This window comes from Notolabrus celidotus, chromosome 20, assembly GCF_009762535.1.
Source record: "Notolabrus celidotus isolate fNotCel1 chromosome 20, fNotCel1.pri, whole genome shotgun sequence".
Lineage (NCBI taxonomy): Eukaryota > Metazoa > Chordata > Actinopteri > Labriformes > Labridae > Notolabrus > Notolabrus celidotus.
In genome coordinates this window covers 6,133,529-6,276,066 of record NC_048291.1, presented here as the reverse complement: position 1 = coordinate 6,276,066, position 142,538 = coordinate 6,133,529, and the positions used below count along the sequence as shown (strand labels likewise).

General features: G+C 40.1%; 2 protein-coding genes across 2 annotated transcripts; both read left to right on the top strand.

Annotated features, from left to right (window-relative positions):
• The first annotated feature begins 19,416 nt into the window (after positions 1–19,416).
• On the top strand, positions 19,417–27,637 carry prf1.3 (perforin 1.3). Its single transcript, XM_034710835.1, has 8 exons — positions 19,417–19,506; positions 20,975–21,227; positions 21,798–21,839; positions 23,528–23,620; positions 23,764–23,900; positions 24,109–24,607; positions 26,036–26,406; positions 27,192–27,637. Exons 2-8 carry the CDS (start codon positions 20,982–20,984, stop codon positions 27,475–27,477), a joined length of 1,674 nt encoding a protein of 557 aa, XP_034566726.1. The 5' UTR covers positions 19,417–19,506; positions 20,975–20,981; the 3' UTR covers positions 27,478–27,637.
• A 13,916-nt stretch (positions 27,638–41,553) lies between these two features.
• Positions 41,554–130,741, top strand: stx1b (syntaxin 1B). The gene is made up of 10 exons (XM_034710841.1): positions 41,554–42,026; positions 87,239–87,313; positions 89,735–89,834; positions 102,426–102,500; positions 115,441–115,514; positions 118,617–118,725; positions 121,268–121,341; positions 123,127–123,264; positions 123,354–123,464; positions 123,607–130,741. Exons 1-10 carry the CDS (start codon positions 41,997–41,999, stop codon positions 123,685–123,687), a joined length of 867 nt encoding a protein of 288 aa, XP_034566732.1. The 5' UTR covers positions 41,554–41,996; the 3' UTR covers positions 123,688–130,741.
• Positions 130,742–142,538: the final 11,797 nt, after the last annotated feature.

The window sequence follows — 142,538 nt, the reverse complement described above, 5'->3', positions numbered from 1 at the left end:
AATAAGGACATGACTGACGTGACTCCCGGTCGGGAACACATAGCTATTAGCTAGGAGGCTCACACTAAATCACACTCTGCCTGGTTGAGTTCTGCATTTCCAATATGGCTGCTGCCGTCGATTTGCTTCAAAACAGCGCTCAGGAACAGATGGGTGACATCACTGATACTACGTCCATATTTTATACAGTCTATGTTATTTACCAAGCTGCAACTTCCGGTCTAAAAATGTGTGGGTGGGTCTGGGTAGCACTTCCCAATGTGGAAGTGCTAAAAACTGCAGTTGATCAATGATCTGCTTGAGGCTGGCTCCGAAAGTACCTGAAACCACATACACACCAATTACAAAAAGCCGATCTTTACAGCAGAAATAAACATGTTTACAGCCTGGTACAAACGACGAGTGTAGTCTGGATAGCTCATTTCTCTATCGGCACACACTGACACGTAATTTAGTTTTCAATTACACGAGGCACAGCTGATTTGATTGACAGGTGGGAACACTTTAGCTGTTGGCTAGTAGGCTCAAAGCCCGCCTCTTTACATCACACTCGCTTGACAGCAGCAATATGGCTGCCGTCAACGGTTGGCCTCAAAACAGCGCTTCAGAAACAGATGTGTGATGTAACGGATTTAGTTATTTTTGCTCTTTTATTATTATCATTGTTCAGTTTTTTTGGGGGGAGGGGCATTTACACCTTTATTGACAGAGAGAGAGGACAGTGGATAGTGTAGGAAACTGGGAGAGGGTGGGGGGGAGTCGCGTGCTGGATTGGAGCCTGGGCTGCCCGCTACATGGGTGCGTAACTTAACCATTAGGCCAAGTCCGCGCCCTGCTCTGTTGTTTTGTAACTAATTTTATTGCTTATATTTGGGACACATCCTAACTTCTTTCAGAATTAACAAAGCTCTATCCTACCTTATCCCATTAAGCATTAAGAGCATTCAAAAAACAAACAGGACTTATGACAAAAACTGGAATTCAGGACTCAGTGTGAAACCAATATTTAATGGGGACTACTTTTACACTACTAACATCAAGTCATTACATGTGTATTGTATTTAAACTTAGCGTACCTGTTTTAAGCTTTGTTAATTAGCTTTTTTCATATCTCACCAAACAGGGATGTTTCACCCTTAACCATGGATTGAATTTATTTAGTGTATCCTGCTCTAAGGTGAATTCTACAAAGTTTTAACAAAAGTATACAATGTACTGGTGATGAACAAATGACTGCTGTGTTGAGTTCCCTTTGCCTTTACCTTTAGGCAGTCATGCAAGTTTGCATTGTAGATGAGATCAAGTCTTTCCCCTGTTTCTCCTGAACAGCAATAACACAGTAAAATCCTCTTATGTAACGCCCAAAACCAGAACACAAACTACTCCAGTTCCAAGTCTCTGGTTTCAACAGTTCTTTTTACTCAAAGGTGAAGCTAAATTAGATTTAAGTACACACCTAACACTGTAACTTAGCAACGTATTTCGGCATGTTAAGGCTAAGGATCACTGTCACATGTCCGTGTGCTGTGCTCCCCCATTTCAACATGCATTATTACAGCCTACAACACACTAATCACATACTACAGTGTAATTACTGTCTGCTAAACCAAAATCCCGCCCACTTCCTGTTCTGATCCACTGACACTTAGTAGTTTCAACTAACGTACAAGACCTATAATAGACATTCAAGAACTACAGCTACCAGGGAGCTCCTCAGGGATCTTCTTTGGCTGTACTGCTTCCAAATTATTCTCATCACAATCACAGATGGGGAACAACTGTTAATGTGAGACTCTGTGGAAGAGGTACTTTCACCCTCTGACTGATCAGGAAGGAATAAGGACACAAATTAACTATAGATCAATAAAATAGCTGCAAAGCCATTAATGGAGACAGTTTGATTTACAAAATGTATTGTACTAGAGATGAGAATGCACTAATACTGTATATGCAACCTTTCAGGTATCCACATCACCAGCCCTGTGACAGACACTTGTAAATCAACCCAAACTCACAATTTTCTTCTGCCCCTTAGTCTGTGCTATATGCTGGACACAAACACCCTGTCATTTTTTTACAAAATCCCCAAAAATCCCAAACAAGGGAGGGATTCTTTTGTTTGGGTGAAGGTAAAGTACCGTACTTTTTATCTGTCATCTCTTCTTACATGATTGGAACTGCAGTAGAGTCCACACACTATTATCATAAGCAGATTTTAAGTACAATATCAATATTTCATTCTCTTTAAAAGAAGCTATTACTGACTTCAGACAGCGATTTAGACCAGGGGTTCCCAAAGTGTAGGTACGGACCCCCTAGGGGGTTGCGTGACACAAATGGGGGGTTGTGAGATCCCTTCCATAATGTTTTTTTTTAAACAATGTAAAAATATTATATTTTACCCATTATAGTAAAAAATATCGACAAAAATAGTAGCTGATGATGTAAAAAATGTAATGAGTTTTCTGCCTTTCTTTTTGCCAGATGACTCCTAAGTTTAGGGTTAGTGAACAGTTAATTATCAAAAGCATCAGTAGCAGCAGGTTAATTCATAACGGCACAGGAAACACAGACACATGCTCATATAGGTAGACTAATTTTCTGCAGAGCAGCTAAACGAAGCCACATTAAATCACTTTAAGGGACAGTGGGGGTTGCAAGTTTTTGGCACCAGTATTTTTGGGGTCTCGGGCTGAAATGTTTGGGAACCCCTGATTTAGACCCCACAATATGTAAAAATTAGGGGCCAGGTTTTAAAGCTGCTGTTGGTAGTCATGGAGTAAACATTGGTTCAGGGAGAGGGACTTTAAATGTCAACACTATCCCTCCCAACTAGATTTCCTCTTAGCCCCCCAACACAGATCAGCATGTGCAGTGATGATAGCGCCGGACTCATAACCAATTGGAGGACGTAGTAAGGGCCACCCTTAACCAACCAGGACAGAGGATTGGAGATTAGCTATGATTGGTCCGTCATAACGGGAGCGAGGGGAATAATAACATTGCTTGATACAAAGGCATTGGAAAACGCAGAGATTCTGCAAACGTCTCAAATTACTCAACTTACCGATGAGTACTAATGGACATTAAGACCTTTTCTCCAAACCCAGCAGAAAGAAAAGTAACGTTTTTTACACCATTCCTACCAACAGTAGCTTTAAAATACCAGAATAAGCATTTAGTGCTTGAGTAGTAGCCTTGGTTATTATTCCAAAAGCAGAAAAATAATAATAAATGCCCACAATAACTTAATACTTGAATTGCTTGAATTGTATTTTGCTTACATAATGAAAGGTAATGTGTCAAAGCTTTTAAAGTAGTAATGTTTGTATCATATGTAGTACTCATTTTCAATCGTCACATCTCTAAATATTCAGTAAGTTCAGTGAAATCCTCGATGTAAACAGGCTGTAATAATCGGTTATCACGTAACTGCAGTGTTTGTTGTGTTACAGGCAGTAAAATCCTGACTCATCGCCCTTTAATTCAGCATTACATCACTGACAACACCACAGCATGTCAGCAGCAGGGGAGGGAGGGGGGATCTGCTCTGCTTTGTGTCCGCAGAGGCAGCAGCTCTCCCGATTCTGATTGAGTAGCATGCCGCAGCAGAGGGACACTCCCCCTAATTAATCCTGCGCGTTTTCCCCGGGCGTTACGGTAACAGCGCAGCGTCTGGCAGTGTCAGAGGGGGGCGGGGTCGGCATCATGGTCGAGCACCTCAGTGTCTTTGTTGAGAGGAGCAGAAGGAGCAGAGCCGGTAACACGCCCCCTTCACCGCGGACTGGGTTACCTCTGTGGCCGCCTGCTTGAAGCCGTGAGGCGGCCTGAGCTGCAGCAGAGACCCGCTGACTGGCTGGAGGTCTGCTGCTGCAGTTTTTTTAGTTTTCCGTGTGCAGCAGCAGCAGCAGGCCTGTGGTGTGAATGTAACATGTGAATGCAACGCTGTTATGTCATCACAGTGTGTTTACAGAACATGTTCACACAGACAGACTCAGAGCAGAGGGGGAAGTGGTTCAGATCATTTCCCTCTGATTTCTTTTACTTTGCACGAATTTATGACTTCAACGTGCTTCAATCATGACTTTGACTGCACACACAGGCTTTAAAATACACTAATGCTCAAACTCTCCTCAGAGTTTAGTGGTTTAATTTGACCTTAATGAGCTTTGAGGGCTCACAAGGAGCATTTAATAAAGTTAATTAAGCATCTAATCCTTTTAATCATGCCTGTTAGAGCAGACTGAGAGGAGAAAGACAATAATTACTTGTCTGTTTGAAATATTCAAGATCAAATTCTGTTTGTTGACTTTGTGAAGAGTTTTGTAATGGACATTTTTCAAGTTTCGGAGGTTTTTAAGATTCCTATGAGAGGGGTTTCTACTGGGAGTGTCATTCCTGTGCACACATCGTGTTCAGAAGTTACAACCAAAACTATTGAACCAAACCTGCCAGTAAAAATAGATTAAAATGCTTATAATTGCAAAAAGTAAAGTGAAGATTTTTTAAGATTATGCACCACAAAAGTCAAAGTTTCTACTTAATAGGTTCCAATGATTTGCTAAAAGCAACAATATTTTGGGAAAGAATCTTGTTATAAACATTGTTCTTACTTATCAATTAGAGATCAAATCCAAATGATGTAATAATAACTAAATATTGTACATTAAAAGCATACGTTTTAATATTTAAACCAGAGCTATAACTTTTGTAGTCAAAGTTATGGGATGAGTTTCCAAATTTAGCTTTTGGTCACGACTTTAACAAAGTCAAACCTGTTTGTATTTTTTAAATTAAGTTTTCTTTAAGTTGGTAATATAATGCAAACATTGGCAAAAAGTTTGACAGAAAATTCAAAGAAAATGGATTTGCTAATAAAATAGCAAACATGCTAGTGCTTACCATAGAGTTGTAGTGAGTCCTAAATTTGTCTAAATATATATCAGAATTGAAAAGTTGAAAACACATGATGACTAAAAATGAAACTTTTTAGTGTCAATTTTGTGTTTGTTTTTCTTATTAATTCAAAAGTTGTTATTTTTCTGGCAGTGAAGGACTTCCATACATATCTGCATGTTGCAGCTGCATGTAACCAAAGTCTTTTTACTCTTCATGTTTCTGTTTCCTTAAACTTACTACATTCTGTTTTCAGTCGTTTTGTTTGTGCACGCTTATCCCTCTGTTTTTCCTGCAGCTCTTCCTCACAGGGATCATTAATCTCTTCCTCCTTGAAGCCGAGCTGCAGACTCAGGTTGGAGGTTTTTGGCTGACGTGGAGCGAGTCGGCCCTCTTCCTGCAGCAGAGGGGCCCGCCGTGGTTTTTATGAGCCTGTATAGGCCCGTATATACGGCCCTCTGCTGCGGCTAATCCTATAGGCTGCTCCTACAGAGATTTTATTGTCTCTGCTTGGATCTCGGCCCTTCCTTAGGAGCGCTTGTTTTTAAGAGTCGGGTGGACGGGCTCAGAAATGATCCAGAGGAAAAACACACAACGCCTGCAGGGGAAGTTTTAAATGTGGAGGATGAAGGAGAGGCTGCAGGCTGAGTCTCTGAGGAGAGTTTGGGTTTGTTTTCAGAGAGGCTGAAGGTTTGTTGGTTTAATAAATGCTGCTCTGACTCACTGAACGGTTGTCACAGAATCTGAATCAACAGGAATTCCTCTGATGAAAGTGGGGTCACCAACTTTCTTAACATCAACTTGTGGATGAATCCACGGACTGGTTCAACATTTGCTCAAATACGACACCACTTGAGTTTTGTAATTCTTAACTTTACTTAGTAAAGTATTATTTCAAATGCATGCCACTCCATTCTATCTCCAAGGGAAATTTTAATCCTTTTCTTCACTTAATCAGCCAGGCGGCTTTAGTTTAAAATAATACATACAATCCAACATGATCCGACTTAATCCGGCAAAAATATGTCTAATCACCTACTCATTCTTTGAACCTATCTGCCATTGTCTGACGATGTTTTGGCCTCTGGGAGTGCCTGCCATGTGTTTCTGGTGAATCCAGCCAAGACTTCCTGCGCTGTGCGCCGCATTGTTTTCAGACCACTTAGTAACTTGAGGAGTAAATGTGTTTACAGATAAAAGCGGTGGGAAATTTACCCCTTCAGATGTGTCTGCAAAGTAAACGCTACCATTTCTTGCTTGTTTACATTACCCAGAGGAGCGCTCATTCATCTGTGTCTGGTGAGTCTCAGTTTCACTGTAAATTGTAAGTTTCACAGAGACTCCACTCTAGCGTTTAGCTTTTCTTTCCACTATAACTTATTTCATTAATTTTACTGTATTAATTTTATTTTATTTTTAAATATTTAATTTATAATAATGCCTGAAAGTTATTGTTTACTTTGTAAGGTAACTTTAGTGTTACTTATTTTTGCTTCAATCCTCTTATTAATGTCCCCTGCTTCTCTTCACAGTAGCTCTTTGCCAGTCCGTTATCTGACAGAAGCAGACTCATAGTTGTCAGAAGATCTGACAAAAAGCAACGACTCACAACTCCTCTTAAATTTAAAACACATAATGATAAAGACAAACTATCCCTGCAGTGATATGAAACAGAAACTGGTCTGCACTAAACAGTTTGTGTTTGTGGGTGAGAATGGGAGTCCAAACATGAGTCTCAGGTGGGAATGTGTGAATTTGCTTTTGAGAAGCTGAGAAGCTAAAAACAGAATCATGTGGGAAACTCTGCTTTGAAATCCTCTTATTGATCTTGTCTCATTGCCCACTTTCTCCTCCTCCTCCACCACCTCCTTCCTCTTGACTCCTCAAGCTTCAAACTGAATCCTTTACTTTTAGGATCAACATTTGCACTTTTAGCTGAAACTCTGCATGCTGAGAGGCTGTGAACACAAAACCTGAAGAATATTATGGCTTCATGGAGATTCCTGCTGATCTGCTGAGTGTTGATAAAACTCAATCCACTTTCAGTTTTCCACTGAAACAGCTCTTTGTAAGGTCCGAAATTATATTTGATATCTGTGGACTTTCAGTTCTGCTTTTACTGAGCTGAGGTTTTACTTTTAAGTGTTTTCCACAAGGTATCAGAACCTTTTTTAATCTCCATAAACATGCTGCTACAAGGACAGATTATCAGCCGTTACTCTGTGCAGATGACACCCTGTTGTATGTCTCATTCTATCCACTTGAAAATCATGAAATCTATCTATCTGATTGCACTCACTATTATTGATCAGGCTGAATATACTATGACAGTGTATTAGGGCCACTGTACAAAACCTGAAATGGAACCAGAGGAGAAGAGTAATATTCTGAGATTACAGTAACACATTTGTGAGGAAAATCTCCCAAAAAAGTTTGTCAGTGAGCATCATCACCTCTCACTTTAGCACTTCAGATGTCTTGCACCATGCCCCCATGCTCAACCTCATTAAACTGTACTTTTTAATCGGATTTAGCATTTGAACAACCGTTGTAAATTAATCACAAAACTAACTTTGTTATCTTTCCTGTAAGCGAAATGCTGATGAAGCCATGCCTCTTACTGTTACTCCTCCTCACTTTGTTTGCATGTGGTGCCCCCCATGTACTGGCTGCATCTAATAATAATAATAATAATACATTTTATTTAAAGGCGCCTTTCTCGGCACTCAAGGACACCGCACATATATATATACATACACGAATTTACATTAAAGGAAACAAAATCAAAGTCAAAATGAAAACAATATAAACTAACAAAGTGGTAAGAAAAAGAATAGAAACAAAAATGACAGTGCAATTGGAGTCAGCCGGAGTAGGCGGTTTGGTTCTGTGGTGTAACCAGGATGTTCCACAGTGAAGCAGTATGGTTTCTACAAGGGGTATTTTCCAAGTTTGTGTTTCTCACAAATTTGCGACTATAGAATCTCACTAAAATGAACTACAATCAAATGGAAGCCTGCGCAAAGGAGTTTCCTAGTGTATTAGTCCTGCATGCTTGCAGGCTGTTTCTGCAGCCAGACAAAAGCAACTTAAATCTCTGTGACCAAAGGGTGACTGTGATCAGCTTTGGCTAGGCCTACTTTAAAGTTTCTGGTTTGTCCAGATGTGTTTAGTCAGTCATGGTTCAACCTGCAATTTTTCCACAACACTTAAGCAATATCCTGCAGTCTGCTACAGTTTTAAATGCTGAGGGAACCAAACCAAGTGACCAAGGAGAATGTTAAGAGTCAATGAAACAAGAGTAAAACATTTTCATGTAAGTAATGACATCATTAAAATTATATAACTTTTAATTGCATACATTTAAGAGCCACGTCCACTACGGCCTTTTTTTGTGCTGGGAGTGCCAATTTTATTCAAACTGAATGTGATTCAGCGTTTTTTAGCGCTCAGCGCCCTCAGCACAAAAAAGCCCTCAGCATGGGCTGACTTTTGTCGCAGTGCTCTCAGTTGAAATAATTCTACTTTTAGAACACCGCTGTGCTCATTAATGTCACTTCTTGATCACCAACCAACCAGAATCAAGTAGGGCCGGGACTTCTGTTATCATCTTTGTCAACAACAATGGTGGAGGTCCGTACTGAGAGCTGCTGCTAATGCTTTGACACAATTTCTATCAATAGTTTGTTAAAATGCAGTAGAATGAAAGAAAGTATGAAGCATACAGAGCATTTTAAAACAGACCAAATGGTCACGACTTAGGGAAACAGAAGTGCCACAGGATAGCTTTCGTAACCTAGCATCAGTTAACGCTGGTGAGAAGCGCTCTGAAATTGAGGTTGTGGGTCCTCAAAAGCACAAAAAAAGTGAGCAGTGGACACAGCACCTTAAAGGTGACATATTACGCTCTTTTTCATCAAAATATATTGGTCTTAGAGGTCCCCAAAACATGTCTTTAAAGTTTATGTTCAAAAAAACACTTTGAAAACAGATTTTTGGCATGCCTGAAAACCCCTCTTCTTCAGCCTTGCTCAGAACAGTCCGTTTTCTCTCTGACCACGCCCCCTCAGGAAGTGCATGTGGCCTCAGCTGTCCAGCACGTTGATCTAATGTTTACATGTTGGCTGAATATACACGGCTGCTCACAGACCCGCGTTACTTCAACCCTCTGAATCTGATCCAGAATCTGATCCTGACGGTGAGGCACCTGCAGCAGGACCTTTCTGAACCATTGGTCACAGATTTAGTGTTTCTTGTTGTTTCATTTGTCAGTATGTCGACGTGTGTCTTGGTACACAGCTACGAACATGTAGCTATGTGGCTATGCTAACTAGCGCTAGCACTTATCCATGATAAATAAAAATCATCCACTAGATCTTCAAATCTACAGACGTGGGTAGTAAAACCGACCTTTGTGTTTATTAAGACAGCCTACAACTAGCATGCCTCCCTCCTAAGCTCCTTGTTAGCACACGTGTGTGCAGGTAATGAAAAATGGAGGAGGAGTTGAGTTGTATTTTATACAGTCTATGGGCTTAACAAGCTCCGAGCTCTGACTCCGTTACAGACCGGATATTGTTGTGATGTAACAAAAACACTGAAAACTGAAATGGCTCGTTTCAGCACACATTTACAGAAAGGTGGAGAAATCAGAACAGGGGCAGAATGGACTAATTTCATTTTCGGGGGGTTTTCTAGACATGCCAGGGACACATATTTCAGGTAGAGAACCATTAAAAAGTCAATTTTGCATAATATGTCACCTTTAAGCTCCACTTAGTTTTAAACAGGTGAGCTATAAATGTAGCCCTGTACAGTTGTCATGAATAGCAAAGTGAACTATAGAGACCAAAAGTGTTTTTTCATACCAGGCTGTTAACATGTTTGTCTCTGGTGTAAAGTTGGACAATTTTACATGGGGCGTTTTGAGGATTGACTCACTTTTGGAGACAGCCTCAAGTGGACACTCCAGGCACTACAGTTTTTCGAACCCAATACATTGGTTTAATTTTTTAACCCCATAGCTTTTCTCTCAAGTAAGCAGCGGCAGGACTTCAAAGTCCAAAAAAGGCAGCCACAAGGTCAAACAGGCAGAAACAGGTTCAAGGCCATGTGAAAAATAGAGGTCATAAATCAGGACAACAAATACACTAAAACTAAACTTTACAAGCTGTCAAGGTGACAAAGAAAGCAGAGCTGAACATGCTGGGAGTGGCAGATGAAAAGAGCTGCAGGTGAGAAGTGGGCGGAGCCAGCCAGGTAACAATGGCTGAGATGTGAAGTGCGAACAGGTGTGTAGAACGTAGGAAATCTGGTAGAGAGAGGAGAAGAGACAAGAGAGGTTTAGTACTTTTGGCCTCATTAACGAAAAATAATTTGAGATCACATGAGTACAGTTGTAATGTTATGAGGATTAAGTCTTTATTTTACAAGACACATAGTTGTAGTTTTAGGCTCACAAAATTAAGAGTATCCTCTCAAAATATTACAAATTTATCCTTGTAATTTTATGACTTTACTCTTGCAAGGTTACAACCTATCTCATAAATTGTGTCTTTCTTCTTGTAATTAAAGACTTTATTTTCAAAATTATTATTTTTCTTCAGCATGGCCTAATCCTCTGTCATATTTTAAGTTGTATTATCTAAATTTTCCAGTTTTGCTTAATTTCTTCGGCCATGTTCACAAACTTCACTTACTTATCTTCCCCTTTTATGGTCACATCACTTACTATTTGAAATGCTCTGTCTTTTTGGAGTGACTAAAATGGTCTTCCTGACCCTCCGGCTGTGACTCCTCTCAGACTGTGTTCATGCATATGTGTGCTGTGTGCGTTATCCTGCACACAGAGCACTTTGAGGAAGTCCTCCTATACATTCTATAGGGCGTTAGCATGTTAGTGACATGCCCTGGCGGCTGCAGGCGGCGCTGACTCACGAGGAAGAAGCCTTCTGACAGTTTGTGTTTCAGGTGATCTCCCCCCCTCCACCACCTGCAGGCTGAGCGAGCATGTCTGTACCCGTCACTCTCTCTCTCTCTCTCTCTCTCTCTCTCTCTCTCTCTCTCTCTCTCTCTCTCTCTCTCTCTCTCTCTCTCTGTCTGTCACCTGCAGAAACATTAACGTGACGAGGCATTCAAAGACACTTCAAGTTACATAACAGGTGAATGGAACACATCTGTCACAGCTAGACTGACAGGAAACTCTGTATTACACAGCAATAGAGGGAGGAAATTGTGTTTATGAATTATTTACAGCAGGTCAGCTGCAAACCTTTTTCCCTGACATGTGAATAATAATATTTTGATACTGACCTCCTTCCTCCCTCTCTGACTGCAGTTTGAGCTCCAGATGTTCGTCATGAAACCAGCAAAAAGATGCATCAGTGCCCTCTGTCTGTGTCTCTACAGATACATCATCTGAAAATGTGGAGATATTTTGGATTTTTACACTTTATAACACACAAAATGTATCTGACAGCTTGAGATAAGTTACCAATAATGATTTTTGTCATAAAACACATGACGAATTGATAAAAATCTGATGACTTATTAAAACTGTAACTACCCCTTTACATTTTAGAGCTTCATTGAGATATTTAGTCAATTATTAGTCAAAAAAGAATGTTTGTTAGTATGATATAATATCCTGTGAGTAACTTTAGCTTCAGCCTTTTAGCTTGATATCACATTTTAGGACAAATTAGCGTTAGCCTCAGTTAGCTTTAGCCTCAGTCTCTCAGCACCATGAACAGTTAAGTGTTTGCATTAGCCTTAGTCCTGAAAAAGGACCTTGTAGCATTCAGTCATTTTAGCATTGTCACCAAATTAGAATTTCACCTCAAGATTAGGGTCCATGTCTTTTTTACATAGTCCAAAACTGAATGATGTAAAAAGACTAAAGAGAAAACTTTTCTTGGGTGGAGGTAGAATACTTCACACTCATTTGTCATCTCCTCCGACATGATTCGAACCGCAGGAGGCATTTTGGAGCCCAAAGATGCCGGCCCCACTTTAGAAATGCTTACTCCAACTAACCTACAGGTTAATCAAGAATTGGTTAAAGAGGTGGAGTTGGGACGCTGTCGGCCTAGCGGTCTAAGCGAGGGCCATAGTCCTCGTTTCAGCGGTCATGGGTTCAACTCCCGGCCTCGACCATTTGCTGCATATCTTCCCCCGCTCTCTGCTCCCTCCATTTGCTGTCTCTCTTCGGCTGTCCTGTCTTATAAAGGCAAAAATAAACCGAATTTCCCTCCTCGGGATAAAAAGTATTTCTGTTTCTGTATCTGATTTCTGAAATGGCCTCAAAATATCAGTTTTTTTAAAAAGGGGTGGAGTTTTGGCCATAGTTTTGTCGCTAGCTGACAGCAACAACACACCAACCTGTCAGCCAAACGGCCACACCCCAAGTTATGCAACATTATTCATGATTCTTAGCCTTCATGCAATAAAATGTTTCAGTGATAAAGAATTTACCAAGCACAAAAGTGACCTCTTCACACCAAAACTGTTAAATACCAGGCTGTAAATGAGTTTATTTCTGCTGTAAAGTTGGACATTTTAATATGGGGCTTAATGGGGATTGACTCACTTTTGGTGACAGCTTCAAGTGGACACATGAGGAACTGCAGTTTGTGGGACTTTAATACTGGAGTTGCCACTAGACTTCAACAGCAAATAACAGCTTCCCCATTAATGCATAGCTAAAAATAATAGTTCATAGAATAATAGAACAACATAGATCTACTACATACGAGTACAGCTATGTGTAACCTGATGATAATAAAAGCTTTTACTTAATTTACATTTTAAATTGGGTCTTTTAAGAGTATTTTTTACAGTGATGTATATCAACACATTTGTTCTTGAGAGTACACAGAAAGTGTTGAAAGGACTGTCACTGACTGCCACACCACACAGTGCTGAAACTGAGCAGACCGATCTGACAACACATCAGCTGGTTAAAAGAGTTAATCTGATATTCATGACAGAGGAAGGAAGTGATGAAGAGGAGAGGCAGATGAAGAGATTTTGTGGACTTTGACAAGAGGAAGAAGAGATTTACATAAAGGAGGAGGAATCATGGAGACTATAAAACCCTGCTGGCAGATTCATGTGTTTCACAGATCTCTGACTGAACAAATGTGAAAGTGGGATTCTAACATCCAGCAGGGGAAGGCCCTACTGGTTGTAAAAAGAAGTCTGATATCATAGAAGTCTAGGAGAAAATGCTCCTGCTTTTTGGTAAAAGTAAAAAGTTTCACAGAGTTCATGGTTTAAATTTCCATATCAAGTCTTCTTCATTACAACATGATGTTCATTTTGTAAATTAAAGTCCCAATGGAGTGTCAGATTGACCGTAAAGCGGGAATTGAGGGCGGGGCACCACGTTGACCTGAAGGTGTGCAGCTCTGAGGAGTCAGCTGTTTGTTTTTATGTAGGTGTTTTGTGTCCTGACTTTTTTCACAGAGCCATATGAAAAAAAAAAGCCAAATGCAAAATAAAAGAAAAACTGTGATATTCATTTTGTGTGTGTTTGTGGCTGTGTGTGTGTGTGTGAGTGTGTTCTTGTGTCTGTGCGCGTGTGTGTGTGAGTGTGTGCTTGTATGTGCAAGTACAACAGTGTTATCACTGAGGCATCATTAAATCTCATAACGTCCCTGCAGAGACAAACAGAGCCATCACTCCCATCTATGATAACCTACAAGAGTGTGTTTCTCTCTGTGTGTGTGTGTGTGTGTGTGCGTGCATGCGTGTGTGAGTGTGTGTGTGTGTGAGTGTGTGTGTGTGTGTGTGTGTGTGTGTGTGTGTGTGTGTGTGTGAGTGAGTGAGTGAGTGAAACCAAGAAAGAAAGAAAAAGAACCTTTGATATCGAGCACAAATCCTGCACTCTGTTGCACCAAATGTCTTGTAAAACACACGCACGCGCACACACACACACACACACAGACACACACACACAGACACACACATACACAAATCTCTCCTCCTGCCCTTCAACCTCGGCCCAAGGTGAGACTGAGCGACTGCAGCGTGTTGGTCGGCCTGCAGGGGGAGCAAGAGACAAAGAGAGAGGGATGAAACAGCAGGAAACACAGACACACTGGAGGATAGAGGGATGACAGAGGAAGTATACATCAAAGAATAAAAAGTATTGATGATTGGAGAACAAGAGACAGGAAGTGTGGACAGAGGAAGAGAAGGAAGGAGTGATGAGGAAATGAAGAAAAGGAAGAGCGATTGGTTCTAGTTTTGCAGATGACTTTTCATTTTTGCGGTTGTTTGATTTTTTTCCATGTTTGCTTCTTTTGATGCTATATTTAGTGCAAATTAAATTCACGGCTATGCAGTTTAAATATAAACTTGGTTGAGGCCAAATGAATGATAAATGTTAAAAAAAAATACACTAAATAATATCAAAAACAATTAATAATATTGTGTTGCTTCGTACTTTGTATATAATGCTTCAATTTGAACTGTTCAATAAAATAAATATGACATTTGTGTTGTTATCATAAATATCAGCACATTGTGAATCAGCCATAGAATAACCAGACATGCTGATATTTAGTATAACAGCACGACTCTGAGTGTGATATTAGAACAGTTTGATTGGACGCATTGGAATAAAAAGTCAAAAGCAACGACAGATTATCCTTATTGCAAACTTCATCATTTACTTAGCACCACCCATTTAACTACTGCTGGAACTTAATTGACTAAAGCTGCATTCATTTGGTGTCAATCCCTCTCACCCCCTGCATGAGACTGTGGGTTCCCTGAGCAGCTCCTTCAGCAGCAGACTGAGACTCCCACCCTGCAGGACGGAGCGCCACCGCAGGTCCTTCATCCCATCTGCAATCAGACTGTTTAACACCAGCACTGCTGTGTCTCGTTAATCATCTGTTTCTCATCTTTCATTACACTACATGGAAGTTACTAGGTGACTTGGCACATTCACAATTAACTACTGTAGCCATCTGAATCGCACTGCTCTTCATACTGTGTATGTTTGTTTTTAAATAACCTAGTGCAATTTTTATCGTGCAATAACTTACCTTATCTATTTATCAGATAGAAGTGTACATAGTGTGTATATATCTGTAATAGTTGCCATATTTTATTTCATTTTATTCTATTTTATTCTATTTATTCCATTTATTCTATTTTATTCTATTTCATTTTATTCTATTTTATTTTATTTTATTCTATTTTATTTTATTCTATTTTACTCTGTTTTATTATATTTTATTTTATTCTATTTTATTCTATTTTACTCTATTTTATTCTATTTTATTATATTTTATTCTATTTCATTTTATTCTATTTTACTCTATTTTATTCTATTTTATTCTATTTTACTCTATTTTATTCTATTTAATTCTATTTTATTTTATTCTATTTTACTCTATTTTATTCTATTTTACTCTATTTTATTCTATTTTATTTTATTTTATTTTACCCTTGTCATTTCTATTATTACTGTTATTATATTTTTTAACTCTGTTCGTACATTGTTGTATTCCCCTGTCCCGTGTTGTAGCTGCTGTAACAAAAGAAATTTCCCCCAATGGGGGGCAAATAAAGTATATCTTATCTTAGCTACACTTGAAACTTCGTATCTGTAATTGAATCATAACTGTTATCTAGGATGTGACTGAATGCTAATGTTAGCTGTGTTCTGATCTTAGCTAATGGGTTTTCATCAAGCGACAACCTCCGGTCTAAAAATATGAGTCCAATGCGGAAGTGCTAAAAACTGCAGTTCAGTGGATAAAACGATACTAGGCCCGATGTTCCCTGCAAGCTGAAGAGAAGGAGGCAAGGACGACGTGCTGGTACTGAGGTGCAAGCTAAGGAAAGACGACATCGACCTGTCCTTCCACCCACCGTTATGGGGAATATAAGATCTAACTACGATAAGGTTGACGAGCCAACCCAGCACCAGAGGGAATACTGGCAGAGTAGCATCATGCTAACAGAGCTAACACCGGACACGAACGCCACATTGGAAGGATTACAGGATTACAGGATACAGGATAAGAGAGTAAGACTGAACAAACTGGTGAAGAAGGCCAGCTCAGTCCTGGACCCTGTGGAGGTGGTGGCTGACAGGAGGATTATGGCCAAGCTGTCGTGTTTGATGAACATTTCCTTTTTAGATATATATTCTGAAAGATTAGATATATATTGACATAGAGTGGTCTAGACCTCCTATGCTTGTAAAAGCGTCTTGAGATAATGTTTATTGTGATTTGGCGCTATACAAATAAAGATTGATTGATTGATTGATTGGGGATCCGCTTGTGGCTGGCTCCGAAAGTACCTGAAACCACATACACACCAATTACAAAAAGCCGATCTTTAGAGCAGAAATAAACATGTTTGCAGCCTGGTACAAAAGACGAGTGTAGTCTGGATAGCTCATGTCTCGATCGGCACACACTGTACGGGGGGTGAATTTTTTCATAACGCGGTGATTTCAAAGATATTAAGATTACAAGTCATCCAATGAGAGGCGCAGCTGACTTGACTGACAGGCGGGAACACTTTAGCTGTTGGCTAGGAGGCTCAAAGCCCGCCTCTTTACGTCAGAATCACTCAACAGCAGCAATATGGCTCCCGCCGACGATTGGTGTCAAAACAGCGCTTCAGAAACAGATGGGTGAAGTCACGGACACTACATCCATTATTTATACAGTCTATGGTTTTCATATAGGTTTTTAAACTTTAAACATGGCCTGATCTACTTCCAGTTTTCACTGTCGGTTGTCTTTGTGGCTGTTTATCAACCAGGAGGAACCGAAAGATCACAGTTCATTGGATCATCAAGGTCTATCGAACTTAAGACCTAGAACACAATAGCAGGGCATGCTAACAATATTTTAGCTTCCTACCCTGAGCATGATGTCACAAGAAGAAGGCAATCCTGGGAATGAGGTCTACTGGATCTGAACTACTGCAGAGAAACAAATCATTCCCTGCCCTCCAGCTACAGTGTGTGTGCGCTTTTCAGCTGCTTTGTGTAGGGTGGATTTATCTGTATGTTTTAAATTACTGATACACATGACCAAGTACAATCAGATTATACATTCAGTGCTAAGAGTTGCATTATCCATATAACTGTGGTGATGTCCCAGAACAAAAAAAAAATGAGATAAAGAAGGAAACAAGAGAGGAAACGAAGGCAGAGAGAAGGAAACAGCCTGATTTACTGTTGCTGTAAAGTGAGCTGTTTGGTCTAGACACATTATGCTGCATGTAGTCAGCAGTGTGTGCGTGTGTGTGTGTGTGTGTGTGTGTGTGTGTGTGTGTGTGTGTGTGTGTGTGTGTGTGTGTGTGTGTGTGTGTGCGTGTGTGTGTGTGTGTGTGTGTGTGTGTGTGTGTGTGCGTGTGTGTTGATGGATCTATACAGTCACTGCAGGATGGCAGCCAGAGAGGGACAAAACACCCAGCAGCTGATTTTGTGGACATTAGGTCACTACAGGTCGAAAAATGTCCCTTCAGTTTTGCCAGTTTATTGAGTATCACCTGATTTTACTGTAATGAAGTTCAGGTCATGTGGCTTTACTTCAATAATATTACTAATGTTAACTTTACCTATTAAAAGTGAGGGAGGATGTGCAGTAAGTTGGTTGTGATTGCAAAATGGTACCTGTTGTAGACCTTTATTCAATAGCTACTCATTTAGAAAATCACAATATATGTATCTGAAATGATTTTATTGACTGAAAAGTTATTTTGTTAGTTAGATTCAAAAATTAAAGCTGCGTTCATTTTGTTTATTGTTCATAATAGTACAGAACTAGACTCCCCTTTACTTCAAGACATTTTAAATATGTTTTTTTCTTCAATCCTAACATCTCCCCACCCTTCATTTTAAATATATGTAAAGTATATGTTGTTTTATATTGCATTTTATATTTATGACTTTACTTTAGTTCTGTCTCTCATTTTATTTCTATTTATTTTAATTTCTCAGCCTTTGTCTTGGAGTAAACATTCATGTGACAAAAAGTACAGTTTGTCCTAACCATACTATCTGTGTGTGTGTGTGTGTGTGTGTGTGTGTGTGTGTGTGTGTGTGTGTGTGTGTGTGTGTGTGTGTGTGTGTGTGTGTGTGTGTGTGTGTGTGTGTGTGTGTTGGGGAGGTGTAACTAGTGCGACATTGACAGCAACTTTTCTGCTGAGTCTCAAGTTCATTTTTGCCTTGAACACACAACAGCTTCCTGTAACTCACTCACACACACACACACACACACACACACACACACACACACACACACACACACACACACACACACACACACAACCACACAACCACACACACACACACACACACACACACACACAAACACCGATTATATATATGTAAGAGTCACATGTTCTTGTATGGAGAGCCACAAAGTGTTTGATGAGAATATACTTTGTTCAAAGTTTGTTTGTTTTTTTATAATTAGAAATTCAGAATGAAGAATTTGTCACAGATTTTGTGGTTTCTGTGACTTGTTTCCTTCATGTTGCAACAAGTTCATCAAATTGTTTTGATTCTGTAACTAAAAAGCAAGAAAATGATATTTCACCATGTTACAATTTATTTACATTTTTAATATTTCATTAAAAAAACACATTGACATTTATTCGAATGTGAAAAGCTTGTTGATTTTTTCATTCCAGTCTTTTTACTTCATTATTTTTTCTAATATACTGATTATTTTTCTTATAACATTAAAGCTCCTGTGAGGAACTTTTGGTTTGTGTTTATTTTGGCGCCCCCTGTGGACAAAATGATACCTCTTATCTCTTGTCTTCTGTCTTTGAACAGTCAGATTTCCCTAATCTAAAATCTTTTCTGTGGAAAATGTTAAATGAGGCTGTTAGGGGAATCACTCCAGGTGACCCCAAAGTAGTAAAAAAAAAAATAGAATTATATATATTGTTGATTGTCTGGTTTGCTTTTCTAGGTCATAAAGAGACATTAGAGACGTAAATTCAGTCTGCTTCATACTGATTATAAACTCCTCACAGGAACTTGTAGGCTTTTTTTTTAAATTTCCTGCTAGACTGAAATACGATTTCTTTTTTACTTTTACCTAAAATATTAAGATAACTTACAAAACAACTTCGTCTCACAGTTGTATGACTATTCTCCAGAAGTTTAAACTTTGTCTCAAAGATTTTCTAACATCTCTCAAAATATTAAACCTTTTCTTGAAATGTTTCATTGTTTCAAAAAAGAAAGACTGCTTTGAGGTATAATATATACTTTATTATTGTAAAGTGAAGACTTCAACTGTTTTTTCTCAAATACAAGAGTGTCTCTTAAATTCAACAACTTAGGGACCCTATCCACTGTCCTCTCCTCTGTATGAGGGCCTCAAAAGCCCCTAATATAGTCTTTAAAGCAAAGAAATGCTCCAACTGCTCACACTGACCAGTTTCAGAGCATTTTAAGGCGTGATCACAGTACGAGGCTGAGAAACGTCTCAACAAGTGTTTTTAAAATCGGCCACAGAAACCAGAATACCTCACACAGCAGAGAGCTGAACAACAGTTCAACATCCATCATCATTCTCATCATCTTCTTCGTCATCATTGTCTCCTTGACTGTAGGTGAGTTTCATTTTAAATGTAGAAATTTAGCTTGATGGCAAAATAATTTATAATACAACATTTAGAAATGTTGAATGTTGAATGATAACTTTAAGATTATATTAAATCAACAAATGATCTATTTTCTGATTTAGATGAGAGACACAATTTTGATAATCTTGGGGAGCTGAAAATAATTTATACAAATGTGATAATAATGAAAAAATGAAACACTTGGCATACTCAGATTATTATGAGTTGAACAATTTTAAAATTGTATATTAAAAAAATCCTTAATTTGTCTTTCAAGAAAAATACAAACAATGTAAGAGCAGTAAGATAATTGCTTTATAGGAGTTAATATTTCTAATTATTTTCAATATTTCAGCACAATGGACAAAATATTAATTTTCAGTTTAAGAGGAGAAAATAACTGAATAAAGAGGGTGAAATACAAAGAACCTGAAACAAGAATCCATTATTGCTGTGTGGTGCAGTTGTGTTTATTTTGTCATTTTTTTGACTTGAACTCTTGTTAGAATAAACTGAGCTGAGAATCTGTTGTGATAAACTCTGTATGATTAAATAACATCATACCCTTCTGTCTATAGTAAATCACCCTGATATTTAAGTGTCAGTGCTCTGATATAAAACACAAATGTTGTATAAATAAATAATGAATGAATGACAGTTAAATTATTTTCACAATTTAGAAAAAAAAAATCCTTGAGTAAAAAACAAGTTAAAAAAATAAAAGTAAGTACTTAAAAAACATACATACATACATACATACATACATACATACATACATACATACATACATACATACATACATACATACATACATACATACATGCATAAATACATACATACATACATACATACATACATACATACATACATGTATGCATACATACATACATACATACATACATACATACATACATACATACATACATACATACATACATACATAAATACATACATACATACATACATACATACATGCATGCATACATACATACATACATACATACATACATACATACATACATACATACATACATACATACATACATACATACATACATACATACATGAATAAATACATAAATAAATAAAGTATAATTCAAAATATATTTTGCCATGCCTGGCTCTTTGCCCCTGAAAATCACTCTCTCGTTCTACGATCAGACATTTATCCCCTTTTATCTGAGTTATTCATGATACCGACCATGCTGCTGAGCCACCGAACAAAGAAAAGAAACACACATACAGATTAGGTGTTCTTAACTCTAAACTTTTTTTTTGCTGCAGAAAATCAGAAACATTTTCAGAACTTAAACGTTCAAAACGGTCTGCAATTAAAAAGAAGTCAAAGCCTGATTTCACATAAAGTCCACAATCTCTGAGACCTGTGAATCATTTCAGGGTGAAATACTTTGATGAAAATATTTAACAGCGTCTCTCCCTCTCCTCTTCCATTCAGTTCTGCAATGTCCTCCTCCTCCCCTCTCCTCCTCTTCCTCCTCCTCTTCCTCCCTCAGTCTCTGGGCTGTCAGATCAGCTCCTTCACTGAGTGTCAGAACGCTCAGTTTGTCCCCGGTCACAACCTGGCTGGCGAGGGTTTCGACGTGGTGCAGATGAAGACCAGTGGAGCCAGCGTGGTCGACGTCACGAACTACATGGTGGGAGGAGTCCAGGGGAACTGCACTGTGTGCTACAACCGCCTCCTGAACCAGGTCTGACCATTGAGGAAAGATGGATGACATGTCTCTACCTCTTTGCCGATATGAAGCCAAAATTCCTCCTGTGAGGGCAGCTGACATGTTGCACATTTAAAGCCAGTCTGTGCTAAGTGTTTCGGATGCTGGCGCCACAGTAATGCCTTCCCGCCCTTCGATACCTAAACTAACTTTGAACTAACTTTGAACTTAATGCTTTAACATCAAAGATTATTCAGTTGGTTATGGAAAGTTCAATGACTCTGTTAGGTGTCGTTATGTTTCCTCTCACCAGTCCTCTTCTGCTCTGATAATCCTCTAGACACAGCTGTCAATCACAATATCACATTCACACTCCCACTTTTGATATCACATAACTTTTTTAAACTTAACTTCTCAGAAAAATTGCATTTGGACATACTGTAAATCTGCATGATGAGAATTAACCTTAATGATCGAAAGCTGTCAAATTGTCCGTCTTTTAAAAAGTCTATGTTCCAGCTCAAGATCCACCCTAAGACCAGAATGTTCCATAAATCCTGGAATGTTTTTCACCTGATGGCTTCATGTTTTTTTCTCATCAAACAGACCCAGAAGCTCCCTGTGTCAGTGTTGGACTGGAGGATCAAGGTGAGTGAGAAATTATTGCTTTGAAGGACTAGAAAATGTAAAGGTAGAACCAACGTGAAATAAAGCTGTGTTTCAGTTATGGGAGTCAAACTGTGGATCAGCCTGAGTGATGAGTTAACAATGTGTTGTTCTTGGCAGAGTCTCAAAGGAGCCTCATAAGGTTAACTTATTATTGATTACACCATTACAACCATTCGATCGAGGCAGATTTGTGTCTAACATGAGTCTGGTTCTCCTCAAGGTTTCTGCCTGTTAAAGGAAGTTTTTCCTTGCCGCTGCAACTAGCTAAATACTGCAAGGTGCAATGCTCATGGTGGATTAAGGTGGGGCAAGACTGAGTCTGAGAATGAGTCTTATCCTGTCTTGGTGTTGGGTCTCTGTTAATAATTTGAGCATCTTGAGATAATGTTTTTTTGTGATTTGGCGCTTTACAATTAAAGATTGATTGATTGTTTGCTTGACCATAGAATTACAGAAGGGTTTTCTGTTTCTTTTTCTGGGAATTGGAGCCAGTAAGAAAATTCTGACACAAAAAAAATCTGAATTCAGACTTTATTGTCACATTTTTTTTTTCAGTCTGAATTTGGACTTAAATGTCAGAATTTAAAAAAAATATGATCAAAAAAAAATAAAAAAATAAAAATGTGTTGGTGCACGGATTTAGCCTAATGGTTAAGTTGCACACCCATGTAGCGGGTGGTTTGAATCCAGCCTGTGGCCTCTTTCCAGCATGTCATTCCCCCACTGTTTCCTTCACTATCCACTGTCCTCTCCTCTATAAAATAAAGGTGTAAAAGCTAAAAAAATGTGTTGGCCTGGCCCCCAATTTTTTTTTTCAGTAACCCTAATCTTCCTCTGTATACTACAATTATGACTTTGGGACAATCATTTAGAATATAAATTCTTCTGCTTTTATTATTTTATTCTCTTACAGCACGTTTCTCCTCTTGAAGACCGTTGAAGCTTTTTCAGATGGTCTGCCATCGTCAGTGATCAAAGACAATGTTACAGAAAGGACACAAACCTTTCACCTTTGTCAATGAGGAAAAATATTTTTTACATTTTATGATTTAATTAAATTTTTTTTACCAGAAACTGTCTTCAAAGACGCTAAGACTACTCTGATAGAAACAGCCATTTCATCTTGAAGGACAGATGAGTAGCTGTCTGAATCTAGTTTGTGAAAGCTTGAAACTTAAACCACCAAAGTAAAAACTAAACAAACTAAAACTATGACCAACTAATCATTTGTGTTTGCAGTAAATCTGCGACTCTTGTGTTCTTAGAAGTAAACATGGTGTGTTTGTTGATGACACCTAGGGTGTTTTTAAAGAGTGATGTAACAGCTGTTTCTGGTTAGAATATCCTCTTCCTCTTGAACTAAAAGGTCGATCTCTGTGGGGATCCTTTCTGTAAAGTTGTCAGACACTCAGAGTAACAATCTGAGCCTGTCAGCTACAAATACAAGTACTGTTAGTCAACAAGCTCTGAGGGTTTCATTGCAACATTACAGCCTGTTTCATGGCAGCAGGCAGAAGAAAATCTTTGTAAATTGCATTTACAAAACGTTTTGTAACTATAAGTCATTAGACCCCAACATATGTTAAAACACAGAGTTTTTTTCCTTTCTAGACTGATCTAACTATAGCAGGTTGCCATGTATCACCCATCATGCTCTCTGCCTTCAGGTGCACTGCAGACGTAGTCTGAGCAGTAAGATCTTCGAGTCGAGTCAGTCAGTCATGAGAGAGACGAGTAAGTCTCTGGGAGGCAGCTGGAAGGTGAAACATTTCTCAAATGATCACATTTTTGAACTTGCTTCAGCAGTCACAGTTTATTCATGATTTTTATTCAGATACTTTAACCACTTTGTAAAACATAACACAGATTATTTTTTTGGGTTATCCATTGGGATGTCACTCAGGTGGGTCTTGGTCTTCCTGGACTTGGAGGGTTTGCAGTTGGAGGGTCCCACTCCTTCTCAACAAAGTTTGCAGAGAGTCGCAGCAGAAAAGACAAGTTCTCCTTCACCACCCACGATTTCAAATGCAAATACTACACGTGAGTACTAAGAGAGAAATGTACAAAGCACACCTTTTTTTTAGATCACCCATTCATTTGTGGACTTCTGATCTAAAACTGTGAGTTTAGCTATTTGGCATTTCATCTTGGCTTTTTTGAAGCCACAGAGGTAACATGTTTGGATGATATTAATTGGGAGGCTGATTTCAGATAACTAAAAACATGCTTGATGTAAAATGGCCTACAGCTTTCGTCTTCACTCCCGCCCTGCTCTGAGTAAAGAGTTTGAAGACTCCCTGAAGAACCTCCCCTCCACCTACGACCACAAGAACACTTCAGCTTTCAAACAGTTCATTGCCATCTATGGGACCCACTTTATCCGAAGGGTCCAACTGGGAGGTCGAGTGAACTCCATCACTGCCATCCGGACCTGTGAGGCTTCTATAAGCAAGCTGTCTACCCGCACCATCAGCGACTGCCTTGGTGTCGAGGCCAGGGCTGTAATCAAAGGCATTTCTGTCAGTGCAGAATCAAAGTTCTGCCACCAAAGGGGCAAGAGCCTGAAAACTGGATCAACTTTCAGCCAGTCCTTCTCAGACCGGACCACCGAGATTCTGGGAGGGGACGGAGATGTAGGGGACATCTTGTTCAGCCCAAATAGTGTATCAGGGTACAAGAAGTGGCTGGCTTCCCTGAGGAGGGTCCCAGGTGTGGTTTCCTACCAAATCAGTCCCCTACACCTACTGGTAAGGAAAATGCACTCCATTTTTCTACACAATAACTGACTGTTTGCACCATATTAATTAGGGTCCTAGCAAAGACCATATTGTATAACTAGACCTTGACTCTTGGACCCATATCATGAATCCAACAGGAAGTCCACCAATTTAGATTTTTTTTGTAAAGGCTATATCCCTTCTGGGGTTAACTCCTCCTAGAGGGTGCATGTGATCCACTTCAAATTTGGTGTGGAGCTAGAAGGAAGCCTTAAGACAAAAAGTTATTCAACTCGTGTACAAAACTCAAAGGGTGTGGTTGTGGTAACCAATCAAAGTTGGGCTATAAAACATATATATAGATATTTAGCTAATTCCAGGGGTCACACTTGGATTAACTATGCTCAGAGGGTTGAATTGGTTCACTTCAAATTTTCAAAGTTTCAAATTATTGTTTCAAGCAGACTTTGATGAAGAAGATTATTTAACTTGTAGACTAATCTCAAAAGGTGTTTCTTGGGCAACTCGTCAGATTGTGATGTTACGCCATGAAACATAAAGTTACTCTCATTCAAGCAAACAGGATCCACACTGATTCTAACTTTACATGTTCAACTACAGTCTCTCTCTGAACATATCTGCATGCTATTATTGTGTTTTTGTCAGAGCACCATTTACCAGTAGAAGGCAATTAGCCTAACTGTAATCCTAACATAGACATTGCACACACATCACTAAGTGCTCTCACTCTGTTTGCAAAACGCATAGCAATTCAGAGCCATTTTGACTCTTCTGTGTCTGATAAAGACACTACAGTGGTAGCAGATTCTTGGGCTGCAACGCTCCCTGATGTGCACAAAAGAGCCCATTCAGTGCAGCACTAGTCGTGTTTGTATTGTATATGAAATCAGAGTAGAGTGGAATGCTTGCACCACATGGACGTACTCTAAGTTACGTCACCCACTGGTTTCTGATGAGGTGTTATGAAGCCCAAAGATGGCGGTGGCCATATTGGAAATGCTGATTCCACCGAGCTTCCAGGTAATTTCGAATCCAGCAAAGAGGTTGAGCTGAGGCAAAGGTCCAGCCACCTAGAGCACAGGTACTACACGGCCATCTGTGAGCCAAATCAGCTTTGTCCCTAATTATGCCAAATTATGCACAACTGTTTGCCTGAATATAATCAGAACAGATGAATTATATATAAAATCCTCCTCCTGTGCAGATTTTAGAAATTAAGATACAAGCCATAGAGACCAAAACTGTTTTTATGCCAGGCTGGATATGTAAAACTGGACATGTCAATACGGGCTCTAACAGGGTTTCCTTGGCATTTGGAGGCAGCCTTAAGAAGACACTAGTTTTTGAGCAATTGCACATTGGCCCTTGTTTTTAAACACTGTTGGTTGTTGCTTGGTTTTCACTCAAATGCAACTCTTATCTCCTTCTGTTCTGTAGGTGACGGAGAACCTTGTCCTCCAGACCAGCCTACGTGACGCCATCAGCGACTACATCCGCAAGAGTGCAAAGCCTCTCCGCTGCCCGTCCGGCTGCAAGATTGGAAGCCGGAACCAGAACTGTGCTTGTCACTGCAAAGGACACCAAATGGTCAACGCTGATTGCTGCCCTGGCGGACCTGGTGTAGCCCGGATGAATGTGACAGTGGTCCGCGCTTCTGGTCTTTGGGGAGACTATTTCACCAAGACGGATGGATATGTGAAGGTTTTCTATGGTAACCAAAAAGCAGTGACATCTGTTATCTGGAACAACGACTTCCCCACCTGGAACTACCTAATTCAGCTCCAAACTGTCAACCTTCAACAAAGAACGTGAGTGAATCTAGTCTATTCTTAAGTAATGAATAAGGAGAGCACATGAAATCAGTCTGACAGAGTCTTTAAAAAAAGTATCCACTAATGAAGGAATAGACTGTTGGTGAGGGCATTTTAGTGTTTGAAGCATTCTTGCATTCAGCAGGGAGGGCATGAGGTTTAAAAGATGCTGTGGTAGTCACCATGTAACGTTGACAAGATATCCTAGATGGCGTGCGAAACAGAACCCCGACATTATGGTCACTGTTTTTCCATTTTTAGAGATTATATTTTGGACTTTCAGGGCAGCTTGAGAGAGAGGGAAGAAATTTGAGGAGAGAGTAGGGGAGAAGATGCACCGTATCTTGTCTGGACTGGGATTCAATACTCCAAAGACCAAAGCATCTGTACATGGGGCGCCTGGACTCTTGATATTGATGCTACAATTGGTGATATTACCAGTATCGAGTGGAAGAGAAAATACTGGCAAGCAAATGGAAAAAACAGACTGCCACCTGCTGGTATGGGGTGTAATTTCCTCTGGCACAGATGGCACAAGTATCCTACCTCGTGTTGTGTCCTACATAGTGTTGTGTCTGGGTCTTTAACCTCAGTGCCAGAATTTGAGGTCTCTTAGTGCATACCATCATGTATTTGGAGCTGTTGATCTCCTCAATGCACCTCAATCTTCAGGATCAAATCTACAATCAACTCCTTTTTCCTGCTGACACTTTGGAGACCAACATCCAAGAAACACTTTTTGTTCTTGTTGACATCCTTCTGTATATGCATTCTCTCCACAGTGCAATCCGCTTTGAGGTTTGGGACCGGGACAACCACTGGGACGACGACCTGCTAGGCAGAGTGAACTACATCCCAACGTCGGGAAACAACGTTAGGACGTTCAAGCTGAAGCACGGCTCGTTGTATGTCCGTGTGTCTGCGACTTGTGCTCCCAGCCTGCAGGGGTCGCTGTGCGAGCAGTATGCTGCCACGCCGACTTATGAGGACGTGATGGGATACACCAAGGAGGACCAGGGAGATCACTGGGGGTCTGGGAGGCCGGATCATCCCAGCACCTTACTTTAAGATTCCTTTAATTCCTCCACAGCAGCTGTTTTACAATAGAAATATGCTCTAGATGTTTGAGGAGTAAAAAAGTTGTTTTATTTTTTGTTAATCTTCCAATGCTTGTTGGCTTTTGATAATTCATTCAGCTCACACCTACTGTACACCAATAAAGCATCTTCAAAAAGAGTGACTGGAGAAGATTGAGTTTTTTCAGGATAAAAAATGCTTTAGTATTTCTGATATGCGGATAAGGGTTGACCCCTGTATGTAAATGTAATGTATTTATTGCATTAGGGCAAATAGTTCAGTTTTCAGGAGTTGTTGTTATTTGCAGTAAGTAGAAGTGGGTGAAGACAGAAGTTTGCATATCAGTAGCAGGCATACAAATCGCCTTCAGCAGCTCTGACTGTGTTCAAACTGTAACAGTTGAAACAAACACTGCTGACTGTGTAACACCCACACACATCCCTACAAACACACAAACAACTCACTGTACACACACACACACACACACACACACACACACACACACACACACACACCACAATGAACAGTCCGTTTTACACTGCTGATGCAGACAAACATTTGAGGGAGCCATTTTTCAAATGCCATAAAGCAGAATCAAAATGTAAAATAACTTCAGAATAAAAGCAGCAGAACTATTAATATTATCTTTGTTTTTCAATGTCTTAAATTTCAGTTTTATCCTTCCATAAATTTCACCGATCAGTGTGTTACCATCCCTCTTTATATTAGCTGTAATATCAAGGTCAGACTACACAGTCTTTTTGTCTGTGAGGGCGGTCCCTACATTTGCGTCATGACTTTTATTTTGAAGTTATACTTTCAGGCTTTCATGCGTTTATGAAAGGATGACAGGGTAGGTCAGTGGCTGCCCCTTTCCCACTTGTCTTGACCTTAAAGCTGGAATAACATATTTAGTTACTTCTTTCTTTTACCACTGTGAACTACAATAAATCTTCTCATCTCATCTGATATTAAAAACACTGAGAAAACATAACCAGGGGCCCTTACAACGCCCCATGATTAGATCCTAAAGTAACAGAAACATGTGGAATAGTTGCAGCATGTATTATCATATTAAATATTTCACAATGAAACTGGATTTTGCATGTAAGCTGTTAGTAGACAGTGCCATGATTGATTGTATCAGTCTCAGTGTGTTGCATTACAGGAGCAATGTGAAAGAATTAGTGACATCTAGTGGTGAGGCTGCAGATTGCAAAACAAATAATAGTTCACTGCTGCCCTCACCCTCGTCTTGCAGGTGTGTGGGAGGTCACACAGTGACGCTTTGAGGTGTGTAGTTTGCCTGTTCATGTTTACTGAAGATATCAGTTTGAAGATGAATGAATGAAAGAAACTGAATGAAGGAATGACTCAGGTATTCATATTTCTAGGTGATTACAAATGAAAACATTCAAACATAGATTATTTTCTTCTTCTGCTGATACACCTGACCCACAAGAACTTTGAAGGTGTCTCTCTTTTTCAATCATAGGTAATAAAGAAACATCAAATAAACACTTTTCAAGGTGACTTTTTCCTGTTGTGTGAAATCAAAAAGACTTGAACAACAATAAGTATTAAAATTCTTGTCGATGCTCCCCTTTCTGTACTGGTTCATGTTTAAAAGAAGAAGACAGCTCGAGGTTTTCTTTCAGCCCTGTGTTCCCTTTCAGCTTCCTCCATCTGCGTTCTGATTGGCTGCAGCGGCTCTGACTCATAAATCAGCTCTGAGTCGTTTTATTGACCTGCAGCTATCAGCTGATTTACATGTTGATTCCTGCGACAAGTCGATACTGAATCAGGAGGGAGCATCTGGAGAAGAGGAGGAGGAGGAGAAGGAGGAGGCGGGGGCCTGGTTAGGGGGTACAGAGGCCTCTGAGGGACAATCCACCCATAAGAGAGAGGACAAGGACGGAGAATCAGAGTGCACAGAGTGCTCTCTGGGTGACAGCAGATTTATCTCCACAGTCTCTCTCTCTCTCTCTCTCTCTCTCTCTCTCTCTCTCTCTCTCTCTCTCTCTCTCTCTCTCTCTCTCTCTTTTGTAGACTCAAAAACTCTGAGTAACAGCAACAGGAAAGGGCGGGGTCATTTGTGTCTGAAGCCCTCCTACATCCAGTAAATCTGCTATTGATAAAACAATTTTTAAAATAAAATAATTCTTAGAATTAATAGCTAATAATATTAATACATGAAAGCTAATCGGATCATTTTTAGAGGAGTAAGTATCAGTATTTTCGATGATTTCGGAATGACATGAGTGATGATGACCTTTGACCTTTCGTGCTTATCGTGTATCATGTGATCATAGGCTGTATACTAAAAATGGACAAAAGGCAAAGAAGGGAGCACAGTCACTCAATAACCTCTCTCAGTGTGCCCGACCTCACAAAGAAAGTAGAAAAGTCAGCACACTAAATGTCCTTTAACGTCTTTTATTACCCAGCTTTCTTGTGAATCGCCCGGCTGTGTTAGGTTCTAACATCTGATTGGTCACCGCTTGACAACAGCGACTCATTCAGACATGAAGTGATTTATAAAGGCTGCCTTTATTTTCAATTTAAAGTCACTGTGAGGAGTTATTCACAGATTTTTTCAATAGTTTCACTCTCACTCTGATGCATCTTGACGCCGTATTAAAATGAGATTAATAGAAACACGTTTTTTTAAATCTGATTTTAAATGTCAGTGATTAGGTCAGCAAAAATACATTAAGAAAGTAAAGTCAACATGCACTCACCCTGAAGTGTTTAAGTCTAGAGCTGATAAAGTTTGTCAGTGAGAAGTGAGTTATCTATCTAAAGTTGTGCACACTAAAAATAACACCAGCATTTCTCCACATTATGCTCAAAAATTTCATAAAAACATAGTGTGAATTTTTAAAAGTCCGTTTTTTATCACAAATTCACACAGCTGCCAAGCGGAAGCTATAAGATAAAAGCTTCATAAAGCGATACAGATATTCCAACAATACTCTGTCAGTACTGACTCCTATGGGTCACTAGCCGTACTGCCCATCGTCCATAATGTGACCTGATTTAGCAGAAAATGTTAAAAATGCAGTTTTGGAGGCAATTAAGAGATTTCACAACGCTCAGAGACACACTGACCCTGTCTTTGGTATGGACGAGCTAAGTTGGTATTGCTTTATTAAGCTTTTATTTTAATATTTCCACTTGGTGGCAGTTTGAATTTGCATATTATAGCTTTTTAGCATTTAACATTTATATTTCAATCAATCAATCAATCAATCTTTATTTGTATAGCGCCAAATCACAAAAAACGTTATCTCAAGACGCTTTTACAAACATAGGAGGTCTAGACCACTCTATGTCAAATTATGAACAGAGACCCAACTTCAAGACAGGGTAAGACTCAGTCTGACCCCACCTTAATCCATCATGAGCATTGCACATTGCAGTATTTAGCTAGTTACAGTGGTGAGGAAAAACTTCCTTTTAACAGGCAGAAACCTCAGGCAGAACCAGACACATGTTAGACAGACATCATGCCTCGACTGAGTTGGGTCTGGAAAGACAGATAGAGGGGAGTAAGAGAGAGAGGTGATAGTGATGAGACGAGTAGTAGAAGCTGTTGCCACTGGAGTCCAGCACGTCTGTATCAGCTGGAGTCCAGATCGTCCGCAGCAGGAGGACGTCTACGGCAGCTCAGAGGAATCTATGAGACAATGGAGCTCAGGGACTCCAGAAAAGTCTATGGTTAGTAACTTTAATGAGACAGGCAGAGTTAAAGTAAGTGATGAAGGGGTTGGGGGGAAGGGGGTGAGCTAGGATCCCAGTGTGTCAGTGCGCCAGTTCCCCCGGCAGTCTAGGCCTATAGCAGCATGACAAAAGCTGGTCCAAGCCTGAGCCAGCTCTAACTATAAGCTTTATCAAAAAGGAAAGTTTTAAGACTACTCTTAAAAGTAGAGAGGGTGTCTGCCTCCCGGACCCTGACTGGTAGAAGATTCCAAAGAAGAAGGTTCTACCTCCCATACTACTTTTTATTTAACATTTAACATTTAGATTCAACATTTAACATTTAGATTCAACATTTACACTACCAGTCAAAAGTTTGGACACACCCTCTCATACAATGGTTTTTATTTATTTGAACTACTTTCGACATTGTAGTTTAAAATTAAAGACATCAAAACTATGAAATAATCATTTTTTTCCATAATCTGGATTACAGTAGTAGTCAAATAGAGCTATCCATTGTGTACTAACCCTACCTCTGAACAACACAACTGATGGTCTCAAACACATTAAGAAGGCAAGTCATTCTACAAATGAACTCTTGACAAGGCTCATGTTAATTAGAAACCAGTCCAGGAGACCACTTCATGAAGCAGACTGAGAGAATGCCAAGAGTGTGCAAAGCTGTCATGAAGGAAAAAGGGGGCTACTTTACAGAATCTAATCTATAAAACAAGGGTTAGGGTTGGGGTTATAGGGTTAGGGTTGGGTTTAGGGTTAGGGTTGGGGTTAAGGTTAGGGTTGGGGTTAAGGTTAGGGTTAGGGTTAGGGTTAGGGTTGCGGATAGGGTTGGGGATAGGTTTGAGGTTATGGTTAGGGTTTGATTTATTGTTAGGGTTGCAGATAGGGTTGGGGTTAGGTTTCAGGTTAGGGTTAGGGTTAGGGTTGGGGTTGTGGTTAGGGTTAGGGTTAGGGTTAGGTTTAGGGTTAGGGTTAGGGTTAGGGTTAGGGTTAGGGTTAGGGTTAGGCTTAGGTTTGAGGTTAGGGTTAGGGTTGCGGTTAGGGTTAGGGTTAGGGTTAGGGTTAAGGTTAGGCTTAGGTTTGAGGTTAGGGTTAGGGTTGGGGTTAGGGTTAGGGTTAGGTTTAGGGTTAAGGTTACGCTTAGGTTTGAGGTTAGGGTTAGGGTTGGGGTTAGGGTTAGGGTTAGGCTTAGGTTTGAGGTTTGAGGTTTGAGGTTAGGGTTAGGTTTAGGGTTAAGGTTAGGCTTAGGTTTGAGGTTAGGGTTAGGGTTAGGGTTAGGGTTAGGGTTGAGGTTGCGGTTAGGGTTAGGGTTGGGGTTAGGTTTGGGGTTAGGGTTGCGGATAGGGTTGGGTTTAGGTTTGAGGTTAGGGTTAGGTTTAGGGTTAGGGTTGCAGATAGGGTTGTGGTTAGGTTTGAGGTTAGGGTTAGGGTTGGGGTTGCAGTTAGGGTTAGGGTTAGTGTTGCGGATAAGGTTTGGGTTAGGGCTGCGGATAGGGTTGGGATTAGGGTTAGAGTTGGGGTTGCTCATGGGAAATGTAGTCTTCTATCCAGAAAAACCCAATGGGTGGCATCCAGAGTGGTCACCATTTCATGTGATAATAGCGGCTGATTTAAAAACAATCATGATAATCTAAAGTTATTCCTCTTTGATATCAGAGCTGTTCTCTCTTAGGAGTATGAACCATGATTTAAAACATCTACACGAGGGAATAGAAATGAAATATGTTCATATAAAAGTTTTCAAACGAGACATTTGTTCCCTGATAATAATTCAGACCATTCAACGTCCTGTTGAGCCGACAAGGACAGAGCAGACTTGTTGAATTATTGATGAAACAAGATCTCTGATTTCCTTTAAGATCGGTTCAAAGAGCCGCTCCTCCTACCCAGGAGTCAAACGTCTGTCCGCTCTGCTCAACCTGAATATGAATGAAGACATTTAAATTATCCTTTTTCCTTTGGGCAAAAACATTTAGAGGGAGAAGTTAGAAGGGGAGAGAGAGAGAGAAAGAGAGAGAGAGGAAAAAAAGGAGAGAGTGGATGAAGAAGAAGAGGGGATTTCCTCCGGGCGTCCAGCCAGCCTGCAGCCGCCTCAGAGTTCATCTCTGCCATTAAAACTCCATTTTAAAGTCTCAAGGCTCAGTTTAACAGCAGCTGGCCCCATATATCACTGCCACACACACACACACACACACACACACACACATACACACACACACACACACACACACACACACACACACACACACACACACACACACACACACACACACACACACACACACACACATATCTTGTATATCCACACAGAGAGCATCCCTTGCCTCCAGGAAGCTGCGAGGAGTTTTCAGATAAAGGTAGTTTTTCTTGTGAGTCCAAATATTAGAGCAACTGAAAGGTGTCACCTGAAACTTACTGAAGGTCCAAGTCCAGCTTGAACTTGACCTGAACCTGAACCTGGGTATAACTAAGACATGTTCCTCCACCTCCACATGGACCTGGAAATAAACGTGGACCTTGAGCTAGAGCTATAGACATATCTAGACATTGTACTTCATTTGGACCTAGACATGGGTCCTGGATTAAAACTGGATCGTAAGCAGTAGTGAGACACAGACCTGAACATTCCCATGGACCTCGCTGTCCTTAAATTGTCAGGAGTTCATGTGTGAAAGAAGCTTTAAAGGGGGTCTTTGGATCAGGATGCATGTGGATGTCAGTACGGTCATGTCCATCTTCAAAGAGGTGGTATTATGTTTTTTTTCCTTCATATTTTACAAAAAAATATTGAGTTGAATTGTTGGACGTTTCAAAATTGACAGGTTAGTGTGTGTTGGAGTAATCCTAGGATGAGACTGCTGGCTGCTCTGATCGGCTTGTTCGAAAAGTCACACTAGAGGGACACAAGATTTGCTAAGTGGTGCTCTAGCTCCGCCTTCTTGTTCCTGTGCTAATGATACAGTTGCCTCCATTGCCAGGGGTATGGCTGGACCCTGAGGTGGAGCTGGACTAAACCAAGCTCCTCCCAATGGCTCTTGAATGTGCACAAATCATGCCACGGATTGGTGAATCTCCTTAAAAGAGCATAACAAAAGTAACATCAACCAAACAGAAACAACTTTGTTCTTTATTGCTGGGGATTTTTTTGGTCCTTTTCCAAACATTCAGGGTCAGATTTTGTCCAAAATATATGATCATATTTCATAAATTCTCATATCAAATAGAGAGACACTGGTTAACTTGTGATAATGACTTTGTAGTATGGCAACAGTAGGGGAGGCTTCTCAAGAGCTGGGTTCTGGAGTGCTCTGGAGAGGGGAAGTGGGTTGGTAACCTCTTACATTTCCCTGCACTAAATCCAAACCAAGTTGTGACTCTTGGAGGATGATAGTATACTCAACTCCAGCAGATGGCGCTGTTTTGACCCATAATATTGATTAAAAAATGTTAAAACAAAATGCTTTCTTTGTTCAGTTCTCAAATAGAAAACAGTGTAAATGATAATTTGAAATAATCATCATCATTCTCTGAGTTTTATAAAGAACATTCAGGACTCTCAGTCAGAAAGGTTAAAGATACTTTGATACTCATTCTACCAGTTGGCACAGCCCTCTAGTGGCAGTCTTCACCTCTCCTTTGTACTGACATGTGAAACTTTATATTGGTCAACAGAGGTCATGTGACTCAAAGGTCAGAGGTGAACCAGGAAACTTCAACAGGCACAGATGATGACCTTTTCTCTTGTTTTGACAACTTGTTTAAGCTGTGGAGAGTCAGTGGTTGTAAGTCTTGTCTTTGCCTTCATTAACATCTTTGTCACACTTCATACGATGATGAGATTTTTATTTAAAGTAGAAACAAATGGGATTGAACACAGACCCAGCCTTTCTGTTGCTCTGGTTTGTTGATTTTACAGTTTTTCTCGATTGTTTACACACATTTTCTGAAAGCATGCCTCATACTCTCAGAACTCTACACACAAATCAAAAAACACACACGCACACAATGGGATAAAACCCCTCAATTCTCCTGCAAAATGAAACTTTACAGTCAAAACAATGTTATTTCTTCTCAAAATGGTATTTTGTTTTCAAATCATAGACAAACCACCAAATGAATAATGGTAATGGTAAATGGACTTGTACTTATATAGCACTTTTCTAGTCTTTCTGACCACTCAAAGCGCTTTTACACTACTGGTCACATTCACCCATTCATACCCATTCACTCACTGATGGTAGAAGCTGCTATGTAGTGTGGGACCATCAGTATTAGTTGTTCTCATTCGTTCACATTCACACACCTCTGAACAACAGAGGGAGCAATTTGGGGTTCAGTGTCTTGCTCAAGGACACTTTGGCATGTGACTGCAGGAACTGGGATCGAACCACCAACCTCCAGATTGATAGACGACCGACTCTACCCACTGAGCCACAGCCGCCCCAATATAAACATTTATAAGAACCATTTGAACACTGATGTGCTCAATGTAAAACATTTCTTCTCCATTCATCATAATGACTTAGGCCTTTTCTTTGTTCAGTGTTACACTTACTACAGACAGTACATACATTAGTGTTGTAAAATATTTTAGAATATTGTTTTTGTACCCAAAACACACAAATACACTGTAAAAAAATATATTTTATTGTCTCCCCCAAAAAACAGTTTACACAGTGTACATCCCAACCAACACAAAGTTGCACATACAAGTGGTCTACATAAAAAACAACAGAAGAATTTACTGTATACAGTTACAGTAAATAAAAAAATAAAAAAAACAATGCTGCATCCTCTCTTCTGTTTCAGTCGGGCCACAGCACCTCATCCACATCACAAGCAATGTTTTCCCTGGCCAAGCAGTGGACAGAAATATAGCTCTGATTGCTAATTGTAAAACTGTGTTACAATGTCATTTAGCAGACGCTTTTATCCAAAGTGACGTACATATGAGAACAAGAACAACACAAGCAAAGATCTAGACAAGAGGAAACAAGATCAGTAAGAGTAACAAAGTGCTTCAAGTCAATTTGGGTGCAGGTACTGCTAAGCAGTGTAAAGGCAATGCACAAAAAAACACCTGTGTGACAGGTGTTTGCCCATGTGATGAGTCCGTGTGCATAGTAGGGCAATTAACTTTAGATTTTGAATGACAGTGTGTTCCCTGTGAAAACAAGAGATTTTCTTCATGAAAATTGTGCCAAATGCAGAGAATTGTGTGTAGTGTTTTGAAAGAAGTGTGTTTTAGAACTGGAATTTGAGTGTAAAGCAGGAATTGGGCTTGTAGTTTAGCAGAATTGTTTCAGTGGGTTGGTGCAAGGGTTACATGTTGTGGTCATTGTGTCTCAAGTACCAGTAATTGTGTGTAAACAATTGAGAAAAACTGTAACAGAACATGTCAGTTTTTCTGAAGCCTGTTAACAGTTAATTGATGCCAAAAGTAAAAGACTGCGATTAAACCTTAAAGGTGACATATCACGCTTATTTCATCAATATATATATTGGTCTCAGAGGTCCCCAAAACATGTCTTTAAAGTTCATGCTCAAAAAAACACTTTGAAATCAGATTTTGGCATGCCTGAAAAGCCCTCTTTTTCAGCCCTGCTCAGAACAGTCTGTTTTTTCTCTGACCACGCCCCCTAAGGAAGTGGATGTGCCCTCAGCTGTCCAGCACTTTGATCTAATGTTTACATGTTGGCTGAATATACACGGCTGCTCACAGATCGCGTTACTTCAACCCTCTGAATCTGATCCAGAATCTGATCCTGATGGAGAGGCACCTGCAGCAGGACCTTTCTGAACCATTGGTCACAGATATATATGGCTATGCTAACTAGCGCTAGCACTTTTCCATGACAAATAAAAATCATCCACTAGATCTTCAAATCTGCAGACGTGGGGAGTGAAACCGACCTTTGTGTTTATTAAGACAGCCTACAACTAGCATGCCTCCCTCCTAAGCTCCTTGTTAGCACACATGTGTGCAGGGAATGAAAAACGGAGGAGGGGTTGAGTTGTATTTTATACAGTCTATGGGCTGAACAAGCTCCGAGCTCTGACTCCGTGACAGACCGGATATTGTGGTGACGTAACAAAAACAAGGAAGTCTGAAACGGCTCGTTTCAGCACACATTTACAGAAAGGTGGAGAAATCAAAACAGGGGCAGAATGGATTTTTTTTCATTCTCGGGGGGTTTGTAGACATGCCAGGGACACATATTTCAGGTAGAGAACCATTAAAAAGTCAATTTTGCATGATATGTCACCTTTAAGTGAAGTTTGGACCAAACTTTCATTGTTGCACTCTTCAGTTCTCTCTGTTGGTTTTTATGATGTTAGTAGTCTCTCACTTTAAAAACTCACACATTCAATCACTGAATTGTGGTGCTTTGTTTGGGCTAACCTAGGTTAAAGTTAGTAGTTTTAATTCATAAAAAGTAATCAAATGCTCCTCTAAAGTAAATGAAGTAATCCATCAGGAGAATTGTTTCATGACATATTGTGTTATGATTAGATCGTATAGAACCATATAGAAGGCAGGAGGTATGTTCATAGGACCCAATGGTTCTTATGTAAGGGATAATGTATGGTTAACAGGTCGATATGGGAAATACAATCCTGCCAGGGTGAGACATGGACGCGTGGGGTCTTGTCCAAGTGATCGTCTTTTTTGAATTGGTGTGAATGTGGTTTCCAGTACTTCCAGGGCCAGCCTCAAGCGGGTCCTCGATGAACTGCAGTTTTAGCACTTCCACATTGGACTCATTTTTAGACCGGAGGTTGCCGCTTGGTTAAAATGCATCAGAAAATTGTATTTTATTCAACAGGTTCAGTTTCACAAAATGTAGGGGTACAGGATGTGGATTTTTTTCTAGCAAATACCAATAAACAAAAAGAACAAGCGACATGCAGCAGGGTGGCAAGAGTGTTAAATAGGTCAGCAGTGTGGATTCTGTCGCCCTTTCAGACGAGGATAACATGATTGCAACTTACAAAACAAATGCCTCGGGTATCCTAAGAAAAGAGGAAAAGCTGTCAAGGCAATGAAAATATATATTTTAGAAATATATCTTCACCACTGAGAAAACTTTGCATGTCAACTTTATTGTAAATAGATTTCCACCACAATTGAAGACCCCATGTGTTCTCTGGAGCAGTGCATTGACTGGAGAAAAATAAGTGCAGGTACTCACACCTTTTTTCACTTGTTAGCTTCTGTATCCTGCTGCTAGCATCAGTAAATCATCATGTTTCAAATTTCCACAGTTCTTTGAAGATGCCAGAAGACAACGCAGATTTTCACATCATACATTTATTGAAAAAACTCCTTCAGTGTGTCCCACAAACAAAGAACCTTTGTATCTCTGCATCACCACGCTCTCATCCAATCCCTATCCTTGTATATTCAAAGCTGCAGAGATGTGCAAGATGGCTTAAAATGGAGATTACTCTCTGGTGAAAATAGACCATTGAGGGGCAAAAGTGGTGGCAAAAGTGCACCCTGGGTGATGTCATTTTGGTGTTTCATGAATCACCAAGAGAATCTGTAATATGGAGAGGACAGGAAAGGGATGTAGCGTTAAAATCAACTTTTTTTAAGTTCAAGTCGATGGACTCTTAAAACAGATCATATTTATTGTGTTTTGGGAATCATTTTAAATAACGTGCTTGTTTTTTTGTGTCCCCATCAGGACTGTATAAAGAATGGACAACCTGCCATAATCTCCACCCACTGTGAGATAGCCAAAAGGCCGCCTCCTGACATACTGTCAATGATGCAGCCAAGTCCTGGGACTGACGTCATGCATTGAACTCCCCAAAACAATGTCAAGGATCCTCAGGTGGGTACAGTCCTCCTGTACTCTGATGATCTGGTAATGAAAGCTGCAGGTGCTCATGTTTGTCAACAGAGCTGTCAATCATGATGTTGCATCACCTTTTTTAGCATCAAATAACTCATTAAAACTGAACGTCCCTGAAAAATGAACACTTGGACATAATTCAGCACAGTGGCGTGGTTGGGCTGTTTGAGGGGCATGGGCCAAAACCACAAAAGGGGCATCTCCTTTCAAACCCCTGGTACTCACAGTTTAGGGTGACTTAAATGAATTGATGCAGAGGTGACAAGAGAGGGGTCTGAGGGTCCTCAGACACTTAATTTCCTGCATTGTGGTGAATAATTTTGTGATCGCATTTTTGGTGAAAATTTAACATTGAAAAAGAAAAAAGGAAAACTGTTTATGTATTCCTATATCATTGACTATATTACATGATTAACATAAAATAACATAATTAACTACATAGGCATCCAGAGGACACTTTTTCATATTATTTACTGAAAACTCATGCAGAAGGCACTTTATTTTTGCATTTGATTAACCCAAGGGGCATTCAAAGGGCACTTTTGTGCATTCAATTCAACAAAGAGGAACCCAAAAAGCTCCTTTTAACAATGTATTGATTGTAAGGGAATCAGGAGGGTATTTGTCCACATTAAGTTCAATAGAAGTGCATCCAGAGGGCACTTTTTTATATGCTTTCCACTGAAAGGGCACCAGAGAAGGCAATTTGTAACGTTTTATGTACTACAGCAGAGTCCAAGAGGGCACTTCAGTGCAGTTTTTTTGGGACATGAGGGCACCAGCCCCCTGCCGAGTACACCACTGATACCTCTTTTTGACCGACGTGAACCGGGTTGTATTTCCGGGCTGGTGCTCGCACTGGTTGAACTCACGAACCAACACGGCACCCGTTTCTTCTTCCACTCACTCAAGCCCGTGGAAGAGGCACGTCATGACGTCAGATTTACGTGACCACTTTTCCAAGCAGTGCAATCTTTCCCTCACAACAACAACGATGGCGGACAACGGCTCCTTGTCCCTCGGCCGACCACTGCTCTGACTTGGAATCCATTAGTCTATTTTATTTTTTCGCTGCAGGACAATGGCGGAAACACGTTTGGTTTGTGTTTTTGATCACGGCAACCCTGCCCCTCGCCCCTGACGTAAGCGGTTTGCAGTTCTGGACCAGCAAAGAGTTGGAGCAACTCTGGAACCGGTTTTCCCAGCCAGGAGCCGGTTCATTCAACGTCGAAACACCAAAAAACGGTTCTCAATTGAGTGCCGGCTCAGAACCGGCCCTGAAACTGCCTCTGCCGAAAAGGGGTATGATTCAGCATGATAAGAACTAACTATAATGACAGAAACCATGTTTGAGAATAACATATTTGACGTGTATTTTATTTTATAGTTCGACACCATCTGTTAGAATGAAGGAAGCAGACTTTTTGACCTGTTCTGCAGCCAGTCAGCAGGGGGAGCTCTATATCTTTTGGCTTCACACTCGGTTAATACTTCCTTTGGTTTGAGAAAATTTTGGCGCCCTCTGTGGGCGAAGATGCGCATATCATCGCCCAACCTGCCTAGTTAGAAAGTATATCACCAAACTTGATCAATTAACAGGATAATTTTAAATAAGGTGAACAAAATAATAACTGTCTCAAAATAGATTGTATACAGTGAAGCAACATTATGAGGCGTTTCAGTTCAAATTAATGGATAAAGTGCATATTAAGTAAAAACATTCAATGATGTTCTCAATGAAGAGGAAAAAGAAGACAAAGAATCAAAGGGATTCATTGCATGTGCCATGATATGGCTCATTGATTCACTGAAGCGTTCACACCAGTACCAGCATATTGTGACAGCCTTAGGTCAAAATGAAAAACAACTTTAATAACTGTATGAAGCCTTTAAATTGTACATAAAACGTAAGTAAATGTAAATACATTTCACCAATGAAGGAACATTTTCATACATTTTGATAACACAAAAATGTATTCTGTTTATTCACTCCAGTCTGATACATGCAGCTACAACAGAATTTTACAGACAGACACACACACACACACACACACACACACACACACACACACACACACACAAATTTTACATGTCAGTACACAAAATGAACAGATTGTGCACCCCCCATCCTAAAATCCTCATTCACCTGAAACCACTCACTCACACACACACACACACACACCCACCCACACACACACACACACACACACACACACACACACACACACACACACCTCCCTGCTTCTGCGGAGAGGGGGAGAGAGCAGGGGGAGGGGAGAGGCAGCAGCAGGTAAAGATGGAGGGTGGAGGGAGTTGACGCTTGCGCACTGGCTCTCCTTCCCCTCCGCATCGCCCCCCCCGCTCCTCCCTCCCTCCTCTCTCTTTTTCTGCAGCATCAGTACCACACTCCCTCCCCCCCTCCCTCCTCTTTCTCTCCCTCCCTCCCTCCCCCACTCTCTCTCTCTCTCCAGTCGCTCTTCCTGCCGGGCTGCTGCTTTGCGCGCTGCGGGGCCACACTGCGACCGCACCGAGGAGGAAGAGGAGAAAGCCGCGGACCGACAGGGGGGCCAGCCTGAGCCAGAGTGGCGGAGAGGCACTATTAAAAAGAAGAAGAAAAAGCAGAAGAGGAGGGTTCCAACGCGCCGTCACCGCACGGATAAAAAAAATCCACCGAAGAAGAAGCAGCAGCAGAAGGCGGAGACGCGTCACACCGCGCTCTTCCTCCCTCCATCTCTCTGCTCCGCTTTTCAGGGGAATCGAACCAGAGGAAAAAAAACGAGAGGAGGACAAATAGAGAAAAAAAAATCTTGCTGGGGAATCTGGGAGCGCAAAACGACGAACGGCGCGGTGTTGGAAACCTCCCCCCCTCCCCTCCCGGACCAGGGCCGATTCTCCGTTTTCTAGCAGCCAGCTCGGCGCGGCGACACCATGAAGGACCGTACGGCGGAACTACGAAGTGTAAGCACAATTTTCATTTTCATTTCCTTCCATGTTGGCCTCCATGTTTCCCCCTCCTCCTCCTCCTCCTGCAGCAGCAGCACCTCGGCCTCGCCGCCTCTTCTCCGCTGCATCCGGATGCGAGCGGAGCGCAGAGGAGCGGGGCGGTGAAAACCTGCTATAAAAGCCACATTTGAGCTGATTTGAGGAGTGCGGAGGAGGAGAGGAGGCTGAGCTGCGGCTCCTCATGCTGTGCATACAGAGTGATGTGAAGGAGCTGCAGAGTGGACTGAGGATGGAGCCTGAAATGGAGGCTTTTCTCAGACATCAGATTGATTTAGCGCTCAGTGTTGGTGGATGTTTGGTTTGGTGGACGGGGTGTTCCGGCTGGAGGTCACGGATCCAGCCTGGACGCGTTTATTGCCATTATTCTCCTCCTTTTATGGCCGGAGTTTGAGCCAGTCTCGGCGGATATAGACGCAGAGGCCTTGCTCAGGTTTTCTTTGCTCATGCAGCGCTGCATGCATGATGGGAAAACGGCTGAAAAAATAAAAACGCTCTCATCCATGCTAATTTGGCCCCGCATGTCCATGCATGCGTGCCTGGATGACCTGATGGTGGAGGAGGAGGAGGAGGAGGAGGAGGGCTGACTCTGAAATGAGCCGCGAACCAAAATGCAGTGATTTTTTTTTTTTCTGAGGCCGCATCCTGCAGCCTGCGCGCGCCTCCTCCCCCCTGATAGAGCCGCGTGAGTGTGGGAGCATCAGTCCCCATCAGGCGGGGAGGAGGATCGATCCGCGGCGGGATGGATGATATGGATGCAGCTTTATCTGCCGCGTTTACCGCGTGTCTCCTGCCGCTCCTGCTCCTCCTGCACGGTGGAGGCTGAGGGGGGGAGGATGAGGAGGGAGGGAGGGGGTAGTGCTGATGTGTGTGGAGGGGGGCGGGTGGGGTGAGGAGGAGGAGGAGGAGGAGAAGAAGGATGGAGGGGGGGGGGGGCCTTCATTGTAGCACAGCCTCACCCATTTTATGACTGTGTGGCTCTGCATCGGGGGAGACTGGAGGTTTGACGAACAGCTGATGCTGGAGGTTTGGGCGGATTTTTTTTGGGGGGGGGGGTCTCATCAGCTGCTCAAACTCTGCTGCAGCTCCACGCGTCCCCCCCACCGTCCCCCCCACCACCGCCACCACTACCACCACCCGGGTTCAACTGGGTTCGCGTCAGACAAAACGAACTGAATCCAGCCAGAAATACACACACACACACACACATCACACACACATACACACTCACACACATAGAAACACGCGCACACACCTATCTATCTGATCTATCTGATTGGATTCTCTTCAGCTCCTCTTCTCTGTGATACAGATATATTTCAGAGGGTCAGAACTGATCAATAGTATCTGATCAATAAATCAACAGCTGAATGGTGAGTGTGCGTGTGTGTGTGCGTGTGTGTGTGTGTGTGTGTGTGTATGTGTGTAAGGAGGTGATTTGCATTTAAAAAGTGACAGGCTCAGCACCGCCCGGAGTTTACCGCACTGCTGTCCATCCATCCCTCCATCGTTTTTATTTCTCCTTCTATCTTTTCCTTGTTTCCTCCTCCCCTCCCCCATCCTCCCTTTCTTTTCTCCATCCATCTATCCATCCATCCATCCATCCATACTCCTCCCTTTTTCTTCTTCACATCATTTCTTTCCTTTATCCATCTTTCTTCATCCACCCCTCCACATTTACTGCCTCTTCTCTCTATCCTGCTTTCCATATTTAGTCTTTCCTTCCATCCCTTCTTTTTCCTCCTTCCAGCCATCTTCCAAATCATCATCGTTCCCTATTTCTTCCCCCCGATCCTTCTCTCTATGTCTCATTCCATTTTACATCCCTCCATCATCCTGTCATCACTTAAGCTTCCATTCTTTCCTAGCCTCCTCTTCTTTGCATCCATTTATCCCTTCATCCTTTCAACATCCATCTCTTCCCCTTCGTCCTCCTCTTCCATACCTTCTTTTCTTTCCTCTCTACTTCCATCACAACTTATTTCTATCTTTTTTACCTCCCTTCTTCCCATCGTTCAACCCTCCATCACCCTGTCATGGCTACATTCCCCATCCAACCCTGCTTTCGCTGTCTCCTTCCTTTCCTTTCCTTTCCTTTCCTTATTTCCTTCTTCCACCTTTTTATTAATCTGACATCTCTTCATATGTTTATCATTTTTCCACCTTCACCTCAAGTGTCTGACATCTGGAGGAGAATGAGTAAAAGTTGTTGCGTGTTCATGTAAAAATGATTACATCACATTAATCATGTGACCTAAACATCCATCGCCACTTCCTTCACGGAGCTGAAAACATGCAATGAGGAGACTGTAACCTTCCGTACATTAAAACATCGAACCAACGACCAAATAAAGCAGAAACATATTCATGCTCCAAATGGTCAAATATGGCCGCCCAGTCAGCAGCTCTGCGCTTCCTGTTGTGTCGCTTCAAATCGCCCTCTAGTGTCCGTCTAGCAGCTCTCGACCACTCACTGTCTCCCCGTCCTCGTCGCATACAGCAGATCGTTTTGTTGCCCTGAACTTAAAAAAAATGTGGCGTTGTAGTTTTTCCCTGTAGTGTCACTCTTGCAAGTTCACGGCTCTATGGTAATGTTAGCTCTGAGAAAAATGCAATGTCCTGTTAGACTTAAAAAACAAACATTCATGTCAGAGTTTCTGGAGAAATAATCAACACAAGGTTAATCTTATGAAATGTTCGATTATGTTAAGGCACCAACATCTCTTGGTTAGGTTTACCAACAGGTGATAATTGAGTTGAAATAGATGCTAAATATGTTTGCTTCTTACATTATGTATAAACCTAACAAAAGTAATGTGTGTCTGTCCTCCTCAAAAGAAGCTAACTTCTTTAAGACAGTCAAATTTGACTTTTAGTGTTACATGGGAAGCTTAGAGAAAGACTTGTTTCTTTCACCCATCCATCACCCCTGACTGCCGCCTCAGTTTGACCCTCATTTAAACTCTGTCCGATACACAAACTGCTTATCCTTTGCTTTCCTTTTGCACGTTTGCACGAAACATCTGCACATTTTCAGATACAGACCAAACGTTGCAGTACCACTGGGAATCACACGGGCAGCATGTAGTGTATGTAGTGTAGCTAACAGCTCAGGCCCGACCAGCAAAACACAACAAAGAAGAGTACTTCGGAAAAGGGCGTAACTTTTGAGGCAACATGGTACGAAATGAGTTGAATGAATGAACGGTAGTAACTTAAAACATGTTAAAGATGGTATCTGGTGGAGAACAGAACAGACACTTACAAAAGTACAGCTAGGTGGAGATCAGGTGGGACTGAAGATCAGCTGGGCGGCAGCGAAGGATAAGTGGAGGTCTTTGCAGGACGGGAGTATGTGGGTAGTTATATTTATTCAAACATAATTTTTTATTTTGATACAATGGAAACATAAATGTCACATCACCTGACTGGATCTTCACATACTACTTTAAAACTACAAAACCATCCAGAAATGGCACCACCGCTGACAAAGCTGCTGTGTTTACTAAGTCGGGGAGGAAGGATGCTGTTATCCGTTTTTTTTTTTCAAATACGAATTTTTCTTGCAAAATATACAAACTGCTTTTCCATTGTTCACACTTTGACCATTGATCCATCCATCAGTTGCAGTATGTTGTGCATCTGTTTGTGCTCGCCCAGCCCGCGTAAAAATTGAGCCAGTCTTTGAAGCTACTTTGACCTAGTGGTGATACTGTGCAATTACAAACCACAGTTTCCAAAGACTTTTTCATCTGCTTCTGTCGATTCCCTGTACCATTTTGTATCATGTCTTATCTTTTAATAACAAAATACAGACTCAAATGTTCCTTACATACATTTTTTTAAGGCACTGACACATACTTACATATATACAGATTTGTCAGAGAAGCTAATATCACACAGTTCTGTTGTAAGTGGAGCTGTAGTAATAGTAAGAAAGCAGGGTAAGTACAGATGCCTCAGAAGGTCCCCTTGAAACAGTTAACAGAGTGCTCTAGAAAGGAGGAACTTCTTGATATTGATTGGTGTTTGAAGTACGCAATAAAACTGTTGTTAATTACCAATTCCATCCCACCGTCCCCCACCATTAACATTAACAAATATGAGATTCTAACCTGCTATCTAGCGTGTAGTTTATGCCCTGCAGATGTTAACTGGCAGCTTTTATAGTCGTTAATGCAGGTGTGAGGATCAAAACTTGGTTAGGCATATCATTAAATGCAAAATTAGTAAACTTCCACGTTTGCAGGATGAGGAGACATTCTTTGGCCTTTTTTTCCTGGAGCTGATAAGCTCTCAAATATTACCAGCAGAGTGACTGCAGGGAAGTCTTGCACTGTGGTGTTTAGACAAATGCAAGATGTGGTAATTCAAAAAAGAAAAATCAATGCCTTACATCACATTTTTGATACTGTTATGTAATATTTTCAACAGGTCCTCATCTCAAAAGACCTTCAGGTCAGACATATATTCAAACCAAGGATCAAATGGTTGTTGATTTGTCAGATAAGCTTAAATAAACTTACTAAACTATAAAAAAAACAAGTTGAACTGCATTAGCTCCCATTGTCACTTTCCAAAAACTCTTAATATAAAGTTCTGTACAAAAGAAATACTGCATTAAACTTGATGTAAGCCACACTGGCCTGACAAGCCCATATTAACGTCTTAATTCAAGATGATATGAGCAAGAATTAAGACCTGAATAGCTTCTTATAAGAAAAACAGATCTGCCTAAGGGGTCATGAAATTAAGTAAGTGTCGTGAAATAAGTTTAATGTCTTAATTTATGACACTTAAGTAAACTTTGCACACCACACTGACAGATTTTATCACTGTAACTAGGGCGGTAACCTCTGTACGCAGGGTGCTCCCTTATTACAAGCTGTTTATGTCTTATTTTCACATGTAATATCATGAAGTAATCTGTTGATGTGGAGTTATCAGGTCAATGTGGCTTCTGGTAAGGAAAATTAATTATTTGATTAAGAAATAGAACAGAAATACTTGAGAAGTGTGTTTTTGCAGTGACAGTTAAGGCCAAAGATGAGATATAGGAAAGAATTTAACATTTATTTTAATTTCAGTGTATCTATGGAAGATCTTTCAACTGCTCCCCAACTAACATTGTAGATGCAGACTAATATAAAAAGAGGAGAAGAACAGATTTATCACTTTGGATGAATTTGGGGTATTTTTACGTATAGTTTGTGCATTTGAGACCTATCTATATTCGGTTAAATCTGGTGCGTTTATAGAGAATATCTGAAAATAGAATCCCACAAAGATCAGGTGTGTATACTTTTGAATGTTGTCCAGTCATGCGACGAAAGCTTACAAATCACCATCACCCATGGTACCAAATCTTTGTCCATTTATTCCAGTGCATGCTCGCTGCACACGTATAATGCGACAGTATGCGGACGACATCCTGGTGATTTTGGCGAATACCCTTTAGGGCCCACTGAATCCTTTCTGGCATAATGACAGTGTGGAAGTATAGACATTGAAAAAGACCCTGTGCTACTCATGGCTCTTCCCTGCTCGTATTTTTTTAGCCCTCCTCCATCCCTCCATCATCCTCTCCTTCTTAATCCATTCCTCCTACTGAGTTTCCTCATCCCTCGGTCTTATTCTATCCTTTTTACTACTTCTTCTTTCTACCACGAAGCTTTCCTTATTTCCACCCCTGACTTCATCTCTGTTTCTTTCCTCCTTCACTCCATCCCTCCACTGCTTCCTTTCCTCTTATCATCCGTCTTCACTTTTCCCTCTTCTCCCTTCATTCCTGTTCCCAGTTCCCTCCCTCCACCTATAACCTCTCATTTAAATCTCATCCTTCTTATGCCGCCTCCCGTGTCCTTCCCTTCATCCCTTCATGCATCTGTCTCTCCATCCATCCATCCATTCATTCATCCATCCATCCATCATTTCTATCTTTACAGCCTCCTTTCCTCACATCCACCCAGTCCATTTTCCTCCCCTCCTCCCTGCTGCAGATCCTCTTATTCTGCACTCATTCTTATTGTTTGATGGTTAAATCTCTTCATTCCTCCGGTCACCTCCCTCTTTTTTTGAATGATTCTTCCATCACTAATGACTCCCTCTTCGCTGTCGGCCATGTTGGACGATCACTGGAGTGAAATCCGGCTCACGTAATCCTGCCAGTAACAGATGCTGCTGTATCATGCAGCAGAAGCAGCAGAAGCAGAAGCAGCAGCAGCGGCGGCTTGGTAGTAATAATTATATTTTTATGTAATCGTCCACATCACAGTGACGCTGCCTGCTCTCCTCCTCCTCCTCCTCCTCCTCCATGCTGCTGCTGCTTCAGCGCCGAGTGTCTCCGAGTCCAGACGAGTCTGAATGAGTGCTGAGAGAGAGGGAGTGAGTGAAAGAAGCAGGAAGTCTATAATACTTATTTTTGTCTGAAAGAATAAAAGTCCAGGTCCAGGATCAAGTCTGTCTGTAAATCTAAAGGCTACAGTCCATCAGAAAACTAAAGCTGATCATCAAACAAGTGAAATTAATGTTTGTGCAATTTTCCATTGAAAGAATGGACTGTTTTTAACATGTTGAAGTAGCTGTGCCTGGAAATTGACGCACATGCCCAAAAATCTTAAACCTGCATTCTTATAAACGTCCAGCAGGGGGATATTCCGCTTAGTGAGATTGTGAAGAAGTCTATGAGAAAATGGTTCCACTTCTCAGTTGATTTATTCCCTCAGCGAACGTTTTCATAATGAGTCTGTGGCCTCAGTCTCTAGTTCGAAGTCTTCTTCAGCAGCATAGCGTTCATTGTGTAAATTATGGTCCCACTTAGTGTTAACGAGACCGTAAAGCAGGGGATGATATAGACGGGGGATATCTGTAGATGACAAGTTGCGACAGTTTACTGTAAGATGCACTTTTAATACCTTTAGAGGAGTATTCTATTGTCTCGTCGTATTTTACCCAGAGGACTTCAAAGCAGGTGGCTGTGTCGCTGTGCAATGCATGCTGCATACACAGCAATGCATGCTGCATACACAGCAATGCAGACCATTTTTTAACACTTCCCTCTCATCAGGTCCTAATCATGCATTTAAAGATAACAGTGGTATTGTATTAAGTAAATGAACCTTGTGAGGTGCTGGTTGGATTGAAAAGACTACTTGTTTTGGGGCGCTGGTGGACTAGCGGCCTAAGCGCCCCACGTATAGAGGCTATAGTCCTCGTCGCAGAGGTCGCCGGTTCGACTCCTGGCCGGGCGCTGCATGTCTTCGCCCCACTCTCTACTCCCCACATTTTCTGTCTCTCTTCAGCTGGCCTGTCAATAAAGGCAATAAAAAAGCCCAAAAATATACCTTAAAAAAAGAAAAGATAAGACTACTCATCTTAAGGCTAGAGGTGATCAGTAGTGAGGGGTTATGGGAGTTTCTGCGAACTGGTTGCAAGGAGCAGGTCCATTCTGCCCACCGTACGCTGAGCAGAACTACTAAAGTCTTTAGGTAGGAACACGGTTAAAACTTTAACCCTTCTGAGAGCCCCCCAAAATGGACTGCTACTGATGCTAGTGATACTGGTGTTACTCACATTCCTTAAACCAATGACACAGAGCAGTTGATTTTTTTCTTGGAGCCTGACATTTTTAAATACTGTATTTCATAGATAAAGCTTGCATTTCCATTTATGTCTATTTCCTGGACTTGAGGTAAAAACTTACTCACTGAGCTAATTCCAGTGTTAGATAATAATTTTGCTGGTTTCCAACACCGCCCTCTCATCGAGATATGAACAATTCAAACTCCAGGAAATAAGACAGACAGCAAACTTGAGCCTTTGTCCTCTTCTTATAAATACATCTGAAGTATTTTAGTGCACACCATACCTTTTTATCATCTGTCACGATGTATATGCTTTATCTGAAAGATGCTTGTTTATCAGAGCACTAGAGGTTGGTCACTGTTTATTTTAATTCTCATATGACTGCTTTCCGAGAAGTCTGGATCTTAAATTGTCCAAAGAAAAAAGCTGAGCTTTCATTAGCAGCCTGCCAAGCCACACTGAAGAGCATCTGAGTGTCCTGTTGCTCCTGTGTACAATGACACAGCTAAAAAATGTAAAAGTGCTGAGATTCAACTGACAGAGGATGAGTCAACTCTGTACTTCTGTGTTGTGCATTTGCATAGTTTGCTCGAGGAGTTGCAGTCTGTTAAGATTTTGAATTTTTCTTATTTTATTGAGAGAAGCTGAACTGTTGGAGTCAGAATTGTTGCTGAGGAATTTAGAAAAATGCTGCATCATTGTTCTGCTTGCTGCAGGAAATGTGAGACTACATACAGTCTATGTAGCAGCAGGTTGTTTTGTAGCTGTGTGTCATGCTTACAGGTTGCTGTGACATGTTGGTGAGGTTTAAACACATCACATAGAACAGGTGAGACTGGTGACTCAGCTCCTGGTGGGTTGAATAGAGCAGTTGTCCCTCTGTGTATTCTTCATAAAAGTATGAACAACGACCACCCCAAACTTAAAGGAGTTGAAAGAATCACAAGATTTACATGTTTCATATTTTTTAAATAGATTTGCACACAAAATAAAATAATCTAAATGGTCCCAATTTGTAACGTTTTCTGGGTAGAAGACTGCATTACCCATGAGCACCATCAACCACTGCCGTAAACATGTGGCTTTTGTTAAAGCGTGTATTTATTAAGGAAGCAAATTAATGAATACAAACCTCTGCAGTCCTCAAAGTGCAGTGCAGGCCTATACATTAAATCCTCTTCATAGCTATTTAGCTCTTTAAGCTAGCAAAGCCCTGGTTGTAAAGATTCTCCATCTAGAACATAGAATGTATAAATAATGGACGTAGTATCCGTGATATCACCCATCTATTCCTGAGCGCTGTTTTGAAGCAAATCGACGGCGGCAGCCATATTGGAAATGCTGAACTCAACCAGGCCGAGTGTGACTTAAAGGGGCAGCCATATTGGAAATGCTGAACTCAACCAGGCAGAGTGTGACTTAAAGGGGCGGAGTTTGAGCCTCCTCGCCAACAGCTATGTGTTCCCGTCTGGGAGTGAAGTCAGTCATGTCCTTATTTGAGCAAAAACTTGTAATCTTAATATCTTCTGAACCATCGCGTTAGATAAAAATTCACCCCCCCCATACAGTGTGTGCCATCAAAGAGATTAGCTACGTGGGGCCAAGCCGTTTTTTGAACTAGGCTGTAAACATGTTTATTAATGCTGCAAAGATCGTCTTTTTTAAATGGGCGTCTATGTGGTTTCCGGTGTTTCTGCAGCCAGCCTAAAGCAGATTCTCGATGAATTGCAGTGAACACTTCCGCATTGGCTTCATCGTTTGAGACCGGAGGTTGCTGCTTGGTAGAAGACTGCATTACCCATGAGCACCATCACCCACTGTCATAAGCATGTGGCTCTTGTTAAAGCGTACATTTATTAAGGAAGCAAATTAATTAATACAAACCTGTAGTCCTCAAAGTGCAGTGCAGGCCTAGACATTAAATCCTCTTCATAGCTATTCAGCTCTTTAAGCTAGCAAAGCCCTGACTGTAGAGTTTCTCCATCTGAAGCCTGAAGGGGGCGGCAGTAGCTCAGCCCATAGGGACCTGGCTTTGGAACCAAAGGGTCGCCGGTTTCGAGTCCCAGAATGGACGAAGCTCGGCAAGTGGACTGGTGGCTGGAGAGGTGCTGGTTCACTTGCCTGGTTCACTGCGGAGGTGCCCCTGAGCAAGGCACCAAACCCCGAACTGCTCTGGGTGCGCTGGTTGACGGCATTTGTATGTATATACCAAAAAAACTGTATGTGAGCATGTCCAAAAAATAGCATGAGTGGAACAAATTGAATTTCCCCCCTGGGGATCAATAAAGTACCTTCCTCCTTTCTTCTGAAACAATACTTAAATCGAGAACTAATACGAGTATCAGCCATGAGGACAAAACATGTCAAAGAGAGATCATCTAAAGAAAAAGAAACCCCTCCTGCTTGCTATCTTACTTCTCACTGCCAAACTTTACCAGCCGAGCTCTAAACATAGACACTTCAGAGTGAGCGCCGAATATTGACTCAGCGTTTCTTTATTTTGCAGTTTATGAAGAGGCATCGGTATAAGAGTGAAACTATTAATAGATCAGTTCAAAACCACTCACAGTGGATTTAAATTGGGAGAAAAAAATGCAGACATGTTTAAGTTACTCCTTCTGTCTTGAAGCTTTACATTTTCTCAAGTTAACACTTAAAATGGATTTCTGGAGGACTGTAGTGCACAGACTGCAAACTGTAAGACTGTTGTTCAAACAGAACTCTCTTTGTCCAACACACACTTGATATTTGGAGAAACAAACATCACACCAGAATTAATAATTTTTGGGTTCACTACAAAAGCCTATAAATAGCGTGGCTGTAGCATCAGAGACACTGAAGTCATGTTGTGAAATATTTCAAGGAATTCTGACGTGTATCCTCGGGCTGATTCTGAATTGTGTTTGTGATGATTTGGCTTTTGATATTTGACACAAGACTGATGGGTGTCCTTGTTTGTTAGATAGTAACATAATTATACAGAGCTGTGTTTGGTAACTGCTAAGAAATGTCTGATCTGGGATGTTTTTTGACTTTAGAAAAGTACAAATGTAATTCATGCTATGTCTCATTTAAGAACACAAAACCAAAGTGATGTTCTTTTGCTGTCACAAGAGAGAGCAATGTTTGATCGTTTTGTCATCTCTTACTGTTACTCTACAATTTCAGCTTTTCTGATACCTTATATTTCTTCTGCACCATATTTCAGAAGCCTCTACATTTCTCTGACTGCTTCAGTTACTTTATAAATTCACATTCTTAAGAAATACATATTTATCTTTAATTTGGCTTCAAGAGAATTTGACACCTAAGTGTACACAAGAATTATATATCTGGATAGTAGGGAAAATTGACTGCTGGGTAATGAACTGCCCAGCTTTGTGTGTATGCGTGGTACGTGTGTGTGTGTGTGTGTGTGTGTGTGTGTGTGTGTGTGTGTGTGTGTGTGTGTGTGTGTGTCACTGCACCATATCCCATTTCAATTTCATTGATTACAACAGAAGGGGTTGGGGGTGTATGAAGGGATATAATTCACCCTCTTTGTGGTTGATGCCTGATTTTTTTTTTAAAAAAGGCCACATATCACCACCACACCACACCCCACCAAACACACACACACACACACACACACACACACACACACACACACACACACACACACACACACACACAAACAAACAAAAACTGACACACACATACTTATTGAAGATCTACTCTTACTCCTCAACTAGATTCACATTTAAGTTCAACTATGAGCACTGTGGGGACTAAGTTTGTATTTGGGCCCCAAAAAGTGTGAACACATTAAATATTTATGTACTAAAAACATGTTTAGACAAGTTTACTCATGCACACACTGAGCTATGTTTGTATCACTTGGATATCACATTGACTTTGTTTGATTGGTAGAGATTTACCCTAAATTTAAATCAAGTCTACACCATGGAACTGGATTATGTGTACTATGGGGACTGAATACTTTGTCCCCAAAAAGAAAGGCAGGTCCCCACAATGTGAGCATATCACAGATTTATGTCCCCACAATGCCATAAATACATGTTTAGACAAACACACACATACTGTAGATATATGTATATATACTGTATATGATCATCACACTGAATTGTATATTTAATAAAGATTTGACATATTCTTGATCTAAGTCCTCACCCTAAAACTTGGTGGTGTACGTTTCTGGGACTGAATGTTTATGTTGTTCCCAGTCCCCACAATGTGAGCATATAACACATTTATGTCCCCACAATGTACTAAATACATGTCTTCACAAACAACCCATCACATTGACCTGTATTTATTTATTGAAGATTTAATATAACCTTATTCTAAGTCTTTCCTTAGAACTTGATTATGTTCGCTGTAGGGACTTTATGCGTATTTTGTCTTCAAAAATGTCGCCCTCACACACCCACACCCACACACACACACACACACACACACACAGACTGAGATATGTATATACGCCTTTTGAGGACATCACAATGACTGTCTTTCACTTTTCAGAGACTTAGCCTTAAAAAAGCCTGAACTTATTACGCACATTATGAAAATGAAGTGTTCATAATTTGTCCCTAAAGAAGGACCAGGCCTTACAAGGTTAGTAATACACAATAGCACACACACAGTTTGTTCACAGCTTTAAATGAATTAAAATTTGCATGTATTTATAGGTGATTTTTAAGCGGGTCAATGAAGTGTGACCTTATTCATTACTCTACTGATATATGACACCTGTGCAGTGTAGCATGAAGACAAGAGATGAAACCGTAATTGACAGAAAATCCATCTGTAGCTTTTTTCAAAATCAATCCAACACCGCCAGGTTTTTAGCTTCTCCTGGTGGGCGTGAACCTTGTCGCCTGCCAGTTAGTAAGCTCTTGATCAAGAAAACATAATTAGAAATCAATCTTGAGAGATTTCATTTTCAAAAATGTTATATGTGAAACAGAATAGAAATGACCGACACAATTATCTCCAAGAAATAGTGCAACATAATGTTATTCACCCAAAATTGTGCCTTTAAATTATATTAGCCCAAACTTGGTGGGATTCACTTATAGCAGCAAGAGTCTAAAAATAATAATGATGGTTACAAGAGGATTTCTAGGATTTCTTTTATATGGACTCTCTCAGGGCCTCCATAGTTTTTGGATAAACCATCACATGGACTCTCAAGGAGGCCCGAGATGTTGGTTATGTGTTGTGTCTGAGCAGTAGCTGAGCCATCCGCCACTAGGGCTGTAGCTCCTTTTTATGACTACTGCCATAATGCTCTACTACCAGGGAGTAAACCAAGCGGCAACCTCCGGTCTAAAAACACGAGTCCAATGAGGTAGTGTTATAAACTGCAATTCATCGAGCATCCACTTGAGGCTGGCTCCGGAAGTACCAGAAACCACATACACACCAATTCAAAAAAGCCGATCTTTACAGCAGAAATAAACATGTTTACAGCCTGGTACAAAAAACGAGTGTAGCTCATAGCTCATTTCTTGATCAGCACACACTGTACGGGGGGGGGAATTTTTTTCTAACACGGAAATTTCAAAGATATTGAAATCACGAGTCTTCCTATGAGAGGCGCAGCTGGCTTGATTGACAGGCGGGAACACTGTAGCTGTTGGTGAGGAGGCTCAAAGCCCGCCTCTTTACGTCACAATCACTCGACAGCAGCAATATGGCTGCCGACGACGATTGGCAAATTCAAAACAGCGCTTCAGAAATAGATGGGTGACGTCACGGGTACTACGTCCATATTTTATACAGTATATGGTGTAAACAGGCACAGACGACACATGGCATCTTCTAGTAAGGAGTGGTTTGTCAGTATTTTGATCTAGAAAATGGAGATAAGGTTGTATTGAGGCTCTGTGTGGTTAAACTGAACATAATCACGTCACTGGATTAATGCTGCCTGTGCTGGTTACATTAACCTGCAAGGAGGACCAAAGGCTGGGGGTGCTAGCTCTGCTAATACTCTGTACTCAAATTTGACACTGTTTATCAGCATGTTTAGTCCTGCCAGGCTATAAACAGTCAGAATTGATGTTTTATATGGATTCTCTCAGGGCCCCTTGGTTTTTGGATAAAGCATCAAGTGGACTCTCTAGCGACTGCAGTTTTTATCACTCACTATCAGCCCCACTTTACAACAGGTGTTTGTTAAAGTTGAATGTTGATACAACAGACACAGAAAATAAAATAATTGAATCAATAACAGCTGTTGATAAAAATAATGAAAGAAAAGTACTTTAGAATTAATGAGCAGAACTAATACATTGATTTGTCTTAACAGTTATTCATATTTCCATTAACAGACTAGAGTAGGTATTATCAAAGCCTGACAGTCACTGTGGTTCATTCTGTCTTCCCGGAGGCACCAGGTGTGTAGGTGTGTTTGGTTTTGTGTTTGTTTGACTTTATTTACTCAGATAACCAACACACATACAAACACACACACACACACGCACACACACACACACACACACCTGCTGCAGACAGAAGGCCTGCTGCTGCTGTCTCTGTTCCTTCTGTAGTGACTTGCTCAAGGGCACCTTGATGCCAGCGGTCTGACACTTCCTGCAGTTTGACACTTTCAAATTAAAGCTCTACAGAACTTCTTCAAAGGATGTTACAGCTTTGCTTTTAATTGATTTTTAAGGACTTATTTTGAAAGAAAATAATTGATTTTGTCATCAGTGTCAAACCTAAAAAAAAAAACATACTTTAGATTTGTGCTCATTCATGTGGTCTTGCAGAAGTCTTCTTATGCCCATTTATAATACATAACTTTTATTATTGAAATGGTTAAAATTTCACATATTTTTTTATTCCATAAGCACTTATGACGATTAAAAAATATAGTACATATTTTGGTGATTTTTTTTTGTATTTATATTTGATTATATATTTTCATATCAAGTATAAGTTTTTTAATTATTGTAGCAGAGCACCAAAAAAACTTCTTGTTTGCTGTATGTTTCTATTTAATTTTTTTTGCAAGCCACTAAATATAAGAAAATCTGCTCTTTGTATTTTGAGTTTTCAATCTCAGATTACATCATATACTCTCATGGTTGCTGGAGAAGGTTTTGCCTTGATTCATGGGGTTCATCTTTGTGTCAGTGAGAGTACCAACAGACTCCGCCCACTGAGCCTCAGTGATATCACCTGCTGAGGTGATCAGGCTGTCAGCTCTGCATGGCTCCTGGTTGGTTAGTGGTCTTGTGAATTACCATTTTTATGAGGTGAGTCCTTATGTGTGTATCATTTTAACATTATTATTATTATAGATCCATCTACTTGCATGTAGATACAGCCAGCTGGAAGAAGCAGTTGGTGTTGGCTCTGAAAATGTATTTCTGGCTACAGGCTCGATGCTAATGATAGCTAGCTCATGAGTCTGAAGGGCTGGGGTGCATGTGTGTGTGTGTGCGTGTGAGTGTGTGTGTGCCGGTGGCCATCCTTCAGCCAAGTCAAGGGCAAAGTCACCATTACACCATTACTGCGGGCACACAGGAGGTCACTTTCACATCATGACGTTATTCTCTCCTCATATGTTCTCTGAATGTTCCCTGGATGTTCTCCGGCTGCTGTGGATTCATTATGATTCAATATTATCACTTTAATGTTCTTAATTTTGCTCTGTGCTGTTTCTGTGCTTTGTTTCTGCTCAATTGTTCTCAGCTCTAATGCGTGTATTAACCCAGAGGTGATGAACAGTTATGAAGATTTAATTGGTCGAATTATGTTTTCCATTTTCTCCTTTTTTTGTGGCCCCCGCACACAAATACACGTTTGTAATTATATACTTGTGAGGGCCATTATGGATATCACAAGAATGAAGAGTCCTGTTTACTCATACCTGTATCAAGAAAACCTAGAAATGTAAAGACAGGTGTTCTTAGATATCTGGAAACCTTTGTAACATTTTATTAAAATGCAGCATTACAATGACTTGAGAAACAGTCTAAAAACTTGTTAAAGAATTAAACAATCACCTTTAAGATAAGGATGAAAATTATTACAGTATGCCTTAGGTGTAATGTTGCTTTGTATCATTTAGACTTTTTTCTTTTATTAGGTGGGATTTTTCATTAATGTAATATTTTATTTAGCCTTGTCTGGGGGAGTGTGGCATTGGTAAGGAGGATACTGTCATTGTTTAAATAACTGTTTTTAATCAGTGAAATTGGTAAAGTATTCAGTTGAAATGATAAATAAATTAAAATAATGTAGAACATTTATTTTTTTATTTGCAGTCCCTCAAAGAAACTCGGCCAGGCGAACTCAGGCCTGTGAGGACATTTAAGGTGATTACAAAACAGACTGTAATTATACATGATGTCTCTTTATGACCCACAAGAGCATCAAGTCAAGTCAAACTTTATTTATATAGCACATTTTAAAACAACCGCAGTTGGCCAAAGTGGTGTACAAGCTTAAAAAAACACAATCACTAAAAGTAAAAAAAGAAAAGACATTAAAAACACAAAAGATAACAAAGCCACAAGACATTGAGTGATAAGACTTTCGATTTCCATTACACTACCAGTCAAAAGTTTGGACACACTTTCTCATTCAAGGGTTTGTATTTATTTGAATTATTTGAAACACTGTATATTAATACCAAAGACATCAAAACTATGAAAGAACATATATGGAATTATTTAATGAACAAAAAAGTGTTAAACAAACCAGAATATGTTTTATATTTTAGATTCTGTAAAGTAGCCCCCTTTTTCCTTCATGACAGCTTTGCACACTTGGTATTCTCCCAGTCTGCTTCATGAAGTGGTCTCCTGGAATGGTTTCTAATTAACATGAGCCTTGTCAAGAGTTCATTTGTAGAATGACTTGCCTTCTTAATGTGTTTGAGACCATCAGTTGTGTTGTTCAGAGGTAGGGTTAGAACACAATGGATAGTCCTATTTGACTACTGTTGTAATCCAGATTATGGCAAAACCAGATTATTTCATAGTTTTGATGTCTTCAGTATTAATCTACAATGTTGAAAATAATTAAAATAGATAAAAACCATTGAATGAGAAGGTGTGTCTAAACTTTTGGCATTGTAAGAAGATATATCTTCAAATATGAATATTTATCTCTTTACAAACTCTATGATGTAGAAATACCTTCAAGTTTCAGATTTCCAAATTTTGAAAATCTGGTCCTCTTATAAAAAGGTCCTCCTATAATACAGGCGTAAAACTGGTCCTCGCAGAGATAGGTCTACCAAAACACACACACACACACACCCACCTCCAATGTAATATTGAACATGCAGTATCTGCTGACTGAAGACAAACGTGTGTGTGTGTGTGTGTGGGAAGATTGGTCAGTAGGAGGCTGGTCATGTGATTTATGACAGCATCTCCATTTAATGGCCCTGAGATTGTCCCGACTCTCTTGTGTGTATGTGGGTTTTATCTGTGTGTGTGTGTGTGTGTGTATGGGTTTTATCTGTGTGTGTGTGTGCGCGTGCTCATGTATTATAGATGTACCCCTCCCCCCACCATAGCTCAGTGAGCAGCCTTGTAACAGCAGCAAACATCCTCCTCTCCTTCTCCTCTCAGCCTGTGAGGGTTTTTTTATTTCATTAATTCCATAGCAAAATAATTCACAAGTTCAACCAATCAGAGGGCGGCCTTTCCAATCATTCGAGAAATATACTAAGCAAGGTGTTTATATTTTCAGCCAGGTGAAAACCAGCCAGGTTTGTCCTCGTCTCTGTTTCCATGCGGCTGCAGACGGCTGTGATGTCAGACTGATGTCAGAGTCTGATTGGAAAAGGTGTGTGCACTCCTGTCGTCCTCTGAGTCACACCGACAGGAAGAGAGAGATTAATTTTCCTCTTCAGTGATGGTTATCTCAGCTCAGGATTTAATAGTTTTGAATTAGCTTTAATTGACCACTTGCTAGATTTAATTGGTACCAGTTCAGATATATTACAGAAAGTTCTACAGTCTGCATCACCTCCTGGATGTCGACCTAACTAGACATTTTTCATTAACAGCAGAGTCAGACAGAAGTGCTCAAAAGTGTATTTTAAAGTCCAGTTTTATTTGGACTAAGGCAATAAATAGATTCCATTGTGTAAACTGTTAATAACACTGACAACAATATAAACACCTATGTACTAACACACTATGACCGCAGATGCACCTTGGGGTCATAGTGTCCTCTTCCATATGTATCAGTATCTTGAACTTTTGGATCTTCTCAACACACAGAACTCTTTCAATGATGTTTTTCACATTTTTATGGTTGATTCAGAGTTTAGGTCAACATTAATGGATTTTATACTCCACTCCAGCTGTAGTGGAGCTACAGGAATAGTGTTATTTAAGTGGGGTTGTAGAGGTACTTGTCAATAGTAAGTGTATCACCCACAGGGGATGCCGGTCAGCTCGGTCCTGTTGTTGAGAAACCTGCAGGAGAATCTGCAATGAAGCTAGACTTCAGTCGATGCAGACAGGGTCAACTCAACCACGTATTTTAGATAATTTTAAGGAAGTCTGACTCAAAAACGAATGTGGGTGTAACATTGGACTTCCACCAGATCTGTGTCAGGTCCGTCTCTGATGCGCTGCGGACCGGCTCCCTGTTCTCTCGTCCGTCATCACGCACTGGTTGCGTTTTCAGAATGCAGCATGGAGCAGGACCGCCGAATAGCTGGAGTCATGTGGCCGAAGTTTTCCCGCGGTAATTACAGCATTAATGATTCTCCGACTCCTCTCCTCATCCATGTTGTCTGTCTGGTCCTCTGAAAACCTCTGACCTGTTGACTCCAGGCCTGGCTCCGCTCATCATGGTGGTTTGTTGTTGTAGTTAAGTGAAATACGATCTGGTGATAACACAGAGTGTTTTATTCTGAAAAATTAACTGGATGTTTTCATTTTGTTTTGGTGCCTGACTTCCTGTCCTGTCCGATCTTCCCTGTTGAGATTGATGTGTCGTGCTCCGGCATCTAGCAAAAATAGATGTCTTGCTTATCTGATCCGGAGGGCTCTAACCTGCCAGATCAGAGTTGTGGCTGAAACGCAACGGAGCAGATCCAGTGGAAGTTAACACATTGACTGAAATAGAAACCTTTCAGATCAAGTGATTTGACGGATCAGAGACAGACTGGACACAGATCCGGTGGAATTTGGCCGTAACTTTACTTTGCCGCCAGAAATCCTGTTTATTTTTCACTGTTCATGAACACAATATATCATCCACCTGTAATGCACTGATCAACTAACCAGGTCTATGATGTACAAGTCACGTCAACCTTTTCCCAGTACACTGATTGAATTTCTGAAAATTAAAGAAAGTCAGGAAAACTGAGGTTGTGTTGTTACCACCCATTGTAGCCAAAAGCTGGTTTCTGTAATGTTTGCTCTATGCTGTAAATTTGATAAACTGACTGTAACTATGAAATGCTGAGTGAATGTGTTAATGTTTTGTGTCTGGTTTATGGGCAGCACATCAGGGCAGCACAGAGAGCTGGTTTGAACCCCTGCTTCCTCTCCTCTACCACAGTATACATGTAGTGGTCCTGTATTAGATCCAGTGGAGGAGACGCAGTATAAATAGTCTTGGGCCAAAGTCATTACAGGCAGTTATTGAATTGAATTAGGCATTAAAAGGTCGGTAGATGGCTACACTAAGTGGCACAAACTCTGCCTCACCTCGCTCTTCCTTTAAATAGACTCCTGCAGCTAATGCCTGACAGGAAGCTGAGCTGTGTGCTACCATTAGCTCATACTCACAATGCATGGAAAAATATGACTGGGAAGACAAACAGGACTCCAGAGGCTGCAAAACTCCTAATCTAAAGAGCAACAGGACTCTGAAGTGAAAATACATCAGTGAGAAATATTTAATGACAGTCAAACATTCAGGTGTAATTAATGTTCTTCATCGCCTACATTTGATAAATAATGTGACGTGGACTGGATTCATTGTGCAGGAATCAAGACTGAATATGACAGGTTTTTTCTATCTGACTCAGACTTGTTAAAAAAAGCTTAGTCCATGTCAAGTTAATACTTACCATGAACTTGTTTCAGAGCTAATTAAGTCCATGTATTTTCACCACTGTTTAAATGGTAAAAACACACTTAGACTAAATTGGAATTACTTGAGACCGGACTTGAAAGACTCAAATTGACTTCATTTTTCCTGAGTTGAATGTGTTTTCAAACAGCTTGAGATTGGGAAAAAATTTAGTTGGCCTTTTTACAAGACTAGATTATGATCTGGACTTGGTCTTCTTTAACATGAACAAACTTTTATTTTATTAAGTTGGACTTGTTCCAATAGCTGCCTGAAAATTAACAGAAAAAACCCAACCTTAGAAATTCCTGTAATGGACTTTTTTGAGACTTGACACTGACTGGGCCAGGTAAGACTCTAACCTGGACTTGGACTTACATTTGTATCTTTGACTCTATTCAGAAATATTCTAATCATTTTGAGTTGTGTATCATAACTCAACATTTCCCTGAGTGCCTAGGCCTTGACTTGGCCCTTGACTCTTTATGCACATGTTCTTGGAATTTAATTGACTCAGTTGGATGCGTTTTGGAAAGACTGCACTCAGACTTGTTTCATATGACTCATGACTTGCATGTCTCTGATTACTGAAGGCAGGCAACAAATTTATTTTGATATTCCATCAGTGTCACAAATCCAAATATTTGGCAGATGATGCAGGATTCCACAATAATAAACAAAACTTTAGACAGACACGGTAAAAAAACGTGCAACTCCAAACCAGTCTAGCTTCCACTGACTCCTCCCACTGTCTGTGCCACACACAAACCTATATTAAAGAGACAGTGTCTTCTCATCAAAAAATAAACTAAAATAGTATGTTGAACAACCAAACCCAGTTATATTTTTCTACATTCTTTACCACAACAATTTCTTAATTATACTAACGCTCGATAGATCTATAAACAGTCACTGAAAACCGGAAACATTACTTTGCCCCATACACAGGCCACTGCAAGAAATTAGAACCAAAGTCACACTGCACTGCTAAAATCACACTGTACTGCCAATATCACACTCCACCAATTAAGTCACACTGCACTGCAACAATTTAAGTCACACTGCACTGCTAAAATCACACTATACCAGTGTGATTATGCTGCTCCGCCAATATCACACTCCACCAATTACGTCACGCTGCACTGCAACAACTAAAGTCACACTTCACCTCAGAGATGATATGGCACTGCTAAGGTAACACTGCACCACGATAGTCACATTGCACCGCCAAGATAACATTGACTACTGAAGTCAAAAGTTGCGCCACACTTACAAGATCAAATGGCAACACTCAGGTCACATATCTTTGGTGAGGTCACAGTGCGCCTATAAAGTCACATTGCATCAAGGGGATTTGGCCGCACCACTAAGGTCACACTGCACCGTGATAGTCACATTGTACCGCCAAGGTAACATTGTACTACTGAAGTCCAAAAGTTGCACCACACTTACAAGATCAAATGGCAACACTCAGGTCACACAGCTTTGGTGAGATCCCAGTGCATCACTTGAGTCACATTGCGCCTATAAAGTCACATTGCATCAAGGGGGTTTGGCTGCACCGCTAAGGTCACACTGCACCCCCAAAGTCACAATGCACTGGTCAACAAGAATAACACTGCTTCGCAAACATCACTCTGCAATGTTAAAGTCTGGCTGCACTGCTAAAGACATGCTGCACCACGGATAACACGTTAAAGTCAAACTACACCACTGAGGTTTCACTGCTGAGTTGAGGTCACACGGCACTGCAAAGATTATGCAGCACCGTTAAAGACACACTGTGCGGCAAAGTTATGCTACACCGCAAAGGTTACGCCGGACAACCGAGGTCACACTGCACCGCTAAGGTCACAGTGCTGCTAAAGTTAGGCTGCTACTAAAGTCTCACTGCACCCTCTGAGGTCAAACTGCACCTCAGGAAAAGGGAAAAAACTGGTCAGCAAATATGAGCAAAGTTAGTGTTTGAGTGGAAATTTACTGTTCAAGTTTTCATTAAAAAAAATCATATCTGTGTCAATTAGAAATCAGATTTGGGTCATTATCACCTGCAGCTTGGAAACACACACAAACGCATGCACACACACACACTGAGTAGCATGTTACCTCTCTCTAGGGAACAGGAAGTGGAACCAGGACGCCTGAATGTTTCAGGAACACAGTAAATTGATCCTGAAGGACATTCAGCTCTAAAATCACACAAAGAGAGAAAGATACCGCAGATATTCAACCACCTCTGTGAAACGAAACCCTTCAATCCTTATAAAGAGAGGGTTTTAATGTATAAAATTAGATTTAGTGAGGGCTTTAATCTGATTGTATTTTTAGACCAAAGGAAAGGGATGTTTTTTTAATAAATTCATCAAGTTATCTTAATTATGCAAACACGTTTTTTCTTTTATTCAACTCAACCTACAAATTCAAGTGATGTGTGTGTGGTGAGGATCTATTTAGGTTAAGATTGTCCTGATGTTGTGACAGAAATGGTTAACCAAACTCAAATTAAAAAAACATTTGAATGTAGTTTCCGTCACATCCTGCAAACACATATCACACAAACCATGAATTCAAATGTTTTACACATGTGCATCCAGATTAAGCATCAATTGAACCCATTTATTATAATTAAGCCACAGTGATATCTGTTAAAGCTGCAGTTGGTAGGATTGGGGTAAAAAAAACGGTACTCATTTTGTGCTGTGTTTGGCAAAAAAGTCATAACACTCATCAACAGCCATCGATAAAAAAGGGATTTTGAGATTATGGCGAGATCTCTGTGTTTTCCTTGATAAATCGATAAATTCCAATCGCTCCCGTCAGTTCTGACCAATCAGAGCCACTCTCCTGATTGGTCCTCCTCAAGCAGCAACGTCTGGTCTCAAACGATGTAGCCAATGCGGAAGTGTTATAAACTGCAATACATCGAAAATCCGCTTGAGGCTGGCTGCAGAAACACCGGAAACCACATAGACATGAATGGGAAAAAGACGATCTTTGCAGCATTAATAAACATGTTTACAGCCTGGTTCAAAAAACGGCTTGGCCTTACCAAGCTAATTTCTCTATTGGCACACACTGTACAAGGGGTGAATTTTTTTCTAACGCGGTGGTTCAGAAGATATTAAGATTATGAGTTTGCCCAAATAATGACATGACTGACTTCACTCCCAGATGGGAATACATAGCTGTTGGCGAGGAGGCTCACACTACGTCACACTCTGCCTGGTTGAGTTCTGCATTTCCAATATGGCTGCTGCCGTCGATTGGCTTCAAAGCAGCTCTCAGGAACAGATGGGTGACGTCACGGATACTACGTCCATATTTTATACAGTCTATGGTCCTCCTACATCTCCTTGATTGAGCGTGCACTACAATCTGTTTGTGGGCTGGGCTTACAGGAGCAGAGAAGGGAGGAGAGGGATGTAGTGAGAGGGAAATCTGGCGTGAAGGGGTAGTGTTGTGTAACGAGGCTGGTGTAGGTGGAGAGGGCTAGCGGTCCCAACAGGTAGCAATTGACCCAAGAGAGCAAGTAGCATAAGACGAAAGAGTGGGGATATCCGTGCGACAGAGAAAAGAAAAAGTCGACCTTACCATGCCAGGTCTCCACGGCGCTAAATTCTCATATCATACATGATACATGGAAAATAGGCAGAGGCTACACCAACTTGTCACTGAAAGAAAGACTGAGAGTCCTCTATTGGTCTGAATGTAATAAAACACTGCTGTCTCAGAGGGTAACAACTTCTCTGTATAATCAGATCAACAACAAGAAAGGTAGCGTCACCTTGTGGCGCTATCAGATATTGCAGCAGTATTACCACACTTAGATTCTGACTGTTACAGTTGACATTCGAAATCTCTCCCTGAACTGATGTTTATTCCAGGACTGATGCTGTAGCAACCCAGATTTTAACTGATGTATGACTTGCTGGATACAGTGAAACTGAGACTCAGCGTAGAAAGATGGACAGGCGCTAGAGAAGTAGAGAAATCCTGGTACTGATCCTGCTTTACAGGTCATCAAACTGGGCACTAGTCAGCCTCAAGTAGCCAGAAGCAGCAGGAGAGTTCATACAGACGCAGTTGATAGGGAAGGAGGGGAGCTACACTGAGATTTCATGCCTGGTTCCTGGTCTTCAATGAGAGGCACAAAAGTAGGAATCTGTAACTGGAGGACCTTAGTGTGGGTTTTGTTATATCGACATAAATCTGCGTATTGTCTGCATACTGTTGTTCAGATGATCTTCTGTTCTATATTCAGAGCAGGTGGGAGCATGTTGATGTTGAACTTACGAGTAAAGAGAAGCAGAAATCAGATTTGTAGTCGTCAGATGAGAGCAGACAGCCGAAGAAAGTGAAGGAATAATGATTGATGGCGAGGTCACGTCAAAGGCACAGGCTCAGAAATTGTCTCTTGGCCTCAAAGTTTTCAATCAGATTTTTTTTTAAACCCAGGGATGGAAGTGAACTGTGTCTGTTTAAGATGGATTTAATTTTTAGCCTCTTGAACTGATTTCATTTGATCAATTACGGAGGGAAACCTGGAGAAGGTTCACTGATATCAGCACAAAGTGAATTTTGCAGAAAGATCCAGATAAGAATGTTTTAACCACACAGGCCAGCTTGATGGTCATGTTTTGAATTATCTTCAACATTTTCTACATTTAAATCTTCCTTCATTCACTCTCTGTAACTTTAATCTTTTAATGTGAAGGTTTTAAGATGTGGAGGAAAAAAGAGACCATCAAGTGAGCTTTGCAGTTTGTGTATGTTTCTTTTTATTTCTCTTATATTAATTGGAAAAAAGGTTCTACAAAAACAAAGTGTTTATATTCATTTGTAATCTGAGGACAGATAGAGGCCACAGAGATGAAGGAGTGAAGAGGTGGAGTGGAGGATAAATGAATAAATGGAGTGTAAATTTGGTGACCCAGTTAGTCAGTTGCCGCCCGGATGAGTGAATGTAAGCATTAACAGTGTGCATACAGGTTTAAGACACACAAATACACACACACACACACACACACACGCAGAGTCACTTATCTTCATCATCTGAGGTCCCGATCGTCCCGGCGTGACAACAGAGGGGGAGGTTTCATCTTGCCTGAGTGAAAGGAGTCCAAACTCTGCAGATTGACTTCAGTTTACAGAGGTTTGTTGCAGCTGAGACTCCTGACGGGTCTGGTATCTTAACAGATGTAGAATTATGTGTTGAAAAGTGGTCCAGACTTTCCCCACAGACCGTATAAATAATTAATGTATCCACTGTGATGTCACTTACTGGTTTCATGTCTACCTCTGTGAAGCCTCGGTTCAGCATTTAGATCGGGTTCAGCTGTAGAGGGGTAGAGGGTTAGCAAGCGGCAGGTTATTAACGCCAAACAGTGAAGACATGGCTTATTTATTAGCTTGTGAATGAGCTATAAAACCATTAGGTTTTTAGTAGAATGAGATTCTAGCTGGCTGCAGTTTTTAATTTCTCAGATTTCAGAGGCTGAGAGAGGTTGAAGGATGTTGCTTCCACCTGACACTCAAAGAAGCCACGCCCCTATAATTACTAGTGGTGCAACGGATCATCGTTGATCCGTGATCTGTACGGATGCCTCTCCACAGTTCGGCACGGACGTGGTCCGCGGATCGGTTGATGAAAATAGTTGCGCGTGTTCACGTGCTGACTGCATGTTCAATCCCCACTCACTCGTCAAGCGCAGCGGTAGTCATGGAAAGTGATGGAGCAGAGGAACTTGGAAAACCTCCTGCATCTCTTAAGTCACATGTATGGGAGCATTTTGTGTTTCCCTGTGAAATACAGTGAATACTGAATGTGATTGAGCCACGTTATGAAATTCCGTTGCGCACCCGCGGCCCGCACCCGGCCGTCTATTTGTGGTCCCTGAACTGTTATTCCTTCACTCTGTGTTTTGGTCGGGTCACCCCGTGTTTACCGGGACTTGTCTCCATGCCAACGATACGCAGACAGGCTGTTACTGGGTCACTTAGAGTCCACTGCTACAAGTGCAATTTTTAACTTTCACTTTCGTTTTTGGAGCAGTTCGCATGTTGGCACTTTGCCAGCTGTAGGACCCTAGAATAAAACGTGTTCCAAGTTTGCAGCTCAAAGAAAAGTGGACGGTGAAAATCAGCGATTGAAAGAAGAATGGAGTGAAACTTTTGAAGTTCCTCTGCTCCTTCACTTGCCATGCCATGAAATGCAGTGAATGAGGCAGGACTGGGCCCACAGATAGGGTGCTTTGCACATGCAGTACATTTTGAGTTGACTGTTGTTTTTATTTAATGGGCAAAGTGTTTTACAAAATAAATGGAGGGACAAAGTTATATTTGTTTTGTCTTTTTTTTTTTTCTGTTCCGAAAAATGATCCGATCCGTGACTCAAAACCATGATCCGATCCGAACCGTGAGTTTTTTGATCCGTTGCACCCCTAATAATTACACAGTACTTTCATTCCACATATGATTTTTAAATTTGAGTTATATAAAAATTCAGCCCCATAAAATGATCATGAATGTAAATATGACCTATAGAGACCAGAGCTGTTGGACATTTTAACATGGGTCTCTAGTGGACACTCTAGAAACCGCAGTTTTAGGCACTTCTACTGTTACTCACTGTTTTAACATGAGGGCTGCTGCTTGTGTTTACTTCATAATGTAAATAGAAAAATAAACTTAAGTAAGCCTCTCTCTGTTTTTGGATCTTTTCGGAGCATTGCTTTGAATTCGCAGTAGCTCATCTTGGTTGAGCTTATCACAGAGAGCTGTTTTACACGTTCATTTACTACAGTGAAGGTTTAGTTTTTGATGTAAATGTTAAAAAAGTTTCCTATGATGTTTTCTATCTTTCACATGTTTTACTTTTGTTAGTGTTATAGAAGTCAGTGTTTTATTAGCTGATACAGTAAACTGTTTATGTTTGTAGTTTGTATATGCATTTTTAACTCATGGCCAATCTGCTATTGGATCTCTCAAGCTTTTCCCAAATTAAATTACACGTCTGACTTTGACAATCATGTAAAAGGTGTATTTAAAGTTTGTTTATCTGTAGGCAATTAGAAAAGGCCAACTTACATGACGTTAGCTACATTACCAACTACTTTTGAAGAAGTCAGTGTGGACTTTGGTTTCACTGGGATTTGAATTCAGGTCACCTTGTTTAAATTTTACTGCTACCACCACTAGAGATCTCCAGCTAACTATAAACATAGATATCAGCTCTAATAAGCCTGACACAGACTGATTGTTTTGTGGTATATTTGGTGTAACAGTCTTTGAATTCCAATATTACATCTGAATTCATGATTTTAAGCTAGACTTGATGTTAGTTTTTGGTTTCAAGTGGTTTAGTTTGGTTTAGCTTAGCTCAGTTCAGCTCAGTGGGTATGTTAGAATTTTGCAAAAGTAGACTTTTAAATATTTTTATGTCACGCATTTTTAATAATCTATACAAATATCTATATAACCAACAACAAAGGATGATGTTGTGTTTAAAGATAATACCCCAAACACATGACTATGTATGAGCCCACAGTTCTGTTAGTGCATATGTGTGTGTGTGCATCTCAGAGTATCGCTGTATCTTTGTGTGTGTGTTTAGCTTGCATCAGTCAATAAACCAATACAGCTTCATCTTATTAATTAGCTGCTTTTCTTTCATTTAGAGACACGCTCACAGGCACAGCTTCATTTGCATTCACTGTTGTTGTTTTTTAAGTTTGTATTTAACTGTTTAGGAGGGATTTGGGTCTTGTATATTCTGCATCAGATTTGGTAGATTGTTAACTCTGAAATAAATCACATAAATTAGAGTATTACACATGAAATGAAAGAAATTACAAAATGTTTAAAAAGCTGAGAAAGGACAAAAAAAAAGTTGTTTAAAAAGAAAAGATTTACTCAGAATTTAGTGCCAGAGAATTTAAAAAAATGGATGGTTGCTAAGTGAAATCATACAAAGATATCTCAAATGAATAAAAATCACATGTGATCAAAATGATTCTCAGATTAAAAACCCCTCAAACCAAACAGTTTCATGACTTGAAATAAATCACACGTTAAACCACGCTCAGGGATCAATACTCTGTGGAGCAGCTCTGATTGTGTAGGACAGCTGTGATGTTTATTGGTGTGATTCATCAATGATAGATCAATACTTCATTGAAGCTCCGTCAGATGTGTTGCAGGCAGATTTAACAGATGTTTTAAGGAAAACACTAAAACGTACACATTTACTTTTTAACTCAAAGAAATCCAGAATGCCTTAAAAACACACTCTGATATTAAAACATTTACATGCTGGTTGTAAAGATGTCTGTGGAGGTTCTCATTCATCCAGGTCAAAGTAATTCAGTTTCATAGTTAAAATGATTAAAAAAAAGATTGAAAATATTTATGAAAGGGGAGGTTGTAGAACATTGAATGACATGCTATAAAATGAAATGTTAAAAGAGAGGTGACCTAGGATTGAGCCCTGAGAAACAGTTGTGCAGAACATTTATAAAAACCATAAACCAGATGTTTGAACGGATCATTTCCTTTAAAGCAAGGATTTATATTTTCTCTCAAACTTAAGCCAAAAAGTTTGTCTTTAAACCAAACCAACCAAACATTGTTTGGTAGGTCAATTCATATATATAAGAGTATAATATACTGACACATTAGACTACTGATGCAAAGGAACTCAAACCATTTCCACCATAAACCATGAAATGGGATTTAAAGGTACAGTGTGCAGAAATCTGAAAATTTTCAATATGTTGCCATCAGACTCTACATTGAAACCAGCTCCTATGTAAATATAAAAGGCTCATTATGAGTTAACAAAAACAAGACATTATTTATTTTATGCAACTATGCATTTATTTGAATTTATTACAAATATTACATTCCATTTCCACCACGCTTGATCCGCAAACTGCCGCTTTATTTGACTCACTGCACCTTTAAATTTGTACTCATCTTCAAAGGTCAAATATTGAAAGTTTCCCCTTATTGTGAATGAAAACTTGTAGATGTATTTGACAGCTTTGACATAAACAAATATTAAAAGTATGCATCTTTAATCTTAATATGGCCGTAGCTTTAATCTTTTGTTATTTTTCCTCTCTAACATTGAAAACATAACACAGCTATGTTGACATATAAGTTGAATTATAATTAAAAACGATAATTCATTAGTGCTTATGAAATATTCTGAGCCCTCACCCCCCCGGTTCAGCAGCAGTGCAATGAAGGAGCCAGCAGCACTGAGGCACTCTGGGTAATCTAACTGTTTTCCCAGGATGCAGTGAGTCATAGAATCAATAGATAATCTCCTTCTTTTAGTCGGGTGGCGGCTGGCAGGCGGCCTGTGTGCGTGTGTTTGTGTGTGTGTGTGTGTGTGTGTGTGTGTGTGTGTGTGTGTGTGTGTGTGTGTGTGTGTGACACTCACTGTCAGATGAAAACCTCATAAACCTTTCTCTTATACTACGGTATAGGAGTATGTACATGTACATTAATACTGGATAATATTCAGATCTTCATGTGTGTGAGAGAGAGACACAGAGAGAGAGAGAGAACTGACCTCCTTAAACAGTGTCATGTGATCTGGTATGGTCTGGTGTAAACACTGATCACAGGTGTTTCACCTCTCATGTTGAATCTGGGTCTGGATTTAAACATGACAGGTGAGCTGGTTTGTTTAGGGTATGTTTGTAGCCTGGATAGTATTGAACACTCATGTATCAACGGGCTTTGGTGAGCAAAAGCAAAACACAGAAATTACACCACGGCCTCTATTGCTGATAATATTACAATCATCTACAGGTATCTGCATGTCGGTGCTGAGATTTCCAGACTTCCTGGAATGCATCAGACGATTAATACCACCTCCAGTCACCAAACAAACATTTTAACAGTTGTTTTCTTCTCCTCTTGAGGAAAAATATAAAAGGGGGGTGGGGGGGGGGGGGGGTGTTACTCTTTAACCCTGCTGTTATGTTGCGGGTCAAATTGACCCTTTTTTAAAGTCTATTTTAGGCAATATATGACTTCCAAACCAGCTATATGCAGAATAAAAATCTGGGCAGTGACAGAAGAGGTGTCAACAACATCACTTCATAAAAAAATCTAAAAATAAAAGAAACAAAAGACGATGTCATGCAAAACCTTGTATTTATATTTAGGGTTTTCCAATGTACATTAAAAAAGTTTTAACATTAATTTCAATTTAAAAAATGAGTGAGTTATCCTCATTGAAGCATGATCTGTGAGAATTAAAGAACACCAATGGACTAAATCTTGATTTAAATGGTTAGTAATGGAGCTAAAAATTAGATCTAAAAAAAATGGGTATTGGGATTTTTTGGGATTCTGATACTTTTGGATAATTGAATATGCCCCGGGTCAAATTGACCCAAAAACATTATTGCTGTTCCAGAGAAACGAACATAACAGGAGGGTTAAAAACCTGCATCATGATGTTTTTTCGACATAAGTACTGTTGATTAAGTGTAAATCACAAGAACTTCAGTTTCTTTTTGGGCTCATACCTCTTTGAAGAAGACAGAGTGAAGCCTCTTTGTAACTTACTGTTTACAGTGAAACTGAGACTCCCCAGAAACAGATAAACAAACGCTCCTCCAGAGGATGTGAAAAACTAAATCTGAAGTCTGAATGCGTACGGATAAGAAAATGTTTTGATTGATGTTGACTGGGTGTTTTTTTTTTCTGCTTTGAGAGAGAACTGAAGATATCAACAAAAGCTCGTCAGCATCAGAGCTTGAACCTGTACTGTTGCTTGGTGACACCGCTCTGGCATCGGTCTGAAACTGCTGATGACATAATCCAGGTTTTATGTCAGGATAGACCTGATGAGTCTGTGAACTGTGAGAGAGGCTACGACAGGATCTCTGAAGTGCTAACATTACATCACAGGGGGCAAATCAGGCCCAGAAGTCCACTAGTCCATTAGCAGCCCAGCATAAAAGCCCCTTTTACACTTTCTCTTTCTTTCCCTCCTTCCTTCTTTCTTTCTTCCCTCTCTCTGCGTCTCTTTGTGTCCTGCGTTTGTCCCTCTGGCGTCGTCGGCAGTCTGACCGTTTATTTATAGGGACAGAGAAATAAAGAAGACAGACTGTATGTGTGTGCGCATGTACGTGTTTGTGTGTGTCACTCTGTCTCTTCCTCGTCTATGTGGTTTGAACACCTGGTCAGGATGGAGGTGAACACAGTAAAGCCCCATCAAATGACATCCTCCATCTGTCTCCTGTCTTGCTTCACACTCTTTGAGAATAGCCCTAATAATTATTAACTCTACCCCGGAGTAATAACAAACTGAATCAGTCAACTATAGAGTAGAACTTTTAAGATGAGTAATAATTCTTCAATATTTTAAACAGACAGCAGAAGCGTTGCGTGCCAAAGTAATGTGAGAGGAGAACCTAGGAAGGCATATTTGTTAGAAGCTAAGGGTCACCAACCAAGCTGCTAGATTTCATCAAGTTTGGAGTAATGTTAAAGTGTTGTGGGCGAGAATCTGGCCTCATGGTTAAATTGCATGCCATTGTAACAGGAGGCCGGGTTCCATTCCAGCCTGCGGCCCCTTTCCTGCAAGTCATTCCCCAACTCGCTCCCTGTTTTCTACCAAGTGGGAACCTCCGACTGCGAGAATTGAAGCCAATGCTAAATACTGCAGTTCATCGAGTGTCTGCTTGAGGCTGGCTGCAGAAACACCAGAAACCACATACACAACAATTCAAAGATGAAGATCTTTACAGCAGAAATAAACATGTTTACAGCCTGGTACAAAAAACGAGTGTAGTCTGGATAGCTCATTTCTCCATCGGCTCACACAGTACGGGGGGGGGGAATTTTTTCACAACACAGCAATTTCTAAGATATTAAGATTACAAGTTTTCCATTATGAGAGGCACAGCTGACTTGATTGACAGGCGGGAACACTGTAGCTGTTGGCGAGGAGTCTCAAAGCCCACCTCTTCACGTCACACTCGCTCAACAGCAGTTATGTTGACTTCAACATTTCCGATATGGCTCCCACCGAACGATTGGTCTCATAACAGCGCTCAGAAACAGATGGGTGAGGGTGACGTCACGGATACTACGTCCATTATATATACAGTCTATGTTTCCTACCCTATCCACTGTCCTCTCGTCTACAGACACAATGTTACAATGTTACAATGTTACAATGTCATTTAGCAGACGCTTTTATCCAAAGCGACGTACATACGAGAACAAGAACACCACAAGCAAAGATCTAGACAAGAGGAAACAAGTTCAGTAAGAGTAACAAAGTGCTTCAAATCAATTTGGGTGCAGGTACTGCCAAGCAGTGTAAAGGCAATGCACAAAAGTAAATAAGGATTTTTTTTTTTTTTGGAAAATAAGGAACATCTACAATGAAGCAACCAAACCATTTAAGACCTTCCGTTATCATCATCAACAATTAACATTACCATAATAATGACCAAAGTACCAAGTGCTGGGTCACTCAAGAGCTGAACACAGATTCCCAGAGCTGGACAGCATGATCTGCCACTGGGGACAACAGTGGAGAACAGTCTAGCTAAGTGCATAGTGCTTCCTAAAGAGCTGGTAAAGGTGTAAAAGCTCCAAAAATATATAACTTAAAAATAGATAAATAAATAAAGTGTTGAAAAATCAGGAACAGAATCATTCAATTCATTACAGAAAATACTTCATGTCATAATATCCAGTTTGCGCCTCTATCATTGTTACTGTATCTTTACAAAAGTATTATAATGTGTAGATGTGTGGACATTATTTTATGGTATAAATGAGGTTAGTCAGTTAAATTCACTGAATCTGAACTCATCCATTCCTCTGTGTTCTGCAGACTTCTGGTGCATTCATGTGCTCATAAGGAAATCTGACTTCTGAGTGTCTGCAAACCGGTGTCACATTTATTTAAAGAGGAAGTGAATGCAATGCGAGTAAAAAAAACAAAAAAACATTCAGCTTAAAAACTAAAATGTATTAAAATATAAAAAAGGTGTTAAATAAAAATGTGTTAAATACTAATGTGATTAATAGAGAAACAGTTCTGTGAGGAAATATCAGCGAGCGGTCACAGAGAGCACAGATGGACTCTGGGTAGAGCCAGAGATCCCAAAGGATTGTGGGTAACTTGCCCCACTGCTGGCATGGTCTGCTGCTTACACACACACACACGCACACACACACACACACACACAGAAATGCAGTGTGTATCCATGCATGACCAAACACACACACACAACACACACACACACACACTCAGCTGGCATCAGAAACACACTCTGACACCTGAGGTCAACGTCCTGATTTAAGTCTGCCTGACAAGAGAGAGAGAGAGAGAGAAGGAGAGAGAGACAGAGAGAGAGAGAGAGAGAGAGAGAGAGAGAGGAAATTATTTTAAATAAGGAAAGGGAGCAAGAGAGTTAGACAGAATGGAAGTGATGGGACGGAAAAATTAGAGAACATTAAGAAACATGAAGGGATAATGTAAAGGAAATAGGAAGGAAGAGAGGGAATAGTGAGAAAAGAAGCATAGACAGGAATAAAGGATTTAAGGGTGGTATGAATGGATGGATGGATGAAGGAGCACTGACGTGTTCGTGTAAAGAGATATTTGGGTAGGCGACAGATTTAACCTTCAGTCCATCACAGACCCACAGGCTGAAATACACTGTAAAAAATGAAATCTGCCTTCAGTTGATTTGGATTTTACACTTTATATATTTTTTTACTTTATCTTTTCATTTGAATCATTTTCAACCAGGTTTCAATTTGTGCTCTCTGTTCAAGCTTTGGTATGTGTGCATCTTTTTGTAATTCTAAGACTTGAATGTATGTATTCTCGAGGCACCTGTTTGGCCTTGTGGTGAAGTCACACGCCCTGTGCACAGAGGCTGTGGCCCTGAAGCAGGCGGCCTGAGTTTGATTCCGACCTTCAGCCCCTTTCATGCATGCCACTCCCAATTCTCTCTCTCTCTATCTCTTTCTCTCTCCTTGTTCTCTGCTCTATTTGTCGAATCCTCTATGAATGAAGACGTGAAATCCAAATAATGTAGCTTTAGAAATGTAGATTTTTAATCTGCAGAAAGAGCCTGAAAATGAAACCTGATTTTTTTTTACAGTGTAGCAGCAGAATACTGTCCTCCCTCTCTCCCCTCCCCCACCCTGCTGTATATGCTGCTTGCTCGCCCTCTTCCTCCATCTCTATCCATCTATATCATCACCCATCCCCCATCCTCTCTCCACCATCTTTACTCCCATTCCCTTTCTCTCTCTCTCTCTCTCTCTCTCTCTCTCTCTCTCTCTCTCTCTCTCTCTCTCTCTCTCTCTCTCTCTCTCGCCCGCCGCAGGCTGTGTGTTCACTCAGTCACGTTAATCACATTAATTTGCTCATAAACACACGCATGTACACACATATGTGTTGTCACATTTACAGATTCAAATTGCAGAGCTTTATTAGCAACGTCAAACACAGATACTTGCTTCAAATGAAATAATGCTCTTCAAACAATAATCCAGAGTTGAAGACTTTTTATAATCTGATTTTAAAATGATAATCCATCCTCGTACTCATCATGTCGTCACCTCCTCTGACCTCATGACCTGGTTTCTGTTCTCCTGCTCTGACTGCTCACATGAACCCTTTATGAACCTGTGTGTGTAAATACACAACACGGTATATTAAACATATAAATATGATTATATAATAATACATTGTATAGTATAATAATGAAGGACTGAGTGTTCCTGATGTGTTTGTACCTCAATCTGTGATAACTGGTTAAAAATGTTAATATTTTTTATCAAAGCTGTTCTAATTTAAATTTTTTGCATGTTTAATGTAAATCATTATCTAATTTTAAGTCTTCAAAAGTCACATGACACATATGTAAAAAATTAAACATGTAATAAGAAACGAAAATGTTCTTAAATTCCTTTTTTTAACTGTCTTTAACATTTAATCAATATTTAATCAATCAAACTGCTCCAGTCAGAGAGCAGCCGCTGATTTCTAATTAAGGCAGGTATCTGTGTTTGTGTGTGTGTGTTTGTGTTTGTGTTTGTGTGTGTGTCTGGTGTGTGTGTGTGTATGCAGTCATGTTGATTTATTACAGCCGTGTTTACAACAGGTACAAAGATCCACCCCGACGTCTTTCAGTGACCTTCCTCCTCCTCCTCCTCCTCCTCCCCTCCTTTCCTCTTCCTTCTCTTGCACTTTCTCATCCGCCGTTTCCTCCTCTTTTTCTCTCCTTCCCCTACCTCTCATTTGCATCTGTCCTCTCCCCTTTCTTTTCCCCTCTCTTTTACCTTTTATTTCTACTCTGCCCTTTCCTTCCTCTCCTTCTTCCTCCTCCTCCCTTCCTCTTCTCCCCCTAAAATGACACACATTCAACCCACGTTCTCATGTCTGGCAGCAATTTTGCTTTCATGTCTGAACGTTGATGACAGAAAGAACGTAAAATGTTCATTCATTCTATCTTCAGCTCATTTTTGCACAGCATGCTAAAGGTGGGGATGGTGGTTCAGCTCTTTGAGGACATGTTTAAGTTTGGAGTCAGCAGCCATTATACAGCAACAAGTATAGTTTTAACAATCCTCCTCCTCCTCTTCCTCAGTGCATTGTTGTAAGAGGATGACGAGTGTCTCAGGTTCTTTAGTTGTCTATAAATGTCCAGGTAATAGTCTGGCCCCTGCTACAGCTGATCTTCAACATTTAGCAATTTCAGTTCCCATAATTTAATCTGGTTTCACTGAGAGCAGAGAGAAGCAGTAACTTTATTGACATCTTCTTAGTTGAATTTAAAGTTTGTTGACATGAATGACTCAGCACTTTCCTCTGCAAATCACATTTAGATATGCCAACTTTTCAGGATGTAAGATATTTATCAGGCCGATAAGTTATCAGCAAGATGTAGGGAATATTTTCGTATTTATTATTGCAGTAATACAGTTTCATCCCATTCCAAAACCGGGTTACAGAGTGCTTTACATGGGCAGCAAAATATAACAACCAGGTCATAAAATCACACATGGCCAGATCAAGAAATAAAACATATATTAGAAGACAATAGGGGCGCTGGTGGCCTAGAGGGCGCCCCACATTCAGAGGCTACAGTCCTCATTGCAGGGGTCGCCGGTTCAATTCCTGTATGTCTTCCCCTGCTCTCCACTCCCCACATTTCCTGTCTCTCCAGCTGTCCTATCGAATAAAGGTTAAAAAGCCCAAAATATATATATTAAAAGACATAAAATGCAGATGTTTGCCTATATGAGTCTGGTCCTGCTCGAGGTTTCTGCCTGTTAACTGGAAGTCTTTCCTTGCAGCTGTTACTAGCTAAATACTGCTCATGGTGGATTAAGATGGATCTTATCCTGTCTTGATGTGGGGTTGCTTTTTGTGATTTGGCACTATATCAATAAAGATTGATTGTTTGGTTGATAAAATTCCTTTTGAAGAACTCTAAAGGAATACAATTATTTTAAAATATCTATTTTTAAAACAGTTAAAATCAAGGAGAGTAAAATAGAGTTCAGGTAAAATCACGAAAGGCTCTACAGTAAAAGTATGTTTTAAGAAGAGATCACTGACTCAGCAGACCTGATCTCCTCAGGCAGACCGTTCCAGAGTTTTGGACCCCACTCGATCCCCATTAGTTTTTATTTTGGCATCTGGAACACACAGTAAACATCTACCCGAGGATCTCTATATACATGTCGGCTCGTACGGTGTTAAAATGTCTGCTATGTAGCTTGGGGAAAGTCCATGGAGAGCTTAAATCTTAAAATCAATTCTCAAGCATAGGGAGCCAGTGTCAAGATGCTAAAACAGGAGAACCCCGCCCTTTTCTAAGGTAGAAGACCAAGAACTCCACCAGCTGATGGCATATTTGAAACAGTATCTAGAGTTGCTGCTACCGTGCAGTCATATCCCTACCTGTCCTGTGTGATGTGATGTCTACACACATTCACAGCCTGAACGTCAGTGACAGAAGTTTGACGTCGGACATATGGACTCCTGATGTTAGTGGAGTGAGCGTGCTCAGTTTGATGGCTTGGTGGCTGGGTGAAGACTTGAACATGCAAAAGACATTATTGCATGCAGAGTGCTCCAGTTCACTTTATAAAGAAAGACAACTGATGAGTCAGAACTGCTCTTGAAATATGTGCATCTTTTCTGTCTAAATGTTTCTTACAGATTCTAGAATATAGCTGAAACATCCGTTCTGTGCTTCCCTACACATTTGTTTTATTCAAAGCTCTCAGGAGGAGATCAGGGTTTTTGTCAGACTCTGTGGTGGTGTATGTTTCCTGGAAGCACCGATGCAAAGCAAACACACACTAAGCCCAAACTAAATCTGGTTTAAAGGTTCAGAGTTGTTGTGCGAGAGGTTCACTTTTCCTGGATGCAGCTACGGAAACACCCGTGGGACAAAAACTGTAAAAGCCCATCAGAGGAGGAGCAGATGAAATATTTATAACCTCTCTGCTCTGTATTTACTGTACACACACACACACACACACACACACACAAACACAGGCCTCTGACTCCCTCAGCAGCGTCTACAGGTACAGCTCTAATAGATCTGACAGGTAATGACATCAGCACAACCAATCAGAAAGCCCAGAGTAAGTTCTGCGTTTACTGCTACCTTGATTTCATGACCAAAAACTCCTCAGCTGAACGTTTTCTTTGACTGAAGACCAGGGACAGATGTAGACCAGGTTTAGACACAGACCTAAGTCAGACGTAAGCCTCGGTCAGACAAAGACCTGGGTCATATTTAGACCTGTTTTCATGTGGGCGTGGTTCAGAGTATCTCTCTGTCAGCCATGTTGAAAACTAAAGCAGCAGATTTAAGTGTCTGAGAGTCTCTTTGGAGCAGAACTCTTCAGCCTTGATCAATTATTTATCAAACTTCTTCCGTTTCCTCAAAGAGTCCTGACCTTTGACCTCCCACTCTCGTATGTATACGTGTGTGTGTGTGTGTGTGTGTGTGTGTGTGTGTGTGTGTGTGTGTGTGTGTGTGTGTGTGTGTGTGTGTGTGTTTGTGTGTGTGTGTGTGTGTGTGTGTGTGTGTGTGTGTGTTTGATGAACTCTTCATAGGTCTAGCACTATAGATTCATACCCGGCGGTGGAATGCGATGTGCTTTCTTACTGGCTTTTGGAAAAGATCAGGGACTATTTTGGAGTGTGGGCGGGGTTCCAACGGGAAAGTTGTACAGATTGTCAATTTTTTCATCAGTTTATAATTTCCCTAGCCCTAACACTGTTATTTCCACTTCTTCTTTTCATCCATGTAACATTAGGTGCATCTTTATCAATGAAAAGAAAAAGAAAAGGGAGTAACAGAGGAGAAGAGGTCTCACTGCAGCATTTTTAGGGGACACAAACTCAACACCTTCTTTTGTTTCTGCTATCTGCAACTGTGTATTTTGCATTAATACCTGAGTATTATCGAGTTAATAAACCATCTTGCTTATGCACATCTTTCAATTGTTCAGGTGCATCATGGGTAATGTAGTCATAGGGCTGAAATTGTACAGCAAGTTTTTAACTAGAAGCAGTATGATGTTAGCCCTTATTCTTTTTTTATGTGATTCATTATGAGACTCACAAGCAGCAATTAATATGAGCCAGAGGCTGCAGTTTCAGGACCGGGATTCTGGGACCACATATCCAGGATCCTTGTGTTGTTGGGACGGCTAGAGTTAGGGGTTAGGGTCAGGACATGCAATTCTTACTCTTCCTTTGTCATCCATCTTGACACTGAAACGTGGTCTTTGGCGATCCACAAGGTTGTGATGTGACAAACTACAACAGTCTGGAAATGTTGGTACCAGAATTTTAGTCTTGAATCTGCAGCCTCCCGCTCTGCAGACACATGCTAGTCAGAGCAGCTTCTGATAATCATCCAGAGCATGATAGTGAAAGGTCAGAGGTCACAGCAGCCTGTTCAAAGTGATCCCCAGTGATCACTTTCAGACTTATTGGCTCGTTTCGCAGATTCTGAAAGATGAATGGGGTGATCCTGATTTGAGTTTCATCATTATTTTCAAGCTGTCTCAGTTTCTAAATCTCACACTGACCCAGTTTCACTGATGTGGTGCGTTTAAGTGCTGCGGGGGAATCAGGAAAAACAAACTATCTGCTCTGAGACTGAACACATTTATCTAAGAGTTTGAGGTACTTTTACTTTATTTGGGATTTCCCTTTTAAGGCTTCTCCTGCACTGAATCTCAGTGGGAAATTTTATCCTATAATCCTCGGTGGTGTTTTATTTCACTACTGAGCCCAGGGGGTTCTTAAAAATGATCAGTGTTAAGCTTAAATTAACATCTTATGAACACAAGACTGACAAATATGTTGTTTTGCTACTTTAAGGGCTCTGAAGCAAATAAACATGATCAGCTTTTGTATCAAATACTTGATACAGATGGATTCAAACATATCAGCAGTTCATTGATCACTGAGTTAGTAAAAAGAGCAGCAAGCATCCAGCGATAATAAGGTCAAAGGTCATGAACAGATCAGATATGTCCTGCTGGAAATGCAAAAGTAAGATTAAACATGGCAGACAGGATGAGACATGTTTCCAGTCAGACTACAGGCAGCTCAAGTGTTCAAAATATTTCCCATCAGCCTTTGCTCTCTCTCTCCCTCTCTGTCTCAGAGGTGGTGATGCGTTCACAGACGTCAGTGTTTCTGGTTAAAGTCTGACGGCGTGTGTTTTACTGACGTGTCGGTGACAGCAGCTCTTTGTCACAGCTTATCAGCCTGCAGCAGACGTGTTCACTGCCATTGTGTCTGTTTCTGTTTCCCATCATGCTCATCGGCACACACATGGAAACAGACTCTTGACGGTTTCTGCAGGACTGGACTGGGGAGGGGTCACTGTGGGGTTTATGTGACCCGAAGACAGCCGCAGGTTTAAGCTCGGCCTCTCTGGATATGAGTAAGATCATGCCAGTGGATTAATGGATCCCAAAGAACCCAGTTAGTGAGGTCTTAATAGACCCAGCTAGACATCTGTTGGTTCCAGGAAAGCCACTCAGGACCCAGTGAGACATCTATAAGGCTTTTGATGGACCCCATGAGACCTCTTTTAGTGTCAAGTTGGCCTTTTCCGGACCCAGTTAGACCTCTTAGTCCTAATGGACCTGTACCGCCTCATTGTAGTGCCCATTTAGGCCTCTTTCAGCCTTGTTCTACCCCTGTTAGTCCTTGCAAGCCTTGTTAACCCCAGATTGACCTCTTTTAATTCCAGATAGGTTTGATGGACCCTTTTGAATCCCTGTCAGTACATGTCTGTATTTGTTGGACCCTTTGATACATTAGTTAGTCCCACAAAGGCCTTTTTATACTCAGTTAGACCCTGAAAGACCCATGCTATTCCTTTGCACACCTTGGTAGACCAAGTTGAGTCTCAGGTAGACTTTGTTGAACCAAGTCGGACCTGTTTTAATCCCATAAAGATTTTGTTAGACCTTGCTAGACACCTGTGAGTACTTGGCAGGGCTCGTAGGATCCTTTTTGACATCTAATTTCTCATAGACCTTAAGTACCTTACTGTAGTAACCATTTAGACCTCTGTCAATCTCAGGTAGGCCTTGGTTGCTCTTTTGGGTCCCTGTTAGAGCTAAGAAGGACTTAAAGGACCCTTTTAGTCTTATTTTGGTCTACAGAAGACCTTGTAAAACCTAGTTAGACTTTCATTAGTACTCGGCCAACCCTGTTAGTCCGACGTCTGTACTGATGGACAGAAACATTCTGTTGTTTGGCACCAAACAGAAAATGACATTTGATTGGTTGATGTGTTTTTTTGAAGCAACAGGAGGGCGTGGCTTACTGTGGACAAATCTCACCCACACTTAGTGTGTGTTTGTGTTTTTGTGCGTGTGTTCACAGCATGCCAACGTGCAGAGGGATGGTGGAATATTCTGACCTCTGGCATCATGCAGGAGTAGAGGAGACAGACTGTGAGCATGCAGCTCACTGACATCATTAGTAACACACACACACACATACACACACACACACACACACACACACACACACACACAAACACACACACAGGGGCACACAGTGTTGGCAGGGAGATGCTGCCATCAGTCTCCCTGTGGAGCAGCAGATCCAGGTGAAGAAACCTGAGAAGATTTATTTTATATTAATGATTTCAAGAATAGTTCTCGCTCTGTTTGAATAAGATAACTTGTGATTGATTTTCACTTTGGATGTTCACAGACTTTAGGAAAGACGCTGTACCCTGCTTTCTGATCCTTTGAGACACAACAAAATTTAGACGATGATTATTAGGTTTGGAGCATCCTAAGTGTTTGTGTTTGTCCCTCTCTCTATTTGTGTTTGTGTGTGCTCTGCAGAGTCAGTGTGACGCAGGGTAGGGAGGGAGAGGGCAGAGGGGGCAGGAGAGAGGGCACAGAGGGACACGCTATAGCTGCAGTCTGAACACAGAGATGCAGAAACAGAACCGGAGAGACAGAGCTGCAGGCATGGATGCTGCTCCATGCTAAACAGCTAGCTGCCATGCTAGTTCTCATGAGATCAAGTTAGAGCGGCACGTAGCCTCAGACCACTACCCTCAAAACCAGCTTTTAACCCTTTAAACCACAAATATCCAACTGAGGAGCCATTTGAGTCAAGTTAAACACATAAAGCTGCAGGTGGGAAATGTGTGGGAAGTTAGCATATGGTAAAAATGTATTAAAGCTAAAACAGCTAATTTCAGCATCAGATACATGAAGCTTATCAGAATATTGGATGTTAGCATGTGTATTGTGTTTTATCCAGCCTGATAAGGAAAGGCTTTTAGCCTGTGACTAGGTTGTTTGGGGTGGAGGGCTCGGCCACTCTTACCAGTTCAGACTGACCAAATGAACATCAAATTCGGACATAGGACACTGGTAAGCTCTGCCGCTGCAATCTTGTCTTATTCCGGTGAACCTTTTTTGGTCATAAAGGTTGCAATGGATGCCTGTTTTTGTTTGTTTGATACCGAAGCTTCATGCTTTTTTGTTTCTGGGTGGATTTCCAATGCATTTTCCCCTTCAGAGATTTTCGTAGGACACAAAACACATGTGGTGGAAAAATTGTCCCCCTGGGTCGGCCGTACCCATTCAAACTCTGACAGTGTCGCCCAGTCAGGATTGTAACTAGTATATGTTTTTTTTCTTGCTGGTGGCTTGCATGTATTTTCTCCATCTCCTTCCTCGTCAGTCGTCTCTCCTCCCATTTCAAATGGAGACGCCAAAAGTTGGTGAAAAGAAGACCTCAGCGCGGAGTACGTCGGTCAATTCAGCTTGCTGTCTCTCTTCGGTCAAGTTTCCCTCCCTGCTCCCGCATCGACAGGAAGAAAACAGAGACGATTTGAAATAGCCGCAGAAGTACGGGGGACCTTTATAGACTAACGAATGAAGGAAATCAAATGAGGTTTTTGCATTTTCCCCCCAAAAAACGGGACAAATTGTGTCCTGGGAGAGATTGTTATTTTCCCGGGACAGCTGGTGAAAAAAGAGAACACTTCTGGGGAAACGGGACGGGTGGCAACTCTACCTGTGACCAGCTTGTGTTTGATATAACTTTGATTAAGTTTAGATGGTAAAGTTATCCTGCTTGTGTATAGGCTAACACTTGCATCTACCTGCTAACTCCAGCTGCTTTGGCATGCTAGCTTTCTTGTCTTTCTTTTGGCCTGAAATTGAACTGAGATCATAATATCAGACGTTTTATATCTTTCTTTATTCCTTCTTTTTTTTCAACACAAAGGCAACAACTAGCATCAACCTGCTTATTACACTTGTTACAAAAAACGTAGATAAAGAAGCTTCCAAGCTGTTGATGTGTTCGCTTCATATGACCTGTTAGGAAGATGTGGCTTTTTTAGAAAAACGTGCTAGCATTAGCTAAGAAGGAAGACTCCACCAGCCCTGTGAGGCAAACATTGGCATCAACCTGCTGAATCCAGTTGCTCTTGAAAAGAACATTGATGAGGGGCTGCTAGCCTGTTTGTAACCAACATGTTAGTCTTTTTGTGTGAAACAGACTAACATTATAGAATAGAATAAGATGTACTTTATTATCCTGAAGGGGGAAATCCAGGTGTCTGGCAGATACAATTATAAAAATCACATAAAAGAAGTAATTCAGGTGTCTGTCAGCTCATCTCCCGTTGGCTAGAGAGTTATGAAGCCTATAATGGCTGCAGGGATGAATGATTTTCTGTATCTCAGAGAGATGAGCCGTCCACTGCCACTGTTTCTCTGGTCCACAAAGAAGTTGTGAAGTGGATGGTCTGTGTAATTTAGAATGACCTCTAGCCTCTTCTGTGTGCATCTCTCCACCACAGCCCCCAGTGAGTCCATCCTGGTTCCAATCACAGTGCCAGCTATTTTCACTAGTTTGTCCAGTCGCCTCGCATCCTTGTGGTTTATACTGCTTCCCCAGCAGACTGCAGCATAGAATAACACACTTGCCACCACAGACTGATAAAACATCTGCAGCATCTTACTGCAGATATCTAAGGATCTGAGCCTGCTTAAGAAAGAGAGGCGGCTCTGCCCCTTCCTGTAGAGTGCATCTGTGTTAAGCGACCAGTCCGACCTGTTGTCCAGGTGTACACCTAGATATTTGTTGGTTTGCATCACCTTGATGTCCACCCCTCAAATGTTAACTAGCTGATGGCCGAGCCAGGATCTTGGGAAATCTACTATCATTGCCTTTGTATTTGAGGAGTTCAGTAGGAGGCGGTTTTTGTGACTCCAGTCACTCAAGGCTTCTGTCAGATCCCTGTATTCAGATTCCTGTCCATTCCAGATACACGCCACAATAGCAGCATCAGCATCAACCTGCTCTTCATATCTCTTTAAGCTTAGCCATTAGCCTATGGCTTGTTATGTTAGATGGCTTATTTTAAACAAGGGGGCAAACATTAGCGTCAAGTTGCTAAATTCAGCTGTTGTTACAAAATGTAAAAAAAAAAAGGACACTTGCTTAAAGCAGCTGTGAGGAACTTTTATTTTGTATCGATTCTGGCGCCCCCTTGTGGACAAAGTGATACCTCTTATCTCTTGTCCTATACATGCAAAAGTAGTGTTTTCAACAAAAGCCTCATCCTGTTGTCTTCAACAGTCAACTTTATCAGGCGATGTGATTATTTTCTATAAAAACAGTCAAATAAAGGCTGTTTCTGAAGCAAGATGCCCATTATCTGGTCTGGGACCTACACCCCCAGGGCGGTTTCAGGCATTAAAAATTACAACAGAGAAGGTGCTAGTGTTGCTGCTGATGGTCTTGTTTGCTATTGAAGGTTATGAAGAGGCATCAGTATCATTTTCAGTCTGTTTCTCAGCCAGTTCAAAACTCCTCACAGGGCCTTTAACATTTTTTATGACTTGTTATGAAGATAAGATATTTTAAGATGAAAAGGCTTACATTCGCTCAACTGGCTAATGATCAATCCTTGATACAGATAAGAAAATAACTTGTTAGCATGCTGGCTTATGTTTTAAATGACTTTTCGTGCCGGCTGCTGTCTTAGATTCGTTGTGATGATGAAAAAAGACTCGGAAGCATGCTAGTTTTTGTGTTTTAAATGGCTTATGGCTAACTAACTAGCTAATCAATGCTGTATCTCCAGTTGATAGGTTAGGGTTGTGTTGGTTTTGTGGCTTTCTGTGTATAAAGTTGTTCTAGTTTACTGACAGAGGATGATCACCTGTCGGCCAATCACAGAGAGCGATCAGGTTTGTCAATGACATGCAACACGCGTCAGATTATTTATTCAACAAAACACAACCATCAAGCTGTTCATTGTCTGCAATCAGCATATCAGTTACACACACACACACTCTCGCAGACATTGAACACACTTGTCTCCATCAACAATAACAGAAATCCAATCAGTGTAATTTGAAACTGTTTACGTTGATCGAGCGTTTGCTTTAGTCTGAATCACCTGCTGACCTCACCTCATTCTACCTGTCTGTGCGTGTATGTGTGCGTCTGTCTGTCTATTTTTAAACATGATACTATGAAGCATGTAACATCTCTACCTATAATGGTCATTTTTAATGTCTTTTGGTAGATATTTTGGTTTTAGCTTTTGGATGAACTGAACTGTAGTTTAGAGAGGCAATACAGGGACTAATCTGTGAAATCTGGAAATGTATTTTGAAAACCTGCACTGACTGGGCAGCTCTGGATTTGCAGTGACTCCTGAGAAACTGAACTTGTTTGTGTTTCTATAAAAAGATATCTAGAGTAAAGAGGCAGTCTAATCTGAAACTTTTACAAGGCCACATATGGAGAGACTCGAGTGTGGACAACAGTACGAAACTATAAAATCTTCTGCTCCAACTTCAAAACATATTTAGTAGAAACTGTTGATGTTTGTTCATTTTCAAGTTGTTAATGTTTGAAGTCTTTAATGTGTTTTATGTGATATTAAATGTTTTATTTCTCTCGTGTCTTTCTGCAGGCTAAGGACAGCGATGATGATGAGGAGGTGGTGCAGGTCGACAGGGACCACTTCATGGATGAGTTCTTTGAACAGGTGAGACAAAACACTCACACACAGTCAGACATAGATAACCAATACATGAGTAAATCCCACACAGCATACACTGTATGTTTGATAAAACTAGGGAGTAGTTTCACTTAAATCAGAATGAACTCCACTCTTGAAAAGGAAACAAACAAACAACAAACAAAGAATCATGTGTTTTGATTTCTCCCTCAATATATATTTTAGAGCTGTCAAATAATTACCTTTTTAAATGCAATTAATCCTTGACCCTTAAAAGTGAACCACCATTAATTACAATTTTAATCATGTTTTTAAAGTGATGCAATTTTGCATTAAAGAACAGTTCATTTAAGTATAAACAGCAAATGCAATACTGTGACTTCTCTGTGAAATTAACTACGTTCTTGTAATTCTAACATTTCATGAGTCAATAGTGTTCACCTTAGTTGACAAAGCTGTGTGGATTCTTGTATGAGTACACATGTACATGCAGATGTGCCTGTGTATGTTTGACTTAAAATCAGGAGAGGCAGTGGACAAGCAGACTGACATCAGTCTGATTAGCTGCACCTTTATGCTTTGCTCGTAGGTGGTAGCTCAAACTCAAAGTACTTTGATGATATTTGAATTAGTTTGACTCAAACTGCATATGACTTTTGATTTGTCATATTAGTTGTTTTTTTCTAAGTGAAATGTGTCATTCAAAGCGTAGTGGTGGTGTTATTGGCAGAAGGAAACAAGAAGACACTGCGGCAACTTAACTACAGTGTGCAAAAGGGGACAAAACAGCATGCAATTAAAATATTGGAGTGTGTTATTTTTCTACTTTAAATTAATCACAATTAATGCATTACAGCTGACAGCCCTGTGATGTATTTCGGCATTTTTGTGTTTACTGGGTAGGACAGCTGGAGAGAGTCGAGGACCTAGGCCAGAAGCGCCCAGAGGCCTATAATGTATTTAATATTTCACAGATTTTCATTTAAAATATCCTGAAACAGTGCCTGCATTTTCTCTCCGATTCCTCTGAACTCACTTGATGATACATAACTTCAATAAAAATCACCACTTATTTCTGTTTCTTTTGTAGAACCATAAATAATTAATTTATGAAGTATTATTTTTCTTGTAGACAAAATCTGACAGCCCTGTGATGTATTTGGGCATTTTTGCGTTTACTGGGTAGGACAGCTGGAGAGAGTCGAGGACCTAGGCCAGAAGTGCCCAGAGGCCTATAATGTATTTAATATTTCACAGATTTTCATTTAAAATATCCTGAAACAGTGCCTGCATTTTCCCTCCGATTCCTCTGAACTCACTTGATGATACATAACTTCAATAAAAATCACCACTTATTTTTTGTTTCTTTTGTAGAACCATAAATAATTAATTTATGAAGTATTATTTTTCTTGTAGACAAAATCTGATGCAGCCTTGGACAAGTGAGACTAAGAATAATAACGATCTAATATATATAACATATAAAAAAACTGCATTCTAAAATTCAAGGAAATACAATGAAAAGAGAATATAAATATATAATAAAATATAAATGATTGTTTTATATTTGTGATTCTTGATTTTTGAAGTAGAAGCTATTTTTTCCCTTGTGACCAAAACATCAAAATGACAATATTTCAGTTCTGATGTAGAGTTATTCTTGAGATTGTGAACAGGAGTTCAGGATTCTCTCTCATTTAATTATAATTTTAAGCTCGAACATTTCCTTTTTGGAAGTCCAGCTAAACAGAAACAGATGCAGGACATGATGGTTGACAGTTTCAGAATACAGAGATGAAGCACATTTTTGAACAAGGAGAAAATATCAATGCAAATATATTGAACACATAGGAACATCCTGCAATACTGGGTGATAACTGAAAACTAACAGATCACACAATGCAGAGATCAGAAGACTGCCTAATATTCAAAACCATGAAGCAAATAAAGACAATGATGTGTGATGTGAATGCAGAAGTACATTTTTCTTCTCAGCTTTTGATTCTCTAAAAAGAAAAAAATTCTCTGAAAAGTTAAATTCTACAAACCCTCAGTGAAGCATTTTAATCCATCTAAACTTCACAAAATATACCTTTAATTATTTGGTTTAGTGGAAAAATCAGAAGTTGTTTGTGGCGTGGGAGAGCAGTGACCTTCAATCCACTGTGGAGGGTAGATTATCCTCCTCCGCCGATAGACATTGACTGGAACAACACACACACACACACACACACACACACACACACACACACAGAGATCTGGTGTTAATCCCCCACCTGAGGGCAGGAAGCTTCAGAGCCGATCATCATCTTGTGTGTTTGTCTTTGTGGAAAAACGACAAAAAAAACCCCAGCTGATCATCAGAACAAACACCATCTGATGGTGGAAAGTGGTGTACTTACTGGTCGTTTCTGAGCTGTTTCTTGTGATGTGTGTGTGTGTTTGTAGGTGGAAGAGATCAGAGGCTGTATAGAGAAGCTGTCGGAGGATGTGGAGCAGGTCAAGAAGCAGCACAGCGCCATCCTGGCCGCACCCAACCCTGACGAAAGTAAGACTCTCACTCTGAGACATTTCTACTGTTGTGAGGACCGACACTGACACGCTCTTTACCAGATACACTTTATTCCATGTCTGATTTAAACTCCTCTCTTCAAACTCTCTATCAGTGATTATAACAGTATATATATGGAAACATCTGCGAACACTGACATCCTTAGAAAGAAGAAAAAATGAGCAGAAAAAAGTTGATAAAAAAATAACAATCGAGTGTGACATCACTTGTTGGTTTCAGGACTGTGTACATGAAGCCTTGATTTAGCATTTGGTCACCACCATGTTGATTGTCTGGAGCCAGAAGTGATCAAATTTATATAAGAGGATGCTGGAGAGGAGGGAGGGGTTAGTAAACGTTAGGTTATCAAAACCAAACAGTCTGTGCCCGTAGCTTCTGACAAAGCTAGTTTACCTGTGTGTTTCCAACAGAATGAGATCTTATTTGAAGTGGTGGCTCACCACAACTCTTCATTTATCACAGGGTGAATTGAATGAAGCAGACTTGCCTCTTTGCTTGCCCAAAGCTCTGTCAAGAGAGTGTCAGGTGAACAAAATGTACTGCGTAATTTAAAATAACCTGTTCTCAGGTTTCTACCGTTCGCCTTAATCTCTCCAGGAAAAGCACCACAACAATCCCAACTCCTAGATTATAGGTGGCAAAAAAAATAATGCTCAGAATACTTAGTCTGTTTCGCCTTACAGCGCACAGCGAGATATATTGTTTGTCTGATAAGTACATGAAAAAAATCTCCAAAAGGCTCCAACACCACAAATACAGCCGAGAAGTTAAGTTCATTGACTGAATTAGCTAGCAAACTGCTCCCACCTGTCACTCAAAGAGGCCACGCCCCTGATTATGCATAAGAGTAAGCCTTAATATAATTCAAATAGATGAGTTGTTTAAAAATTCAGCCCTGCACAGTTGTCGTGAAAAAAGAAATAAGCTATAGTGAGCTAGCCTGTTTTTTGTCCCAGGATGTAAACATGTTTATTTCTGCTGTAAAGTTCATTTTCACCTTTGGCTCTATGGGGATTGACCAAGCGGCAACCTCCAGCCAAGAGAATTGAAGTCAATGCAGAATTGTTAAAAAGTGGAGTTCATGGAGTGTCCGCTTGAGGCTGGCTCCGGAAATACCGGAACACACATACACACATATTCCAAAAAGCCGATCTTTACGGCAGAAATAAACATGTTTACAGCCTGGTTCAAAAAACAAGTGTACTGTAGTCTGGATAGCTCATTTCTCAATCGGCACACACTGTACGGGGGGTGAATTTTTTCATAATTCGAAGATATTAAGATTGCAAGATTTCAATTTCAAGAGGCACAGCTGACTTAATTGACAGGCGAGAACCCTGTAGCTGTTGGCTAGGAGGCTCAAAGTCCGCCTCTTTAACACGAGTTCAACATTTCCAATATGGCTGCCGCTGACGATTGGCTTTAAAACAGCGCTTCAGAAACAGATGGGTGACGTCACGGGTACTACGTCCATTATTTATGCAGTCTATGGGAGTGGCTCACTTTTGGAGACAGCCTCATGTGGACACTAAAGGAACTGCAGTTTTTTGCACTTCCATTTTGGCTTCTCTTTTTAACATGGGGGTTGCCAGATGGTGTTAATGAGAGTTTTAGGATCCTCAAATTCAGTAAGTTCTTGGAGTTTTGGGGCATTTAGGCATTTCCTTCCTTCCTTCTATCCTTCCTTCCTTCCTTCTTTACTCCTTAACTACCCTGACTCCTTCCTCCCTCCCTAAAATCCCTCCACCTTTTTTCCTTCCTTCCTTCACCTCAGCCAAGCTCCTCCTGACACATCAGTTAAAATCAAAGCAGTCAGTTTCAGCTATAGAGCTCTGTGTTTTCACCGTGACCCTGGCTCGCTGTGACTCAGCAGCACTGACTCAATGTCACTGCTGAAGCCCCGAGCCGAGTCTGTGCTGTCACAAACACTACACTGTAAAAAAAGAAGTCTGCCTGCAAACTGCTTTATTATTATCCAGGGGCGGGGCACTAAAATAATCCAACTCCCTGAATGTGGACATCCTCTAAGACAGACATCTCCCAACAAATATGGCCGCCAGGGTTATCATCAAATCAGATGCCAGAGATACCTCGAGGTTCATCTTGAGACTTCAGTCAAAAAGGCTTTTAGCTTGTTGCCGGGCAGATAACGACTCTTCCTATCACTTAAAGATAGAGTTCTTAACCGTTCAAATTTAAATGATGTAGTCTGTGTGAAAAAGGTCACAGACTGGTGGATTAGATCAGGCATGGATATAGCCACAGCTGACATCCCTCAGCTTTTGGACTAACCTTGTGGCATTTAAGAGGTCACCATTTTGTTATTTGGAGTCAGAAGTTTCCATATTTGGACAAGCAGGTGAAGCAAGAGAGTACAGGTTAGATAACATTTCACACATGTCTGAAATAGTCAGACAAAAATAGAAACTAGACATTTATCTTTGTTTTATTGTATTTTAGTTCATTTTGTAAGCACACCACATTTCAATTAGCAACTGTTAGTTTGTAAAAACGTGTTTTGATGTTCTAGTTTTCATTAAACGGTTAGTTTTTGTTGACAGTGACTGCTAAATAGGTTAGAAAGGTGAATCTGTAATTCATGACAGGAGTTAATGCCAGCACTAGCTCAGTTAGCAGCAGTAGGTGACAGTCACTGCCATTAAAATTTGGAAAGTCGACTCCTGAGAGTTTTTAGAGCAAACATTTAAGACACTTTCACGTCGCCAAGGAAACATTTTGTCAATCACAGTTGGCCCCGCCCTAAATGATCACCAGCCTGTTTCTGATTCAGATTACAGCTGTCCAAATTCAGGGGTAGGATCCTTGGAAGGATTCAGCCTTTGTACCCTACATGGAGCACTCAGGTTGAACTGAAATGAGATGGTGTGGCATACAGAGGATTTTCTGTTTGTATAACCAGCTGTTCCCAACCTTACACTTGCTTCACAAAGCCAGCTGGCTTACTAGCTAGCTTCAAGAAACTTGACTATCATTTTAGAGATCATTTCAAGTTATTTATTTATCAATGTATTACTCGGCCACTTGAGAGTCCCCCATCTTGAATCGTGGGATATGTTGGGCTGTACCAATGCATCCTTTGTGGCTCAAGAAAAGTAGGATGCATCTGTCATTCATATTTGAAGGAACCTTTGAAATAGAACAGCCTTTGACCAAGGGGCAACCTCCAGTCTAAGAATATGATTCCAATGCGGAAGTGCTAAAAACTACAGTTCATCGAGGATCTGCTTGAGGCTGGCTCTGGAAGCACCAGAAACCACATAAACACCAATTCAAAAAAGCTGATCTTCTAATTTTTTCATAATGCAGCAATTTTGAAGATATTAAGATTATGAGTTTTCCATTATGAGAGGCACAGCTGACTTGATTGACAGGCGGGAACACTGTAGCTGTTGGCGAGGAGGCTTAAAGCCTGCCTCCTTACGTCACACTCGCTCGACAGCAGTTATGTTGAGTGCAACATTTCCAATATGGCTTCTGCTGCCGATTGGCCTCAAAACAGCGCTTCAGAAACAGATGGGGGGGCGTCACAGATACTACATCCATTATTTATACAGTCTATGATTGGGACACAGCTATGAACTGTGCATAAGGAGTGGATGTAGCCATCGTTACAACGTTCTTTGGTTGGTGGACCAAGTCAAGGAAGGGACTAATGGCAGTACTAGCATGGTTAGTATGACGCAGTAATAATTTCAAGATAAAATAAAGACTTAAAACAAAGTTAACTTTGTATAAAAATTGACACTTGTCTCCTCAGTGTCCATTCATACAACCAAACCTCATCTTTAGGCCAAATTTGACTCTAAATAGGACCATCATTTACACAATAAACATCATGCTGAATTGGTGAGGTAGGGAAATAAGATTGAGAACATAAAGTCATGAGGAAAGTGTTCACTGAGGGAATAAGTTAACTGAGAAGGGGACCATTTTTTCATAAGCTTCAATTCACTCACACTGCTTTTATTCTGTAGTCAGTGGTGGTGCCCCCTGCTGGACATTAGGGAGAATGCAGGCTTAAGTCACATGGATATTACTTTGTTCACAACACATCGGAACGATAGAAACAAATCCATCTATGAGTTTAAAAAAAAAAAGACATTCTTAATGAGCTCAGAACCCCCCCACCCCCCTGAGAAAACGAACAAATGAAGACATTCATTGTTTTCTGCTGATTAAAAAACGGACTCATGAGCTGTGTATTAATTAAATCCTGGCAACAAACATGCTCTTCTTTGGCGCGTGCTGCCGTCTGCCTCATATAAGCTGATTCCTGTCTGCTATAAATGATTAAATTTGAATATTGGCAGCTCTGGGCTTCCTTAGTGAACGCCCGCTGGCTGTGAATCAGTGTTATTCCTGCTCTTCTCCACACCAACCCTCCGTTACATAACCACAGAATGAGAAAACACGCGTCTGTCTTCTTATTTTACTGTTCTGTTTTTTTTCTGCATGATTTTGTTTCATATTTCTGCATGTTGGTGTTTTCTGTTAATGCATGATCAATGATTTCTTGTTTTTTTTGTTTCTCCTCCATCCTTCTCTGTTTGTACTTTTGACCCTCTCCTCTTCTCCTTCACCCTCCCTCCCCTCTTTTCCTCTTTACTTCCTTCTTGTCCTCCTCTCTTCCTTCTGCTCTTTCTTCTTCTTACCTCCCTTGTTCTGTCTTTCTTACACTTCCTATCTCCTTGCTTCTTTCTAACCCTACATTTTCTCCCTCTCTTTCCTCCCATCTTCTCTCTTACTTCCCTCCCTCTATCCTTCCTCCTTCCTACTATTTTCATCCTTTCCTCCTTCCTTCTTCTTGTCCTCCTTCGTTCCTTTTTGGTTGCTTCCCTATCACCCTCCCTTTTGCTCTCTCCTTCCCTCCATCCCTACCCTGTTTTTCCATACTTCCTTCCTTTTTGTTTTTTCTCTCTTTCCTTTTTTCACTCACTCCTTCCTTTCTCTCCTCCCTCTTTGCTGCTTTTCTTTCTTCCTTATTTCCTTCCTCCATGCTCTCCTTCCATTTATTCTATCTTTCTTCCTTCCTCACTTCCTTGCTAAATTCCTTCCATTCTTCCTTCCCTTATTCTTTTTCCTTCCTTCCATTCTTCCCTCCCTCATTCTTTTTTCCTTCTTTCCTCTTCTTCTTTCCCCCATTACTTTTTCCTACCTTCCATTCTTCCTTCCCTCTTTCTTTTTCCTTCTTTCAATTTCTCCTTTCCTCCCTTCCTACCCTTCCTTCTTCTTTCTTTCCTTCCGACTTTGATCCCTTCCATTCTTTACTCTTTCCATCCATCCTTCCTTCCTTCCTTCTGACCTTCCTCCCTTCATTTCATCCTTGTTTCCTTTCCGCCCACCTCCCTTCCTCTCTTGTGTGTGTGTCCATGTTGTGTTTTCGTTGCATGCTGCCTGTGAAGTTTCACCTGGTTGAAGTGTTTAATCTGCATGGAGCATGGAGAGGAGGAGGTGACGCCTGCTGACATGTGAGTGACGCCTGACTGAGTCTCTTCTCTCATTCTTTATGTTAAAACAAACAGAAAGAAAAAAACAACAGCTGGATGTTAATACATGACTTTAGGAAACGAGATCAGTTTGATTCAAAGAAAGACACATTTTTGCAAACATTTGCATCTAAAACTCATTTGTACTGATGATATGTTTTCAAATAATAAAAGAATATCATGCATGTGGTCATTTCTTTAATATAAGAATGTGCAGTACATCTTTCTTATCAACAGTCTTTATATTTAGGTTAACTTGATCAGAGTGGTGCTTTAAAACAAAAATATGATATATGTAATTTCCCCTATGATGATCACAATAAATTATAATTTTATAAATTCATAAAGCAGCCATCGAAGAGTGTCTTGACTAAAACAGAGGTCTGGCAAAACTAAAACATTAATTAAGCTTAGCTGCTGCTAACATTAGATAAGATAAGATAAGATAAGATATTACTTTATTGATCCCCCGGGGGGGAAATTCAGTTGTTACAGCAATTTAGACATAAGTACAATCAAGAAAGAAGTTTCAATAAGTACAAAATAAGTACAAAATAAAATAAAAAAATAAAATAAAAAATAAAAAAAAGTAAAATAAAATAGATAAATAGAGCTAGAGTACGATTTAGATATATACAATGTTACAAATGGAATTTAAATTAAATAGCAGTAAATTACAGGCAGTATTAAAAAAAAAAAAAAAAATGTTTCAGTAATGACGGGTTGACATGGTGTGATTATGGTTGGTAATGACAAATTAAGAAAGAATATTTGTATGTAATATGACCATGGGTTGTACTTAGAATAGTACTGTAATTTAACAAAATATAATATAGCAAGATAATTATATAATACAGTATATTATACATTATAATGCCAGCAGCAGTAGAGAGAGTTCGGGATGGGATGATGGAGTGTGACAGACAGAGCAGGGATGTTATGGATCTGTTCATGGGGGGGGTGGGGGGGTGTCAGTGGTCAGCATGGTGCAGTCTGTGGCCTCCATTACTGTTCAACTGTTAGCACGAGCTGAGCTTGTTTCTATGATAACAAGAGATTCAGATGATGACAAAAATCTTCCATGCAGTTAAAGGACAGAGTTTATATGATCAGTCAGCTCCTTAAAGGATCATTTTAACAGCTCTAACACTGCTTTGTCAATAAGTTGTATCTGAATCAACATTTAAGATCTTTTCATTACCCAGATCTCTGATGCCCTGAAAGGCTTTTATTGTGAAATTCCTGCAGGAAGTATTGTGAAACCTTTGGGTTTTACCTTAAATTTAAAATTGGAATTTCTTTCACTGTATATTATTGTGTTTTAGAAAACAGGCGTCACCCTGTATAAATAAACATGAGGCTAAATAGGGGTGAGTATTGCCAAGAACCTCACGATACGCATCACGATACTTGGGTCACGATACGATAGTGTCACGATACATCACAATATCACAATATTGTGATATATCGTGATATTCTACACAGTAAACACGATATTACTCAAAATTGAAAGGAAATATTAAGTCAAAACTATTTGATTGAAAACAACTTTTCCACTTTATTGTTTTTGAAATACTGAAGTTGTATTTTAGTTCCAACTCGGCCAAAATGTGAATTTTTATTATTACAAAAATATCGATATAAAGAGTTGAAATATCGATATCATATTGGAAGTTAAGTATCACGATATATTGCTGTATCGATATTTTTTCACACCTCTAAGGCTAAATGTACCTGGTTTCTGAATGAGGGTTGGTATATTCTGAGATTACTGATGACCCATCAATGATCTGTGATGAAGATGCAGCGTCCAGTGATGAAGACTCTGTCATATCAGTGAAATATTTGCACACAGATCAGACCGGTGTTGTGTAAGAAACCATCATCGTGTTAAACTGAGTCAACGTTCAGACTCCTCTTCCTCCCCGGGGTGGAGGCATGTCACTTCTCTTCTTCTTCTCCTCCTCCTCACTTCTGGGTCGCTCACTCCTCGCTGCAACACACCGACACACAAAATGCATTCCAGTGTTTCTCCCTGAATAATGCATGATGGGAGTTGTAGTGAGAGTGGAGGGGTACTGATGTAGTTTCATTTCCAAACCGCAGACGACTGTAAACACCCTGATACTCCTCCTCACATGATCGCTCCATTTCTCCCAGTGCCGGCCTCTCATTGGCTGTCCAAACTGTCAATTAAGAGATTGAATTTTAACATACAGCCAATCAGTGAGTTTCAAGATATCAATAATTCAGATTAGAGATGATGGACACGTTTAACAACACAGAGACTCGTGATACTCTTGTGATAGAGCCTTTATTTTTCATTCATTTAGCAGAACTTGTATCTCATTACAACACAAAGTTATTATCATCATTATCATGAGGCTGCACATGAGACTGCCTCAGAGTCCTGATACTTGTGGTGCTGATTTTTTTTAACCAAAACTATTTGACTTCATTGATGCTGAATTACAACTTTATTCTGATATAACAACTTTTTTGTCAGATAATTCCAAAATTGTACCTACATTTTTTTATATATTCTTAAAATTATAATTTTCTTCTCATAAAATACTAAGTGCAATAACTCTCATAAATATCATTTTTATTGGAAAAGTAAAAGTTTGTTCTCAGCAAACTCAGACTTCTCATAAAAGTAATACTTTAATGGAATCATCATTTTATTTTATTATTAAAAAGTCCAACTGTTTCTCATTTATATAAAACTTTATCCTCATCGAATTACAACTTTAATTTAAATCATTCTTACAAATCAAAACTTTATTTTACAAAATAAAGTTCTCAAGAAATTCTCATGAATTCCTAACTTTGTTCTCAAAGAATTATTACTTAACTATTATAAACCTCTGACTTTATCCTTGTGAATTTATGATAGTCTTATAAATGTATAATCAAAAATTGTATTATAAAATTAAAACTTTCCCTTTTTATTTTACATTGTTCTCATAAAATTAAGAATTGGTTATTGTGCAATAATGAATTAACTCTCTTATTGGTATGACTCATTCTCATCAGATTATATTATTATTTCTTTATATTAAGACCGTCTGATATTCTCCTTAATTCTCATACATTAAAATTTTTTCTCATATAATGTAAACTTTTTCCCATAATGTAACAACTTTGTCTGACATGTTTCTCATAGAATTCTGATTTTATTCTCATAAAAGTAAATTTTCTCATAAAGTTCCCTCTTTGTTCTCATGAAAACATCACATCATTACGTCTGTAATATTATGACCAAATCCTTGTAACTTCACAACCTTTTCTCAAAAGACCACACCCTTTTTCCAATGAACTTTACTATTGTAGTGTACAGCTTTATTTTTCCTAATCTCTGAATTTTTTTGTCCATAATGTACTTCCATATCTATAACATTAAATATCATGAGAAGCTTAAGGAATGATTTTTCCACATTTCAAATAAAAGCCTGGTTGTGTCAGGAGAGAGTGTGTTTTTGTAAAATAAAGAGTAATGTATACAATGACTCTCACATAAAATTTAGAAACCAGTGAGAGAGAATAAAATTAACAGATTTCATGACATGATTTTAATAATGCATCAGTGGGTGAAAATAACTGGAACCAGCCCAGACTGGTTTCTGTGCTACCAAGGGGATTCACTTCAACTTCATGATTTTACTCTTAAGACACAGATATGTCATATCTATTCAACATGACATTCTCTCATCTGTCTGTTATTTATTTAATTTAATTAATTATGTGTCTGTTCACTGTGGAGCATGAAAAACTGAGAAAAAATCCTCCTATAAGTAAATCTAAAAGAAATAAATCTGATGATGTCACTGGGAGCTTTCCTTAATGATGTGAGAAAATCTATTAATCTTCAGCCCTCTCAGTATTTAACTTTAGCATCTGATGCTAACAGCAGCTAGCGCAGGGAACAGAGAGGAGCAGGGAGGCGGTCAGACAGAGAGAGCAGGGTGAGTCAGAGGGAGAGGAGGCTGAATGGCACTGCAGCGCTCGTAAATCTGACTGCACTGCTGCAGTTATCACACACACACACACTCACACACACACGCACACACACGGCATCCCCTCCCACCAACATGGCTGACATGATGAGATGTTACTGTTTCTGCACACACATCATCAAACACCGACTTCACATCCTCTTCTTCTTCTTCTCTCGTGACCTTTTTTGGCTGCCAGATTCAGTTTCTGTATCAGAGTCCTCTCAGAGCAGCGGCTGAGACTCTTACATTTATATTAAATAAGAACACATTTTTATGTAACCTACAGTACAGATACCATGATTAGAAATTAGTTTATTCTGGTGTGCGGAAACATTTATAATCCACTCATGTATTCTGTAATTATTTGAACAGCTCATGGAAAATCTGTATCAGTGAAGGTTAAAATGAAATATACATATTTGTTTTTAATCTCTTCTTTTGGATAATTTTGTCAATATTACTACTTTGCAAATTTCCAGTTTTAACAGCAGTAATTTGGGATTTTTAAGTGGATTCCATCCAAAAATTTAGCAAATTTTTCTTACACCTTCTGTTATTCTGAAAGGCTTTAAAGCTTAGTTTGACACTTCAGCTAAATAGCTCAATGTTTCTCATTAGTTGCTTTAGTTATCAGGGTAAAAGACAATTTTAAAAACAGAACAATATGAAAAAAGGTTGCTTTTGTTAATATGCGACACATTTGTGTAATACATTTCTGGCATTAGCATATTTGCTTACCATGCAACTGGCAGAAAGAAGCTAAAGTTAGCATTCAACCAAGTTCATTCCTAGCTAATGTTATGTGACGGCAGTTTTCATCTTTCTAATGGTTTCGTGTAACACAGCCAAATGTTTCTATAAACTGTTAGCCGCTTCTTAGCTAATGCTGATGCTAGCTTAAATTAGCTGTTGTGTGACCAAGGTAATCAATCGGCACAAAAGGTGTCCAGCACATTTGTAAAGATTATGATTTCACCTCTTCCTGTTGACAATGTGGCAAAAATGTTATTTTCCGATAGCATCTGTAAAAACATGGAGGATATTTTGTGATTACTCTAAATTTATTGGGAGAGCAAAAAACGTAATTGTTGACCAGTCAATGTCAGCGAAAAGAAGAAAAAAGGAGGAAAAACTGTGTGGAAACCTTGAGGTGCATTTCGACCAAGAGTTCCGGGGTCAGAACTACTTTCCCCTGAACTAAAAGGTTCCTGTGCCCCCATTGTTGTCTGTGTTTCGACCGCGGGCTAAAGTCCCGGGTAGATTGTGCAAATCAGGCCAGTGACGTATGGAGGAAAAAATATATATTACATAATATTTTGAAATCTTAATAAAAATCTAAACTAGTATGCATTCCCAGGAACTCCCTCTGTGTTTCAACAACTGTGTAAACTCCACAAACACTGTTACATTCACGTGAAAGTCCCAGGACCTTTGAAAAATACTACCCATCAAGCAGGGGCTTTTCAGGGGGAAGATTATCTACCCCTGAACTAAATTTAGACCCTGGTTCCTCTGGTCGAAACGCATGTAGTTCATGGGTAATGTTTCTGTGGTCGAAAAAGGCCTATAGACTGTATAAAGTATGGAGTTAGTCTCATTGATATCGGGCGGGCTGAATAAAAACACTGCGGTTAATCTACCAATCAGACACATTCAGCATTGCAGGCCCTCCCCCCGGAAAGTCCAGGGAGCTTTGAAAAGTACTACCCCCCAAGCAGGGTTTTTTTCAGGGAGTGCCTCTGAATTTAGTATCTCTGAACTAAATTTAGACCCTGGGTCCACCGGTCGAAAAGCACGTAGTTCAGGGGTAAAGTCCCTAGTTCCTGCGGTTGAAACACGCCTATTGGCTTCTGAAGCAAAGTTTGAATGAATGTCCTTGGCCATGTTGGACATGTTGACTCAACCTAACTTTCAGTCTTTCTAGCAAGGTGCAAAGAAGCAGAGCTGAGGTGGGCCTTCAGCCTCCTCACTAATAGCTACAGTGTGTCTGCCTATCAGTCAAATCAGCTGTGCCCCCAGTTATGCAAAACTTGTAACTTTGATATCTTCTAAACTTATGAGTTTATTTTTTTTAATCACCCCATAAAGTGTGAACAAATAGAGAAATCAGTCATTCAGACCAAAATCACTTCCTTACCAGGCTGTTAATATGTTTGTTGCTGTTTTTTTTGCTGTAAAGATTGGCTTTTTAGAACGGGTGTGAACAGGCTCCCTTTGCTTTGTAAGCAAGCCACAAATAGATGCTCAAGGAACTACAGTTTTTAACACTTCCACATTGGCTTCATTTCTCAGGACATGAGGTTGCCGCTTGGCAGAAACTAGTGAGGGATGGATGCTAGAAGCTTTGTATCAATTCAATCCACAAGTAGGCTGATAAGAACACCATTGCCTTGGAAGCACTACCAACAGCTGAAACGCAGGGACCTTTTCTTTTTAGCTGTAAAAATAAATCATTTTCAAATCAATAAAATAATCTTTAAATCATTATTTTGTGTCAACTTTTTTCTATCTTTTGTTAGTAGCTAAGTATTAAAAGGATAATTCATAGTGAGCAGGTAGTTATGGAAAATGGAATCCATTCAAGGTGAAACAAGCATAACCAACAGTTTATTAAACATCACCCCTTTCATGTCCCTCCAGGATTTTACTTCTGCTGTATCCTCAGTTTCTGCTCTATCTGGAAACAATTAAGTTGAACATTTTGTCATTTATCCCAAATTTATAGAAAATGTATATTTCAGTTGTAACATTTAATGATTCTTTGGTATAAATGTTAACTAACATAAGCAGAATATGTAGTTACATATACTTATTTTAACCCTAACCACAATGTATTTGAGTTTTTTGTGGTAGTTTTGGTTCCATAATCAAACCAAGCTGCTGCCATGTCTCTGTGTTTAATGTCTGTCCAATCAGTTTTTTGTTACTATCAGATTCTACAAAAAATACAGAATCTATAGGCCTTGTTACCATACAAATGTGAAATGTCATCAAAATAAAAAACTCCAATAAATGTTTAAACTTTGTGAATCGACTAACTTTCTAACTCTGGTTTATTTCAGAGACCAAGCAGGAGTTGGAGGACCTCACAGCTGACATCAAGAAGACAGCCAATAAAGTCCGCTCAAAATTAAAAGGTACGTTCTCTCTCTCACTTGTGATCAGAGACACACGCACACAGAAACAGCAGATGATGAAACTGCAGACAGGTGAGCTCCAGCTGACGGTGTGAAACAGTTTGTGTGATGAATCAGCCGAGGCGGCGAGGTCACTGCAGGATTCACCGCTCTGCCAAACAGTCTGATTTGAAACACATCGACTTTTTATCTGCACACAAAGACGAGTTATGACCAAAGGTGGAGGAGGCGTTGAACTTTTAGACTCTGTGATGAACGACGAGACTGAAAACTGTCCCTGAATGCATCACCTCAATGACTAAATCAACCTTTTTCTACCTGAGGATCTGGAACTGAACCAGACCTTCCTGATATATAGAGGAATATTCACGTTGGTTTCCATCTAGAGTCTACTCTAGCACCCCCAGCAGGCCAGGTCTTCATTTCACAATGATGCATATTTGAATAACCTCAATGTATTGAACCCTTATAAAGACACTAAGGAAGCCAGACCAAACAGTTAGGTCATAAAATCATAAGTGAAGGCAAAAATATTGACCAATTACATATCAGCAGCCTTTGGTGCATGCAGGAATAGCAGCCAGTGTGGAGAGCAAACGCAGGCAGAGCAGCATCCATTATAATGACATCTCAATACCCATCTGTAATAATCTGACAATGATTTACAATTTTATTTATTTATCTCTCTTAATGTTAGCTAAAAATCTGTTCTAGATCAAATTACTTGATCAACAGATCTGCTTCACTTTGAGTCATGGAAGCCAATTAGAGTTTAGATTTCCTGACATCCTTGAATGCATCAGAAATGATTGATTTGACCTTCATTCCACGAACAAACAAACATTTTGAGAGAAGTTTCTTTTCCCCTTGAGATGAGACCTGAAAAAGTTTGACTTTATATATATTTTTTTTACAAATCTGCACCGTGATGTGATTTAAATCAGAATAACCCTCTCTGTAACTATTTACAGTGAAACTGAGACTCACGAAAAACAGATGAAGAGGCACTAGCAGGGCATAAAATTAACTTTTTACCTCATCTGCCATTGGCTAGTGACCTCCAAAAGATATTTTTCACCGGCCAAATAAAAACGCATAGTGACATTACTCCGTTTAGCTCTCTGTTAGCACCTCTTCTTGATCGTCTCCTGCCTCTTTGTTTATCCTTTTTGTTTATGGTGGCTTCACGCTAGGAATGTGTCGCCACATCTTCCTCAAAACTCTCCTTCACAAACTGGATGTCATTTACCACGCTGCTATCCGTTTTGTCACTGGAGCCCCATTCACCACTCACCACTGTCACCTGTACTCTCAGCTGAACTGGCCTTCACTCCACTCACGCAGACAAACACACTGGTTTCTATTCATTTACAAATCCCTCACTGGTAAAACCCCGTTATATCTACAGTCACTAATCAAACTTCACAGCACAAACCGTAGCCTGCGCTCAAGTAGCCTTATCAAACTCATCCCACCCAAAGCCCGGACCTCCTTTGGTCGCACCTCCTTCCAGTTTTCCGCTGCAAATGACTGGAATCACCTTCAACAATCCCTAAAGCTGACCTCTCTCATTCCACTCGCCACTTTCAAAAAACTAATACACCCCATAACTCAACATCACTTCACTTGCTTTTAAATTGCTTTTAAGTTGTTCACTGCTGTTATATTTTGTATTGTATTGTTCTGTCTCTAGGTTTCTATGTATGTCCTCTCTGTTTCTTGTTTTGTCTTTTATTTATTGTCATGCCACCTGTGTTGCCTCCTCGCCCAGGTCGTTATTGCAAATGAGAATTGGTTCTCAATTAACTCACCTGGTTAAATAAAGGTTAAATAAAAATAAATTTAAAAAAACGCTCTTCCCGCCGGGCTTCTTCAAGCAAAGGGAATGAATAGAAATCCAGTCGCTGAAGTCACGCCGTTCCCGACATACCAAATTGCAACACAAGTACAGCGCCCCGCGAGGGTCAAAATAGCCTGACAGTCGGTAGAAATGGGCGACTGAAAACAAAACCTCACATGCAATAGAAAAAAATTCCATCGGCCACTGGCGGGTTTTTTTGTTTTACATGCCAAACAATTTTTTTTCTCGCCATTGGCGCTTGGCGGGTGTTAATTTTACGCCCTGGGCACTAGTCTGGGGATGCGATGAACCAAGAAATTACAGCATTTATTTTCTAGACATATCTGGAGGGACACATCTTTTGATCTAAACTCAAGGTTGCTTCTCAATTAGTAGTAGTAGCTAATTGGACTGTTAACAGTGCAGCACCCAGAACATTCTAACAGTGATAAACACTGGCTACCCTAGAAATAGAGAAAAGTCTGGCATTGTTCATACGTATGTCCTCATCAAATGATAGCCGATGGGCTCTGAGATTAGATTTAACTGAGCATTGAGATTTAAAAAAAGACTGGCTTGAGACAGCTTGGACTGAGTTTTATTACACCTGTTCACTAAACCATCAAGGTGACAAGAGTGCCACAACTCCAGCAAAGCTCTCATGAATTCATTTTGACATTAGAAATTTGTCTGTGACAGTGAAATCAGAGTAAAGTCAGCTTAAATTAGCTGACTCATTGGTGGAAAAAGATGTCAGAAATAACTTCAGACTCCAGGTAGAGGAAGAGGCCTGAAAATTGAAAATCTCTCTCTCACAACCTCTGGGAAACTCTGGAGGGTTTTCTGTGACCCGTAAAGCATGAAGACACTGTTCATTAGCCATGCCAGCTTGTGTGCTTCAAGTGTTCTGCAAGAATTTAAACAGGGAAGAAGATTACCTTGAAAAGTCCTTGAGTAATACTTGTAGCAGCCAGTGTCCCCTCAAAATCTGACATTATACGTCCATGAATATTCATAGAAGCTTGACTTCTGGTTAATAAGAGTCTGGAGACCTCATTTAGGATTCCTTTAATCTGAATTTCTTTCCCGTTTCTGTTTCTGAAGTCCTTTTATCACCGAGTATTCCTCTTTAAAATGTGAATGTATAAAAAGATCAGAAGGGGGAAAATTCAGGAGTAGCAGTGCCTGAAAGCAAAGCTAAGATGGTTAAATTGGCACATTTACAGAAATGTCCATGAATGTGAGGTTTGCAGAAACTGAAAAAATAGACAAAAAGAGGAAGCAGCTCAGAGACACAAGCTAAGTGAAACTGAATCTAAATGTTACTTTATACGGGTTGAGGTCCAAAATAGGACTTTCATTTCATTCATTCATTCATTTTAATTTGATGCTCAGACCATGATCACATGGTATGGAGCCACAGAACATAAATTACAAATAACAAAACAATATAATGATGGCACGCGGCATGGTTGAAGTACAGCAGATCTTACTTAAACAAAGGAAGGACATTCTTCAGAAAAACTCCTAACTTACAGATAACTTAAACCACTGTGGTCCCAAAAATCTGTCCAAGATCCAACTGAACCTGATTATTTTTCAAGATGTTTATATCTGACTCATTTACGCCCCATGATGTTCAGGACCACATTTCAGAAAAGAAAAGGGCCCTCCCGTTTCTGAAATGTGGTCCTGAACCATGACCGACAGGAGGAGCTCAGTCTGTTCTTTTACTCGTTCTAGTTAGTACTCAAGCTGTGGCGTTGTGAACCATAGAGACGGATCAGGGAAGCCTGATAAAGATAATCCAACCTAAGGCATGGCAAGGCAGCTTTATTTATATAGCGCATTTCATACACAAGGGCAACTCAATGTGCTTTATATTAAAACATTAAAGCATTGGAGACATTCAGACAAGCATAAAAGAACACAATTAAAATGATGAATATAATAAAACAGAAAAGAAAAGGAAAATTAGAAATATGTTAAAAATGAAATTAAAATTTGCATTTAAAGCAAGTTAAAATGAGCTAAGATAGGAAGGCAGTGGCAAATAAAAAAGTCTTGATCTTTGATTTCAAAGAGGTGAGAGTTGGAGCAGACCTACAGCTTTCAGGGAGTGTGTTCCAGATATGTGGTGCTTAATGACTGAACGCTGCTTCACCATGTTTCGTTCTGACTCTTGGGACTGAAAGCAGACCAGTACCTGATGACCTCAGAGGTTGAGGTGGTTCATAAAGTAGCAGCAGATCAGCAATGTATTTTGGGCCTAAACCATTCAGTGCTTTATAAACCATCAGCAGGATTTTAAAGTCTAGTCTCTGACAGACAGGAAGCCAGTGTAGGGATCTAAGAACTGGAGTGATGTAATCTACTTTGTTGGTCCTTGTTAGGACTCGAGCAGCAGCATTCTGTATGAGCTGAATTCGTCTGATGGACTTTTTAGGGAGTCCTGTAAATACCCCGTTACAGTAGTCTAGTCTGCTAAAAGTAAATGCATGGATGAGTTTTTCTGCATCCTGCTGAGACATAAGTCATAACCTAAAGGTAATGAATGCACAGAATAGTTATGTTGCACCACTGTAAGACAGGTTGTGACTGACTTTTAAGATGTTGTGAAGGTAAAAAAAAAAAAAGGCTGTCCTAGAAATGTATTATACGTGGGAGTTACAGGACGCATCCTGGTCTGGTGAAACCCCAAGATTCCTAACAGTTGTTCTCTATGCCAGCTTGATGCTATCTAGGGAAGGTGTAACATTAGAAATGTCTGTCTGAGGCGTTTGGGGCCCAGGCACAAGAACTTCAGTTTTGTCTGAATGACGGCATGCCTTGAGTTTAGATAGCTGTTTTGTTTCATCTAGCTTCATGATAAGAATAACTGAGTGTCATCTGCATATCAGTGTTTCCCTTGCCTCATGGTATTACCCACATATTTATCCGCATCGAGAGCAAGCAATAATAATTTAAATCTGTCTGAGCTCAGATCCTCCAAACTGTCTGGTTTCTTCAACTTTCTCTCAGGACCAAAAATCTGCCTTTACGTTTAAATTAGTGATGTACGTTTTAAGTATTTTCCATGATTGATTTTTGGAAATGTTAACAATCAATTATCGATTAACCAATAAAAAACATATATATATTATTCTTATGTGAAAAACAACGCCAAATACATTTTTTCCACCCAAATTGTATTTTCTAAAGCAACGAAATGCAAATAACTGACGGTATTGAATACGTATACATGTTTAACTCTGATTATCAACGATCAGGCTCATAAAAATATTCTCCATGGACATAATCTTATAAAGTGAAGGCTCATAATAGGGGTGACCCCAAATAGTCGAATATTCAACGATTCGTTCTAACGAGCCTTAGTCGACTGCCAATCTCATAGTTGAACATTTGCATATGAAATGTGGATCATTCCATTCAAACCATGGGGGTGCTCAATGTCTAATTTTACATTATTTTCCTGTTTATCGTAAAAAATAGTGTCTCATTTAGCCTATTTTTATATAAATATAAACTTATTTAATGTATTTCTGAAAACAGCTCTTGAAGTGTTAAATCTCCTTAAAGTGGTAATTAAATCTCCCCTGTTAATTAAAGGTGGATCATTTAGCGGGAGCTGTAGAGCAGACGTACCTCAGCTGGCCTTTAAATCTTTCTACGTTCATGGCAGCTCAAAATGTCTGGAAATAAAACTTCAGATGATCCTAAAAATAGTGATGAAGATGAGGAGCAGCTTCATGAAGAGGGCTGTTAGATCAAGGATTACCGGATACCACAAAAACTGTACGGGGCCAAAAGAACGAGGAGGGATACCCAAAGCTGTCCGAAACCTCAAAAACAATCCACAGCATCCCATCCACCTCCACATCATCAGAGAGGATATTCTCAAAGACAGGATTTACAGTCAACAAAGCAAGGAGCGCACTTCTGCCCGATGGTTTTCTTCGCGGACAATTTGAAAAGACTCAAGCGGACAAAGACGCGATGAAAGACTGTTTTAAAAGGTTCTGTTAAGAGATTTAAAAACCCTTTAGCTGGTTCAGGTTTGATTTTGAACATTATACAAATGTTTTGCCTTAAGTTGGACAAACTACCCTCCGCAGTGCTGCTCTCTGCTGTGCGAACACTGTTTAAATATCTCCTGATTCCTTATTCTATAACGGTGCGTTGTTCCATGTTTAACAGATGGTGGCCTTATTTGAGTTTTCTCTCCTTCATCACCTCGTTGTTTTTGCAATATAGATTTAAAAAATCTAAGTTTTATACTTATAATATTCTGTTGTCCCTTTTACTTTAAGCTTCGAGTCTCTTAATTGTAAAGGGTTATGTGTAATATTGTCATGCGGTCACCATCATGCAGACTTTGGGTCAATAAGGAAAAACAAACATTCGACTATTCATCGACTATGGGCAAAATCTGATGAATCAGATTCGACTAAGCAAATCCTTAGTCGAGCTCACCCCTAGCTCATAATACTAACAGAAACGTACTTCAGACTCACAGTGTCCAGTTTTCTGTCTACTCGTTCTTATTGAGAAAAGTAAACATGTGTACGCGGTCAGGTGTCAGCCAGGAGCGCAACCGGGTCATAATCAGTCCAGTGTCAGAAAAGCCCAGACTGCTCTGATGTTGCTGGTCTGCAAACATAGCGTACAAGCAATTCCCATCAGTCTGTTGGTTTTGTATCCAAAGGTGGGGAATTGTCCTGTTTAAATTTGTCAACCTTTGTGTCGTTGTTGGCAGCAGTTGCGTATTGATCCTCTTTAAAAAGAGACCAGTCACTCAGCCGCAGCCGCCAGCTGAGCGTCTCTGCTGTGCGCAACACCTTTAACAGCTGATTCACATCGAAACATGCTTTCAACTTAAAACACCTCCCTGATAGCTGAATGTAATATGAGACCACATGATGTTTGATCCACATGATGGAAAATTGATAACAAAAATGTGTGTTTTGAGTAATTTCTTAACAATCAATTAATCAATTAATTGTGTGTATCCCTAGTTTAAATGAAATAAGGATTTGATGTTAACCCTGGTAATAATCGATGTCGACTGATATGAAATATTTTATCGTGATAACATCATTTTCAATATAGCCCAGCACTTCTTGTGGTAGTGCAAGCTTAATGACCACAGAGTGTAGAGTCTGACTTGAGTCCACGTCACTGTGTCAGAGGTTTTAAGTGTAAACATTTGCAGGACTAACAATAACATAGTGTCGTACTAGACAGTTTGTGTAACACCTTTATTAGAGGGATTACTCTGTGCTCAGGATAAATATAACTCCATACAGGTCAAGTGAACCAACCAGGCCTTTTATTAGAAACACTGACATGACTCAACAAAGTGTTTTGTGACCAGGTTTATGGTAACATTTTTTCATCTGTTATTTCATGCACTCCTTTATTATAAGGTTCACGGTCCTCTGTGCTCAGTATCAGAGTGACTGTTGACCTTCAGTAGAAGAAGAAGAAAATATTCAGAACCATGGCGGTGATTTATCAAGCTGTAATCATTGAGACAGGTTCACACATACACACTTATTCACAGACACACACTTATACACACATGCAGACACTGGCCAATGAGCTTAAAGCTACTGAAAATGCAGACACACACAGACAGACACACACACACACGCGCACACACACACACACACACAGTGAGTGCAGCAATGTTGGTTCATGCTGAAGGTTCAAGGACATCGCTGCTTTAATGTGAACAGCCAGAGGTTGGACTGCACACACACACAAAGGCCTGTGCACATATGTACACACAGAGACACATCCACATGTCATTCACACACACACACACACACACACACACACACACACACACTGTACATATGCAGTCTGAGAATAGCGGTGATGCTGGAGATAAAACTATAATTGGAAACCCCACGAGGGCTGAGTGTTATTGTCCTGTCTCTTTCTCTCTCTCTCACTCACACACACACAAACACACACACACACTCTGCAGCATGCTTCCTACTGTAGATGTCTAGGCCCTAGGGAAAGGGGTGGGGTGGTGGGGTGACGGGGTGGGGTGGAGGCAAACAGGCCCCGCCCACATTGTCGACAGCAGGTCTATGTTCTTGAAAAGTGTTCGACATGCCGTGTGACCATCAGAGTCTGACTGAGTAGCTGTTTGAATAAGCTGCAGATAATATACAGAATTCCTTATAGTAGCTTTAAGTCAGACGAGTACTGCTTTAAATGTACAGGATAAAATTTCACATGAAACAACCCTGGCATCTCACTCTATGGAGCTCCAGCTGATGAAGCTTTGGGGATATAAACAGAAAGTGTAATGTGGCCGCGCAGTAAGCAAGTAAGCTGTGGGCTACAACTTCATTAAAGTCTATATTTGTTTAAACGTTGGTGCTAATTAGCACAGTGAACACAGTTAGCAGCTTCTGTTTTCAGGGTCCCCATGGATGAACAGATAACTATCACTTCTTACTTTACATTCAGAGGAATACTAGGGATGGGCATTTCAAGCCAAAATACTATTCGATAATCATTGGCATCTATTCAACGACTATTCAAATAATTCTCCCCCCCCCAGCTGTCCCAGTAACAGCCTGTTTTGTTTGTGTGGCAGTCTCGTTAACCAGCAGCAGGCAAGGTGCTGCTAGTAGCGGGCACTGACAGAGTCTGTCTTGATCTTTACGTCAGTGTTTCTGTGACGCAGTGTGGCGTGTATGTTTACAGCCATGCTCTGTCTCTGGAAATACATGTGTAGTGGTGTGAGATTCAGAAACGGAAAAAATCGCCCCCCTGTCGCTAATATTTTCTTCTTCTTTTGATATTTAATGCAGTTAGCATTCTTCTTCCCCTGTTACTTAAAGCTGCTGTTGGTAGTCACAGAGTAAACATCTGTTCAGAGAGAGGGACTTCGAATGTCCTCTTAGCCCCCCAACACAGATCGGTGTGTGCAGTCATGATAGCGCCGGACTCATAACCAACCGGAGGACGTAGCAGGGGCCGCCCCTTAACCAATCAGGACAGAGGATTGGAGATTAGCTATGATTGGTCCGTCATAACGGGAACGAGGGGAATAATAACATTGCTTGATTCAAAGGCATTGGAAAACGCAGATATTTCGCAATAGTCTCAAATTACTTCACTTACCGATGAGTACTGATGGGTATTATGACATTTTCTCCAAACCCAGCAGAAAAAAAGTAACGTTTTTTACACCATTCCTACCAACAGCAGCTTTAAGTGTTCTATTGCCACCGTCTGGTGGGAATACTGAATGACAACCAGATACTGGTAAAAAGGATGAAACATTTTACTTTTAAAATAAAAAAATATTCAAAGTAACTCTTTGATTTTTACAAAGTAAAGGAATATTCGAATATTCAAAAATCACTGCCCATCCCTAAGGAATACAAACGTGATAATTCAAAAGGCGATTCTTCTTCTGATTTCAAAGCTGGATAAGCTGTTAGCTGCTCCTGTTTGCAGTATGGATACACAGAAAACTATCACTGGAGTGCTCTGGTATCAAAGAGAATGTATTAACATCATGAATCTAGGGTAGGATCTAAGAGTTTTTTTTCTTTGTATGACAAAATGTATGTTGAACAAAATGTACAAAATATTTTTATCACTGATTCTTTCAACTACTGAAGAAAATGGTGTGATATTTGACTTACAACAGGGTCAAGTAAATTTAGCAGTCTTCTATGGATAGAGATAAAATGTACAAACACAGCTGGACAAAAACACTTTTGGGTTGTGTGTCTACCAAAGCATTAATTCCCAGCTTTAATCACACGCTAGCTGAGACACTGGTTACATCTGGCTGCAGCGGGGAAAAAAGGTATAAATGTAGGCACGAAGCAGAGTACCTGCTCTATAAAAAGAGGTCTAACGGAGGCTCAGAGGGAGACAGAATAATTACAAGAAGGGTCAAAAGCTTACGGCACGTTGCACAGTAAATATTACAATTAGTTTGTTTTATATCAATAAGCCCCAAAGACTCTTTTCAAGAGGAGTCTTGTGTAAGAACAACATCATTTTGGGTTTGAAACTGAGGATGCTTAAGATGTCCTCAGACACACACACAAACACAAACACAAACAGGAACACACAATCTGTTGCTTACTCACTCAGTTTTTGTCTCACTGTCACATAAAAAAACACACAAATGCAGCACACACACACACACACACACACACACACACACACACACACCATCAGTGCTGTGAAATTTTGCTGAGTCATCATGGATCCAGCAGAGAGCAGCTGGGCCAAGAGCCAGGAAATACACACACACACACACACACACACACACACACACACACACACACACACACACAGGGTGGAAAATATTATATAAGTTTGTGAGTTTGTCTCATCACTCACTGGAGACAAACTGACATCAGAGATTCACATGACACTAGGACAGACCTGCAGCCGGTTACCATGGCAGAACACTCACACACAGACACACACACACACCCAGGCTCAGCCAATGAGTTAATTGTGATCTGTGATTAATTTTAAGTCTGTAACACACAGATCTGAGCTGATCTGACTTCACAGGACTTCACCTTCAGAAATGTGCAGTTTGTGAACGATCAATTCTTTTTAACGACTCCTCTTTAAAAACAAATCAAACCTAGTCGTACTCAATAACTGTTCTTTTTACCCTTCATTGCCAATTATATATTTTCTAAATCATCTTCCTTCATTCAACTATACCCCAGATGGTGGCTGTAATTCACCTTCAAGCTGGTCATCCAACTGGCATTAAAAGAGGACGTTGGAGGAGGAACAAAACCAGTCTCAAAATATTCAAAATTCTCTTTTCAGTTACAGTGACAACCCAAAAGTTACACAATGTAATCTTTTTAGAGGTATGAGCAGAACTTGAAAACACAACAGAACAGAGTGAGGACAAACGATAACGGACTTCCAGAAAAATCTGGAGCCATTTGTCCCAACTCACAAAAAGAGCTGAACTTTTCATCATTCAGCAAAAAACAAACCTAGCCTCGACTTTATGTCACTCTAATGTTCTAATTAAGGCGGTAGTTTAGGCATTACAGGTATCCTTTTGGGCTTCACCAGCTTTTAATATTTCAAAGGTAGAGGATACAACTTTACTTCAGCTGTTTTAGGGATCTGATAGGTTTCTATTCTAGTTAATATGTTAACTTCCATTGGATCTGCTCAGTTGCATTCCAGCTACATCTCTGATCCGGCAGGTTGGAACGCAACGGATCAGATACTCAAGACTTCTATATTTGACAGATGCCGAAGCACGACGCATCAATCGCCACAGAGCAGATGGAGCGGGAATGGAAGTCAGGCACCAAAACAAAATTAAAACATCCGGTTAATTTTCAGAATAAAACACTGTGTTATGGTTAGTTTTTTTTTGTTTGTTTTTTTAAGTTATATTTTTGGCCTTTTTGCCTTTATTGATAGGACAGCTGAAGATAGAGAGGAAATGTGGGAAGTAGAGAGCGGAGGAAGACATGCAGGAAAGGATCGACTGGCCGGGAATTGAACCGGCGACCCCTGTGACGAGGACTGTAGCTTCTGTATGTGGGGGCGCTTAGACTGCTAGGCCACCAGCGCCCCTGTTACATTGTTTTTAACTTTGACAACAAAATGTCATTTTGAGCGGAGACATGCCTGGAGTCAACAGGTCAGAGGTTTTTAGAGGCTGTTAAAGACAACATGGGTGGGGAGAGGTGCAGGATAATCCTTGATCAGTGAAACGTAACCGGTGGGTGTTGGCGGTGGAGAGAGCACGGAGCCAGACCACAGCGGATCGGAGACGGACCGGGTACCGATCTGGTGGAAGTCCCGTGTTAGCCTCTTGGAGGTGGTTAGAGCTGATTGATGTTGCACTAGCATCCTAAAATGGCAACTAATTCTGCTTTTCCAATTTTAAAGCATATTAAAATAAATGCTAAAGAATAAGAGATATCTGTTTCAAAACCTATAATGCACCATATTCACAGACAGTTATGTGTGATGTTATGGTGTGCCAGGATTAGATAGTGTAGCCTTGTACTTTTTAGGTTACATCAGAGATGAGCTGCTTTACAATCCTGGCAGATTCTTTGTATTTACACATTTTTAATCAACACCCAACAACTTAAATGACATCACTTGTGGACATTTATCAGACTTCACACTGCTCCCCTTAAGAGACAAAATAAGCTTTTCACAACCTTCAAAAAAATAAGGAACTCCCCAACGCTTACATATGCACATGTACTCCCCCACTGAGCGTTTGTTACTCTCTGTGTCTTTAAGCTCACTGGTTTGTTATAAAGATCGTATCCTACATTCATAGCTTCATGTCACAACAAACTTATCCGTAGAGCTAGTTTGGCCAGAGGGAGGCACTACAGAGAGGAAAGCAGGGGTTCTTCTGGTTAATCTCTATGAGGACATAAGCGTCCTCCTTGTCCTGCTGACTCTGAGCCTTCCTCTTGGCTCTGTGGGTGTCTGCAGACGAGAATATCCACACACTTTATTAAACTGTGTCTCCCCGGTTGAATAATAAAGTCTGAGTGATGAGGTGATGCTGATGGAGGAAGAGGAAGAGGAGGAGGAGAAGTGTTGTTTCCTCAGAGATGGAGGTGGGCAGGCTGCAGGTTAAACGCTGAGCTGTGAAAGAGGACGATCACATAATCCAGAACTGTGGGTTCTTCTCACAAAACAAAATAATGAATCCTCAAAAATCAGCCAAATGTTCAACACAAAATCTTGTATTTTTAAACTTGGGCTCTTTTTTAAATATATTTAGGCAACTTGATGACTCATGTCTGCAGAAAGTTCTGAAATGTTTCTGGTAGATTCCTTCAGCCTGCGACAGGGAACATAATCCCAGATCAATCAAAATCCATCCACTAAAAGGTCTGGATTTTGTCACTGACAGCTGCTATGTGTGGAGTACAGCTGTCAATCAGAATGTCTTTGTGTTTAACCTCTAATGACAACTGAGAGTCTAAACTTCTACATATTTCAGTAGTAGAAAAAAGAGGGGAAGGAGTTTGTTTTCCTGTTTGATCTAACCTCTTGGTGTGTTTTCTTTGTGTGTGTGTCTCCCTGCAGCAATCGAGCAGAGCATCGAGCAGGAGGAGGGTCTCAACAGATCATCAGCGGATCTCAGGATTCGCAAGACACAGGTAAGAGCGTCAAAGTGTCAGGGTGTCTTCATGTTCACCGACACATTAACAAAGACGGAAGAAGGAAGGCTGCTATTTTAGATCATTTACTGAGACGTGTGTTATAAGAAAAATCTGAAATATATCTCTCACTTAGATTTCTTTTAAGTCAAAACAGAAAACATTTAATCTGACGTGACAAAATTAAAGAAATACAAACCTTATAATGAACAAAAATAATCCAATCCACATTATTTATATTGCACATTTTAAAAAAAAATCAAGTTTAGCAAAGTGCTGCACAGTGAGGTAAAATAAGTTAAAACACACAGAACATAAATAACATAGGTAGGCACATAAACACCTTTAAAAAATTGTTTTTAAAAAACACAAAAAAAATAAAGGAAATTATAAAAAATGAAATAAAAACACTGTAAGAACCATTAAAAGAACAGACAGAGACAGAGGCGACACACATGTCATGCTGGGTTAAAAGCCAAGGAGTAAATATATGTTTTAAAGTTCTATTTTTTGGGGTCTTTTTGCCTTTATTTTATAGGACAGCTGAAGAGAGACAGGAAATCTGGGGAGTAGAGAGCTGGGGAAGACATGTAGGAAATGGTCTACCGGCCTGGAATCAAACCGGCGACCCCTGCGACGAGGGCTGTAGCCTTTGTATGTGGGGCCCTTAGACCGCTAGGCCACCAGCGCCCCAGTAAAAATATGTTTTAAGCCGGGACTTAAAAGCTGTCAATGTTTGGGACAATCTAACATGGGTTGGCAGCTCGTTCCACAGTTTGGGGGCCACTGTTGAGCCACCCCTGGTTTCCAGCCTGGTCTTAGGGACCACAAGAAGTTGCTGACCAGTAGACCTCAAAGACCTTGCGGTAGTAAATAAGACCAGCAGAAAGCGTTCTCTCATTTCTTCTTTCAATTTCTCCTGCACACCTGAGCGTCTTAAACTCAGACCTTTAAATACAGGCGTCTAAAACAGGGGTGTGTCTACACGGTTTTGACTGCAGTGGCTCAGATGGGTGTGCTGACTTTTACAGGGATGGAATGAAGTATGTGCGCACACAAACACACATGAATGAATATCATTTGTCCTTTTGTCCTAAACATGCTGACTCACTGATACAGCATACAGACCACACGTCATACACATCACACACAGGAAACATCTTACTGAATGAATAAGATCAGGACTTCAGATTATTTCATGTGTTCTTAATAATAAGACTAAAAGAAATCTATTTTAAGATTTTAAATCATTTTAATATTTTTACAGCAGAGTTTTTACAGTGTAGTGGAGTATTTTAACTGCAGCAGAGAATCCTTCATCATATTTAAATATACACTCTATATACATTATTACACTCTCTTCTGGTTGTCTTCCCTCTGCCTTCTGTCTGACTCCTATAATGTGACCCTGCAGTATTCTGTTTTGTGATTGGCCGCTGCCTCCCCTTTCCTCCCAGCAGGCTGCTCACTGCTGCCTCCTGGTGGAGGAGAGGATAACTGCAGCACTGACCGCTTACACAACCAGCTCTGCACATATTATCAAATAAATCATCATGACTGGACATGAAACTGAAATTAACCAGATATAGAATTCTATTAATATTAACTCATCCTGCGTGACTATTTTGAGTCTGGAATTCTGAGTGCATAAAGTACATGATGCATGGGGCTTTAACATCTCATGTGCTACTTTTTCAGTAATCCCTTGAAATTAAGACTTTTTGTAGTTTACTGATATTTCTGTTTGGATTAAAGCAGTTACCTACTTAAGGGCTGCATTTGATCGTTCTGATTGTGATAAATGACACTTATTACACTGCATTACGGACATTTCGTAAAGCCAACAGGAAGTCAGCTATTTTTAATTTTTGGGGTCAACTCAAGGGGTCCCTCTAAAATGTTTTGCTCCTCGGGAGATGATCCCATCCACTTTAAAGTTGTCAAAGAGCTAGTGGGGACCTTTAAGAAGACATTTTTCTGGGATCATGTACAAAACTTAGAGGGTGTGGTCGAAGCAGCTCTCAAAATTTTGACTTCCAAGACAACATTGGATTCTTAGCCATTTTCAGGAGTCACCTGGATTAATTTATTTTACAGGGTTAATCCAATCCATATGAAATGTATTGTACCATCAAAAGACTCTAAGAAAGACACATTCTGTAGTCTGTGTGCGTAACTCAAATGTTGCAGCTATGGTAACTTGTCAGAGTTTGATGTCTAGCCACAAAACAGGAAGTTACTCTAACAAGGACATACAGGGTCCAAACTGCCTCAAACTTTACATACAAGATTAAAACCATTCTGTGAAAAGATCCATATGCAATTATGGTCATTTTGTGATAGCGCCACCTGATGGTAAAAGGCAGGAGATTTTGTGTAACATGATTCTGTAGGATAGCAATTTACACTCAGTGAGGTAACTCCTTTAATAGGCATTATAGCTGTTCTTTCAGGGGTAAAGGTAGTGAAGTTGCAACAAACTGTAACTGCACCATACATGAATTGTGCCAAACCGTGATATCGGTCATTCCCGGCGTGTGCAAAGGTGTGAAGGCCCATTCAATGCTATTTGCAGCCCTGTTATTAATTCCTCATTTGGATGAAGTTTAGAAGTAAAAAACAGACTTATTCTTTTTTTAAAATTTTCTTTTGTTTTGTTTTAGAGATGCACAGGGATTTTTTTTTCTAATGATTTGCAATGACAATGAAGGCATTCTGTGTAATTATAATATTTTGATGTTATCACAAGACTGTGAGCCGAGTGTCAGAAAGAAAAAAGAATTTATGTTATTAGAGCAAGTTGATTTGACATAAAAGTTGCTGCTTACGCTCCAAATCACTTGTTATATTGTATTATGTGCTGCATTCAGGTGTAATTGGAAACTAGGACACAATACTGTTGCCAGAAACTCTATTCTATTTGAATCATGTTGGTTTATTGTGGTTTTATGTTCAACAGACGTGAAAAGGGATGTTTTCTGAGATCGACTGGTCTGCACATAACACCAACACCTGAACTCTCTCCTTTTCCTCTCTTTCTCTTTTTATCTCTCTGTTTTTGTCTCTTTTCTGTCTCTTTTCTTCCCCCGTGTGGTCCTGCAGCACTCGACGCTGTCACGTAAGTTTGTGGAGGTGATGACTGAGTACAACACCACGCAGTCCAAGTACCGCGACCGCTGCAAGGACCGCATCCAGAGACAGCTGGAGATCAGTGAGTACATGTTAACTACACAGAAAACACACAGAACACTGTGTACAATACAAAACATAATGCTCAACACTGAACTCAGCTTAACAATTAAATATTGGCAGTGTGGATTAAGTGACATATATTTAGGTCTTAAATTCCGAAGGGACCTCTAGTGGCCACTGAGAGCTTATAGACATGCTACAGCAGCAGCAGATACAGGACACCTGTTATTGGACACTTCTGTAACAAAACAACACATATGTTATAATTAAGAAAACATACTCATTTAAACACAAACCTCCATCTAATTTGAGCTTTACCAAGTAGTTATGGTGCCTGAACCTGCAACCATTTTACAATGTTAACCACCCGTTTGTGAGGTACATACGTTTACGTTTGATGATGTGAAACATACAACCTACGACACAACACACACAAGAAAAGACTGCAAGTGATGAAGAACCAGAGGTGAACAAATGAAAGGTCCCTCCCAGCTTGTAGGAGGTTAAAGAAGAGCCTGCAGCAGGAATAAACATAACATCTGGACCCTCACTGTTTTATCACTAATGTTTAGGACATGCTTGATTTACTTACTGCTTCTCTCCAATAAAATTAGACCCAATTCAGAGTGTTTATTTTCTACCATAAACCATAATTTAACAACTGAAGAATTTTAATTTTCATCCCTTTATTCTGATTACAGTTTGTACCTGCTGTCCGACTCTTAGATAACAAACAAGGTCGACTCGGTCTGCAGATAAACATCATAGTACAACACACAGGCACACACAAACACACAAACACACACAAGTCTAAATTAGACTAATAAGCAGAACACACACACACACACACACACACACACACACACACACACACACACACCCACACACACATACACACACACACACACACACGAAATAGTGGAGAAACAGCAGCACATAAAGCTGATTCAGACAGATAAACAGACTGCAGAGCTACTGCAGATATTTTATTCTCAACAGTTTGACCTTCACACACACACAAACACACACACACACACACACACACACACACACACACACAGTCCTTCAGTTTCACTTTCTGTTGTTTGAGTTGTTCAATCATGACATAATAAACCCAGACACATTGTCTGATATAAACAGAGTCCTGCTGGCATCATTTAACAGACAAAAAAAAGAGAGACTGTCAGATGAACTCATTCACAACTGTAGGGTACCTTCAAACAGAAGCCTTGGGATGACCTGGAATTGACACAGTGGGATACCTTGAAATAGATTCTAAGGTTGATCTCCCTTAACAAGAAGTAAAAGGGTACCTTAAAATTTGCTACATTTGTTCAACAGCTGTAGGGTACACTGAAAGGGTATTTTGAAACCTACCATTAAAGATACATTAAAACAAATCTTTAAAATCTTATGGAAAAAACACCAAAAGGTACCCTATGAGAGTTGCTAACCAGTACCTTGAAGACATCAAAGGTGCCTTTTAACGAAATCTTCAGGGTACCATAAAACAAACGCTATAGGGTACATCTACACAAAAAGTACCTTGAAAGGGTTCACTGACACAGACACTGAAGGAGGCCTTTTAATAGTCAGTAAGGGGTAGCTTGAAAAAACACTAAGGGTACCTTGGGAACATTGGAATAACTGTAAAGGGGTACCTTGAAACGGCCATGAACTGAAACCTTGTAGTTGACACCATTGGATGTACAACAGTTGTGTAAGGGCCTGTGTAATGGACACCAATGGGTACAGTTGTACCATGAAACATACGGTAAAGAGTTCCTCATAACACTCCTTGAAGGATATATTTGAAAAGACCTCAAAGGTAACCTGGAAACAGGAAGTAAACTGTGTTTTCACAGAGGTAGAAGGTTAAGCAGATGCTGAAAGCGACCTTAAAAGGGATGCTAGTGGTTACTGTGAATTATGTGTGAAAAATGTCTATAGAGAAGCCCTTATACTCACTTTGAAACACACGCTAAGGGTAGTTTGAAAAACATAACAGGTATTTACAGAGATGTTGAATGATACTCTAATAGAAGCTAAAGGGTACTTTGGCACATCCGTTAATGGGTCTCTCAGAACAGATCCTAAATGGTACCTTAAAGTAGAAGCAACTAGGAGTACCTTTAGACGTATGGTTAAGAGTTCTATTATAAGAAATTCTAAAGACACTTCCTTGTGCATCTGTATGAGTCTATATTGGACAAACTCTGGATGAGAACTCATTGGACGTTTGTTCAAAGACCAACATTTTTTCTCGAAAGCTAACTTAAGAGAATACATTGTTTGCTAACAGCCCAACGTTAGCTTTTACTATTGGTGATTCTGTTCGTCAAAATCACTGAAGAGTGAAGCTAAAGTCTGGTTAGCATACAAAATCACACAACCTACAGCACTGTATAATCCAAACAGAAATCTGAAAGCAACAATGAAAGCATAGAATATTCTATGTGACCGTCACTCTGCCTTGAAGTGTAATGTTTCATGTCACCTGCGTTGTATCATGTGACTGAGGTGATGCTAACCCGTGCTCCGTTTCTGTGTTCTTTCTGCAGCTGGAAGAACCACCACCAACGAGGAACTAGAGGATATGTTGGAGAGTGGCAAGCTGGCCATCTTCACCGATGATGTAAGCATCGCACCTGAACCGGGCTGAGCCGGGTCACTTTAACCTGTGCCATTCTGCATACCGTCAATCATTATGGTTAACTGTCGGCGATGCAGAATGGCCATGAGGTGCGCTGAGACATCAAGTGAACATGGCCTTTGTCATATCACAGCAGAAAGGATGATGGGAGGATGTGTGAGATGCTAACCACTGCACTGTCAGGCCCTAGTGTTTTAAATTAACGCCTTCAAATTAAAAGTCCAACACAGGACAGGTTTCACTGCTGCTTGCCAAAGCTGAGGTCACTTGACTTCAGGGTCATGTGACCTAGTGTTGTGGTCAGTGGTTAGTTCTGTTGTAACTGAACACCAGGCTGAAAACTAAGCATTTGACTGAGTTCTACTGGTTGAAACCACATCCACCTGTGGCGTCACAGTGTTCTGGTCATTACACTACGACATCAGCCAGTAGAGGTCAGCAAAAACAAAGTTTACACCGGGTGTTTAGTTACTCTGTACTCGGGTAAGTCCATTCAGGATAAGCCTACGGAACACAGGAGATTGACATAACAGATTATGAATTCTCAGTAGTAGTTACCCAGCATTGACCTCAAATCAAGGTTCTCTTTCAACATGACCATAGACAGTATGTTAGAAGAGGAAGGAGCCTCCCCAAACTTGCATTCTGTCTAATGTCCAGCAGGGGGCAACTCCTCTGGTCATATTAAGAAGTCTGACTGTATAGACGTCAATGGGAACTTCATTATAGCATGATGTTCACATTTGATCTTTGGTTCCATTTAGAGTCAAATACACAATAACGCAGGGCAAGGTTGCCTGGGATTGACATGGAGAACCTTCATGAACGTTTTCTTGTGTTTGTTGAGCCCTCTAGATGGCGCTCTCTGTTCAACAAAGGGTTGAATTGCCATTCATTGAGCCTTTATTTTTAAACCAAGAGCGCCATCTAAAGGAGTCAAAAAATACAACTAACGGTTCATGAAGCTTCATTTGTCCATCACTACCTAGAACGTCTCCATTAGCTTAAACATTTTTGAGGATCTAGCTTTTAATTTTTTTAAGGAAGAACCATTTTCAAATATTTTACTGTTGGCATCCAAAATAGTATTCTGTAACCATGAATTACCTTGCTAACCAAGGTGGGGCTAGCAAAGTGTTTTCAAATCACTCACACCTCTCTCTAGCTTTCGCTTGTCCAAACACTTCTGGCTCCTAAAAATCACAATGCCGATTACAAAAACGCCAAACTAGAGAAATCAAAACCATCATGGTGGCTAATTCCACTTCTTCAATACAGTCTATGGTCACAAAATGATAACAAGAGCAGATTCACTTATTTAATGTAGTTAAATGATAGCATAATGTCATTTTGATGAGCACACTCAATCACTTGTATTTAATGTTGAGCTATAGTGGAAACATTTCATATGTTGGGTTTCAGGGCTAACTGTTTCAGGATAAATGCATTTAGAAGGATTACCATATATCTCATAGGAATTAAAAATAAATAGTTAATGAGAGCTGTAAAGAGTGCAACAGAGTGGTAAAAAGCATCATCCTCTCTATCCTCTACTCCAATCAGACGACGTTTTGAAGACTTTTCTCTTAACTGACTGGTTTGACATTGCCCTGAAGTAAGAGAATTTGGAAGTTTGTTTTGGTTTGTGTTCTCATGTCTGGTTGTTTTCCTTTCTTTTTCGTTTTCTCTGAGTTTTGGTTACTTCTCCTTGGATATTAAACTGTCTACTAAACCATGTTTGTGATGAAACCTGCCCCCTTCTCGCAGATCAAAATGGACTCTCAAATTTCCAAGCAAGCCCTGAACGAGATCGAAACCCGACACACCGAGATCATCAAGCTGGAAAACAGCATCCGCGAGCTGCATGACATGTTCGTCGACATGGCCATGCTGGTCGAGAGCCAGGTTTGTGACATGCTAATCCACATGTGTGGCGTCATTTAAGTTCATTCGGGCCTCACATGATAAACTTTGGGATGGGTGACTTCTTTTAGGGAGAGATGATTGACAGAATTGAGTACAACGTGGAACACTCCGTTGACTACGTGGAGCGAGCCGTATCCGACACCAAGAAGGCTGTCAAATACCAGAGCCAGGCCCGCAAGGTAACAGACTGGTTAAAAAAAACTAAAAAACTTTGTTCATTAAGTTTAAAAGACATCCTAGAAAACGTCATTTGAACTCATGCTAGCCAACGTGGTCCAGAACTTCTTTACCAACTTCCGTGTCTCTCCTGTCACCCTGCAGAAGAAGATCATGATCATCATCTGCTGCGTCATCCTGGGCGTGGTCCTGGCGTCGACCATCGGCGGCACACTGGGCTTCTAAGGCGCTCCGCCCCATGCCGCTGTGACGACCGACACCGACCGACCGTCTGACCGCCAGCAGAGAAAAAGAAACACCATCGACAACAACAACACAAAAACTTGAAACACAAATGCAAGACAGATAACCAATCAGCTAGGAAGAGATAACAATCCAATCACAGATAGGAGGAAACACCGCAGGGCTGGGTGGGGTTCAAAAAACAAAGACAAAAAAAACACAATAAAAACGCCATCACGCTATAGCTGACTTAAATACATAACATATACAAAAGAGGGTACAAATAAACCTACTATTTATTACAGATGTACATGTAAATGTATTGAACATATGAAGCAACACATGGGTTAGCTACCTGTAAAAAATTATGACCTATAATATGATATTTACTTGTTTGTTTGTTTGTTTTGCTTTTTTCTTATTTTTTAAACAGTTTTTTTCGTTTTTCGGGAGTCTCTGAGGACAGTGGTGGTGACTGCTGCTGGGTGAAAGTTCTGTAGGACAAGCATTCCAGAGCTATCGCTTTATTAGTTCCTTTATTTATATCATGTGTCCCGGAACTGAGCATGATTTCAATCAGCGTGCTCAGGAAATCAAGAGAGAGGAAAAAAATCCTTGTTGGGTCCTACAGAACATTCTGGAGCTCTGGAACTCTGTGCTACATTTTTGGAACAGAAGTTTCCAGAACGCTGACAAGAGAGAGCAGAGTAAGGTTCTGCAATGTGGTCAGTTGTGGTAGAATATCAAGGAATGTCATTAGTAATTCTGCGGTGTTCCGGAATGCCTCTGGAGTATTCCAGAATGCTGTCAGGGATCCTGGAATGTTCTGGCATGCTGTCCTGCGGGATGAACACCCGATGGCTTTGGTTGAACCAACTTTGTCCCCGTGTTTTTTTTTGAAGGGAGCGACCAACCTCGCTGTTGGCTCGGCCGCCCTTCGTAAAAAGACCTCTCATTGGTTGCTTCCGCCTGTCATTCACCTCAGTCAACCTGTTAAATGAGTTTAAACTGGCAAAGCCCGACCTGTCTCTTAAGACCACGAGGATAGAGCGTGACACCCGCCCACTGAACTGTTTTTCACACCAACCCATTGGTTAGGAAACACTACGTGGTGAGGGGGGTGTCATTACAACATGGCAGGTTTCCATGAAAACAACCTCCCCTTCTTGTCACACCTATCCAACCAAAGAGCAGGGGGAGGGAGGGCCTCCGGTTTTCCTGCTATTTAGATTGACCAACGGCAGAAAATGTGAACTTTGACTGACAGGTGAACGGTGGGAAAGAAGGGGGGTAGGAAGAAGAGGGTTTCAAAGAGGGTGGGAGGAGACGGGCTGTCAATCTATGCAGTTTAGATAAGAGGAAGACGACTTGTCCCGCCTCCTACACCCAAGATAACCAATGAGGATCAGGGGTTCACGTGCCAGCACCAAAAGGCTCATCACACCAACCGATGTAGGTAATATATTGTATTGTCATATCCGAGCTGTCACGGCTGTTCTTATGGAAGATTCTTAAAAATGAAGAGAACACATTAAAAAGTAAAGAACTACAATCAACTCAAATATAGCATTTTAAAACTAACAAACAAGCTAGACAACAAACAATTAAAACAGAAGATGTAGAAACTCTGAAGATGCTGGCGTGCCCTGGTTACCTGAGTGTAATATTGTTGATTGTTTTTTTTGTTTTTTTTGTTTTTATTTATGGGGAACATTTGTTGCTTCGTTGTACCGTGGTGCTGCTGTTTTAGTGCGTGCGTGACGTGTCCCGTGACGTATCAGCCTGACATCAGATAGCGGTTACTGTTTAGTCTGGTTTGTTTCCTCCCAGCATCCCTTCATCTCCTGACTGAGTGTGTGTTTGGGGATTGTGGTTAATAATTCAACCTGTTAAAATGCCTCAGTTGCACAGGTGCTACTGAACAGGAGAGGCATTTCCTGTTAGTGGATTGTCTCTGTCGAAGGTAGAACATGTGACACACACACACACATGCACACACACATTCACATTCACAACACCGAACATGCTTGAGCACCTCCATACAACGTTTACACAGACACACTGACTAATTCCCCTTGACATACACACTTTACTTTACGGCGTCACGCATCTTCACAATGTGAGTGTTAGACTGATCGCTTAGCATGCTATAGCGTTAGCTTGTGTTGTGTGTAGATCCTGTAGAAACTACTTCCTGATGATTGATCACAAGTTTTCTGCACTTTTATAAATGTTTGATGTTAAAGACACTTTCTGTGTGTCTGAACCAGTGTTGGGGAGAGAATGAAACCTCAAAAATAAGAGGGCAAGTGTGCCAGTTAATCGAAAATGATAGCTTGACAAAAAATAGTCAACACACAAGTTTAAACTGCTAGCTGTTTTCCCAGATTGCATCACTGCATCTCAAAATTAGCTAGTAGTTAAAAACAGATTATTTTGCTAAACTAGTGAGCATTAAGAGACATTTTGCTTTTACATAGTCCCCTTTCTGAAACTTCTAGTCATGCAATAAAACCAAATTTGTCCTGATTTAATTTAAAACAATTTTCTTTGTTCACTTTTTTCACTTTGCGATAGCATTAGCAGTAGCATGGCTACTTTAAGAAGAAATTCTAATGCAAAAATAGCATGCTTATTTTGAGTGAGCAAATTCCAATGGAGTTAAGAAGCAAATATTGTTACAACAGTCATCGGGTTAATGTGTCGGCTTCATCACCGTTCCAGATTGGGGCAACAGACATGTGTTGTATTTATATGTGTTGTACACGCATGTTTCATTTTGTTACTGTAAATGCGGTCTGTGTGGAGAAGTCACGCAAGTGTGTTGCCTCAAACTGGACACACAATGTTGAAAATGACACCACAGTGTTGTGACTCTGGCTTTAGATCTGAGGGTTTAAGGACGATGGTTTGTCTGTGTGCAGGCTCTGTGATACGGAGGCTTGACGCCTCTGTTGAGGCCTACACAAGCAATCCTGCACCATCACCGTCTAGGTAACAACAACCACAAATACTACCTTAAACGCTGCAAAAAAAATCTACACTCCTCTTGGTGTGAAAGCAATAAAATCAGCTTGTTATAGTAAGGTTTCATTTGAGTAAAAGCATTAGCTGGCTAGCTCACCTTGTCTACATTCTGCCCCCAATTTACTGTCTATAGAGTTGTAAAAATGCAACTGTGAGAAAATGTCTGGTTCCTAAAAAGCCACTAAACAAGAAGCTAATGTGGTGTGTGACAAAAATAGTAAACAATCAGAGCCAAGCTGCCTAACATTTTTGTCCAACACAAGATCACGTTGGCTGCTTTGTTAATGCTGATAATACTGCTATCTTCCAGGACAAGGTTTAGACACGGAAAAGTAGTCATTGCTCTGTTAAACGTGTGTTTTCTTGGCAGTCATGGTTGATAGCGCTGTTGGTTGTAAATGTCTGTGATGCTGTGTAGTCGCTAGATGAAATAAGAATATTTTTAGCTTCAAGTTCGTAAATTTTCATGTCATCCTTCAACTTCCCAAAACCAAAACTTAACTTCTGTGTTCACCAAAGCTTAACACCCCCCAGCAAAATCCAATAGATGTTTGTTCAAAATAATTGTCAGAAGATTTTAAAAAATTTGCACTTTTCTCTGCAGTTGTGTTGTCAATGTTAGTTGCAAATTTTTGTCTTAATAGGTGCTTTCTTAGTGGTTTTTAAAGCAGTAGTACGCATTGAATCTGTCGACTAATGGATAAAATATGAATCATAATTTCCCCTGTAACACAAACTGTAATATGTGGGTTATAACTACATTTCCCAGGTGTCTTAGAGTTGTAGATTTGGGAGTTTTCAGACACGTACTAAGAAAATCGATAGTTTCAGAAAACCAAACTTACATCCGAACATTTTACCACCACAATGCTTCATTAATCACCTGCCACTAACATCGTAAATTCAGCCTCATTCTATTAAGTTACATGTTCTTGATGGTCGATGGTGGTCAAGCTGACGTCACGGTCGTCGCAGTAGTCGTGCAATGGTTAGGCGGCGGTGGCTGCAGTGGATATAAATCTGCAATGCAAGGTTGCCGTCGTAGCACCAGCCAGCTTGTTGACAGTGATGTTTCTTTGCGGTATGTGTGTGTATGTATGTGTGTGTGTGTGTGTGTGTGTTTTCTGTAAACTTCTGTTCCTGTCTGGTAACCTTCCATCAAACCCTGCTTCCTCCTTTTGGGAAAGAAAAAGCGGACAAAAATCGTAATTAAGGCTTCGTGGTTGGGTGAAGGTTAGGAAGTTTGTCCGAGCATTCAGTCCTACATTCCTTTCGTCTTCCCTCTCCTTGTTTGTGTTGTAGTTGTTTGGTTGTAGAAAAAGATGACATTAAGGATTTGGGAGTCTGCCCCTTGCCCTCCCCAGCAGACCCCTGCCCATCCTGATGTGTGTAATAATGATAATAATGACAAAAAAGGCATGCAAAAGCGTTGTGGAGTTTGCATGATGGTGTTTTTTGTACCCCACCCCGACCTGCCCTCCATGTCGTGCACTTTACTGCTCATCGGACCTGTCTTTGATTAGCACGTTACCTAGCTACACTTATCCGCATTTTTTTTTTTTTATTGAAGCTTAACACATGTTGGCGTGACACGTCAACACATGCTATGTTTCCATCATTGTTGGAACAGTAACTGGATTTTTTAGGTGTTCCGTTGAAAGACTGAGTTGATATTTAAACATGGGAAAGACAACATTTTGGAAACCCTGCCATCGACTTGAGCCATTCTGCTTCCCCTCCGACCCCTGACATCGACCCCCAAACCTCCCACTGGGTGTCAAACCTCTGTTGGCGTTCCTCTCTGATTATTCGCCTCCATTGTGGCGTTTGTGTTCTCGTAATGGGATTGTCCCCAGCAAAATGTTCATTACCACCCTTAAATCTGAAAACCTGTGGGCTAACCTCCCATCGCTCCTCCACACGGCCTTATGTGTGTGCAGCATGCCTCCCCTCCTGTTCAGTCAAATGAGACTGGTGCATAAATGTGTGTTTGTGTGTGTGTGTTTTTAGTGTCGGAGCAGCACGAGTTTGTTTTGATGTGTGAAGCATTCGATGGCAGGTTCACGGGTTTCACAGCCGTTTGATGAATTCCTCTTTGTTTCTTTGAAAAATGATAAGTAGACATATGACATCAGAAATCTTTATGGACGCCATGATCACTGTTATTATATTTATTACAATTCAAACCAAAGCGTTTTCTGCCCTCCCCTCATGTGTTCTCAAAATGTTTGCCGCTAATATCAAAAGAGCACAACGCGAGTCAAGTTTACACTGAGATGTTCCTCACAAATGGTGAAAAATATTTAACGAAAACATCAAATGCTAACATATCGATTAATACAAAAGCCCTGCCCCCCTGCCCACCACCAGCCCTCACTGCATGTTGGTCTGTACACCAATCATCCTGACCAAAACACCCAATAGTTATCTCACGCCACAACAATGTCCACCTCCACGTCCCCTTTCTTTTTCACCCGTAGATGTTAGTGTGGTCTGATTTAGTGCACAAATATGACACATAATCATCTGTGAAAACAATTAGAATACATACGCTTCTCCTCCACTCGAGGCATATACAGAGACAATGGTGGTGCTTTCTTATTCTATTTATGAATTGCTGTATTTCTTGTTCTTTTAGTCTCGTTTTCTGTACAGCTTGTTTATCAGTCTCTGTGTTCACACTTCAGGATCAATGCTAGGCTGCAGGTTTTAAGGATTAGCTAGCTAGCTAAGTATCCTGTTCATCCTCTCCTGAGACTCTCTCATCAGTCGAAAGTTGTTCGTGCTGAGCAATGCAATAAAAATGAATAATATCAGTTAGAGCAATTACAATGAAGCACTACTTAAGTTAACAAAGCTTTATTGTAATTGTCCTCATTTTAGCCACCACTACCTTACGGTTGACATAAAACCAAATACATTTATTGAATTAAAGTGTTGCTAACATTAGCCTTAGTATTTATTTTTTTCTCCAGAGTCAGATTTTGTTACAACCAAGCAATTGCTAGTGAGACAAGTCAGGTAAAAAGTGTTTGTAATAATGGACTTTGACTGTCTTAGTTTGGCCCTCTACAATCTGTATTGAGTAAGAAAGAGTTAGCTTAATGTTAAAGAAAGTGTTTTATTTAAATGTTTGTACAAAAACAATTTAGCTTCAACACTACTGTTGTAAAGACGAAGCGCAAATATTGGACATTTTTTTCTTTGGGGGTGGGGTGGGGGGGGTAGGACTTGAAAAAGTCTTCTTGAGTCCAACGCCTGTTAGCTTGCTAGCTAGCTAGCTCCTATAAACCTTCAGTGAGCATTTTCCTCTGTGTGAGAAATGACTGCAGCCTTGTCAACAGAAGTTATACATGTAGGGAAGAATATATATATACGAACCTTACACAAACACACTGCATTTCTATAATTGTATGTATGTGGCTCTGTAGCCATCTCTGCTTCTGTTGGCTGTGTACAGTTTTTGTCAGAGCGGGGTACAGAAAGCAGGAAAAAATCATCCCGAGAGAGTTTGGGTGCGACATCAAGACTCCTAGGATTGACTTACCGCTAGCCGAAGAACCTTGGCGTATCGTTTCACACATGTTTGATAAACGACTTGTAGTCCTTGTAGTGTCACATTACTTTTAACAGAAAAACCTGTGTGAAAGCAATACATCAGCAGTTATCTCTTCAGGTTAATCTTTCAGCAGAAGAACTCTTACAGACGAGTGTCTGTGATCCAAGTTCTGACCAGACATCCAATTCAGAAACTGTGAGGGTTCAAGAGTATCGTCCTTTTTTTTGTCTCTCTGATGACGGACCATGAAACTGTACTCTTCGATGATTTTTGTCTTCCTGAAACAATTTTCAAAAACCAAAACCTGTTCAGTGCCCCGCTCTGGATGACGCTACAATGAAAATGTTTGTCTGTCGTGGCTTCGACCTGCTTCTGTCAGTAGCAGCGGCTACGACACGATGCTTTCGTTGTTTCTGATTTTTATTGTGTGAAGCTTCACCCATGAGTCTCTCCTCGTCACATGAGACAGTATTTCAGTTTGTATCAGTGTTTTTTTCCCCTAGTGGGAGGGGTGGGAGGAGTCAGGGGGTGGGGCCATGATGATTGACCACGCCCACACGGTCTCTGCCATAGCAGGTAGATAAGACAGTTAAATAACATTGTTATTATCATTATTCCTGTTATTATTATGATTATTATTACTACCATAAATGACAAATAAAAATGCAGTAAAACATTTGCAAAAACCCAGAAGGAGAGCGAACGCTTCACACAAAGTGATCAAACTAACATAAATCATACGAAGGGAGGTTATGACGATTCTATAATAGCAATGATTTAAAGAAGTACAAAAGGAGTTATGTTATCATAAATAATAGTAGTAATATTGAATATTGAATGCTCGCAATTTTGTCAAACTGAAACTGGATTCTTTGTGTTATGTAATTATTGTAAATAACTTCAAAGAGAGAAAAAATGACTTGCATGTCTATGTATAAATCTACTGAGATATCTATTCCCGTCAAAGTTGACATGTAGTTCGATCTCTGTCCTTTTTTGCCACTTTCGCTTTCCCCTCAAAAATCCCCGGTCTTCACCCGCAACCCCTCCACCCTCTAGAAAAAAAAAACAGTCCCTTGATTCTCTCTTTGTTGGTGAGAGAACGACAGAGAGATAGAGAAACATAGCTTCCAGCGTCCTCGTCCGTCATGTTCAGTTCAGATCCTGGGTTTACACCAGCCCGCCGAAATCATCAATTTACAGCTGTGAGGAGAAAACGTACAACAGTGTTTTTTTCAAGGAAGTTCACACACAGAAAAACACTGTTGTTCCTTAAATTCATCGCTCTGATCTCTTTACTTCTGTCTAATTAAAAATTACAAAAAGTTTAGATTGAAATAAAGTGATTGTGTTTGTGTCAGCGGGTATTTTGACATCATTTTGCATTTTTGGTGTAAACACAGCCACAACCACACCTTTGTCCATCAGCCCAGTTCCAGAGGCTCCACCCACTGGCTCCTCTGATGAAAGTGCTTCCCTCCATTTAAGGAAAATAAACCCCGCCTCCAGGGCTTTCCAGGTCACGCCCCCCTGATCACTTCGGAGGCTCTGTTAGCGGGTGTCCGAACTCTCTCTCTCTCTGTTCGACTCTCTCAACCACAGCTAGCTCGCCAAACGACAAACCCAGAACTTGGTCTCTTAACCTGCCTGTTTTTCCAGAGTTTAGCCCGCACCCGGTCCTAAAAATAGTAGACGAGTGAAACAGTGAGTCGAATCCTGAAATGCAAATGTCCAAGTAGTCCCAGCTTGACCCGCTAGCGAACTTGCTGACAGTCGGATTTGCATAAAGAGCTTAGAGATGCAAAAAAAAGTGAGTCTTTAAGCCCTGTTTTTTTTTCTTAACATAAAACCCATTTCTTTGTCTCCATGCTAGCAGAATTTAACTCCATCCATGCAACCACAAAAAGTAGGATTCTGCTAACGCTATCTTAAGCTACCATGACTTTGGCATCCTTATTTGTCTTTGGGCTGAAATCAACAGTGTTCGAATGCACGAAACAGGACTCAGACCAGCTTTGACAACCATATCATGTGTTTTGAAGTCCACTCAGTCCCTCAGACATACCTCAAATGTCTACCACTGTCTTCCTTTAAGTGGCTGTTTCCATTAAGTAGTTCTCAGCCGTTCTTGGAGGTCTGAGCTTCAATTACACATTTGCAAAGTCAAACTTGAAATCAGATTTGAAGTGATTAGAATAAGTTAGGAGAAAAGAAAATAATCTTTTGAGTCAGGGGAAATTTAGTAAATTCTGAATGTAGTCTTGCTGCAGCTTTCGCTTTCAATGGTCACCTAATTTCCGGCCCAGTCTCTAGTGTCACACAGGCCAACTGTAACAGAGCGTGCAATATGTAGAGAAACAAGGGCTCTCTTTATCATGCAGGAGTGTACCGGCTGCTCAGCTCAGACCTCCTACAGGAATAAAACCACTCATTTTAGACGTCATAAAAAAACAGCACTTCTTTGATCGTCATATCACCAGATAAACCGAGTAATACTTTGCATTTTGTAGAGTAGATGGACTGATGAGGACGGCGGGACATCTTTGGGGAAACAGCAGGCGAGAGACAGAGACATGAGGTCATAAAAAAAAAAAAAGATTCAGAAACTTAAAAAAAAAAAACGAAACAAAAAGAGGACAGGGCCATCGCTCTCCAGACGCAACTTTGACCGGAAATGCAACTTGTGTCCCGTTTTTTTTGTGTGTGTGTATGTGTGCGTAGCGTAATGTAAAAGCGATCTGTCCCCCCCCCCCCTTCCCCTCCCCTCCCCTCTCTGCCCCTCCTCTACAAAAGAACACCCTCCCCTCTCCTGAACCCCCATCCCTCCCCTCCAGCCCTGTCTCCCCCCTCCTCCCCCTCTCTCGTACTGCTGTTGGCTGTTCTGTTTAGTTCATGTGACGTGCCAGTATTCCCCCTCCCCCCTACTTTACCTTTTTGCCTCCCCACATCCCCTCCCCCCTCCCCTTCTCTCTCTCTCTCTCTCTTGCTCTATCTCTCTCTTCCTCCCCCCTCTCTCTCTCTCTCTCTTCATGGATCTTTAAGATGACAACTCTATGCAGATGCTGTCTTTTATAAGTGTGTCAAAATTTTAATTTAAAATAAAAACTTAAAAAAACAAACCCTGACAGACATATTGAAATGAAACAAAAAATGAATAAAGAAAAGGATTGTTCAGTGTACTCCTGCTGCCTGGTGGTATCTTTATTGCTCTGTGTGTTTTTTATCACTATCACTCTTTACCTTTATCCTCCGTGTGATTCTTTAAACTCTCCATAAACTACGTCTTAAAATTAAAAGATGTCAAAGCACTAACTCCAATAACTGCTGCTTTGAACAGAAACTATTCTGTAGCCTCTTAATTTGATATTTTTGGTAAACTTAGCTTTTCCACATACTATTTTAAAATGAAAAATGTCAAAGAAAATCTAAAAGTTTTCATATATTTATCAGGAAAAACAACATGAAACACAGAATATGGATGCTGTGAGAGAGGGAGGAGAAAGAGGTGAGTTACAAATGAAAAAATTAATTAAGAAGATGTCTCTTTAGCATTTTAAAGTTATACTTTTGGGGCATTTCTGCCCTCATTTGATAGGACAGCTGAGGGGAGATAGGAAATGTGGGAGGTAGAGAGCATGGGAAGACATACAGCAGGTGGTCGAGGCCGGGAGTCAAGCTTGCGTCTGCTGTGACGAGGACTATGGCCTCTGTTTATGGGGCGTGGTGTCTTTATCATTTAAGGGTTTGATGAATATATTGTTCTCATAAGAGCACTTAATGATAGGAAGATAATGCCAGCCTGATGACGACATATACATCTAGGAGCTCTAGCCAATAATCACTGCATTAATGTTAAATCGCGTGCGGGCAGGACTTCTTTTTACACGCCCTGAATTGTTTCCTGTCACTCTTGCCACTTGAGAAGTAACCATGTGGTCAGATCAAAGTGAAGTTCTACCTCTCCGATATACACGCTATCATTTCTTGATTCATGACGTCCTCCTGGAGGAGCGCCCGTTCATCTGTTTCTGGTGAGTCTCAGTTTCACTGTTACACAGAGGCTTTATTCCGACTTCAGCGGTATGGAACCAAGATAGAAATACATTTTCTTGTGATTTCAGTGCAAGTAGCATGTCTCAAGTTTGCTGAAATCGATGCACATTTTTAAAAAGTAAGATGACATGCTCTCTCAGGTCTGTCCTCCAGCAGAGAAGAAAACAACTTTTGAAATATTTGTTGAATGGAGGACGGATCCAGTTGCAACGTTTGATCTAGAACAGATTGTTAGAACCTTCATGCTGAAATCTGTTTATAGAGAGAAATAAATCATCATCAGATTATCGCCAATGGCAGGTCAGGATGACATTACAGTGGATTGTGTTTGGCCTGGTTTTGCTCTCCACATTAATCTTCTTTTCTGCACATGCCAAAGTGATACTTGATTGGTCAACACTACTCAGTTTACAAACAAACAAACCAGTGACTGAAACCAGAACACTACTCCTACGATTCCACCCTCCACCTCTAGATTATTAAATTGTATTTAATTTGTTTGAACATTTTCACACTACAGCTTAAAGGTGCAACACGATGTGTGATGACCATAGACTGTATAAAATATGGACGTAGTATCCGTGACGTCACCCATCTGTTTCTGAAGAGCTGTTTTGAGACCAACCGGCAGCGGCAGCCATATTGCTTCTGTTGAGCCAGTGTGACGTAAAGAGGCGGGCTTTGAGCCTCCTAGCCAACAGCTGCAGTGTTCCCACAGGCAGCTGTGCCTCTCATTGGAAGACTGGTAATCTCAATATCTTCGAAATTGCCGAATTAGAAAAAAATTCACCCCCCTCACAGTGAGAGGACATCGAGAAATGAACTATCCAGACTACACTCATCTTTTGTACCAGGCTGTACACATGTTTATTAATGCTGCAAAGATCGTCTTTTCCCCATTCATGTGTATGTGACTTCCGGTACTTCCGGAGCCAGCCTCAAGCGGATCCTCGATGAACTGCAGCTTTTAACACTTCCGCATTGACTCATATTTTTAGACCGGAGGTTGCCGCTTGGTGATGATGGTTGTAAAATGATAGTCTGATTATCTAGAGAGCTTTAAGGTAACCGCCTCTAAGGTTCTTTAAGGTTTGAAAAAAAATAGATAGTGTTAGAGAACATTTAGCAAGATTTACCTTTCTTTCAGGTTCAATATATTTTTTTAAAGATTTAAGTACCAAAAGTGAAAGATTTGAAGAATGAATTTGTGGTGTTACTTGAAAAAGTTGCAAATTTACAAGAACAAAGTCTTAAGAGAAACAAGTCAAATTTATGAGATGTCGAAATATTACAAGAAAAAAGTTAAAGATTTACAAAAACAAGTTCCAAATAAATAAAAAAATAAGGTTGCTAAATAAAGAATCAATTTGCAATTTTTGTGTGTAGTTAGCCTGTATGTTATTGTACAGGGACCTTTCAAAACAGCCAAAAGTAGAAGCATTCAGCATCTTGTGAAGTTATACTTTAGTGCGGTTTTCCAAAATAATGAAATATATCTTTTGGTACATCATATACATACAGTTTATACAGTATGTTAAAAGTATTTTGTCTCATATCAGTTGCTACTAATTCTGATCTAGCCTTCTATATCTTAGTAAAACGGTGTCAAATTGACCTCCAGTGTGCGTTCCAGTTTTTATTTTTGTTGTCTGCAAGATTTTTTCAGTTTCACAAAAAAATGTAAATTAGAATAAAAACTGCTTTGTGTTTTCTTTTTGTGGATTATGTGCGGATGTTTGAGGCTTTGTGAGAGTCTGGAGCTTTAGTGATTATTTCAAACAATTTCAAACCAACATCTGCTTGGAGTCTCATAAACATCATTTTATAACAGGTAGAAATAAATGTCATCTACAGTTATTTGTATATAAAAGCTCATACAGAGGTTATAATACAGAGGTACAATGACAATACATCATCTAACCAGACAGCACCAAGAGTCTACTGCTACACTTCTACAACTCACTCTCTGATGCGCCATTTTGCTTCCCCAACTGACATCGACACATTTGACGAGTTGTGCACATTGACCCAGGCTGATTGTTCACCAGGAACCTGGTGTCTGAAAGAAACATGTTTTTAAATGTAAGAGTGCACAGGTACTAAAGTAATAAAGCAATATTTGCTTTTATTTTGGTGTGAGAAAATAATAAGTCTAGTGTGACACAAATTCAAGGAAATGTTCACCAGAGAATAAAAAATGTTCTCTTTGTTGTGACTTCAATCTAACACCTAAAAGTTAGAGATTCCCATGAGATCTCATGGTAATGACAAGTTCCCTCCTTGTGGTAAGTATTATAAAGCTTCTTAATTTGAATTTTGTATGAGATAGTAGATAGCAGAACACGGTCTCATTTGTCAAGATCTTATATTTTTCTAAGAAATGGATGAATCAAGCTTTTGTGTTTGTTTGTTTTCAAAGTTATTAGTAAGTCTTTTCAAAGTTGTAACATTAAGCTCCTGATTATGAGAAGATTTTTCTTAAAAACATCAGTAATCTCATAATTATGAGATTTTAAAATTATCATAATTTCTGAAACTCATAATCATACAAATATATCTTATTATAGCAAGATACTGACCTCAAATAAATTGAATTAGTTCCTAATAAGAAGGATTTAATTTTCAATATTATGAGAATTATGAGAATAATAAATCACTGATTTCTCATGTAGAGGCATTAATCCCTGGTGTAAAATTTATATTAAAATAAACATTAGCATGATTTTGTTTTAAAAATCGCATCATGAAATTTTCTGTGAAATATAAGATATTCAGTTTTCACATTAAAAGATCACAATAAGGAGAAAATAACTTTCCATTATAAGAAAACTTCACAAGATGACATGAGTCCTAGTTTCAATGAGAAATTGAATTTGTCTATATAATACAAAAATAAAAAAATTATGAGTAAAATGATTTATTATTTCAAGACCTGTTCTGTTAGCCATGGCATGGTATTTATTTGTAAATATGTTGAACTACGAAAACAACTGTGCAAAAGAAAAGTTGTCTTAATGACTTCACATAGCTCTACAAATGTTGGTTTGAGAAGGGGATACAAAATGGTCGTCAAAGTTACTGCCAATCTTTTTCAGTATCAATATTTCACCTGATAAACCACGCCTAATGTAGAGAAACCATAGCTAACCAAACATGTTTCATCACTTTTACAAAAGTTTTATCTTGCAGGTTGTGACAAAGTGAAAGCAGAAGACACACATTTATCATCACATCATTACTTCTCAAAACTCTACTTTTCTTTAGTTTGTACCACAACCCTCTAACTATGGATATATGTGAGCTATCAGGCACAGAGTAAGAACAAATATACAGATTAAAAATCAAACTGAAAGCACAGAAACAGTTACGTGAAGAAGACAGACGAGGAAAAATCACTGTTGTTATAAATATTCGTGATGCTGGTTGACAGGCGGCTGAACATGAAATTTGAGTTTGATGAATTTCTTTGGAGACAAAACGTGATGGCTCCCGACATCAGCTTTGTCCGTAAAAGAAATCCATCAAGTCTGACAGAAGCCAATAAAATCCAGTGACAAGTCCTTGTTCGACAGGTTACAGAAGCCCATTAATGCCATTTGATTAAAAAAAAAATCTACCTCCTCAATGTTTACTGCTTTAAATGTTCTCATTTCCCATAGGTCCTTTAATCTGAGACATTTCTCTGAGTTATCAATTACTACATTCTCGATAGGTACTGTCTTCAAAACAGGAAGTCACTAAAAACTATGAGTATGTCATCATTACAATGTGTTTCTAATCATCATGATAAACCTATATGATACTATATTCATCAGAGAGACACTTTACCTAAACAGCTGACTACAGAGCTACACTATAAGTCAATACTATGAGGCTGTTCATTGTACATGAGAAAACTGAAATGATAATTATGAGATTGTCATTCCTCATCTCAGTTTAATAGAAGCTAATAATAATAATCTATAATTATGAGTGGGTTTTTTTAGATTTCACAGCAATATGAAATTCAGTCTTTATGATATGATAGTCAAAGTATGAGAAACTCATGAAAAGAAGTTATTGTTGAGTATTTCATAAACTGAACTATCATAAGTGTCCCACTAAAAATTAAGTTTATTTTTATTACACAGTCACCCTCACATGAGAAAATAACCGAGCTATTATTCTCATGAATGAGAAATTCTCATGATAACAAAAGACCTAGTAATATTTCTTGAAATCTCAGTATCTCACTGAGTATCACCCAGTCATGACATGTAGTCTCATAGATATGACTAACAAAATAGCAAAAATGAGAATTTCTCATTATGATGACTTTGTTCCAATTAATCATGTAAAGGTTTTCCTCATGATCTCATCGCAATGATAAATTAAGTCATGTTTACAAAGTAGTTATAATGTGCCTTTTTCCATAGTGCTATATATTTTATGAAATGAGTTTTAATCATGAGCAAAGTACCTCAGAATTAGAGTGCATTATTACACAGCTGTGGAACATACTTGATTCTGATTGGTCATAACTCGTAACAATGGTAATTCAATTTCTACAGCCAAAGTGATGCCAGATACAACTTGACCACACAAATCACATCAAATGAACCTGCAGAAAGAAGTCAAGGACATTTCAGATCTACCTGTTGACACTGTGGCAAAAACATAAGCCATTGTTATCATCCTTGATCTGTAAACATTGTGAGAAAACTGTTTCGGCAGTAAGCGGGCACAGATGTAAGACCAGCCTAAGGAGCTGGTCATAGGGGCCCTGACAATCTCAGATGGGAAAAAAATGGAGCAACATGCTATCCTAGCAGCGCTGGTGTGAGCATCTCTCTGCTGCCAATCTCTATAAAGTCACTTAAACCATAAGTGTTGGTGATAATAGCAACACCGTTAAAAGTTGTGACTTTTGACTCATTTCATGTTTGTATGATGTCAGAATCCCATGATTAGAACAGCCTCATGTTGTAATTTGTTGGTAAAGGTTGAAGATGTTGAGACTGCATTAGTACAAAATTTTAAACATGATGAAAGCTAAATGTTTTATCTGATATTTATGTATCATGATCATAAAATACGTAATATTACAACCACAATTCCCAAAAAAGGAAAGAAAAAAAAGGTTTGACTTTGACTGAATTTCACTGTCTTTATATAAGACAGTATTACATTTCTAATGACAGTTATACTGTATTTTTGGTGATATTTGTTCTAATTGTTAGAATCCAAGACATCCCTTAGTAAAACTTGGTTGTAGATCTTTTTTTCTACATGGCATTATTGGACTTCCATAGATGTCAATTTGACGTTGGTGCGTGAAGTTAAACTTTGAATCCGACTGAATTATGTCGATCCAGCATTGAGGCCACTTCGTCCATCCACTGCAGATTTGAATCCTGTGAAACTAAAACTCTCCTTGAAGAACCACAACCGATTGTCAATGAACGTCCCACTGTGCTGTCCGTCCACATTTTAACCAAAGTACCAAAAAGGATTATTAGAGACATCCACAGATTCTGACCTCAACACTCCCACAGAGGAAGAGGACAAGTTGTTCTACTTGTGAAACATGACAAGAGTTAACAGGTTTGATTCCCGCTCAGTTTCCTCACTCTGCTGTATCCTCTGCAGTGCTCAAATCATTGAATCTCCTCGTGTCTGCACGTTGTCCTCCAGATTCTCACGTTGAATCTTTTTCCAGTTTGTTTGTGAGAAATTACAGATCCATGTGACGTAGTGAAGAGTTTGTTCTTGCAGCCTTCGAGAGAGGAAGAACTGTCACTGAACCTGAAGTTATCACAGAGGTCGACAGCAATGTCAGCAAAACAAAATGTTCCTCGAACAACAGGTTGGAGAAAGCTCCTGAACAACTGGTTCACACCTTGAGCTCTTTTTTTCGGTCTCATGTTTGATTGTGGCATTCATGGAAAATTACTCTGAAGTCACTTTGAATACACAAGAAAAATCAAAAATGTTTAAAAATCACAGGGAAAAGATTTGTTTTCCGAGATCAGGCTCTTAATCTTAACAAAGCAAGTCTTGCTAATTATAGTTCCTTGATCCTTGAGTGGTTTAGGATGCGATCTAACTGATCGGATGTGTTCTGTTGCTTTTACACCGACAGTGCAATAACTAGTTTCCTTTTTCTTAGATGAACTTTCCAGATACCGTCAATGTCAGGTATAAACACAGAAAGAATGCAGGTTATTTAATCTCATGGGGAAAACTGTGTCTGGAGACCGATCTGTGTTTGTGAGCAGTCCCAAAATGTTACAATTTTTTTTAACTTCATTCATTTTGTGGTTTTAAAATCATAAACTGTTTCTAAGAAGTGGTTGAAGCCCATCTGTCAAAACTGCCTCAAACCTGCATTCTTTGTGATGGCCAGCAGGGGGCAAAAATAAGTCTGATTGTATAGAAAACCTATGAGAAATAATCCTACTTCTCAGTTGATTTATTCCCTCAGTAAACATTAATCTAATGAGATTATCGGCTCATGTCTAGCTTTAAGTCTTCTTTGATACAGCAGGATATTCACCTTTTTAAATGATGGTCCCATTTAGAGTCAAATAGGCCAGAAGGTAAAGGGAGATTTAGGGCGGGGCTACCTTTGATTGACAATTTGTTAGCACACCTGAATAATGTCTGGTTGGCTTCGGTTGTATTGAAACAGTCTGAAGTGTCACGTGTTCATTGTTCCGTAAGAGCGTTCATTTTTATAGCCTGACTTTTGTGAGCTTCCCGATCAATATAACAGTTATCGTGAATTATTGATTCAGTTCCTATATTTTTGGTCGGTACATTTTGGTTAAAGCTTCCCTTCCAAATATCATCACTTCTGGAGACAAAAAAAGAAGAGGACGACAGCCTTGAAAATCCTAAACCTCAAATCAATGGATGGTGTGATGCTGACTGTGTCCATTTCTTGTAGATAGTCGGTGTTCTGAACCATTTCAACGATGCTGCAGAGCAGCATCTAGTGGTCATGTGAGGAACTGAAGCCCCAGAAAGAAGACAGGCTAAGTGACTTTGAAATAGTTTAGAGCTTTTAGAACCATCTGGGGGGAAAATACAAAAACAGAAGTACAGTAAAAATCGATGTTCCTTGCAAAAGTCTCAAAAAACAACGACGGTATGGGAGGAACAAAGGGTTTGTGAAAGATTGCAAGACCCACAATCCACGGTTCTGTCTGCAGACGAGCCAGAAGTCTCTGGCAGCATCAATGGAGATGTCAATCACAGTTAAACATCAGAGGAGGAAGAGTCAGCGAATCAAGGCAGAAAGTGTCTCTGCTCTAAACCGTCACTGTCAGGTAGGTGTTGACCATCAATAAGGTTCATTTTCTGTTCCTGTTTAAAAGCGTTCAGGAGTCGATAAAGAGAAAACGAAACAAGATCAAACAAGGTATTTTCGATCCATGAAGGGAGAGCTTTAGTTTCCAGATTTCCCGTCCACACAGAGTCCATCGCTGAGGAGAAGTCTGGTCATTGTATTTGAGAAACAAAGAAAGGACAACAGGGTTTGAATCTGACAAGAAACTTTGTAGGAAAATATCTTGTTGAAACTGAACAGAAGTCACATTATTAAAATATTTCACTTTATTAACCATCCATCTGAATTTATGTGATTTGAACTGTCCTTTCTCGAAAGTCTATTAAAGAAGCTGAAACCATTTGAGCAACATCTTAAAGTACACTTTGTTTCTGATAACTGCACCGGTCATAATCCTCATGTTGGCCAAAGCTCAAAACACTTTAAATCAGCTTGTTGTTGTTGAAGGGCACAGCAGAGTCTGAAGCTCTCTGAGTCTCTGACATATCTCACCAAGTGGAACAATCTGGTGACAAAAATTGAAGCCAATGCAGAAGTGCTAAAAACTGCAGTTCCTACAGTGTCCACTAGAGGCTGTCTCCAAAAGTGAGTCAATCTCCATAGAGCCCCATGTTAAAATGTCCAACTTTATAGCTGAATTAAATGCATTGAATGGAAACAGCCTGGTACAAAAACATATTTGGATCTCAATGGCTCATTTTTAATCTCCTAAAATCAGTATGGAGGATTGGGGTGATTTATTTTTATTATAACAGCTTTGTTTTGATTATATTAAGACCAAGAGTTATGCATACTTTCGCATAATGAGAGTCTTGGCTGAGTTGACTGCGTTGCAGCTGTTTGCCTGGAGGCTTTAGGCCCACTTCAACTCCAATCCCTGTTTCT

Excerpts from the sequence above, each read along its gene's own strand:
- stx1b (XM_034710841.1), top strand. The coding sequence starts at position 41,997 with ATGAAGGACCGTACGGCGGAACTACGAAGT. Across the intron at positions 42,027-87,238 it reads GTACGGCGGAACTACGAAGT|GCTAAGGACAGCGATGATGA; the intron begins GTAAGCACAATT and ends GTCTTTCTGCAG. Across the intron at positions 118,726-121,267 it reads CCAGAGACAGCTGGAGATCA|CTGGAAGAACCACCACCAAC; the intron begins GTGAGTACATGT and ends TTCTTTCTGCAG.
- prf1.3 (XM_034710835.1), top strand. The coding sequence starts at position 20,982 with ATGTCCTCCTCCTCCCCTCTCCTCCTCTTCCTCCTCCTCTTCCTCCCT. Across the intron at positions 21,228-21,797 it reads ACAACCGCCTCCTGAACCAG|ACCCAGAAGCTCCCTGTGTC; the intron begins GTCTGACCATTG and ends CTCATCAAACAG. Across the intron at positions 24,608-26,035 it reads TCAGTCCCCTACACCTACTG|GTGACGGAGAACCTTGTCCT; the intron begins GTAAGGAAAATG and ends TCTGTTCTGTAG.